General features: G+C 37.3%; 8 protein-coding genes, 1 long non-coding RNA gene, 1 other non-coding gene and 2 pseudogenes across 14 annotated transcripts; 10 read left to right on the forward strand and 2 right to left on the reverse strand.

Moving 5' to 3' along the window:
• Window positions 1–13,240: 13,240 nt before the first annotated feature.
• LOC137720513 (U4 spliceosomal RNA) lies at window positions 13,241–13,385 on the forward strand. Its single transcript, XR_011066530.2, has one exon. It is a non-coding gene; the product is annotated as a U4 spliceosomal RNA (small nuclear RNA).
• Window positions 13,386–17,556: 4,171 nt separating this feature from the next.
• On the forward strand, window positions 17,557–19,735 carry LOC137728591 (loganic acid O-methyltransferase-like). The gene is made up of 3 exons (XM_068467332.2): window positions 17,557–17,666; window positions 17,950–18,615; window positions 19,300–19,735. The coding sequence occupies exons 1-3, from the start codon at window positions 17,580–17,582 to the stop codon at window positions 19,636–19,638; spliced, it is 1,092 nt and encodes a 363-aa protein (XP_068323433.2). The 5' UTR covers window positions 17,557–17,579; the 3' UTR covers window positions 19,639–19,735.
• Window positions 19,736–31,020: 11,285 nt separating this feature from the next.
• LOC148690785 (uncharacterized) lies at window positions 31,021–32,086 on the reverse strand. Its single transcript, XR_015956558.1, has 2 exons — window positions 31,944–32,086; window positions 31,021–31,416 (listed from the first exon to the last, which is right to left on the reverse strand). It is a non-coding gene; the product is annotated as an uncharacterized LOC148690785 (long non-coding RNA).
• Window positions 32,087–42,875: 10,789 nt separating this feature from the next.
• On the forward strand, window positions 42,876–45,122 carry LOC137742316 (AAA-ATPase At5g17760). The gene is given in 3 exon segments (XM_068482160.2): window positions 42,876–43,998; window positions 44,477–44,882; window positions 44,885–45,122. Coding segments are annotated over 3 exon segments (1,488 nt in total). The 5' UTR covers window positions 42,876–43,014; the 3' UTR covers window positions 44,983–45,122.
• Window positions 45,123–45,324: 202 nt separating this feature from the next.
• LOC137742301 (HECT-like ubiquitin-conjugating enzyme (E2)-binding protein) lies at window positions 45,325–48,762 on the reverse strand. Its single transcript, XM_068482135.2, has 5 exons — window positions 48,178–48,762; window positions 47,439–47,517; window positions 46,567–47,331; window positions 46,112–46,372; window positions 45,325–45,853 (listed from the first exon to the last, which is right to left on the reverse strand). The coding sequence occupies exons 1-5, from the start codon at window positions 48,584–48,586 to the stop codon at window positions 45,694–45,696; spliced, it is 1,674 nt and encodes a 557-aa protein (XP_068338236.2). The 5' UTR covers window positions 48,587–48,762; the 3' UTR covers window positions 45,325–45,693.
• Window positions 48,763–63,527: 14,765 nt separating this feature from the next.
• Window positions 63,528–66,978, forward strand: LOC137742308 (AAA-ATPase At2g18190). Its single transcript, XM_068482149.2, has 2 exons — window positions 63,528–66,111; window positions 66,307–66,978. Exons 1-2 carry the CDS (start codon window positions 65,098–65,100, stop codon window positions 66,769–66,771), a joined length of 1,479 nt encoding a protein of 492 aa, XP_068338250.2. The 5' UTR covers window positions 63,528–65,097; the 3' UTR covers window positions 66,772–66,978.
• A 570-nt stretch (window positions 66,979–67,548) lies between these two features.
• Window positions 67,549–74,749, forward strand: LOC137713132 (AAA-ATPase At2g18193-like; annotated as a pseudogene).
• Window positions 74,750–76,215: 1,466 nt separating this feature from the next.
• LOC137744739 (thioredoxin domain-containing protein PLP3A) lies at window positions 76,216–78,195 on the forward strand. The gene is made up of 7 exons (XM_068484535.2): window positions 76,216–76,715; window positions 76,829–76,876; window positions 76,988–77,130; window positions 77,210–77,282; window positions 77,439–77,500; window positions 77,764–77,861; window positions 77,933–78,195. The coding sequence occupies exons 1-7, from the start codon at window positions 76,557–76,559 to the stop codon at window positions 78,037–78,039; spliced, it is 690 nt and encodes a 229-aa protein (XP_068340636.1). The 5' UTR covers window positions 76,216–76,556; the 3' UTR covers window positions 78,040–78,195.
• Window positions 78,196–79,623: 1,428 nt separating this feature from the next.
• LOC137747288 (phosphatidylinositol/phosphatidylcholine transfer protein SFH12) lies at window positions 79,624–84,477 on the forward strand. 4 transcript variants are annotated; one of them, XM_068487376.2, is made up of 15 exons: window positions 79,624–79,938; window positions 80,472–80,620; window positions 80,863–81,118; window positions 81,218–81,317; window positions 81,485–81,751; window positions 82,057–82,134; window positions 82,245–82,346; window positions 82,426–82,475; window positions 82,585–82,684; window positions 82,810–82,857; window positions 83,040–83,114; window positions 83,311–83,455; window positions 83,567–83,949; window positions 84,138–84,227; window positions 84,313–84,477. In XM_068487376.2, exons 2-15 carry the CDS (start codon window positions 80,602–80,604, stop codon window positions 84,325–84,327), a joined length of 1,728 nt encoding a protein of 575 aa, XP_068343477.2. In that variant the 5' UTR covers window positions 79,624–79,938; window positions 80,472–80,601; the 3' UTR covers window positions 84,328–84,477. The 4 variants fall into 4 exon arrangements, with proteins under 4 accessions (XP_068343477.2, XP_088542303.1, XP_088542305.1 ...); XM_088686177.1 differs by having other exon boundaries at window positions 79,661–79,938; window positions 80,455–80,620; XM_088686179.1 differs by having other exon boundaries at window positions 79,808–79,938; window positions 80,455–80,620; window positions 83,570–83,949.
• A 3,376-nt stretch (window positions 84,478–87,853) lies between these two features.
• Window positions 87,854–90,807, forward strand: LOC137745674 (mitogen-activated protein kinase 7). Of its 2 annotated transcripts, none has more exons than XM_068485680.2 (3): window positions 87,854–88,314; window positions 89,051–89,477; window positions 89,823–90,807. In XM_068485680.2, the coding sequence occupies exons 2-3, from the start codon at window positions 89,055–89,057 to the stop codon at window positions 90,534–90,536; spliced, it is 1,137 nt and encodes a 378-aa protein (XP_068341781.1). In that variant the 5' UTR covers window positions 87,854–88,314; window positions 89,051–89,054; the 3' UTR covers window positions 90,537–90,807. The 2 variants fall into 2 exon arrangements, with proteins under 2 accessions (XP_068341781.1, XP_068341775.1); XM_068485674.2 differs by having other exon boundaries at window positions 87,856–88,314; window positions 89,041–89,477.
• Window positions 90,808–95,094: 4,287 nt separating this feature from the next.
• LOC137718774 (bZIP transcription factor 44 pseudogene) lies at window positions 95,095–96,345 on the forward strand (annotated as a pseudogene).
• An 11,975-nt stretch (window positions 96,346–108,320) lies between these two features.
• On the forward strand, window positions 108,321–109,191 carry LOC137731128 (dehydrin Rab16B). The gene has a single exon (XM_068470223.2). The coding sequence runs from the start codon at window positions 108,446–108,448 to the stop codon at window positions 108,998–109,000; it is 555 nt and encodes a 184-aa protein (XP_068326324.2). The 5' UTR covers window positions 108,321–108,445; the 3' UTR covers window positions 109,001–109,191.
• Window positions 109,192–131,939: the final 22,748 nt, after the last annotated feature.

The raw sequence follows: 131,939 nt of genomic DNA on the forward strand, positions 1-131,939 counted from the left end.
TTGATAATCCTCGGATCGTGAGGTGGTGCCCGTTGAGATGCTCAAGTTCATCAGGCTTTAATGTAGTGAGAGGTCACACATGGTACTTCCTCAGATCGTAGGCGTTCCACTGTTTTTCGATTTTTTTTTCGTTCATGCTGGCGAGGGTGTAATTGCCCTTGCCACCTACTTTGCTGATCTTGTACGAACCTTTCCAGATGGGATCAATCTTTTTGGAGCTTTCTCTGCTGGCAGTGATGAAGGTATTTCTTAGGACTAGATCTCTGGGTTGGAACTTCCAGATCTTTTCCCTTTTGTTGTTGTTGGAAAGAAGCTACTACTGATAGGCTATGATGTGAGTGATGATCTGCTCGTGTTTCTCCTCTGCTAGATCTAAGCTTATGGCTATCTCCTTACTGTTCTGCTCAATACTTGGTAGTAGAGTGCTGATACTTGTCAGGATGATATTGGGAGGAATGATTGCTTACGAACCAAATGCCAAAGAGAAATGAGTCTCACCGGTTGCTCATCTTTTGGTGGTGCGATATGCCCATAGACATCCGGGAAGTTCGTCTGTCCAGTTTCCCTTCTTGTCGGTGAGGGATTTCTTGACGTAGTCGAGGATCGTCTTGTTAGATACTTTGGCCTACCCATTGCCTTAAGGATATCTTGGCGTGGACATGTGTTGCTTGATGCCATACTTTTGGAAGAACTTCACCAAATCTTTGCCCACGAATTGCGAGCTGTTGTTGGTGACGATGGATTAAGGAATGCTAAATCGGCAAATGATATTCCTCTATATGAAGCGCTCTATGTCCGTCTGAGTCGTTGTTGTCATGGACTCTGCTTCTACCCATTTAGTGAAGTAATTGGTTACCACGATCATCATACCTCTGCCCCTAATAGTGGGCGGCATTAGCTCTACCAAGTCGATTACCTACTAAATGAACGGCCAAGGACTCGTATGCGGGTGTAGCTCATTGGCAGGTAGTGCTAGTACCGGCTTACAACGTTAGCAGCGATCGTACTTTTGTACTAACTCCTTAACGCTTTGATGCATGGTAAGCCAATAATAGCCTGCATTTAGAGCATTTTGTGCTAAGGATTGGCCTCTGGAGTGATTTTGCACAAATGCCTTCATGGATTGAGCTTAGAACCATTAGGTCGTCTGGAGGCGCTAGGTAGCGGAGATGTGGTCCGGTGTAGGATCATCGGATAAGAATGTCTTTCCACATATAGTAGCGTACTGCTATTATTTGGAGCTTTCTAGAATCCAACCTTTCAGTAGGGAGTGTGCCATTGACCAAGTACTCTATAATAGAACTTTGCCAGTTATAGAGCGTTTGAGTTAGTAGTCGAGGGTAAAGCCTAGGCCGGCTAGTGCGTTCGCATAGGCGTTGTCAGCCTACGAAACTTAAGTAAGAGTGTAAGTCTAAAATGCCTCAAGTTCCTTGCGTACCTTTTTCTAGGTATGGCACTATCCTTGGATGTTTTTCCTTGTATTCCACAGTAGTCTAGTTGCTGATTAGCTGGGAATCAAAATGAATTGCGAGTTTCTTCAGCGCCAAGTCTTTTGCCATTCAGAGGCTTGCTAGTAGGTCTTCATACTCTGCTTCATTGTTGGATGCTTTGAAGCCTAGAATGATCGCCTGCTCGAGCATTGAACCGTCTGGGGACACAAGGACCATGCATGCTCTAGAGCTTTTATAGTTGGATGCATTATCGACATACAAATGCCAGAAGTCTCCATTAGGGAAGTAGGCGTGACTAAGGTGTGCTCGGTTGCTTCTGGGGTATTGTTAGGCCACTTTGTTGCATTGCCTATGCTAGGCGTAAATTCCGCTATGAAGTCCGCCAAGGCTTGGGCCTTTATTGCCATGCGGGGTTAGAAAACTAAACTGTATTGACCAAGTTCCAACGCCAATTTCATCACTTGTTGGGAAGCGTTCAAACCATGTAAGATTGGGAAGCGTTCATCACTATTATTATTATTATTCATAAAATGAAAGAAGGGAGGCATTGCAGACCTTATTGGCAAAGGATAGATTTCATGTTTTTTTGTTATTAGGGTTCAAATGTTATTTGTTTTTTTTTCTTAGTTTTATTCTATTAGATATTTGTTTTTAATTTAGATTAGCATTTTCCTTATTAATTATTATCCACATCATCATTTAAGTCAATTAATGTTTAAAACTCTTCACATCACTCTTACAAGGGTGTATTCAATTGGGATTTCGAGGGATTTTAATTTTTTTAATGAATCCAGGGATATTCGATCAGGATTTTAAATGATTCTTTGAAATTCAATGTGTATTCAATCAGGATTTGAAGATAGTTTATTAAAATCCTTAGAAATCCGAGTGTATTCAATTAGAATTTTAAAGAAGTTTATAACATTCCAGGTGTATTCAATTAGAATTAGAATTTAAAGAATTTGGAAAAGTTGAGGACTTAGAGGGAATTGGAGAGATTTTGTAGTGTATTTTAAGCATTCACAAATCTCACCTCTCCCCATGAGATTTCAAGGGAATTGAATCAAAATTTTACATGAAATCTCTACAAATCATTTAAACTCCATAAAAATCCTTGGATTTATAAATCCATTAAAATCTCTCAATTCCCAATTGAATACACCCCCTTAGTCTAGACCGTTGAAAACTATAAAATCTAAAGGCTACAAAGAAATGTAAAAATGTTTGTTTAAATATTTGTCCCTTGATCCTATCCCTATATATATGTGTGCGCCTTTAAGGGAAGAAATTCTCATTTTATTCAAAAAAAATGCAAATTAGTTGTGGATCTCACTCCACATCGAACTTTAATGATGCAAATTTTGTAAGTCTTCATTCTTAGATCATCCATTCAATTCAATCTAAAACCATTTGCCTATTTAATTATCACGATGAAATTTCAATGTTTTCTTAAAACAAAGTGTTCATCAATTTCTTTGAACTTAATTGGATGCCTTAAATATTTCCGATTTGATTATTTTGTAAGAATGTTCTATGATGTACAATTTGAAAAATTGGTGATTCGTATGAGTTGCGGGGTGATAGAGGTTTGCATTTTCTGTATACTTTTTTGGCTTTTTTAACTTTTTATTTATTTTTATGAACAATGTAATTTTTCAATGAGACAAAATGTTAGAAGATATCTCTCTCTTAATGTTAGGAGCATCTTTGGGGAAGATGTTTAAGCCATATATATTTGATTAAATTCATATTGGTACATAAAAGACGACAATGAGACAAAATATTAGAATTATATCTCTATCGTGATGTTAGGAGCATCTTTGGGAAGATGCTTTATGCTTAAGCCATATATATTTGGTTAGATTCACAATGGTACGTAAAAGACTTTTACGGCAATGAGACAAAATGTTAGAAGATATCTCTCTCTTAATGTGGGCAGCATCTTTGGGGAAGATGCTTGAGCCATTTATATTTGGTTAGATTCACATTAGTACGTAAAAGACGAGTGCATTAGGCCAGACGTTAATTAGTACACCATCTTAATTAGACCTAGCAGTTTCTGACACGACACGGTAACACGACACAAAAGTAACGGATTTCGGGTCAACATGATAATTAATCGGGTCATTATCGGGTGATCCATTAATAATAGGTTCTTAACAGGTATACATGCGGTTAACACGTGGGTAACCCGTTAAGAAAAAAATTATTTTGATAATTTTAAAGTTTAATTACTAAAAGATTTATTATAAAATACAATAGCCATATTCATATATACAATATATTCTATATTAAATATATAGTTTTGTATTATCATTCTATATAAGTTAAAAAAAAAAAAAAAGTTTTAGTCATTATTTATTTTTATTATGAGAGTTCCTTATTATCATTACTAGGATAAATTTTACTTAACATGTTGTTGTCCAAAATTAAAATAAACTAGTATAGTATTTGTGTCACATCCCAGCTCGACTCTGCCGTAGCACGATATTGTCCGCTCTAGGCTTACCATTCTCTTATGGTTTTGTTTTTGGGTTTCAGCACGAGAACTTCCTAGGGGGATCACCCATCCTAGGATTGCTCTCGCCCAAAACTCGCTTAACTTCGGAGTTCTTATGGTATCAGAAGTTCCCAAAAAGGCCTTAAGCTATAGGGAGTGAAGCATGTACATATAAGGCACATCACCCCCACTCCGTTGGTCGATGTGGGATCTTACAATTTGTATAAGCAAGAACTAAGAAGATATACATACAAGTATGAAAAATGTGAAAGAATATATAAACACTCGTGATTCATCATTATTCCTCCACAAGTAGATAATGGTTACACTTATATTATTGTTTAGATTTTTAAAATCCTTCAAACCCTCATGAATAATGTTTTTCATTTGAGGGAAAAATTCATAAAATTAATAATAATTATTGTAGAAGTGTAAAAAATGTAAAAAATATATAAAATCACTCATAGTGACAAGCTTTACAACTTTCATAAAGGGGTCAGCTTTGAAATCCAACACTATAATCCATAAACCTTAAATTTATATTTAACCGTCGATTGTCATTTACGCTTTATTCTTCTTACTAAATTTCTTTTTTTTTTTAATTTTCTTTTTTGAAAACATGATCATCTAACGGATATAAGAAGATGAATTGTTCATATCTTTAATATCATTTTTCGATATTTACGGTTAACTGAAATATGAGTCGATGTTATATAGTTTGTAAAAACTTTATAAACATCAAGCAATATTTTCACTAACCGTAAAACTCTGAATATAATATCAACAATCCAAACCGTTAATCTTCCTGCATCTTCTAATAGATCATGTTTTCAAAAAAGAAAATCTGAAAAAACAAAATTTGATGAGAACAATGAAGCGTAAATGTAAACAACAATCAACGGTCAAATTTTGATCTATGATTTATATAATTATAGTGGCGAATTTCAAAATTAAGTGCTTCATGAAAGTTATAAAGCTTGCCATTACGAGCGTTTATATATATTTTTTTCTATATTTTTTTTACACTTCTACATTAATTTAAAAACTATTAAAGATTTTACTTAAATAACAACCGTAAGATAAATGAGAGTAAATCTATACCCGTGGATTCTATTTCACTTATATTATTAGAACTTTTTTGGACGAAAAAACCCCTTCTCTATTCCAATATTTTCCAATTTTACCATTTGATCAATTTAGGTAAGCGAAAATATATTTAAAAGAAAAATATGTTTTTATGTTTTGGATGTGACAATATGGTATGTATATATTTATTTAGTATTATGTTGTTTATTTGATTATTTATTGGTTTAAAATATATTTTCCTTAACAGGTAACTGGTCGGGTTATATTACCTGTTAATATTATCTGGTCGATTTCGGGTCGGGTCATTTTACCTGTTTATTTTAAATGAGTGTTACACGATTCGATCCGTTAAGATATCGGGTATGACATGAAAACGACATAAACACGAAAAACATGACACGAATGCCAGGTCAAATCTTAATGCAAACAAAAAAATCAAACAGGTCACACCATATGCTTTATTAAAGAATATTCTAGTATTGGGTATCTGTCATACACATTAATTAGTACACCATGTTGAGTCATTATTTATAGAATTGGTTATTTAACAAAAAACAAAAACAAAACAAAATTAATAACAAAAAGAATAAAAAATTAACAAAAAAATTTATAGAATTGGATAATGATGTGGCCCAATTATTGAGATTTTTTTTTTTCTTTTCTGAGTAATACTCTAATTTAATCTAAGCTAGAAGCCTAAGAAATAATTCGAATTTGGATACAGAATGAAAAACATTATGGTCTGGCCAACGTATCCGCTCTGCTCAAATTATGCTCTAGATCTTAAAAATAGAGCCATCCAAATATAATGAACCAATGCAAAATTAAGTGTAGATGGATAAAAGAACAATTGAACTTTATAGGGGCGAAGGCGAGGTCGCCGTAATGGTGGATATGTATGAGAAGAAGACGTATATAATAAACAAGGAGAATGAGGTGAAGAAATAATAGAATGAACCACTGTATAAGAAGAATATAAGAAAATAAAAAAAAAATTTAGAATTGATTCCTAAACTATGACCCTTGTTTAGATTGGTTCTTAAATGAAAAATGGTTCATTTTAGTACTTGAATTTTGTTTATCGCACAACGTTAGCCCTTCTGTTAAGTTTTTCGTTTATTTGCTTACATGGCTACACAGATGCCAACATCACCCACCTTACCCAAACCCCCATTTAACCCAGTGGAGAATTTATTTTTTTGGATACCAAAATCCTTTATTTAATATACTTTCATTGTTCTTTAGTTGTGAATTATCGATTTTGTAGTTGAAAAAATAAAAATGGTTTGATTCGAATATGTTGCTAAATTGAGTGTGTTTGGATCTAATTTTGCATGCACTTGACCCTTATATTCTAAGTTGTTGGATGAAAGAAATGTTAAAAATCATAATTTGTTTTTGGATAAAGGTTGAATCAATTACATAATCAATATAGGTTCATAGTCATAGTTGAAGACGGTGGCACTTGCCAGTGATAAAGTTTATGCCGAGAATAATTCCAAGTATATTCAAAGAATGCATCGAGGAATTGGATTATTATCATAATTTTACAACTTGGCAAACTTTGCCATAACGAAATTTATCCCTAGAAATATGAGGTTTTAAAACGCAAAGAGGACCTTAAACAACTCAACACTCTACGTGAAACTCTTCTCAAACCCCTGAGAAAATACTAACTGTTTCACTAACCCTCTCGTCAACACACCTCTAGTTTGGATTAATAACACTGTGCTGACAACCGGCAACATATTCAGTTTAACTTAACACCATTAGAGCCGTAAAACCAGTCAATCGAGAAGTATCTTCAATTTAAATTAACATCACTACTTGAAGTTTGGTTGGTTATCTATCCAAGTCTCAGTTGGTGAAGATTCTATGATTCTTTCAATGAAAGAGATCACTTCATCAACTTTCCAACGAAGTGAGGTGTTCTATGGTCAGTTACTCACAAGTATACTTCAGCGTTCAACATTTAGACGACCGAATGATATTCACAGTAAAGACGCTGATTTCCTTGTATCTTTTCCCTTACAACTCGATTCTTTTTCGGTGCACCCATATTTTCACAAATATAGTTGAAGCAGCCAAACCCAGTGCAAAACATTGAACTTTGTAGCCGGAGGCATAACCTTGTCTTTAGGTTCTAGAATGCTAGGGCGAGAGTGTTCTTTCCTTGGCCAAAGTCGCTTAGTGAAGAAGTCAGCAACGCGATTCATCACTGCATCACCATATTTATTTCATTCACCTGACCGAGCTAGGTCAAGAATTGGTACGCTTGTATCAATAGAAAGGAGTAGTTAACTCAGTAGCTACGCGGCATACGTGCCACGTAGGTTTTGCAATTTCTAGGGTCAACAGAGTGTGACTATTTATAGAATAGGATTGTGCTAATGTTGGTACAGTAATAGGAGCTCAGTCCTTCCACTGAAGTCTTAAATCTCAGTTTGGTTAAGAGGGAAGTGTTGTACTAGTATGTTCAAGCGGAATCGAGTTTTAACGAAGTACCAAATATTAATGTCGCAAGTGAAAGTGAAGAAACAAATGATCTCAAAATAAGAACACAAGAGATTAACATTGTTCAGCATAAAAACTTATGCCCACGAGTTAAGCACGACAAGAAATTTCACAAAACAAACAAAGATTACCAAAGAGTATTTAACTCTCACAACCCAAATTCAACAAATTACAAACCCTAATACAAATTACATCGACCGTGGACGGAAGCGGGAAACTCTCATCAACTATAAAAAAAAGATAATTCTCTTACAATTAAGCCCTAATGCCATTATTGTACTTAAACTCATCATTACAACTCACTAATGATGATTATGCTTGAACCTATGTATTCTGTAAACTCTTCACTATTAAACTCGGCCCACTTCTTCATTCTCTCCTATAAATAACAACTTTATCTTCAAAATTCGGGAGGCTATTTGCTACCCACAAACTCTTAAACACAATTTTTTCAGAATTCTAACTTTGGCATCGAAGATTCTTCAACCAAAGCGCCCCCAACCCCCCCCCCCTAAAAAAAAAAAACTACAGGAAAAGTGAATATTAGAGGCATTATATTAGATGTGAAAATTAAAATTTGCCTCTAATAGTTTTCATTAAGGGCAAAAACATGCAATTGTCTCTATTAATTTAATAGGGACAAAAAATAATTCTCCTCTATTAATTTTATTACTTCTAGGCGCAGAAAAAATCTGCGTTTACTTTATTTAGCTATTAGAGGCGAATAAATTAGCCCCCAATTCAACTAATAATAACTTAAATTTAATTATTGTTTTCATTAGGGTGGATGTCACATCCTAACTCGACTCCGATGTAGCACGATATTGTCCGTTTTGGGCCACGCCCTCAAGGATTTGTTCTTGGGTTTCGGCACGATAACTTCCCAGGAGATCACCCATCCTAGGATTCCTCTCGCCCAAACTCATTTAACTTTAGAGTTCTTATGGGATCCGGAGCTAGTGAGTTCCCAAAACGCGTCTTGCAATGGGAGGTGAGCATGTACATATAAGGCCTTGGACCAACCCTCACCTCGCCGATGTGGGATCTCACAATCCACCCCCCTTGGGAGCTCAACGTCCTCGTCGGAACACTCAAACAGATGGCAAGTTTGGCTCTGATACCAAATTGTCACATCCCAGCTCGACTCCACCGTAGCACGATATTGTCCGCTTTGGGCCACGCCCTCACGGATTTGTTCTTGGGTTTTGGTACTAGAACTTCCTAGGGGGTCACCCATCCTTGAACTGCTCTCACCCAAGCTCACTTAACTTTGGAGTTCTTATGAGATCCGGAGCCAGTGAGTTCCCAAAACGTGCTTGCAATGGGAGGCGAGCATGTACATATAAGGCCAGGGACCAACCCTCACCCCGCCAATGTGGGATCTCACAGCGGATGTTTGTACTTATTTATTTAAACTTTTTTTTTTCTTACTATTTAAGGCAGATATGTTTAATTACAAATTAATGTTTAAAAAAATAAAAATAAAGGATATTATTATATAGTAGGAAAAAAAAACATTAATTATGTAAACCCTAATTCCAATACAAACCCACTTCCCTCAATTTTCTCTTTTCCCTTCTTCAACTGCCACACAACTCATCATTTTTCCATTTTTCCTTCATTTTTCTTTCCCTCTCTTTCTCTTGTGCAAATCCCAATCCGTTATCTCTTTCTTTCATTCTTAGTAATCTTTTGTTGTCTATATGTCCTTTGCTACTCCGGGAGGACCAAAAGAAAGGTTTGTCACAGAGAAGGTAAAACTCATTTTATTTGGTTTGATTGAAGTTTTTTTTTTTCCATCTTGAATTGTTTTGTAGGTACACTTGGTGAGATTTTGAATAATTTAGAGTGGAAGAGAATTTTATGAATAGATTGGAATAGAAATATCATTTGATTGATAGTGAGAAAGAATTCTCAAGAACTTTCAATTTTAGAGGTAATTGCCTTGTGTTAATCTTTGTTTATTTATTTTTTATACGTTTAATTGATTGGAATTCAGGTTTGATTTTTCCTGTTTGTTTGTACAAATTACTATACTTCATAATTTGGCTTTGTTGTTTATTATGTTTTCTTTTTTGTTTTTTTATATAGACTCATGTGCTGCTGCAACATAAGAAGATGGACTTAGAGATCTGGTCTACAAAGCTTGAGACTAATGGAAACGAGAGGATTGAAGGAAGAAAATGTTTTTTCTTGTAATTTTTTATGAAAATTATTCTATTGTTCTGAGGTCTAGAAAGATGAAGATGAATCATGCTAGGTTTGAATATTGTGAATGATTCAAAACCAATAAATGACGTTTGGGTGGATAATGCATTTATTATCTTGTGGATTTTTTTTATATAAATGAAAGTATTAGGAGTGGATGCATTTATCTACCTGTAATTATGTCTATTCATAAAACCTACCAATGTGGCAATAAAAATAATAGAGGCGAATGTTTGACATTTTTTGTATCTAATAAGCAACAGCCTTTTTAGGGGTGAATCTACTTTCCATCACTCCTTGTTATTAGGGGCGATTTTTCTATGTATTGGCCCCTATTGGTGGTTTTTAGAGGCAAATATTTCTGCCTATATTAATTCGATTTCTTGTAGTTTCATTGTGGGCGCGTGAGGCTTTAGATGTTATTATTTTGCAGGTGCATTTTCGTCAAAGAAAGAGATGACATAAATTTACATCCACACATGTATTTTTGGTTTAAACTAACATTGGTATTGAATCTAATTGGTTCCAATGGTGCATTTTATAAACAAATGCACAATATTTTATTGTTTATTTATTTTTAGGAACAATGTAGTCTTTCAATGAGACAAAATGTTGGAAGATATCTCTTTCTTTAATGTTAGGAGCATCTTTAGGGAAGATGTGTAATCCATATATATTTGGTTAGATTCACATTGGCACGTAAAGGACAACAATGAGACAAAATATTAGAATTATATCTTTATCGTAATGTTAGGAGCATCTTTGGAAAAGATGCTTAAGCCATATATATTTGGCTAGGACAAAATGTTAGAAGGTATCTCTCTCTTAATGCGGGCAGCATCTTTGGAGAAGATGCTTGAGCGATATATATATTTGGTTAGATTCACATTGGTACGTTAAAGACAAGTACATTATGCCAGACATTACAATTTATAGTATAATCTTAATGCAAACAAGACATACCATATGCTTTATTAAAGAATATTCTAGTATTGAGTATCTGTCATACACATTAATTAGTACACCATGTTGGGTCATTAGTTATAGAATTGGTTATTCAACCAAAAAAAAATAATATAGAATTGGATAGTGAGGTGCCCCAATTATTGAGATTTTTTCTTCTTCTGAATAATACTCTAATTTAATTTAAAACTAGAAGCCTTGAATAAATAGTTCAAATTTAGATACAAAATGAAAAACATACTGCTCTAGCTAACATATTCACTCTGATCAAATTATGCTCGAGATCTTAAAAATAGAGCCATCCAAATATAATGGACCAATGCAAATTAAGCTTAAATGAATAAAAGATCAATTGAGCTTTATAGGGGGAAAAGTGAGGTCGCAGTAATGGTGGATATATTTGAGAAGAAGACGTATAAAATAAGCAATGAGAATGAGGTGAAGAAATAATAGAATGAACCACTAAAAGGATATAACGCAATGCCTTTTTTTATTTATTTATGTTTTTTTTTAACAAAAAAAAACAACAACAGCAACAACGAAGGTATAAGAAGAAGAAGTCAGTAGCGCGATTCGTCACTGCATCACCATATTTATTTTGTTCACCCAACCGAGCTCAGTCAAGAATTGGCACACCCACATCAACAGAAATGCGTAGTTAGCTCAGTAGCTACTCGGCATGTGTGCCACATAGGTTTTGCAATTTCTAGGGTCAACAGAGTGTGATTGTTTATAGAAGAGGATTGTGCTAATGTTGGTACAGTAATAGGAGCTCAGTTCTTCCATTAAAGTTTTAGATCTTAGTTTGGTTAGGAGGGAAGTGTTGTACTTTTATGTTCAAGTGGAAGCGAATTTTAACAAAGTACCAAATATCAATGTCGCAAGTAAAAGTGAAGAAACAAACAATTTCAAAATAAGAACACACGAGATTAACATGGTTCAGAATAAAAACTTATGCCTATGAATGAAGCACGACGAGGAATTTCACTAAACAAACATAGATTACAAAAGAGTGTTTAACTCTCACAACCCAAATTCAACAAATTACAAACCCTAATACAAATTACATCGATCGTAGATGGAAGCGGGAGACTCTCCTCAACTATAAAAGAAGATCATTTAATTACAATTAATGTCTAATGCCATTATTGTACTTAAACTCGTCATTACAACTCATTAATGATGATTATGCTTGAACATATGTATTGTGTAAACTCTTCAGTATTAATGAGAACTTCTCTACCCTCGTGGACGTAGCCCAACTTAGGGTGAACCACGTACATCATATGTTTGCTTCCCTATCTATATCTCTTTACATATTATCCTCACTAGGTGACTGGAGCAACCTTGCAAAGGTCACAAACTTGACACTTTATGTTGTTCCAAAGTCTCACTGATTTTGTACATTAACATAGTGCATAAAGCTTAGGTTACAATGAGAATCCTAATACTAATTGGAACTAAATCAAAATCCTAATCAAACAGGTAATTAACAAAATTTCTCCATCAAGCAAGGAGTCCGACTAAAAAGTCAAATCCAAATTCAAATAGGACACAAACAAAATAGGTAATACAAACCTAATTTCTGCATTATCTTAATTTTGAATCTTAAATCACAACAAAAATTTATATCTAGAATAATAGAGAATTAGCGAGAGAGTTCAAACAAAGTTTGAGACTTCTTTTCTTGGATTAACATGCTACTTCCTATAAAGAAGAAATGGTTGTATCGTGAGAGACTTGTGTCAAGCAAATCCTTAAAGTGCTACTTTGTAAACCCTTATTCCTAAAACAATAAGGTTTTTATCACAAACGGTCCATGAAAATGACCATCACCATCAAGATGGTCCTTGAAATTGAAAATCAATTAATGTAGTCCCTGAAATTGAAAATCAATCAATGTAGTCCCTGAAAATAGGTGTAGCAAATTAATGTGGACATTCCGTCACAATTATGTTAAAAAATTTGTGAAGTGCTGATGTGGCACATAAAAGGGTCCCATAAACCTTTTTCTTTTTTTTTTTTTCCTCACAAATTGTCCTTGAAATTGACATGTGACATCAAAATGGTCCCTAAAATTGAAAATCGATCAATGTAGTTATGCAAGTAAGTGTCCCAAATCAATGTAGTCCTTTTGTGTCAAAAATTATGTTATGTGCTGATGTGATACATAAATGGATCACACAAGTCTAATTAAATTTAAAAAAAATTACAAATGGGTTTAATAATTTAATATTTAACAAAACGTTGTGAACCCAGAAACCCAGTCCTACAATCACCTCCAATTTCAGTTCACATTCCTCTACCTCCTTTGCCGTTTATTCTCTAAAAAAAAATCTCAATACATCCATCTCTACACACTTCAACACCCTTCATCGAATTGCACCTGGATCGAGATTACCTTTGATGACGGCTTGCCTCATTGGCAACGACTTTTGGGACATCACTGTTAACATTTAGGCGATCCTCACAACATTAATCTTGGAGAGCTTGTTCGGTGCTTCCCTGGTGGTCTGGTGACTTAAAGAATGGGCGAGGTCTGCCTTGAGATAATGAGGTTATAACCGAGGTGCTTCTATTGTTGATTGAAAACTATTTTCAAACCCCCTCTTAGGCCTTGGTTAAAACTTGTGCCTTTGAGAATTTATGGAAGGGATCTTTCTTTGGAGTAGGTCCTACTATAAAAAAAAAAAATTCCATTGGGCAAAAGAATAAGGATCCTCTCCAAATCTTCTTTGTGAGGATCCCGATGATCCTCTAACCATGTCTATTCATTGTACATTATGCGGTTAGAAATCATTAAACTTTTTATTTGAAATTGAAAACAAATAGTACCTGATGAAAACTAGCCACACGATTTATGATGAACGGATACAATTAAAGGCTACATTCTATGCAAAAAGGTATTTAGACAACTTGTTTAATTAATTATTAAATCCATATCAGCACATAACAACAAATTTTACAGAATTGTGGCAGAAAGAACATATTGATTTGCGACATCTATTTTCAAAAACTACATTTATTGATTTTCAATTTTAGGGACCATTTTGATGGTGTAGGTCAATTTCAGGTACCGTCTTTGTGATGCCCCGCCCCCGAAATACTTATTTTCGGGAAATAATTCCTATGATAGGCCCAATTTAAACTCTTGTTTAAATTACTTCCATTAATCACGATTCTTTACTTCAATTCCTTAATTCCTCACAAAACTATATCCGTATTTTAATTATCAAACATACGAATAACTTATCAATTTAATCCCCAAATTCCTTCTATTAAAACAAATTCTCAACAAAAGATTAATTCTCGATTATTCAAGGCTGCATCTAACACTGTTAGACTACCTACGTACCCTTAAGTGGGATCAAGCCTTTCGTAGTTCAGCTTTCCACTTTCTAACTCATTTCCGAAAACCATTCAAGTGACTAACAATCACTTACGAGGTTCAAAAAAAGGAATCACACCAAATGCATATCAAATATGGATTCAGAATATCAATATTAGCTTAAAAAGATGGCATCGGCTCACTGCCCACGCGCCACCGCAGGTGGTGGTCGGCCGTCCCGACTCGCTGAAAAATTCAACTATCTCCAAAAATTACCAAATTTTACATAAATGTAGAGCAAGTTAAGGGGAACAACTTTTATACCTGGGCCGAAGTCCATTTTGGCTAGGAAAAGCCTCAAATCACCATGAACCCGCTGGAACCCTAGAATTTAGGTGTCCTCAATTGGACTCCTTAATAGCACCGTGGCCCTCAAACTTGTTTGGGCTTTTTTCTAGGCCTCAAGAGAACGATATAGGTGGTGGTGATCGAAGGAATTTGTTTCAAATTCGGTAGATCGTCATCTATGAACTCGTGCACCCATCGGTGCGGTTTGCCTAATTTCAAGGCCAATTTTCATCTAATTTATGGTGGAATAGGTAGAACGAAGGTCATGGAATGTTTTTCAGGTGGTGAAGGGCTTCAATTCGTCGAAATTTGACCGGGAAACGGCTGGAGTTCAATGCATCCGCCAATTGGGTCGCAGAGTCAAGAGACCCGGTTCCACACCCCCCCCCCCCCCCCCCCCCCCATTTTTTCTCCTTTTCTCCTTTCCCTCCTTTTCCTCTCCTCTGATTGGTCCCTCTCTCTCCCTTTATCTCCTTCCCTTTCCATTACAGTCGTCTATCTCTTTCCTTTCTCTTCTTTTCTTCTCATCTCAGCTACCCACGTGGCATAATCTTAGTACTCAAGAAAATCTGGAGCCTTGTAAAAGGGATTAAATTTACAAAAATGTCCTTAACTTTAAATGCTAATAACTCCTTCGTTCCGTTTCACGAACGGTTTTTGCTTACTCGCTCATAAGATCATCCTCTATCCAAATATATCAAGAAATCCGATAAAATATATAAAGATAAAATACGTCCTCGTATAATTACATTAAGCCAACTAGGAGCATTTCCGTCTTTTCAACCTAACAATAAATTTCACAACATAATTTATAATAATTTCCGGAAACAAAACTTTAAAAGTTCTTAATTCAATTTTTCATACTCATAAATCGATTTATTTTCGATTTTTCTCCGCATATTCATATATTTAAATTTTCAAGGTATTACAATTTTGATGGTGTGAGTTAATTTCAGGAACTATTTATGATAAAAACCTATAAATCTTGTGCGGCCCATTTATGTGCCACATCAGCACTTAACGAAATTTTTAACATAATTGTGACGGAAAGATCACATTGATTTGTGACATCTATTTTCAGGGACTACATTGATTGATTTTCAATTTCAGAGATCATTTTGATGATGATGACCAATTTTATAAATCATTTGTGATAAAAACCTAAATAATAAAGCCCTTCACTGCTTGATTGTTGATAGCCGAGCCAGCGGGGTAGGATTTTATGTTCTCGGAAATCAAGATATCCCTCATCGTCTACATTGCCAACTAATTAATCAACATATTGTTGTCAGTAATAGACAAACAACAAATTAATAAGATCTCAAAACGCTGCAACCGACCAAGCCATCTAAATTCGAACCCCAATCACCATACTTGTGAATATAGAACCAAGCCGACACAACACAAGGTGGATAGGGCCAAGGGAATATGTAAAACACCCTTACTATGACGGAGGTTGTAGAACACTTCACCTAAATTTTATGGCATGTCGATAAAACAAAGGGCCGCCACTGCTTGATTATTGATAACCGAGCCGGCGGTTTGTATATTATCGGAAATCAAGATGTTTCACATCGTCGACATTTGCCAACAAATTAATCAAAGATGTTGCTGACGCTGAGGGACAAACTATGGTTCTCTTAACACCAATTCCATCCTAGTATCGTCTCACATATATAATTTTTATTTCTTTTCACTTTTATATTCTTTCTAATTCCCACCAATAAAAACAGAGATTGAAAATAAATAAACAGATTGATGCTATCTTCCTTGTTTGGTTAATTTGCTCATCACACCAAATGTTAGTAAATAAATTAAGAGGGGGGGTGGTTTGATACAGATGTCTAGGTTTTAAAATTTTAAGATTAAATATTTATGTCTTTTAGAGTTTTGATTAAATATTTTTCTACAATTTAAGTGCCACATGGATTAGAAGTAGCCTTTTTTATAATTTAAATTACCCAACTTGCCATTATATAAATATACCTTTTAATTCCTAGATAATACATCAAAACTCCTAAAATCTTGTAGATAAATATTGTAGAATTTAATTCCAATACAAAGTCTTTCAAAATACCCATGAATGTGACTTGCCATTATATTTAATTTACCTTTTAATTTTCTTACATAATATCTCAAAACTCCAAAATTCTTGTAGATAAATATTGTAGTAGTCAATTTTAATAAAAAGTCTTTCAAATTACACATGAAACGTAGATTTCTTCTTGGTACATATTTGATACGTTACTTAATATATCTTCTTGGTACATATTTGGAATGTTCGTTTGTTTTTTTTTTTTTTGTCTGTATTTGGTATGTTTATATTTATTAAAAAAAAATTGGTACATATATTTCCTCTTGATTAAACATATATTTCTCCTTGGTACGTATTTGATACGTTACTTTATATATCTTCTTGGTACGTATCTGGTACATTCATACTTCTTTTTTGTATGTATTTGATACATTTATAGATTATTTTGGTACATTTATACTTATTTAAAAAAAACATATTTGGTATGTTACTTTATATATCTTCTTGGTATGTATTCGGTCCGTTTAAATATATTATCTAAATGTACTAGCCTCAAGCCTCCAAAAATAGAGAATAGGTCTAATTATCTCACATGATATCAATATAAAATAGTGAAAAAAACCACTAATTGAAATGGATAAGCCCATTCAAAATTCAAAAATGAGGATCACAGAATTCTAACATGGGAGAAGAAACTGGCTTCCGAAAAAAAAGGTTATGTACAAAAATATATCAACCTGAAAGGATATATGTGGAATTTAATAATTAACATTTTAAATTAAAAAAAAACACAATAATTACATGTAATATAAATAAATATAAAAATGCTAACATGGCTATTGTTTAGGCGTCCTAATCAAATTTCAAAATAGAACGAATGTTTAATCTAAAGAATATTAAAAAAGTGCAGAGAATTCTAATTTTCCCTAAATTAAAATAAAATACTCTGCGTTACACATTTGACTGACCCCGGCTCTTACTAATTTCCAATAAATTAACTATTTTTGGTTAAATCTTCACTTAGGTGGGTCCCATGCACTAACCAACCAGTAGTTGCAGAGTGTGAGTACAATAACAATGAGCCCCCATGATCTTTGCCATTTCCCTCCCCATCTCCACAAAAATATAGTGAAGCCTGCATCAGAGATGGCCCCAACAGACAAAGGCTTCAAAGCCTATGCAATGAAGGCTGGCGACGGCCCTAACAGCTATGCCAACAACTCCACTTTCCAGGTTTCGTCTTAATTTGTAACCCTTTTTTTTTGTCAATCTTATTTTGTAATCTTTACTCTTTTGCATTTTTCAAAGCAGGGCAGTTCTCGTTCCATCTTTTCTTCTTGTTATTGTTTGCTAAATTTTGGTCTGTTAGTATAACGAAATTGAAGATTGTTTCAAAACATGGATTACGTAACCAGATACTTGTTGTAGTTGTGCGTACTCTTCACATCGGTAATGAATATCGTACCGGGCACTGAAATTAAGATGCACAATCTCATCTGTTTTTCATCTTCTACAGAAAAGAGCTGTGGATTCTGCCAGGGAAGTCATAAGAGAAGAAATTGCAGAAAAGCTGGACACGCGCACGTTGTCGTCGTCATCCAGTACCTTTCACATTGCAGATTTGGGTTGCTCAGTTGGGCCAAATACATTTTTTGCAGTTGAAAACATACTTGAAGCTGTGCAACTAAAGTATCAAACTCAAGGACCGAGTTCTCGAACCCCCGAATTTCAAGTTTTCTTTAATGATCATTCCGGAAATGATTTTAACATGCTCTTCAAATCGCTGCCTCAGAATAGGAATTACTACGCCGTAGGCATGCCAGGTTCTTTCTATGGTCGGCTATTTCCTAAAGCTTCCATTAACTTATTTCATTCTTCTTATTCCCTTAGTTGGCTTTCAAGAGTGCCAAAAGAGATACTGGACAAGGAGAGTCCTGCTTGGAATAAAGGAAAAATCCATTACTCAAATTCCACAAGCCCAGGAGAAGTAATAAGGGCTTATGAAGCTCAACATGCTGAGGACATGGAATGTTTCCTTTCTGCCAGGGCACAAGAGATCATGTATGGAGGATTGATGATGCTTATTATTATGTGCCGCCCCAGTGGTACCCCTCATTTTGATACTTTGGCAACTGCGACCTATGAAACTTTAGAATCTTGCCTCATGGACATGACCAAAGAGGTACGCCATGATAAAAATGAAATATACATCTGTACATCCCCTCCGTTGAGGGATCTTTCAAATAATTTTATTTGAGAGACACCTCTGGTGCTTATTCTATAACTTTTCTCAACGATCCAAACTGTTTAGTACATCATTTATAGATCATTTATACAAAAAAAATTAGGCAAATCCAAAAACCATTAAAACATATAATTATAGTGAAGAAAATAGACAAATACGGCTTTTCAAAGAAACGCTAATATAACTACCATTTAATCCAACGGTCAAATGGTTTTGCATTTGGGTAATTTTTGATAGAGATGATCTTTCAAAGAAGATCTAAAAAAATGAATGATAGGATTGTTGCAATATATACAATGTGGAGTGGCCACTTAGTACTACGGTCTAGTAGTATTTCTCTTCACTTGTAAGTGAGAGGTCTTAAGTTCGATTCTCGCCAAAAATGAGTTTGAACTACATTATTACTAGCTCATTGTGAGGCTAAACATACCCCTCCCTTTTAGTGTAGATAATATCGTTTATTAAAAAAAAAAAAAAATGTGGAGTGCGTCCTATAAAGCGTCCTTATTAGAGGGATCCTCAACATAAGGGGAATGTTACATCCATTGGGAGACACTATATGCATGTATAATTGCACAAAAAATTATCTTTGTGACGTCAATGTATTTTGCCATAATGCAGGGAAAAGTTAGCGAAGAGAAAATTAATTCATTCAATATACCTATATATTTCATGTCTCCGGAAGAGGTGGAAGTTGCTGTAGACAGAAATGGAAACTTCAACATAGAGAGAATACAAATCTTACCAAATGTATTGACAAGTACTACTCTCTCTAATGCCTCAATATTTACATCTCACCTTAGAGCTGTCGTGGAAACACTCCTCAAGGAGCACTTTGGAGACGAAATGTTAGATGAGCTCTTCAACTTATATCACAAGAAAGTTGCAGAGCAACCCTCCAAGTTTGGGTCGGGGAAGGCTATTATTTCTCTCTTTGTGCTTAAACGCAAGGAGAATTGATGTTTGTATTTCTCTTTTCTTACTGCGCGCACTTTTGTTTATGATTTGAATAATTTCGGCAATAAAAAATCGCAGGAGTGAAGCTTTTATGTGCGGATATAGTCTCATTGTACAGTTGTACTAATCGAGTTAAGAGAACTGAGAAATGGTAATATGATGCGTATTAGACTTTGGAAATTGAACGAAATATTCAAAAAGGTTTTTATCACAAATGGTTTCTGAAATTGACCTTCATTATCAAGATTATCCCTGAAATTAAAAATTAATCAATGTAGCCCCTGAAAATAGGTGTTGCAAATCAATGTGGTCTTTCCGTCACAATTCTGTTAAAAATTTTGTTAAGTGCTAATTTGGCACATAAATGGGCTTCACAAGATTTATGGGTTTTTTTTCACAAATGGTCCCTGAAATTGACTCACACCATCAAGACGGTTCCTGAAATCGATCCACACCATCAAAATAGTCCCTAAAATTGAAAATCAATCAATGTAGTCCTTGAAAATAGGTGTCACAAATCAATATGATCTTTCCGCCACAAATATGTAAAAAAAACTTGTTATGTGTTGATGTGGGTTTAATAATTAATTAAAAAAGTTGTCTAAATACCTTTTTGCACAATGGAATTTTTTTTTTCTTACAGTAGGGCCTACCCCGAAGAGAGCTCCCTTCCATAAATTCTCAAAGGCACAAGGCTTAACCAAGGCCTAAGAGGGGGTGTGGTAATAGTTTTCAATCAACAATGGATGCACCTCGGTTATAACCTCATTATCTCAAGGTAGACCTCGTCGTTCATTTCATCGCCAGACTACTAGGGAAGCGCCGAACAAGCTCTTCAAGATTAAGGTTGTGAGGATGTTGATCGCCTAAATGTTAATGGTGATGTCCCAGAAGTCATTGCCAATGGGCCAAGCCGTCACCAAAGGTGATCTTGATCCAGGTTCAATTCGGTGAAGTGTGTCGAAGTGTGTAAAGATGGGTGTATTGAGATTTTTTTTAGAGAATACAGAGTGAATGAGGTATAGAAATGTGGGCTGGGATCAGAGGTGATTGTAGGACTGGGTTTTTGGGTTGACAATTTTTTATTAACTATTAAATTATTAAGCCTATTTGTAATTTTTTTTTTTTTTAATTTCATTAGACTTGTGTGATCCATTTATGTGTCACATCAATACATAACAGAATTTTTTATAGAATTGTGACGGAATAACTACATTGATTTGAGACACTTACTTGAGGGACTACATTGATTAATTTTCAATTTTAGGGACCATTTTGATGTCGTGGGTCAATTTCAGAGACCATTTTGATGTCATGGGTCAATTTCAAGGACCATTTGTGAGAAAAAAGGACTTATGGGGCCATTTATGTGCCACATCAGCACTTAAGAAATTTTTTAACATAATTGTGACGGAAAGACTACATTGATTTGCGACACCAATTTTCAGGAACTACATTGATTAATTTTCAATTTCAGGGACCATCTTGATGGTGAGGGTCACTTTCAGGGACCATTTGTGATAACAAATCTATTAAAAAAGAATGATAAGGGTTAGGTCACGTTGTAGATTGGGGATGGCATGGCAGCCAGTGTCTTGACGGTTGGGGCAATTAATCCTTTTTCTTTCTAATTTGCTTATGGTTTAACTATTTGGGGCAGTGCCATGTGTGAATTTGATAAGTAACCAGCGTCAACATAATAAACAAAACAAACATCATTATGAGGATCAGGGGCTTAGATGGGTATACCAAATCTGCCCGAATTGCTTCAATTTGTAAAGTGAACGGGTCAAACGAGTTGAGAGGGTGTTTAGTGGTATGGAACCATTTGAACCAGTTCATATAAGTCTTCGAGAACTTACATGTAAATCTTTGTATCGATATCCCCCTGGAGAAAAGTGCTAACCACATTTATAATGCTACAATCAATAACAAGGCATTTGAGAGAAGCCTTGCACAATAACGCGTGCACTAAATCACACTATTTTTTCATCTCTTTACACTTCATTTCCCACTTATAACAGGATAATGTTACCTTACCTTAGGTAGTGTAGGAACGACTTGTCCAAACACATTTTCATAAAGAATATAATTCAACTGGGATTGTAATTTCAATTGTCAAATTAGTTTTACATTTTTACTAATCAACAAAGCACTGTTCAATATCGTGACTTTTCATTTATGTCAGTAACTACCATATAATTGAAACATCATCAATGATAATCTTATTCTAATTCCTTATCTCACCCAAACTAGTATGTTGGACCAAGAACTTCAGGTCTCGAGAGTAATTCAGATTAATCTCATGAGATAGAAATGATTGAGACATTGATCGAGTATGGATTCATTTTGCCTTATCCTTCCTCGTCTAGGGAAGTGAATCCTACGAACCGAGTTATCTGTTGTGCTTTAGGCCTATGACAGATTAATTGGTTATTCGCCGGTGTACTAGAACGTCCAACAAGGGTGGCCAACTATCCTCCTAGGGCGACTGACCATCCTTTAGGGGTAGAACACCCATCGAGGATGTTAACTTGCCATCCATTAGGTATGTTTATCCTTGCAGATATGGTTGCAGCTGGTATTTGATTTCTTCACTTTAGCTCGATCAGAGAAACACGTCTAGAGCACATTTTGAAAGCTAGAATACATTGCACTTGCTTATCATACTTGTGTGGTACAAGGATCGAGATGAGACATAGTAGGCAACGTCCACGCTAATTTATGCCCTTGTTCAGGAACATTGACATTCTTATCCCCTCTAACATTGGAATACTATCTCATTAAAGTGACAATTTGCAAATAAGCGGTAAAGAGATCACTTGCAAGGGTTTTAAAGAGCTATTTTGAAAAAGAATCATAATCGAAAGAGATTCACATCCTTTTTTGATGACCCATATTGGTATGTTTCAGCAACACAACGTGACACATAAAATGCACACCTAAATGTGTAAGCGTGAAATGTGAAGTTGTACCTAATAACCAGCTGTAATGTCAAAATGATTTGGGTGACAATGAGCCTTAAAGGAACCAACATAGCTGCAAACAAGATTGCATAGCCCTAGGTAGTTGGTGCATTCACAAAATTGGGGCAATGAATGTAATTGTGCTTTATGATCACTCTGCAAGGCTGTTTGGGGGTGACCATAGAGAATTCGATGTTCAATTTGCAAACTCAAAAGACATGCAATACTTATCAAAACATCTTCTATATAAACTCTCTAGTATTATCCAGTCTTCCAGACTCTATGGGATAATTAAGGTGGTGAACCCTTAGGTTAAACTCAACCAAGAGGTTAATAGTGCGTGGACAAACATGTGACCAATGTGTCGGTAAATCAACCAAAACCATAGGTAATTACACAGTCCACCTTTTGGTTGGATTAGTCCATAATTATTCCCTTGAATTCATTGTGAAAAGAGAGCCATTTAGTATTTTTGCTAGGGATAACATATCTAATTTTCCAAACGAGCAGGCTTGGCAAAGTGTGCTTGTAAGCACAAGATCCTTAATTTAGGTAAGGAGACGCGTCGTATACGTGGCATTGTTGTTGTTATTCGACCTATGTGTCCCAAATAGTCGTGCCAAAGCAAGTAAACTGCTCAAATCACTCGGTTTCAGGCCGACCACATATGGCACAACCCAATTTGGAGGCAGACTATTAGCCCCAAAACTTAGCTTCAAGCTTCATGTTTTGGAAGTGGTGCAAAGATATTCTTGTTGAGCCAAAATTGTCACGAGAACAGATAATTTAGTCGTGACAATTTCACCCTCGTTCATTTTTCTGAAGAGAGTTTTATTAATTTAAGTTCGACCCTTTCTAGACTACGTGTTGTGGAGCCAAAAATAATCAAGAAACTTATGGAGGTGACACATGTACTTTTGGGTGAAAAAGACAAAATTACCGTCAAGACACACTGGGATTCCAATGCGCATGCAACAGACAATAACAGCTCAATCAAGGAAGAGTCAAAGGTGATCAAAATGGTATTTATTCAAATCATTCTCATCACTCCTCATCAAATCCTCACTCGAAAGGTAACTCCTAATTTTTCTATTCAATTTAGGATTAATTACGAAGTTAATTGCAAGATATTATTCCACATAATATCTTGCAATTATACTCATAAATCCACCATATATGGCTGGTCCCTATTCTCCAAATAGGGTTGGCCACTTCCATATAAATAGCCTCATTCTCCCACTAAAATGCTAGGCCATTACATATTCTCTTTCAAATTTTAACTTTGGCATCGAAGATTCTTCGGCCAAAGCCCCCCATTCATCGTGGGTGCGTGAGGCTTTTGGCCTTAATCTTAGGTGTTATTATTTTGCAGGTGCATTTTCGTCAAAGGAGAAGACGATGGAAATTTGCATCCACAAATTGGTGCTTTCATTGAGAGTCCTAATTCACACGCTCGAAGAAGACTGTCGCATTCAAAGTTCTTATTTCTTGTTCATTTGTAGATTTTTCGTACATCCTTATTCCTAGAATTTTTGGATAAAATTCTTTGAATAAATGTAAAAGAAAAGTATAATGACTAGAAATTCGGAAACCATGACAAACAGAATTTCCTACGTTCAAGGATTTGGACCAAGTGATGGAGATCATGATGTAGCCCTACCACAACGATCCAGAAGACTCAATGTGATAGCTAGTGGAGTGGCACCACCCCCACGGGGCACTATCATTACAGCCACCACGACATCAACCACTGTAGCAACCCTAGGCGAGCTCACAACCCACAGTGAGCAGGAAGCAGTGCGGCAGCCAAAAACCCACACCACTGTGCAACAGTAAGCCCAGCCATCGAAGGTAGCCCAAGTCACTGCCCCAGCAGTGCAAGTGGGCCCAAGTTGTCTAAGCCCAACACTCACGGGCCCAAGGCCAATGTGCTCCCTAGCTGAGCCCAAGCCCAGCGCCCACACGCGCCACACACGGAGCAGCCTGCACACATGGCCCAGCGCATTCCCGTGGCCCTCCTAGCACCCCAAACCGGTACAAGATCGGTTAAACCAGCCCAGCTTCAGATTTCTGGACCGACGATTGAATCGTGGGTATTTTCACCTTATTTCTCCGCAGATTTGACATATCCCAACTTAAATTTAGTGGCCGGAGTCCATTACACTTCCTCTACTCAAGGAAATGCATATCGTCCAAGTTCTTCCAATCTAAATTGCGAACAACACTTATCTCGACAAGTCATAAAGTTGACAAGCGCCCTTGTGCAATAGACGACCTTGGTAAATCACCTCTTGCAGCGTGCCCCAAACAAGGTTTCCCAAAGTAGGACAAGGGCAGACGACGAACATTTCCAGTAGTGTCTCAGCAAGTAGCCATTCTACCAGTCACGAATCAAGCGTTCGGGTAGTACACACTCCCGACTGGGCCTCCAAGATAGCGTATACTTTCTTCTTAACGTGTAGAGGAGCGTGCATTCTTGGCTAGAGCCACACTCCGAAAATTAACATGAGCAACCTTCCAAGCAAAGTGTTGATTTGTGGCTAGGATCTCAAGGAGCATCCTTTACCTCACATCAGAGTAGGTAGCACGACAGACAGAGAGAAACAGTCACTCAATCCGGCTCAAGTTCAACCAGTAGCCCATAAGGAACTAGCTCACTTGCTAGGAACATACCACATGCACCGCAACCGCGACATAGATAAGCTGAACATATGGACAAGTAGCCTAGACTAATAAGTCACGACCGGGGCAGCCGAGAGCTCAACTACCCCTAACAAAGGCAAATTCAGGAAGAAGTAGAAAGGCTTATGATCAAGCGATTACGCGATTTCCAATGCAACGAGATCACTGATGAGGCACTACGAATGGATATAACCAATATAAGTAAGTCACCTTTCATAGAGGAGATCGAGCAGGCAGAGCCTCCATGCAAATTCAGCATGCCACATTTCACATCCTTCAAAGATGATAAAGACCTAAAGAGACACCTAAAGCATTACCGAAACATAATGATCCTCTATTGGAACAATGATGCTCTCATGTGCAAGATATTCGCCACCACTCTACAAGGCGAAACGCAAGATTGGTTCCACACCTTACCACCACGATCCATCCGGAGTTTCAATGAGCTTTCTTTGGTTTTGACCAAGGAGTATTCAACCTATCACTTGATCAAGAAGAAGTCCAACCACTTATTCAACGTGAAGAAGAACCTAAAGAAATCGCTCCACGACTATGTGAAGAGGTTCAAAGCAGAGAAGGTAAAGATAGTTGGATGCAAAGATTCGATAGCTAGTGCAGCCTTCCAAAAAGGCTTCTAACAGATCACCCGTTGTTTGGAGAGTTGATCATGAAAGAATATCTAACTTTAGCAGAGAAGCATGCACTTTGGGACAAAGCTCGGGGAGCAGACAAGGCACCCGATCAGCCTCGAAAAGAATGGCAGTAGCTCAAAAAAAGAAGGACGGGAAACAGTATAACAATAAAAGCAAGCAAGAGGTTAAACGTAAGGACCGATCCCCAATTAAAGGAGACCCAACGCCCAAGAACTACTTTAAGTTCTTTATCTCGATCCACCAAATCATCTGCGACATCAAGAGCGAACCATGGTTAACGCTACCGAAGTAATCAAATGGTGATACCTCCAAGTTGGACCATACTAAGTATTGTGCATTCCATCGAGGTCCTGGTCACACAACCGACAACTGTTACACTTGGAAGAACTACCTAGATAAGCTGGTGAAAGAGGGCAAGGTCGATAGATACTCGGATAAGCCAGCTATACAGCCTGGAAGGAATGTAGACATCGACGAAGAACTGCCGACCAAGACAATCCAGATCAAGGACATCTTCGCCGAATTCGAACACTTAGGGGCCACCAACAACTCCAAGAAAATGAAGATCTAGCAAACTCTACTAGTCTCTCAGGTCCAGGCATTCAACACCCAAACCTGGCCCATCGTTGGCTTCACCGAGTAGGATGCTGAAGACGTTGACTTTCCACATGACGACGCATTAGTGGTATCCTTCCAACTAGCCCACTCTATAGTTGACATAATGATGGTTGACAACGCAAGTGTGGTTAACCTACTTCAGCTCTCAGTAATTCAGATAATGGGCTTGAAAATACAATCATATGCCGAGCAGAGGTACTCACCATATTCAACTGACACACCTCGATTGTCATCGACAACATTACACTTGACGTGAGAACATTGCTTGTTGTCTCAAAGCAGATGTTCACAATTATAAGTGAGTCGTGTCCCTATAATGGGATTTTAGATCGAGCTTGGCTGATAACATTGGACATTGTAACCTCCGTCAAGTATCAAAAAATTCAATTTAACATCCCGAGATGAGGAGTTAGAGAAATCAAGTTTAACCAGGCCACATCTCGATGATGCACTGTGTAAGTACTGAAGGAGTAAAAAAAGAAGACCTTGACCCCCGTAGAGGCTACCGAGGTCCAAAGGGACGACAAAACTACCAAATAGCAATTACAGCAAACGGATCAAGAAGATGGTGTCTAAATCAACGCGCTAGCAGACGAGACGGGATGAAAACCCAAAGAGGACGCCGAGCACATCATTCTTGATCCTCAGCAGCCAGAGAAGACTGTTAAAATCAGCTCATATCTGAGCCCGAAGGAAAAGGAAGAACCCTTAGGGCAAATCATGACGTCTTCGCATGGTCACCTTCCAACATGCCTGGCATCGACTCCAAGATAGCTTGCCGCAAGCTGCACGTTAACCCCACTGCCAAACCGGTGTTCCAAAAGAAGAGACATTTCGCACCCAAATGAGTGGCGATCATCGAAGCTGAAATCGACAATCTATTAGAGGCTGGATTTATTGAAAAGTTAGGAGACTCAGCATGGCTTGCCAACGTCATGCTAATAATGAAGAAAGAGAAGAGCAAATAGAGGGTTTGCGTATACTACACTGACCTCAACAAAGCATGCCCAAATGATCCTTATCCAGTTCCCCGAATCGATCTACTAGTAGATTCAACTTCCAAGAACCAGCTGCTCGGTTTCTTGGACGCAAACTCCGGCTACAAATAAATAGCCATGCACGAGCCCAACAAGGAGAAAACCGCATTCATGATCGAGCAAGGCATCTACAGCTACAAGGTCATGCCTTTTAGCCTCAAGAATGCGGGAGCCACTTACCAACGATCAGTAAACATGATGTTCAAGAAGCAAATTGGAGTAACCATGAAGGTCTATGTCGATGACACTATAGTGAAGGGAAAACAGCGATTAGTCCATATCGGCAACTTGGTGAAAACTTTCGACATTCTTAGAAAGTACAAGATGAAGCTCAATCCCACTAAATGCACATTTGGAGTATCTTCAGGCATATTCTTAGGGTACCTAGTAACCCAACGAGGAATTGAAGAACATCCCAAGAAGATTTGAGCAATCCTAGAGATGAAGTCTCAAACTTCCTTAAAAGAGATCTAGAGCTTGATCGGATGAGTAGCACGCTCAATCGATCGATGAAGACTTTTTTCAAAGCAATCAGGAAGGCACAATGAGACAAATGGGATGATGAATATGAAAAAGCTTTCCAAGACCTGAAGAAGTATCTTACATCACCTCCCTTACTATCCAAACTGGAAGCAGCAAAGGACTTATACATCTATTGAGCATTCTTTGAAATAGTAGTGAGCTCTGCCCTCATACGAGAATAGTTGGGGGTCCAACTGCAAGTATTCTACACTTCTAAAGCTCTTCTTGATGCGGAAACTAGATATCCAAAGATCGAGAAATTAATTTTGGCAGTAGTTGTTGCAGCTCAAAAGCTCATACCATATTTTCAAGCTCACACAATCATCATCATAACTCACTATCCTCTACGATCAATCCCACATAGTCTAGACGCTTCTCAACGAGTGATAAATGAGCGTTGGAACTTGGCCAATACAGCTTAGTTTACCGACTCCGCATGGCGATAAAGGCCCAAGCCTTGGCGGACTTTATAACAGAATTCACGCCTAGCCTAGGCGACGTAACAAAGCTACCCAATGACACCCCAGAGGCAACCGAGCATGCCCTAGCCATGCCTGCTTCACCTGATAGAGGCTTCTGGCATTTGCATGTCGACGGTACATCTAACTACAAGGGCTTCGGCGCAGGCGTGGTCCTTGTCAGCTTAGATGGTTCGATGCTCGAGAGGGCAATCACTCTAAGGTTCAAAGCATCCAATAATGAAGCAAAGTACGAAGCCTTGCTAACAAGCCTCCAAATGGAAAAAGACTTAGCGGTGAAAAGCTTGCAATTCATTCTGGTTCCCAACTAATCACCAGCCAAACTATAGGGAAGTACACGTCAAAATATCCAAAGACAGTACAATACCTAAAGAAGGTATGAAAGTAACTTGAGGCGTTTCAAACTTACACTCTCACTCAAGTTCCGTGGGCAGACAACACCTACGCGGACTTGCTAGCCGGCTTAGGCTCCGCCCTCGACCACCAACTCAAACGCTTTATTCTGGTGAAGTATCTAGACCAACCAAGCATAGAAGTAGAGCCAACAGCCGAGGTGTCACAGGTTAGTACAACTACAAACTGGCAAGATTCCATTATAAACTACCTGGTCAATGTCACACACATCTATCAATTACGACCCTTCTTTTGAGAAAGGAATACCCTTTTATTCTACCATGAAAAAAATGAAATTTGAGGATTTGTGTGTTTATTTGATTTTGCAACTGCACCTAGGTCGATCCCTAGATTGCCTATGTACCCCTTTGAGAGATCAAGTCACTCACAGTTCTTTTGATTTGGTTTGGGTTTTTGGTGCATGAATGACCCACTAAAAGGATTTGGTGTTTTGGTTTATTTGGGTGAATTTAGTTGAATAAACTAAGGATTCAATTTTGTGTTTGGGCTTTGCAGTTGCATCTAGAATATGGTACTAGACTGCCTACGTATCCTTAATGGAACCAAAACGACGTAGTTCGTTGAATTGGCGTTTGTTTGGTTTTTGTACTTTATGCAGTTTCAGCTCGTGTAGGTAATGAGCATTTGAAATTTAATGCAGCTTTGTGTCATTTGATATTTGATATGGCTTCGTGCCATTTGGTATTTGATACGGCTTCGTGCCATTTGAAAATTGATGCGACTTTGTGCTATTTGAATTTTGAAGCGGCTTCATGCCATTTGGAAATTGATGCGACTGTGCCATTTGACCACTTCAAGAATTTGACTAATTTTTTTAACGTAGTGTTAGTCCATCGAGCTTTGTGCTTTTGGATGTTTCACGTCTACGGAGTTTGAAGTGGTTCAAAACTGTCTCCATGATGTCGTTGGGGGAAGAGGATTCTCTCCGGATCCACTTTGTGGGGACCTTCACATCCTAACCATTCATCTTACATCGTGTGTCAGTTTTCATCAGATACTATTTGTGTTTAATTTTAAATAAAATAAAAAAAGTCAACTGATTTCTGACTGCACGATACATGATGAATGGTTAAAATGTGAAGATTCCTAGGATTTCCACAAAATGGATGCAGATGGAATCCAATTTCACCGTTGGGCTTTGCCCATTTATTTTGGCCCAAGTTATATTTTATAAGGTCCAAAATTCATAGAGCCCGTAGCTTTCCCTAGGTTGCCACATGGGCAGCTGCAATTCCCAATTAATTAAGAGCTTTGCAGGCTTTTTGTTTCTTCTCTGTGTAGTGTAGACTTGGATTTCCAGGTCCAAGCAGGACTCACGTGGCGTCAAGAAAAGCAAGCCACATTGCTTTTAATTTACTTTTGACATTACAAAAGCAGATTTTTGGTCGCAGCTCCTTTCCTTTGAGTTTTAAACTCAATTTTTTCCTTTTGCTTTTAACTTGTAGCTTCATGTTTTTAATTTAACTTTAGCTACCACGAGCATTAAAGGTGGGCATGGGCCAGGCCTGGCCCAAATTTGGAGGAACCTGGCCCTACTCGTTATAAACTGTAACGAGGCGGGCCGGGCCGGGTAGAGAGATTTTGAGTTTTGGAACTGGACCTAACTCGGACCGTTTCAAACGGGCCGGTCCAAGGCAGGTTCATGAGTCTAACTCTATTTTGCTTTTTCTTTTTTTCAAAAATACGTTTTTATAAACTGCACAGCAGCATTGCAGCAACACAGACGTTTTCAAAAATTACAAAAGCTACCTCAAGCCTCAAGCTTCTACATAAACATTAAAATCGGAATAACATCCACATTAACATCTGCAATAACATTAAACGTCCAACATCACTCCATTCCAAGAGTGCAAGACAATTGCACAGCAATTGCACATATTGCACATCATTTCTATGTAGTTGCACAGATTGAACACAGATTGCACAGATTGAACACAGAGATCACCTAGCCTATTCCTGTATCCTTGAACGGATTAATTAAATAGAGCAGTAAGCATAGAATTATTTCTATCTATATATCAAGAATCAGACCCACCACATTATCATTTCTATATTCAAGATATCAAGAGTTCAATATATTACAATGGTAACAACGTAAATTTTATATATTCAAGAGTTTAAGATATCAAGATATTATGATTATATTCCTACTCATACTTACATCTAAAATCTTAATTCATATTCAACCAATCAACACAATGAAAACCAATGAACAATTTAATCCATCTCAAATCTCACCAAAAATATATGACATACCACAGAACTACATAAGCAAGCCAACCCAATGGCATTGAATTCCAATACTAACAGATTTATTGACCATGTTTCCATAACTTAAGCTTCAAAGAGGCTGCTGCATATTCCTGCTGGTTCTCAGGAATGAGATCTTTCCCGCGGTGGGGGTGAACGGCTGAATATCAACAATACAAATATACTCAAAAGAGTGCTAGTATGTGTAATATGTTCACATATAAATACAACTTTGACAAATCATGCAAACCAAAATAAATCATGCTAAAAGAGATGAACTACGTCGATGGTCTCTGGCATTTAAACACCCACTTGAACATAATTTCATTAACACATTAGAACACCCCTACACCTCTGAAAAATCAAAGATCATAAAATCGACCACGAAAGAAACAAGTACTAAAGTAACTAAACTCCTTATGCTTTCAAAACTATGGTTAATTAATCCTCATCTAATTTCAGAAAGCAATTAATTCACCCAAAAAAAAAAACATACAATAACCCCAAAATTGAATACATAAACCAAAAGGCTGATCATTTCTTAGGGTTTCAAATCCAAAAGTATTTCATCTAAGCACCCTAAATTATTATTCTAAATCTAAAATATTATTCAAAAAAGAAACTAAAATCATCAAAATTGACTAAAACAAGAAAACCCACTACAAATCAAAGATAAGATCAGCTAACCACTACAAAGTGGCTGCAACAACGATCAGTAAAGGTTGATTGCACTGACGCATGAGAGATGGAGGAGAGGGAAAGAGATGGAGCGAGAGGGAGGAATAAAGAAGCAGCTGTGATTTTGGAACCTTGGCTTGGACTCCTGTAGAACCTAGGGTAGAAACTAACGGTTGAGATTGAATGATATGATAGGTTATCATTCAATCTCAGCCCTTCATTATAATTAGAAACAGGTTAGTCCGAGTACCCGTTTTTATCCCGCCCCGTAAATGAAAAGGACCCGGCCCGGCCCACCCCGTTTGTTCTCTAAAATATTAAGAATTGGCCCGTACCTGCCCCGAACCATGATTACCCGCCTGGACCTGCCGTTTGCCCACCCCTAACGAGCATGGTTCTCCAGACTTTGCGAAAAGGCTTATCTTTTCTTTGTCTTTGTATCAATTCTTCAGGAGAGATTTTTTAGTGTGATCAAAATACGAAATGGTACATTACGTGTCATTCTACAAATAGTAGAATATGTATGTTAAAAAGTTAATAATTTAAAAAAGAAAATTTCCCACCACTTATACAAAAACATGTCATGTATCACCCGTATTCTGATCACAATAAAAATTTTCTCATCCTCCAGCAACTTGAGAAGACAGCTTCTTTTATTCTCTATAGTTTTCTTTTGCAGACTTTTGAATCTCAATTTTTATCTTCTCATTCGAATTCCTAGCAGAAAAGGCTTTTGGTGGAATTCTTATATAAAGAGCTGGCCTCCATGTCTTGTACTCGTGAGCAAGAAAAAGGACACCAACTAGAATTTGCGGAGAGAGCATGTTCTTTCTTCTTGAGGTGCATCAGTTGATTGGTACATGATGCTTTCTGGCTGTCTGTTTTTTTTTTTTTTTTTGTAACGGGAACACAAGTGGTACACCACGTGTTTTAATAGAAATATTGAGAAGTTTTATTTTTTAAGTTATTAACTTTTTAGCACACATATTCTTCTATTTGTATAGTGACACATGGTGTATCATCCCATGTACCGGTGATCATGCTCCATATGCATGTTTCCAAGAAATTATGGTCACAAGGTGTGCTTGTTGCTGCCTATCTTATCAACAGGCTACCAGGTTGAGTTTTAAGGTTTAAATCACCCTATGAGGTTCTTAAGGGAAGAATCATTGATTTATCACTTTTATAAGTGTTTGGATGCCTTTGTTTTGTTCATGTCCCAATCCCCCCTTCCCCAATCATGGCAAATTGGACCCCAAGGCTATCAAATGTGTTTTTATGGGATATTCTCCACTCAAATAGGGTACAAATGTTTTAACCCTAACACTAACAAGGTTATTGTATCCAGAGATGTCAAGTTTGAGGAAAATGCTCCCTACATCAACAAGTTATTAGACCGTTCAAGTGAGGGGGAGCATTGGTTTGATTTTTTCCCACTGCCTATTCCAATTAAACATAGAGAAAACTTCACACCTACAAGAAGTGTTTGAGATCAATCTGGGCATGAATCAATGACACCATTCATAGCTGGTGAACCTGTAAAGATGTCATCTCATTCTCATGTGGAATTGCTTCCTTTTGAGGCCACCTCATCCATTTCAACTCGACCTCATACGAGAAGGAATCCAACTTAAGATCATCATCCACCAACCAAGTTATTAGACTATGTAACCTATGTTGCAAGGTATCCACTCATTGATTTTGTATCTTATTCCAAATTGTCTTCTAGTCATGCAGTTTTCCTCAGTGTCATCTCAAGTCACCCTGAACCAAGCTCCTTGCAAGAAGCCAATCTGCACAATGAATGGCAACTTGCCAGCTTTGGATGACAACTGTACATGGAGTATTGTCAAACTCTCTCCGAGAAAAAAAAAACAGTATGCAGTAGGTGGATTTACAAGACTAAGTTCCATTCAAAGGGATCAAATGAAAGACATTTGACTCAAACTTTTAGAGTTGATTAGAAGGAAACATTTACACCAATTGCTAAGATGAACATAATGAGGATGCTCTTATCCTTTGTTATTCATCATGGATGGTCATTGTTCCATATGGATGTTAAAAATACTTTCTTGAATGGAGAACTTGAAGAAAAAGTGTACATAAGGTTACCTGCCTAGCCATCCACAATCCCCCACTACTAACATGATTTGTAAACTCCACAAAGCCATTTATGGCTTGAAGCAATCTCCATGAGCTTGGTATGCCAAGTTGAGTTCAGTGCTTAAAGAAGTGGGTTTCCCTAGGAGCAATGCTAACTCCTCCTTGTTTGGCCGTATAGGTTCAATTGGCAAGTTAGTTGTTCTCATCTATGTTGATCATAACTTGAGATAATATAGATAAAATCAATTCTCTCAAGCTGCACTCCTTTGTAAGTTTGCCATCAAAGACCTTGGACTCTTGAAATACGTTTTAGGTATTGAAATGGCCACCTCACACAAAGGTCCCTCCCTCAACCAATGCAAATATGTCGTGGACTTACTCAAAGAAGCGGACCTCTTGGATTGTAAACTTGCTAGCACCCTACTTGATTGCAAATGGAAAGTGAGTATGGAAAGAGAACCTCTTCACAATGTTAGTTACTACCAAAGGTTAGTAGGCAAGCTCATTTATCTCACTATAACTAGACATGACATCACATTTGCTGTCAATCTGGTGAGTCAATTTATGCATGCGCCCACAACTGATCACATCCATGTTGCTAAGAGGATTCTACGATATCTCAAGGGTTCTATTGGCCATGGCATTTTCATGCAAAATCACAACTTAACCAAGATCATGGGATTCACTAATGCTGACTGGGCAGGGAATGCCCTTGATCACAAGTCCACTATTGGTTATTGCACCTTTGTAGGGGACAATTTGGTCACTTGGAAGAGCAAGAAGCAACCTGTTATTGCTCACTCCAACGCTGAAGCTAAATACAAGGCTATGGCTTCAACTGCTTGTGAATTAATATGGATAAAAAGCCTTCGTCAGAACCTAGGGTTCTCTTACTATGCACCCATGTCTCTGACGCGTGATAATCAAGCAGCAACGTACATTGCTTATAACCTAGTGTTTCATGAGCAAACCAAACATATCGAGGCTGATTGTCACTACATACGTGCACAGGTTTAGTCCAAAGTGATTCATACCATTTACACTCAGTGAAGACCAACTGGCCGATGCTTTTACCAAAGCCTTAGCCTCCATTCAATTTTAGCACTTACTTGGCAAGCTTGGCTCTATTAATCCTCTTGATCTAGCTTAAGGGGGAGCATTGGGAGACAGCTGGTTGTAAACATTGTAAAGGTTGTAAACTTTTTCTCTCATGGTTTTTGCTTATGCTTGACTAGCATAGCAACAGTACAAGTCTTTTCTTTCACCTTCAATAGCCCGCAACCCCTAAGTCTTTCTTATTGACTTTGTAGTGTATATCTTCTTAATTTAAGGGATGTTGTTCCCTTAGTTATTGCTACTTAAAAGACTTGTCTTGTAATCTCATTCTTCACATAATGAAAAGTATACTTTCTTCATTTTTCCACATTGGAGGAGGGTGAGAGATTGGGAAAGGATTTAGGGTTGCTTCTTTAGAGTCCCCACCTCCATTTTTGCTTCGGGGAATGGGAGAGGTTGAACATCCAAGGTGCTTCTTTTTCTCCTACAAAGCCGAGAGAAACCAAACAAAGGAAGATTAAAAGGATGGATTTACACCTTTAAATGCTTTGTTGCTTTCCCTTGCAGTGTATCCTCTTCTATGTTTGCCTTCGTCTCGTTGAGTTCCCACAACACTTCGCTCTTTCTTTGATTTCTCTCCAACTCTCAAGATTTCTACTGTCTATTCTTTCTTCTTTTCCTTTTTTTTTTCTTTTTTTGACAGAGGCAAGTCTTGTTATTGACTTTATCGCAAATGGTCCCTAAGTTTCAAAAATCAATAAATTTGGTTCTTGACTTTCACTACCGTACATCAATTTATTCCCTTCGTTAATGTGGTCTCACTAATCCAATTATATGGCTCAACGTGGATTAACTATAAGAAACTATTTTTTTTTTAAGAGTGAACCAAAAGAAGAGTATTCTGCGCTGGCATTTTTCTCACATCCCACAACCTCAATTGGAAAAAAAAATTCAACCTAAATTCAATAAAATCAAATCCAAATTTGATAAGATTTAGGATTATAACCAACTAGAGAGAATGAGGAGTGAGTTCAGGATACCAGGTACTTTAGTGGTGTCATGGTGCCTTCCTTTTCCTTATAGTTAATCCATGTGGCGCCATATGATTAATGGGACAAAAAATATTGACGAAACTTTAACGGTATGATTAAATTGATGTGCAGTATTGAAAGTCAGAGACCAAATTTATCGATTTTTGAAACTCAGAGACCAAAATAAGGAGTTAGATCAATGTCAAGGACCATTTGCAATAAAAAGCCTTATTTTGTGTAATCCACGTGTCACCATTTCATTGGATTTGTGGGTCCCACATACAAACTAACAGAATAGTTTGATGTTAAAAATGTTTTCCTTCTTAACAAAAAGGAAGAAAGCTGTTGGGTATAGATAGGTGTTCACTATTAAGCATAAAGCAGATGGTTCTATTGACTGATACAAAGCCATATCAGTTGGTAAGGGTTATACTCAAACCTATGAGGTGGACTATCAGGAGGCTTTTGCTCATGTTGCCAAACTTAATATTGTGCGTGTTCTTCTATCCTTAGCAATAAATTATAATTGGCCCCTATTGATGTTTGATGTTAAGAATGTTTTCCTTCATGGTGATCTCAAGGAGGAAGTTTATATGGATCTCCCACCTAGTATCGGAATATCTCCTGGAAAATGTGTTGTGTGTAGATTGCGAAAAACTTTGTATGGTTTGAAACAATCTCCTAGAGCTTGGTTTAGGAGGTTTACAAGTTCAATGAAGAAGTTTAGGTATTTCCAGAGTCATTCAGATCATACTTTGTTTCTAAAGCGACAAAATGGTAAGCTAACTGCATTGATTATTTATGTTGATGACATGATAGTTACTGGTAATGATCAGAAAGAGATACAAAGCCTTCAAAAGTATCTAGCTATTGAACTTGAGATGAAAGAATTGGTGAATTGAAGTATTTTCTTAGAATTAAGGTTGCACGATCCAAGCATGGTATTTTTCTATCTCAACGAAAGTATATTCTTGATTTGTTAGCTGAAACATGTATGTTAGATTGCAAACCTGTTGATACTCCAATTGAGCAGAATCATCTTATGGGCTTACTTTTGGATCAAGTTCCTATTCATAAGGAGCATTATCAGAGGCTTGTGGGGAGATTAATTAATTTGTCTCAAACTCGCCCTGACATTGCTTATGTAGTTAGTGTAGTAAGTTAGTTTATGCACTCGCTCAGTGAAGCCCATATGGATGCAGTAATCCATATTTTGAGGTACTTGAAGATGGCTCCTACCAGAGGCTTGGTTTTCTCCAAGAATGGTCATTTGAATATCGAAGGGTATACAAATGCCGATTGGACAAGTTCTATCACTGACCAACGATATACATCTGGATACTTTATGTTTGTGGGTGGTAATCTAGTTACTTGGAGAAGCAAGAAACAAAAAGTGGTGGCTAAGTCTAGTGTTAAAGTTGAGTTCCGTGGTATATCTCATGGTGTATGTGAGTTGTTGTGGTTGAAGAAATTGTTGAGAGATCTTGGATTTAAACCCAAGGGTGCTATGAAACTCTATTATGATAACAAGGCTGCTATTGAGATTGCTCATAATCCAGTGCAACATGATCGAACAAAACATGTGGAGATTAATCGACATTTCATCAAGAAAAAATTGGATGCTGGAATTATTAGGTTTCCATTTGTGGGATCTGAAGATCAACTTGCTAATGTGCTTACTAAGGTTGTGTCTAATAGTGTGTTTTCCAACTCGCTTGACAAGTTGGGCATGCGTGACATCTTTGCTCCAACTTGAGAGGAAGTGTCGCTAGTTATATATTAGTTAAAGTGTGAATAGTAGTCTATCAAATATTGTCATATATATTTTTGGTATTTACCATGTTTAATTTAACTCTTGTTAGATTTAGCTCACTTCTCATCTTCTTAGTATAGATAATATCGTTTATTCAAAACACAAAAAATATAAAATAATGAAAACCATAGTCATATTTTACAAAATACTAAGGAATCGGATCAAACTTGGACAAATTGATTCCTGCTAATCGCACTGAAGGTGTAGACATACTATTTGATAGATATATAGACCATTACATCTCAAGCTTAACCCAAGATTAATAATAAACTTAATAAAAAATGAAAATGTAAAGTAAAACCAAGCACTGAAGGTGTAGACATACTATTTGATAGATATATAGACCATTACATCTCAAGCTTAACCCAAGATTAATAATAAACTTAATAAAAAATGAAAATGTAAAGTAAAACCAAGAACTCATACTAAAAGATTGAATTTCAATTTTAATCCCGTTTTGTGCAAAGAACTGAAAAAGACAAAGCAAAATAGAAAAATACCAAACACACAAAAATTAGCTTTACAAGGGAAACCCTCAAAGAGGAAAAACCCTTGGGCAGGATTGCCAGTAATAATCCACTAAGAAAAAGATGAAGAGTTTACAAGATTCATACAAGACCCGAGTACACAACCTTGCGAGCCTTGTCCTCTCAATCTTGAACGTTTCATACACACAACAGGGTTGCACACAGTTGGATTTGAACAAAGTGTAGAACAACTTCCTTTGCTTACTCAAATGCAATATGGATATTTTGCGTTGCAAAAGATGTCATCATTTGAGTGTGAAGGACCTATTAAATAGGTGACATTACACACTTTTCTTTGACTAGAAAGTCCTTCCTCAATGGAATTGGATTCCATCCGGATCTTAGGATCCTTACATCTTAGTCATTCATTGTGTATTTTGTGGTTAGAAATCATTTGACTTTTTTTATTTAAAACTAAACATAAAAAGTATCTGACGAAAATTGGCCGCACGATGTACAATGAACGGATAGGATGTAAGAATCCCTAAGATCCCTACAAAGTGAATCCGGAGAGGATCCTCTTCCTTCCTCAATTAATCTTGACGTCCAATCTCTTTATTTTCTCCAGCAATCACTTGATGTGATTGCCATCATCCTTGACTGACCAATCTAATTCTAAAAGGCTAGACTAATAAAACTAATTGACATGAGATCTTGTATGATAATTATAAGATCAATTACATACTCAATTAAATATAAATTACAATTTGTCTAGAAAATAAGCCAAATTAAATCACATTTACAAAAAATAAAAGGGAAAATAACAAGAACTTGTTCAATAAACCACAATCTTTTGTATACATATAAACAATTTCCCCCAAATCAATAAGCCAGAAAACCATGCAATAAGAAACAATAGCAGTCAATTTGCCCCTGCCATGCCATCAATGCCATCAATAGTCTTCCCTTTCAAAACATCAATAAAGAAATATAAGACCCAACAACTTTGCATGAAAGAACCATGAACTGAAGGACATTCGAATCCATAATGCTATTGTTACCGGAAAAAAAAATAGAATCCATAATGCTAAAACGAAATCAGAAAAAACTGATGAGAGGTGACGAACAGTCTTGTTCGTACCTAATTTTCTGGAGCTGTGGTGATTGGATTGACCTTAACTTTATTATGTTACAGTAATCGACCAGACGAACAACTTTCGCGAAGGACACTTTCCGATTTGAGCTACAGAAACTAAAGTTTTGGGGTTCTGACCAGATATGACGAGTTTTTGGCTGTTTTATAACAAAAAAGACGAAACGAAGAACGAGATCAACATACCATAAGACCAAAGGGTTGTGTCGGCATTCCAAAGTAGGAGCTGTCCGCATTTCAAAGTAGGAGCTCTCGGCATACTAAAAACAAAGATAAGGATGTCTCAGGCTAAGACTCCTAGTCATGACTCAGGATATGGAATGAGAAGAATTTGTCTGGAAGAAGACAAAAAAAGAGAGTTGTCTCGTTGCTGTTGGAAAGAATTTGGTAAATAGATTGAAATATAATTGGGCTGGTCCCTATTGATCTTACTTGCTGGCCTAAAAATATGAGCAAAAGCGTAGAATTGTTGTTAAATATAGTGTGATGCCACCATATGAGTGTATGAGGAAACACTTCGGTGACAACAATTGAATTTCAAGTGAAAAAATTTTAGGGTAGTGAAAAGTTTTCTTCATGCATGAACGTGTTGTCGAATAAAAAATTATATATATAAAGGTATGTTTTATCCTTAGAACAACACACCAGATCAAAAATTGAAGTGATACATTACTTCCATTTCACTTCGATTTCTAGCAAAGGTTCTCTTTCACTTTTACCTATTTACCACAAGAATTGGGTTGAACTTATTTGATCCAAATCCCTTTTGTAAATATAAGAAATTAACTAAAATAATTCATAAGTCACAATGTAAATAAAGATGCAGCTCAATGAAATTAATCTAACCACCACGGGGTGGCCCATGGTTGGGGATGAATTTTAAGTCCGTATTATACACGGCACGTCCTGTGTTTGATTCCTACATTGGTGAATCACATGATGGTGCTCAAAGGAAAACTGAAATGATTATGTGAGTCTTCCCACCCCCGAAAGAGTGAACTGTCGTGGTGAAGCCACCAACTGGTTCCTTTTTTAATTTTAATTACAAGTCTTCACAATTACAAAGTGTGCCTCACAAAAAATATATGAGAAATGATAACACAAATATACTTCGTTTTCTCTTTATACACATCTACTCATGTTTAACACAAAATTATATGAGAAATGATGACACAAATGTAAGAGGATAAAAAGAACGTGTGATAATCAGCTCCTCCCTATATACTAATGTATATGAATGATGAGTAAAATATTTGAGCTTGATATTTGTCATGGCTGAAGTATGAATGGAATGATGAAGTGCTTGACTGGTTAGACACTTATACTACTTGGCAAACTTTAAGAGGAACTTTCCTCTTCCACGCCGAAAGTAGCAAGACATGCCCCATGAGTCAAGTTTTAAGCAAAATAATATGCATGTTATAGTCTTCGCAAGTGGTTTGTGTTGTTTGTGGTTTTTGTGGAACAAGACACTAATAAAAGAGAGACAAATCCAAGCAAATAAAAGTAAAGTTACAAAATTTCAAGCAAAACCCAATTTGATCAAATGAGGCATTTAAAAAGAGAATATTAACCTTTTGTTGTTCACTTGTGTGTTGTAGGATTTTCAATTTTTTTAAGTACCCAAAGATACGTAATGCAGATAAATATTTGATAACTAAATTTGATTTATTGATTTAAATTGAATGACCGAAGAAATTTAACATGTCGACATAAAATAACTATAAAGGTACTCACGAAAAATGGGTAGAATTCCAAATCAATTGTGTAAATTGGGATTCCAACTGCTGAAACAAGCAATGCCTAAATTGGTTTCTTATCAGAAAACCCTAGTTCCAATTGAAAAGTAACAACCATGAATTTCTCATGCATTTTTGTCCATTTTTCCCTTTTTCTTTCTTTCTTACTGTGGAAAAAAGTGTAGTGCCATCGTCTTTTTACCCTTGACCAAAGCCAACCCTGGGCTAAATGCTATTTTTTAGGTTTTATTCCCCCCCCCCCCTAAAAAAAAAACTCAACTCATGCTAAATGTGTGAGCTAAAAGCTAAAATCCAAACAAAAGTCAAATTCCCCCCAGGATTTAGCCCAAAAAATGGTGTGGGCATCACCAGCGGGACCCACCCCATATGGGTATGTCTTTCAGGATTTATTCAATCCAACAGCTGAGATCGAATATAATCAAATCTAACAGTAAAAAAAGATCTAACGGCCCAAATTTAAATCCAATGGCTAAAATAATTTAAAAAAATTCTTTAACTAAAAATTCACCTAAATTTAGTGATTTTTCAATATTTATCGGAATTTAAATATTTTTAGGTTAAAATGTTCATAAAATTAAAGAGTAAATTGCCGATATGCCCCCTGAACTATCACCTAACTTTCGATTTCCCCCCTAAACTTTTTAATTGGAAAATTAAGGATTTAAACTAATTTTTTTGGCCAATTTACCCCCTGCTGTTAATTTTTCATTCATTCCATCCAAATTTTTGTTAAATGGAAGCAAGTGCATAATAAGTGTGGGTAGTTCGGTCGCTTCATTCTTTAAAATAATTGAAAACCTTAGATTTCTAAAATATAAACCTATGCAAATATGTGTGATTCTATAGCTTTTGTGTCTAAACGTCTATTGAAGTGACGCTTTTGTCCACAAAGGAGAGTTATGTGGTGTGCACATGATCAGACTTAAAGTTAATTTGGATGAAATGTATGAAAAACTAACGGTAGGGGGAAATCGGCTAAAAAATTAGTTTAAGTCCTTAAGTTTCCAATTAAAAAGTTTAGGGAGGAAATCGAAAGTTGAGTGATAGTTCAGGGGGCAAATTGGTAATTTAGACTAAAATTAAATTATAATAGTGTACAAAAAAAATTAAAAAATTACTTTAAAAAAAATTAGCCTAAATTTATTATTTAATAATCTCAGGCTAAAAAATTTAAGTCAGTAAGGTTTAATCAAAAAAATTATTTCTGAATTAAAACTAAATTTTTTGAGCTAAAAATTTTAGATTTTAGCTCAAAGCGTGCAACCAGTTATGCATGTACACTAGTTGTATGGGAGAATTCTTTATGAGACATGACATCGTTGCTTGCTCCCGAAGCTTTCGGAATTCAGCTTTTCTAGTGTTTGAATTATAATAATTGAACAACTAACGATGAAACCCAAAAGAGAGAGAAAAAGGACGAAAAAGAAATAAAAAGAGAGAGAAAGAAAGAAAGAAGAAAGCATGGGATAATGGGGCCTCTCTCTCTCTCTCTCTCGGCTGTATTGTTGTAGGATTCCACTCACGCATACGCAGATGCATCCACACGTTTACATATCCATTCACCACCGAAATTCCAAACAAAGAAAAGAAACCCTTGTTATTTATGATCATACTTCACTCCTCTCCTCTCAACACTTCACAAAAACTTGAAAGACAACACAAACTCTAAAATTCTTCTGGATCCAAAGCTTTTAACCATGAACATGTTCTCCTCCAAAGAAATGCCCTCTCCGTCGTCGCTGTTCTCTGCCTACGCCTCCATGGCGGCCTCGATGATGCTATTTCGGTCCATGGCCAACGAGCTCATTCCTCATCCGGTTAGGGGCTACCTTTTATCTACCATCAGATACATTTTCAAGACTCATTCCCCTCAACTCACCCTAGTCATAGAGGAATCGAATGGAATATCGCGCAACCAAGTCTATGCAGCTGCAGAGATTTATTTGTGCACAAAGATCAGCTCCAACACCGAGAGGATCAGAGTTAGCAAGAGCCCCAAGGGGAAGAACTTGACAATCCGACTCGAGAAAGGCGAGAAGTTGGTCGATTTCTATGAAGGGATTCAACTCAAATGGAGGTTTGTTTGTACAGAATCACAACAGGGGAACCGTAATGATCCATTTTCTCCTCCGAGGTCCGAAAAGCGCTACTTTGAGCTAACATTCCACAAGCAGTACAGAGAGAAAGTTTTGGATTGTTATGTGCCTTATGTTCTTGAAAGGGCCAATGCAATGAATGATGAAGAAAGGGTTTTGAAGATGTACACACTGAATTCAAACCCTTACGATGGCATCAAATGGGAATCCATCAATCTCGAACACCCTGCAACATTTGAGACTCTGGCCATGGACCAAAAGCTCAAGAATGCGGTTATCGATGATCTTAACAGGTTTGTCAGGAGGAAGGAGTTCTACAAGAAAGTAGGAAGGGCGTGGAAACGAGGGTACTTGCTGTATGGTCCTCCGGGCACTGGAAAATCGAGCTTGATCGCAGCCATGGCTAATTATCTCAAGTTTGATGTCTACGACTTGCAGCTCACTAACATATTTCGGGAGTCGGACCTGAGAAACGTGCTGCTGGGCACCGCGAACAGGTCAATTCTTGTGATTGAAGACATCGATTGTAGCGTTGATTTTCCCGATCGTCAACATACAGATGGAAGAAAGCAGCATGATGCACAGGTTTGCCATCCTAGTGCTTTGCTTTCTTATATAAAATTGTTGAGTTTGATGCTTTGAATTGATCTTTGTGATTTGGTAAATCTTGATTTGGGTTAATTAGCATTTGATTGGTTATTTAGCATGTAACTAACAACTAGCTTAGCACTACATTTCAACCAACCCTACCTCACTCTTAGTTTTTGAATCAAAGGGGGAAAAGCACCAGCACCCACATAGTTAGGTAGGAAGTTGCTCTTTTTTATATTTCCCTTGACGACTCTTTTTACCCCATTGGATTGGAAGGAAAATCGATTGTTTTTTTGTATTCTACATTGCACCGGTGTGAATGAATTTTGATAGTCCTAATCCAAGCGTTTTAAATACTGATACATACACCGGTGTATTATCAAGAATCCATTTTTTTTTCTCCGGCTTTAACCCTGGAAAACGCACTCCTCAGTACAAGAAGTTTAGCTAACACATCTTTGGCTTCCAGCAGGTAACACTCTCTGGACTACTAAACTTCATAGATGGCTTATGGTCTAGCTGTGGAGACGAGAGGATCATAATTTTTACCACTAACCACAAAGAAAGGCTAGACCCTGCGCTTTTACGCCCGGGCCGCATGGACATGCACATTCATATGTCCTACTGCACATTCCACGGATTCAAACTCTTGGCCTCGAACTACTTGGGCATCTATAACCATCACCACCTCTACGGAGAAATCGAAGACTTACTCAAGGAAACGGAGGTAACTCCAGCGCACGTTGCAGAAGAGCTGATGAAGAACGAAGATGTTGATACTGCACTCGAAGGGCTTGTCAAGCTTTTAAAGAGGAAGAAATTGGAAGGCGATGAATGTGAGGCGGAGGCTGAGAAGAAGCCTGCAGCAAAGAGGCAGAAATTGGGAAGCAACACAAGAAATCTGTGAGGAATAACAGAAGAATCGCCACAAAAAGAAGCAGCAACCGTTTGTCCGCTAAAAAACCCATTTTGTATTAAACCAATCATCTGTTTAGAACGAGATTATCTCTAATCCTATTACGAAGAGACTGCTGCTAGATTTTGGGGCTCAGTTTCACTACTAGCATAACATAAATGAGTGCGGTCATGTAAATATTAATGGATAATATTTTCTTTAAGCTCTGTTTTTATGCTGTTGTGAAAAAAGCAGAAGGAGCACGTCTGTGATGCCAAACTCAGCTCATTTCTTCATGCTGCTAAAACAACGTAACCATAATCAAAGAAAAAACAGGTATTAGCAGACGAGTGGATTGCTCGTAAGCCGACGATTGGAGTACTCGTAAGCCAACGTGTGGGGTACTCTTAGGCTGTCACCGGGAATAAGTTCAAAACTAAACTCTTGCCTTCAACAATAATTTACAACCTCCCTGAAGAAATTCAAAACAGGACAATCTTACAGAACATCAACATCCATATTACATGCTACAGGGTTTCTAAACTATTCAAACATGAGTTAGCCTATCTGATGGTGGTAACGAAATCACTAAACTCGCCTCCCCTTGTATACGTCGTCACCTCTTTAATATGTGTGCATCCCACTCTACACATCAAGTTGAGATATCACCACGATACAGAATCTGCCACTCTAGGTAGAGAAGGGGGGGTTCTTTTTCCATATTTCGGATATCCAAATGAGATTGGGCTATTTCTCCATACATATGGAATTTCCGGGAGATCTAGGATACGCTGCTACCTCGGCATGGATGACAAAGACAAACCCTGTAATGAAGAGCAGGAAGGTGGAAGCATATCCTTTCTTGCAGAAAGAGTCTCGATTAGTTCTTCTATTTGATGTGTCAGCATAAATACTTCATCAACGACGTCCTTCGTTACTGAATCTTCTAACATCCTACATACCATTATCTTATAAAATTAGAGGACAAAAAATGAGGACAATGAGCAGAGAGTATACATAGAAATTAATCAGAACTAGACAAACCTTTATCGCATAGCAGACCGGAACACACAATATCGAAAACTTACTTAGCAAGGAGAAAAATGCATTCCTCTTTGTGCTAAGGCCTAGACTAGCATCATTTTTCAAGATGAGCTATGAATAATTTGCACATTTAACCAAACACAAAAAGAGCTGAAATGATAAACTAACCTTGCTTGAGATTCCTCCCTGCTGCTGCGCTGTGAAAATAGCACCTTGATGACAGGATGCAGATCTATCTTTGGTACTGGTTCTTTATTGCCCTCTCTGGCCAAACAATGACCGGTGCCAGACCAAGAATTTGTATTCATGAGAACAATTTGCACCATGGGAGATCTGCTTTTTAGGTCACTAACCACGGTCCTAAAAGATAATTCGTCTTTTGCACACTCAAGTAGTTGATTTGCGAACATACTTTCCAGTGTATACTTCCTGTTTATGAAATAAAACTTTTGAAAATTAAACTTCTCCATGACACACTCAAACAAACTTCAATACTGTAGAGTGAAAAGGAGATGACCACTGAAAACTACAAGGTGGACAAAAGACACAAGTGAGTGATGTGAGTACCCACGGGGGGAGGGGGAAGAGAGATATATATTCATTGTAGTTCACTATATGCTAACCTGAATATGTCCGCTGGCTCACCAACTGGCAGGCCAGTGGAAACATTACATTTAAACAATCGAACTCCACCATCTACAAGTGCACTGCCATTATCACAAGGGTAAGCTCCGAGAAGTGATGAACATTGAGGGCAGAAAAATTCAACCCACTCAACATCTATAGATAGATTGGAGGACCTAACCATAAAAATGTTTTCAAGATACCCATTTAGGAAAGATTCATGGTTTTTCAGGATCTCCGTACTTTTAGTAGGTTTTTGGTCCTCTAAAGAAATTTCAGAAAAACGAAGTCTGCAGCTGTCACCATCATAATTTTGAACATGACTTCCCATATGATTACAGCATCCTGGTGCAGACGCATTTTTTATAGAGCAAACTGATCCTGAGCAGAGATGAGGTACATCCTCACTGTTACTTTCGTCGTTAGCAACTTCACATTTAGATTCTGTAGCAAAATCTTCATTGCATGTGAGATTATTTCCAAGATTAAGTTCTGACTCGGTAAAACCATTGTCACCACTTCCATCTGATTCACTATCGTATCTTCGGCGTTCACCCAAGTCAGGAAATTCAAATCCAACAAGATCATCCTTGCATAGTGTAATATTTGTAGAGTTCACCAAGCAGACACCCTTCACACATGTGTAAGAATTTGCATATCTAACAACCAGCTTCTCACTAATGCCTCCAAATGAACAACAGCAAGCCCCAAACCAGTTATCAGCCACCTCTCGCCAATTGACTGAAGGCATTTCCACAAACTGGCTACATTCATAAATAAAGGTTGAAATATCACAAAGAAACAAGAAAGAGACTTTCAATGGTTAGTTAAGTACAATTTAATGAGCTCAAACAAGAAAACAAATTCTTACCTCAGGGGACTTGCAGTCAACTTAAACGAGCAATTTCTGCAGTAAAAGTGAACTCCAGACGATGATAAACTCTTAACCTCTGAAACCAACCGACCAACCAAGCGTTACATAAAAGAAGTAATTATTTGTTTACAAAAATCACACGAAAAGAAAACAAACAATCCTGATTAAAAAAACAGAGGTACATCATTATGCAGAAACCAAAATAAAGGGCATTAACATAACAAAATGTGCACACTTTTCCACATGACAATTCACGCCCTTACAACAATATCCCAGAAAACTAATGTATTGATCAACAATTACCAACATTGGCCAACTCATTAATCATCGAAAAGGAAAAGACCACAACTTTAATACAACTTTGCTCAATCACTCCATAAAAACACAAAAAATTGTAGTCTTTTTTCTCTGTACATCGTTTTCCCTCCTGCAAAGAAAGCAAATGTACCTACACACATTCAAATACAACTTACAAACAAACAAACATTGAACTAGACCAAACACATTAAGCAATAACCCAGAATCAATGTCTTGAGCAAATATTATCAACATTGGACAACTAATTGAAATCTTCGAACAGACGACAACTTTAATAAGGAATCAAACCATAAAAACACAAAAAAAGCTAGTGTTTTTATTTTACACATCAATTGTTCCTACTGCAAAGAAAACAAATTTAGCTAATACAACAAACATTGAACAAAACCAAACGTATTAAGCAAAAAATCCAACTCACCAGAAGCCAACGAAAGTGGCTTCAATTCGCCCTCCAACGCTTTCTCCTCCCCTCCATCCAAACTGAGTAAAGAATCGAAGCTCAAAACAATAGGGTGATCAACAGGGAGGAGGAGGACGAGCTTGACTTCAATGTGATCGTCTAGGGCACTGAAGCTCACCGGAGAGTCAGCGTCCACCAAAACCCTAGGCATTGGAACCCTAAGCGAGACCTCCTGAGCTTCCTCGGCCCAGCTCACCAGGACCAGAGACTCTGAGGGGGTTATGTGGACGGTGAGCTTCCGGCATTGAGTCGAGGGTTTTGTGCAGGAATCAAATAGGAATAGGCGGAGGATTGGGATGTGAGATTGGGCCTCCCATGTGAACCGCCATTTTCTCGGATTTCCAGCGGTTTGAAGCTCCATGGACATTCTTTTACTGCGGCCAGCTCCAACGAATACAATGGGAATTTTTTAAAATGGGTCTACAACCCCCAATTATTAGGGTTTTTCTTTCACCAAAAAATATTGTAGGGAATTTTTCTTCTCTTTTTTTTTTTTCTTTTTTTTTTTTTTTTGTATTTTTTTTTGTTCAAAGTTTATTCATTACTAAGTTACCAACACAACAACTATACATGATAGGAGGTTCAATTACAAGTCAAGCACAAAATAAGAAATGAGCCCTCCGAGCAAAACATAGCCTAAACAAACAATTGGGCCCAAACATAACAACAAAAAACAAAACAACTAGAAAAAGCCTGCACCACACCGCCATCGATCGGAATCCTCCATCGTGTACCACCATCCCCAGAACATACTAGAGATCTAGCCAACCAATGCCCCATAAGTGGTGGAAATGTAATGAGGATCCTCTCTGGATCCTCTAATCACATATGTTCATCATACATCGTGCAACCAATTTTCGTCAAGTACTGTTTATATTCAATTTTAAATAAAAAAATTTACAATGCTTTCTAACCGCACGATATACGATAAACTGTCATGATTAGAGGATTTCCAAGATCCTCACAAAGAGGATCTGAAAAAGATCCTCATTCGTGGAAAAGAAAACTCCAACCTTCCTGTATCAAACACTAAATAGATCTGAGCCACAAATTGATAAAAACTAGCGTGAAAGAGATCCCACCAGTAGCAATGCCAATAAACGCATACACATGGAAGGTGGTGGTGTTTCCACCGAAGCCGGAGCTGTACGCACCTTCTGAGAGGTTCACGACAAGTCGCGTGAAGAAAAATGGACTGCAAATCTGAAATTGAGTGAGATAGAAAAAGGTTAGAGCCAGGTGCAGTCAATAAGATGGTGAATGAAGAGTTATAGGGAGGTGGACAAGAAACATAGATTGGATGAAGAGGGGATCAGAACATGGAGCACAGGTAGATTAGGTCGAAACATCAAGGACAAAACGCATGCCAATGAGCATGCAGAAAATAAAATAAGAAAAAGAGAAACATGAGATGGCCACCGACCTTGGATTCACCCAGGGCCTGCGACTGAGAAGGGATGAAGAAGTAAACAACAAACTCTCAAAAAGGGAGAAGGAACTCTCACGAAATGAGAGAATGAACTTTCACGAATCGGAGAGAAGCTTCACTCTATCCTAGGGAATTTTATTCTTTTTATTTTTATATACAATCATATATTAAACAGGTTGAAGATTAAATTGATAGAGTTTTTTTAGTTTGTTTGACTACCAAGCATCGGTCAACTTCATACCTTCAAGAACCCACTAAAGGATACATATTGAGGCACCCCTGCCGAAGCACAAGGGTTTCCCTCCAACCAGGAGGCCAATCACAGCACGACACATGTCAACGTCAAAATAAAACTCATAGAGTTCCACATCGACCACGGACGAAAGTTAGAAACTCTCCTCAACTATAAAGAAGACCATTCTCCTACAATGAATCCCTAATGTCACTATTGTACTAAAACTAGTCATTAGAACCTACTAATGATGATTATGCTTGAACCTATGTATTTGTGTAAACCCTTCACTATTAATGAGAACTCATCTACTCTGTGGACATAGCCAAACTTAGGGTGAACCACATACATCTTGTGTTTGTTTCCCTATCTCTATCTTTTTACATATTATCCTCACTAGGTGACCAGAACAACTGTGCGAAGGTCATAAACTTGACACTTTACGTTGTTCCAAAGTCTCGCTGATTTTGTGCATCAACAATTGGCACCATTTGTGGGAACGACACTTATTCCTACTATCTCCAGCTTTGTCAAGCTAGTTTCCATCATTCGTACACTCTCCTTTGATCAAGCATCCCTCTCCAACATGGGAAGTGAAGGAAGCCACAACATACAGAATGATACTGCCCTCGTGTTTAGTGTGAGCCGGCAAAGAAAGGAAAGAAAAAAATTTGCTCTTTAGGCTAAGATCGAAGAGCTTGAGGCTCAAAACAACAAGATAGCAATGAAGAATGAAATCCTCCAAGAATAGTATGAGAAACTATTCGGGATGCTCCACAAGGCTAGACAGACTTAATCTCACGAGCCCATTACCCATGTGGATGTTAACCATCACCTGGATGCCCCTCAACATGGAGGGACACCGGTCTTCAACATGGATACTCCTAATAAGGAGCGAACTACCCATCATATGTTGATCAACGCGAGATTTCTCTTAACTCAACTGCTTTGACTCAAAGCAGAAGAAGTGGGGGAAGGCACTTCCTTACAGAAGGAGTAGAAGGATCGAAAGCTGTTTATCACGACTGTCAAGACTTTTTAAGGTAGCGTCAAGAAAACCCCTTTTATATAAACTCAAGGATCAAAGACCCAAAGGTCATTAAAGGGCTCAGTCCCCTACCACAACATAAGCTAGCCCTCAATCCAGGAAAAGAACAACAAACCTGGGAGGGACAAGAATGTGTAGAAAACTCGGGGGATTTCTAACGGGCACTTCCTGGAAATGAGTACGGTGTATCCAAGGAAAGGCCACATGCCTTTGACCAAACTTCTCTCCTTCCAAAGGATGAGGGAAACTTACGAAGAAAATTTATAATAGTGCCTAACTCCAATCAAGACCCCCTTATCTTGCAGCTTCTTGAAAAAGTGAACAAGCTGAAGGCTGAGCGTCAAGCTAAAATACCTGACTAAAATCATTCAAGGCCAAGACCTTTAACAATTTGCACCCCTTTACAAGAAAAAAAACTAAATAGAAGCTTGGCTTGCAATCGTATACTGGTAGGAAAAAATCTAATTAAGCATGGGTCTTCGAATCTACCATGACATACTAAAGACATAATGATGAAGAACGATGTCTCATATTCCCCCCAACTCTCTTTGGTCGAGTTCTCAATTGGTATTGTCGTCTTCAACCTAATATTGTGGATTCCTTCGCTGAGCTAAGAAGACTCTTCATGGTTTAACACATCTACCAAGCTGATCGTTTACACTTCGCATATAAGTTATACATCATTCGTTAGAAATTAGACGAGTCATTGCATGAATATGTTGGTCGCTTCAGCCATGAGTACTCTCGTTGCTTTGAGGCAGATGATAAAATAGAACTCAGGGCCTTCACGGTAGGCATGCGTAAATGCTTCTTCAAGTACATGATCAATGTTAACACTTGGAAGACTTACTCTGAAGTGATGATGCAAGCTTACAATCATGCCTTTACTAAGGCAAAGACATACCAAGGGAACCCTCATATGGTTAACCCATATCAATAAGTGCGGAGTGGAAGTTAGGTTCTACCAAGTGATGAGGTTTTGGCCATTTAAACACCCATTGCATCATGTCCTGCCTTACTTAGCTACTCGCTACGCCACCAAACGTATTTGTCTCTTGGTAAGAGGAAGAATTTTTACTTTTAGCACGCTCATTACAACAAGAGGGATAAAGGTTCATATCAAGAAAACCAGGGGTGAACGTACCTTCAACTATTATGACCATGGGGTCAAGCCTCGCTCTTTCAAAGTACGGGGACTAGGTGTGAAAGAAATGCTATTATAAGAATGCATACACATTACAAATGTTTTGATCCTCAACTATTTGAGATCTTTTGTAACAGAAGCCCTTCGGCAAATATTTAATGAAGAGGAATTCAGACAACTTCGTCTGAGTCTTTTACATTCCTAGCACTATAACACTTAGTCTACGTTAACCTACCTCTATACTTTAACTCAGAGCTTCAACATGCGTACTTTCACATAAAGAAAGTGAAACTAAGTGTTACAACCAACATGGTTTACATATCCAAAGCATGGATTCCTTCATGCATAGCAAAACATTCATAAGCATCACTCATATCAATCAACATAAACATCATATATTCCAACACATTCATACATAAGCCAACTGAGCTTCGAAGGGGTGTAAACATACTTTTTGTCATTTGGCACTTGCTACAATGTGCTTCAGCACCTTGCCCTTATTTTTACTAACCAGGTGATGAAGGAACTCACCTTCGTATCACCAACCAGGTGATGAAAAGTACAACCCGTACTTTAATATCATTTGGCAACTTGCCACTCTTATCACCTACTAGGTGATGAAGGAACTCACCTTTCTATCATCAACCAGGCGATGAAGAGTACAACTAGTACTATTAATAAACATTTTTGCCTAGGCAACTCACCATTCTTCCCACCAACTAGGTGAAGAATGGTACAACTTGTACATGTGAACTCTTAGCAATCACAAATAATTAGCATTCACAAATAATAAAAAACCCTCAAGCCTTACAACTCAAAAGGGAGATAAGCAAGCTTAACTCAACCAAATTGGGGGAGCACTTATGCCCAACAAGGGCTATAGTCACCAATGAAGTCTAATTACAAGCCAACAAAGGCTTCAGTGCATGGTATACAAAGATCAAGCTCTTCAGAACTCTTGCATCTGCTCTATACATCACTACTACAATATTAGCTTTAGGTGTCGGATGATGGTGGTGGTTTAATAAGCCATTATGTCGTATAAAAGATATCTGACACATCATTCAGTTAGTGTCGGATAACAATGAAATCCTGTCGATTATATCCGACATAAATTCCTAGCGGATATTTAGTGTCGGATACAACTGTTAGTATTTTTTTTTTAATATTTTTAACATATTATGGCTATTATAATTGATAGAAATTGACTATTTTATTATTTTTTCGCCAAAAGTTTTTCAATTTGTTATTCATTCAGATTCCTGTGTGAGAGAAACCCTAGCAAGTTAGTATATAAGCTGTACAACTCCATATTTTGAAACCTGCAAATCTGAACACAAATTTGCCTTCATTTCTTCGCAGACCCAAGCCTAGCTCACCTATTTCAGCTGTCTCGGTTTGTGACGCACAAAGGTAAAATGCATCGATCTTATTTCCTCATTAATTTCTTAATTCTAGTACAAATGCAATAGTGAAATCCAAGCCTAGTCCATGAGCTTGTGTTGTTGACGATGACCGGAGATGATGGCAAACACAAGGAACGGTAGCAATGTCAGACTTTAGATCAGCAAGAAAAATGAGCAGTGGCAACCATGATGTCCACAGATCTCAGAAATATAGGTATAAATGCTCAACCCAGAATAAGCATGGTCTCTGTATCCATATATCTGATAGTCTTCTTTATACTCATGTACTTTTTTTTTTTTTTGTATGCATGCTGCCTTGAATAATTGTGATGAAGTTGTTTGTGAGGTGCAAGTCTTTTAAGGAAGATGAAGTTGTTTGTGAGCAGCAAGTCTAGGATGAGGTGCAAGTCTTTTAAGGAAGATGAAGTTGTCAACAAATGTTTGTTATTTCTTTTACTTTATTTTTCAAATTTGGTTTGGCCTGGTGTAAACATTCAAGTAAATTCAATGTATTCAAGTAAATTTAAAATATTTTTTTTAATGGATGAAGAATGGATTTGTCAATTTAAATTTACTTTGGCTGTTGCCAGCAATTGCACCGCCTAAGCTTTACCTCTCTACATTCACATGAAAAATGAAGTACAAAATCAAGAACAGAAGCAGCGTAAATGATAGGACATTGTACGTAAAGGAAACGACAAAAAGAATATTTTAAATTGAGCAGATTTCAAAATTATGCCTTGTCGATTTTATCCGACAGAGAATGCTCTTATTTATTCATTATTAATATATTCTCTGTCGGTTATATCCGACTCAAGTTCTGTCGGTTTTAGAGTATTTTCTGTCGGAAAATTCATTTCCTGACGTTGGCAATTCTGTCACTTATTATATCTGCCAATGCATCCATTTTCTGTCAAATTTTGCTTAATATTCGATAGTAATATACGTTTCTTGTCGATTATCGTAGCGACACTAATAAATGGTTTCGTAGTAGTGCATTTTCCCTCTATAACAATGCAACTACAACTCGTAGAAAGCTTTGCACACTCTTGATCAAGATTGTGCGAAGCAAAATCAATTTATATGGTTCCTCCAAACCTTCAACTACTACAATATGTGGTTTGCCTCGCACACTCTTGATCAAGACTGTGTGAAGCAAAATCAATTTATACGGTTCCTCCAAACCATCAACTACTACAATATGTGGTTTGTCTCGCACAATCTTACTCAAGAATGTGGAAGCAAAATCTATATATGTGGTCTCTCCCATATTTTATTGTCCCTAGTTTAAAAAAAATTCTGCCAAAAAAAATAATTTAAAATTTTGAAATTAATTAAGCAATTAATTAATTATTAATTATTACATGTGGAGAAGGCAAACAAAGCTTCAACACATAGGAGGCAACTACATATGTCAAAAACTTCACACAATCTTGATCAAGATAGTGTGAAGCAAAATCAATTTATGGTGCTCTAGGAATAGCTTCAACTATTCAAGTTATGTGCCTAAGCAAAATGTTGTACCTACAAAGCTTCAACCAAAAGCTTCTCCTACAAAGTTTCAATCAAAAAGCTTCTCCTACAAAGTTTCAACCAAAAAGCTTCTCCTACAAAGTTTCAACCAAAAAGCTTCACACACAAAGCCTCAACCAAAAAGCTTCTCCTACCCACAAAGCCTCAACCAAAAAAATTCACTTACAAAGCTTCAACCAAAAAGTTTCTCCTACAAAGCTTCAACCAAAAGCTTCTCCTACAAAGCTTCAACCCAAAAATTTCACCGACAAAACCTCAACCCAAAAGTTTCACCTACAATGCTTCAACCACTCAAGTTATGTGCCCAAAGGAAAAGGCATCAACACTATAACATGTAAAAAGCTTCACACATTCTTAATCAAGACAGTGTTAAGCAAATCGATTTATGGGGTCCTATGACTAGTTTCAACCATTCAAGCTATGTGCCTAAAGGAAAAAGTTTCAACCATGCAAGCTATGTACACAAAGGAAAAGACTTCAAACACATTTTTTTTCCCCACAAAAAAAGAAAGAAGGAATTGGGCTTAAGAAAAAATATATATGCTTGGGCTACATCCAAAAAAGAAAAAGAAAAAAAAAGAATTTTTGAAGTGTTTTTTCTTCAATGACTCAAGAATATCAAGCCACCTCCTTCGACTATCCTTTTCACTTGGAAACTTAGGGGACTCCCACTATATGCTACTACACTTTGGTACTCAAAAGTTTTGTGCTTACTCAGTGACTTTGGATTTTTCAAGTCCCCAACCGAGAAGCTTTCCTCACTCGAGAACTTAGGGGAGCACTGTTTGTACCATACTTGACCAATCCCGAAACTACCAAGCACTGGTCAACTTCATACCCTCAAGGACCCACTGAAGGATTCATGCTAAGGCACCACTGCTGAAGCACAAGGGTTTCCCTCCAACCAGGAGGCCAATCACAGCACGACACATGTCAACGTGAAAATAAAGCTCATACAGTCTCACATCGACCGCAGACAAAAGCTGGAGACTTTCCTTAACTATAAAAGAAGACCATTCTCCTACAATGAATCCCTAATGTTATTATTGTACTTAAACTAGTCATTAGAACCCACTAATGATGATTATGCTTGAACTTATGTATTTGTGTAAACCCTTCACTATTAATGAGAACTCCTTTACTCTGTGGACATAGCCAAACTTAGGGTGAACCACGTACATCTTGTGTTTGCTTCCCTATCTCTATCTCTTTACATATTATCCTCACTAGGTGACCGGAGCAACCGTGCAAAAGTTATAAACTCGACACTTTACGTTGTTCCAAAGTCTTGCTGATTTTGTGCATCAAGATAGTTTAAAGTTTAAATACCAAGTTTAAACTTTTAGCTAGAATATATGTTTTTTTAACTGCTTCTGCTATATTTTAAGAATGATCAGCTGCAAATTAAAGCAATTAAGCGTTTAGTAAACTATATTTTAGAAGTGTTGTGAGTATGAAAAACAGTGTAAAAGCGTTTGGTAAAATTTAATGTAAAGGGGATATAATTGTATATAATGACAAAAATAAACATGATACTGGGGGCGATGCCAACGACAATAACGGCAAGGGCAATGATTGTGATGGTGATGGTGGTGGTGGTGGTGCCAATAAAGGGGTGTGGCGCTTGGGCTACAATAAGGGGTACGGTGGTTGGGTTGTAAAGTTAACAATAGTGGCAAGGGCAACAACAACAACGATGGTGCCGGTTTCGTATATGATAGTGGTGGCGGTGGTGGCAACGATGGTAGTGGAAGTTGTGGTTGTGGTGGTAGTGGTGACGGTTATGGTTGTGGTGGTGTAAGAGGTTAGGTTTGGTAGTGGTAGGTGATGGCAGTCACATTGTTCTCTAAGTATAAAATGTGTCTAGAAAGATAAATAATATCATTTTTTTTTATAGTTTAATAAGAGTATTATAGGAATTAAAAATATTTATTAATGTATTCCTTCAAATTTTCCTATGCTTATAAATGTCTTCCTTCAAATTGTCCTATGCTTATTAATGTCTTCTTTCAAATTATAGCTTAATCCAAATAGAATTTTGAACTTGGTAGTTTGCCTTAAAATTGATACATATATTTAATATAAATTTGCATTATGTCCACGATATGGGATAATAAATTATTTTGTAAACTTAATTTAGGAAATCAGTTTCATCTTACTCTTTAATTAAGTTACAATATTCTAGTACAACACAATAACTTCTTCACCGAAAAAGCTCACAATATCTTCGTTTGACTCGAAAAAGGTTACCAAAATCATTTGTTTAATGAATACTACATTATAGTGGTATTCCTTTTCACTTATAAATGAGAGATCTTATGTTCGATTCTCGTCAAAGACGAGTTTGAACCATATTATTGTTAGCATATTGTGATGTTAAGTTCACCCTCTCTCCTCAGAGTAGATAATATGTTCAAAAAATGAATACCAGAAAAACGGGGAAAGTAGCATTAGGGCTATGTACCAAAGAAAATAAAGAAACAAAGCATTAGGCTTTAGTGTAGAATTGCACATCAACTGAAGCTCCACAACACCACGTGTAAAATACTTTTGAAATCTTTAAGCCGACGCATTGTTCACTTTTGTTTAAAATAAATACCCATCAGTGCTTTAAGTGAAAATAATTGTTTATTTTCAGTCCAAACACAATTCAATTAAAGAACAAGACAGAGTCGCGAAAATTTATACACAAAATTCACATTCGCACTACGACGATGACGACAATTGTGAATGGGTCGATAAGTTAGGAGCCTCCGGCTACGTTTGAGACAATGGCAATGGACCCTGAGCTTAAGACGATGATTAAAAATGATTTGGACAGGTTTGTGAGGCGTAGGGAGTCCTATAATTCCATTCGCATTTTACTCACCACGCCAACGGTTATTTTTCTCTTCCATGTCGTCCAAATATAATATAAAAAATGTGATATTAATGGCTTAATATCCATGTCGTCCGCCCAAAACTCTAAACATGCAGACTAGTTATACCATCTGATGCTTAACGCTTTTTCGACAAAGTTGACACAACTGTGATAAAGTGAGATAAAAATTGAGTTTTGTATGATTAAGCGAAAACAAATTTAGTTATGAAACTAAAAATCAAGTCTCAAGAACATAGTAAAAAAATAAGCCTTTACTAAATAGTTAATACTTACAAAAGCGTAATATTAGGGAGGTCAAATTTTTAAACCAAATTGTGTAAACCAAATTATATGGTTGTTGATGATTGGATTATTTATTAGTGACACATTATTTGGCTTAAACAATTGGTCTCCCTTCATGTGTTGGCGGGTTCTACCCTTGTCACATTTTTATATCACATTTTTACCAAATAAAAATAGAATTCGCATGTGTTGGAGGGTTTTACTTTTATTAAAAATGTGGTACAAATATAATATAAGAAATGTGATAAGTATTCTTTACACTCAAATCAATTAAGGGAAATCAATTTTTACAGCTATGGAGGCTTTTCTTTTGCATTCTCTGAAAATGCATTTGTTGTCATCTGCATTCTCGTTAATTGGATTGTTTATGCCAACTCAAACCTTCATGGTATCGAGCATAATGGTTGGGTGCTATTCTCTGAAAGTCCCTTTTAATCCTTTTAGAGAGAATGCAAATTGGAATTAGATTCGGTGCTATTTCATATTCTCAATTCTTGCTGGCATGCTTGATATTCCCAATCTCCTCGATAAAAGATCTAGTTTACTGATTGTAGGCATTACTTTTGTTATGCATTGAGGATTAGTTGTCATTGATAAAACTAAATTGAGCTTGGATTTATTCAACCTTATAAGGAGTTAGTTGAACATTGAAGTGCTTAATTTGCTCAAAACCAATTGGGTATTCGTCTGTTTAGCAATTATAATCTTTGGAAAGTCCAAAAATATTGAATTTTTAAGCCACCCATTTCCTGCTATTAAGCACGATTGTATTGATCCCATTTTAATTTTCCTAGCTTAAAGTTGCATTCTTGGAACCTACTATGTCAATTTTTGAGCTAAACTTCAGCAGTTGGGTGCTTTTTGGGCTACAATATATATGTTCCAGGAAGTAGAAGGTCAAAACTCAATAGATGTGAGTTAGGCCATTTGGCGCCCATCCCTTACACCCGAATTAGAATTTCCTTGTTCTTTTAAAGATATTTTCTGTGATGTTTAGTAATTTGGATGGATTGTGCAAGATTAATGCTTACTTTTATTGTTCATTTGGTATCAAAACTAATGGAAATTTCACTTCTTTATCCAGTTTTTTCTTTCTATTGGGGCAAATGAATAGAAACAAGTAACACTGCATGCATCCTTCGTGTTTTGTGATATAATTGTGTTTGCACCTTGTTAAGTACCTCCTTGGCCTTGACTTGTCATGAAAAATAGTTCCAATTTAGTCCAGGCAGCCAACTTTTATCAGGCTTGGCCTTATAAGTATTGGGACATTGCGTAGCACTAAAGCAGAATGATATAATTGTGTTTTGTGTTAGTCTAGTAAGCCAAATCTTGTTCTGTGATTCTAAAATAATTGTGTTTTGTGGGTGTGTTGCAGATTTTTAGGTGTTTGATATGCAAATTCTTCCTTGAAGTAACTATGTAATTTGGCTGTACATCTTGATGATGTAGAATACGACATTGCCCCATGACGTATAGCTATGCTTCACATTTTGTAAAACCCTTATGGAGTTTTATTAATTTGTTGATTTGGAAGATTGTACTTTGATATATATATATATATATATATATATATATATATATATATATATATATATATATATATATATATGATGTTAGACTGTTAGTCAATGTTTTTAATTTTGGTTAAAAGATCTGTAATTAGTATTGGAATGCAAAATGTAAAAATTAAAAAATAAAAAAAAATTGTGAACGGATGTTAACGGGTGACTTACTAGATTAACGGGTTGGATTTGGGTGACCCGTTAGCTTAAAGGGTTGAGTTCAGGTGACCCGTTAAATTAACGGGTCGGGTTCAAACCCAGTAAACCCAACTCGTTTACAAGTGTAACGACCCATTGTGACACCCCATCCTAAATTATGTATATTTTCATTTTAACAAAATTATGAAATTACTATTTTGCCCCCTATCCATTACCCAATCCGGATTTTCCCCCCTCCCTTTTTGGATTTCTTCCTATTATTTTAACACATTCTCCTTCTATCTGCTTGCCACGTGGCAGCTCCCTATCTCCCTCTTTCTTCTTCTCTCATTTCCCCCGAGTCACTCACTCTCTCAGCTCACACTATCTCTCCCTTTCGCAGATCTTTCTCTCTCAGTGCTATCTCCTCTCTGACGAGACACACACACACACACACACACCAACCTTCGAACCCACGACCCACAGACACCAACCCTGGAACCCAGGACCAAGAAGGTAGCACCATGGAAACTGGTGCAAGGGTTTAGAGACTCCGGCAAGCCCCGGGACTTTCAAACCAAACTCCAGCTGACTTCGGCCACCTCACGGCGTGTTGTAGGTACGAATCTCTTCCTCTCCTCCTAAGTTTCAATTTGATAGCTAAATCGCATCCTAAGGTTGAGTAACGAAGTTGATCGGAGCTCAGGAAGCTTCGGTATTCTCCATCGCAAAATCGAGTCATACCCAACCCGAGACCCTAAATTGGGTCCTCTAGCCCAGAGCTTTGGGCCAGGCTTTCAAGCCCAAAGCCCATTAGAACCCAAACCCAAAATCCCTTTGAACCCAGGCCTTTGGGCTGTGTTGGCGACTTTTCTGGCTAACTTTCTAGCAATCCATCTTGGCGTGTGGCCACTGGGGCCGCCGCCTTGTGGCAGCGCGTGGGGGTACCCGCGGTCCCTCCTTATGTTTTTCGACGTCCTGAATCCATTTATGACGTTCATTTTCTGAAATTCAATCGTTATGGTAGAGTTTTATCAATTGTACCCTTTATGTGCTTAGGTGCGTTTATTAACAGTGATTTCATCCTTCTATTTCGCACGGCACTTCGACGGCGTAGTATCTGTGAGTGGACCTCTTCTAAAATGCATATTTTACTATTAGAAATGCATACATGAAAAGCATGATTTAATGGTTACGTTTTATGAAACGTTTATGAGTAAATTGGATTTACACTTTATGAAATATCATGCTTTATTAAGAATATTTTGGAATACCATACTTTATCGATTTTTACGTTCTTTGTAGTATATATGATGGATGGCTATATACTATGAAGATGTTTTGAGATATGATGTTTGAGCTACTAAGCTCTATTGAGATATATGTCTTATGTTGGAAAAATTATATTCAATGATTTTTGTGCTTATCTAGTGGTTACTATATATATGCCTTCGTGTGGGTAATGTAGGAGCCTACGGGCGAATGAAGTTTCCTATATGCCTTCGGGCGAATGAAGAGTTCTTTATGCCTTCAGGCGATACTGATACCACTATTTAGCACATTATATATGATATATGTTTTATGAAGGTTTTATGGCATGCTAGGGTTTTTGGAAAAAATCTATTACATATTATTGAGTTTTCATAAAACCTTGCGGGGTTAGTACGTTGTTGAATAACGGTTTCAGTATTATATATCAACTTGGTCCACTCATGTTTGTTTTGCACCCCCTCAAGACATAGGAATGAAGCATACGATCCGAGCTACAAGGCATTCCCCTACCAATGATATCGTATCATCCTCTCTGCTTTTGACATCACTTGTAATAGCACTTTCTGTTACACCTTCCACTTATATTCTAAATTAGATGTAACCTCTCAACATGTCATGCATTATCACCATTATTTTATTGACGGCTGAATATTATTATTATGTAGTTCGAGCGAAATTTATACGCATGTTTCACATGTTCTCGGCATATGCATTCATTTAATGGCTTGCATCACCCTTGGGTGTTGACCAGTACATGGCCACCCCGCTGTCCTTTGGACATCAGGATTGGGGCGTGTCACCTGTCCTCGATTCTTACAGAACGGAAAGGTAATTTTGTATTTTCATTATGGGGTTAGATATTTTGAAATGTTGTTTTTTAGGTCTTAAATTATGTGCCTTGTCGGGCCCACTCCTTTTAGTTTGTCCCCCGGCCCATTTTTCCCTCCCTTCTTTCTTATCTCCTCGTGAGGTCCTCTCTTTTACTTCTCTCCCTCAACTTTCTCTCATTTCTCTTTTCTCTTTCTCTACAAACGTAGAGGATAACACCGTACCCACCGTCATGTTTCGACAAGTTTCAACCATTAACAACCATCTCCTAACTCCCCTTAAACTCTCCTCTTAACCCTGCAACATCATCACCGCGGCAGAGCTGCCATCGCCGACGAGTTCCTCGACTTCCCGACACAAGGGTAAGGTTCTAACACTTTTGGTTGTCCTTCCCTTGTCTCTGGTTGAAGACTAACTCTTTTGTACATGTTTTGGTCGTCAAAACTACAAAGAAACACCTCAAGGAGACTTCCCCAGATTCCGGCGAGAATGCTGTGACTTCCAGGCCGTTTTCCAGCCAACTCCGGCCATGATTGAGGAAACTAATGGTATGATTCAAATCCTTATTCTTTGGGCTTCAATTTGGTATATTATATGACTTATTTTGGTTAAGTTTTGGGGTTAAACGGAGGTGGGAAAGCTCTGGCATTCTTCTTCGTCAAAACCAGCCAACTCGGCCTGAAATGGGTCAACCCGACCTGTAAATCCAAACGTATTCCGAACCCTAGCCCAAAACCCTGCTACTTAACCCAAACCCAACCAACCCGGCCCAACCCAAAACTCTGACCCAAACCCAGAAACTGAGCCTAACCCTTTAACCAGGCCTAACCCTAGTTTCGACCTAACCCAGATCCAAACCGTATTATCCCGACCTGACCCGGATGGAATATTCTGTTAGGGAATAAATTTTTGTCTAGGAATATTCTCTAGAATATTCCTAGAATATTCTGTGTTGACTTTTTGTTGACTTTTACGAAATTTACCCAAGACTCTTCTTAGGGTAATTCGACACCCTGATTACAAATCCGACATCTGTTTTCCCAAATTCAATTGTTTTAGTATAGTTTTATTAATTGGTCCTTTTATGTGTTTAGGTGCAATTGTTTGTGGCGTTTCTATCTTCCATGGTTTGCACGGCTCTTCGATGGCGAAGTATCTATGAGTGAACCCCTTCCAAAATGCATGATTTTACTATTAGAAATGTATACATGAAAATCATGATTTAATGGTTAAGTTTTATGAAACATTTATGAGTAAATTGGATTTACGCTTATTGATATTTCATGCTTTCCTGGATTTACTTTCACTGAGATATTTATGAACATGATTTATGATATGATGTTTGAGTTATTGAGCTCCGATGAGATATATTTTGGAAATATTATGTTTAATGATTTTTGTGCTTATCTAATGGTCCCTATATGCCTACGGGCGAATGATATCTATATATGGCTTCGGTCGGGTGTTGTAGGGGCCTACGGGTGAATGAAGGCCTTTGGGCGAATGAAGAGTTCTATATGCCTTCGGGCGATACTGATACCACTACTAAGCACATTATATATGATATATGTTTTATGAAGTTTTATGGCATGCTAGGGTTTTCTGAAAACTTATTACATATTATACTATTGAGTTTTCTTAAACTTTGGGGGTTAGTACATTGAAGAATAACTATTTTAGTATTACTTATATATCAACTTGATCCACTCATGTTTTGTTTTGCGCCCCGCTAGGACTTAGAATTGGCATCAAGACACTCCAAATTCAGCATCTTCGAGTCCACTCGGTGTAGGACCCATCCCTTTATTCATTAAATTTTATATTATTCCTTTTTAGTGTCTCGTATTAGTTGTATGCTCTGAACACGTTCCACAATTGCATACTCATTATAATTAAATTTACAAGTTTTATATATGTCGGTTATTTGTTTTTAGTTCTCATGCATCCTAATATGGCTTCGTCACCTTCAGGTGTCGCCCATCACATGCCTACCCTAGTATGTTGGATAATATCAGGGTTCGGCGTGTCAACATGTCTACCCACTTCTCATATTAAGGTATAGCCATGCACACCACGTGCACATTACGAAAAAAGAGACAGAAAGTGAGAGAAGAGAGAGAGAGGAAAGGAGAGAGCAGAGAGAGAAATCAGAAAATGGAAGGAATAACCCATTTATATGTGGGTGTTTTAGTAATTTCAGTTTTGTGCATGGTGTGCATGGCCGGTTTGTCCTATTTCTTTCTTAAAATTAAGAAATTGTCCCATTTTGGGTATTTCCCTAAAAATTTTGCAATGTTCGCAGCTAGCATGAGGTGAAGGTGCTAGCCGATAGGTCCAAGTATCGAAACCATACTTGACATGGAGTCAATACTCAAAATTTAAAGAGTCCCAAATCAAACAAAAAGCATGAACGGCTGATGAGACTTAATAACAAGGGTAATGCTAACAAGACTAAATTTATATAAGAGAATATAGAATGGGCATGGAGAAATAATTCCATATTCATCCGAACCAATCCATACGCTCCCATTTTTAATAAGATTCCGACTAAAAGTCCATGCCATACTCCAAAAAAAAGCTCTAACGACCTTCAACAAATGGGTACCTGTACCCAAAATCAACACAGGTGGATAGATGGAGAATACCTAGAGGCGCGAGACAACTCTCTCTAAGGAACTCAGCAAAATAGCCCCGTAACTTCTGGAGAAGGGTGCCCCCTTGGGTTAAATTTTGTAAATTAAATAACATGAAAGTTGATGATTGAATTATTACTTAAGTGTTGATTAACGTGCTTATTTTTTATTATTGACTGCTAATTTAATTATATACACTACTAATAATAGCTACTGAATTGCCGACGCCAAAGTCAAGCTCCCAAGTCCATGACATTGACGGTTTTACTTTTATTCCACCTTTTCCTTTCTTTGGCCCCAAGAAATCACAGCTGCAGCATCACCCGAATCTTTCCTCTCTGCACATCAACTTATGATAAAATTACTAAACAGTCCATACCATTTCTTCTGTTAGCCTGAAGATCAATACATCTATAAAAACTCTGCAGCAAAATCACTTGTCTCAAATTCTGAAAACAGAGCCGCCATATTTAATAAAACCTCAAAAATGTTTTCTCTCGACAAACTGAAGGACCAGATGCCGACGACGGCGTCGTCGATGTTCTCCGTCTACGCCTCCATCACCACATTCATGATGCTGTTCCGCTCCGTCGCGAGCGACCTCATCCCCGCCCCCTTCCTCTCCTACATCTACAAAGCCCTCAATTACCTTTTTGCTCCTCTCTTCTCCCGTGACCTCACTCTCGTAGTCGATGAGCTCTCCGGCATGACCCGCAACCAAGTCTACGACGCAGCCGAGGTTTACCTGCGGACCAAGATCGGGCCCCACACCGAGCGCCTCCGCGTCAGCAAAGCTCCCCGGAAGAAGAACATCGGCGTCGCCATCGACAAGGACGAGGAAGTTTCCGACACCTTCGACGATGCCGTCAAGCTCAAGTGGCGGTTTATCTCGGAGACCAATAAGGGGAAGAACGACAGCACATCCGAAAGGCGGTATTTTGAGCTGACATTTCGTAGGAAATACATGGACAAGGTGATTTCCTCGTACCTGCCTTATGTTCTTGCTCGGGCCGACGCCATTAAAGCAGAGGAGAAGGCGGTGAAGCTCTACACCCGCCACCTCTGGTCGAGATACAACGACGATGACGTGGCGAATTCCGAATGGGGGTCTGTGAACCTGGAGCACCCGTCGACTTTCGACACCATGGCGATGGACCCGGAGATGAAGAAAATAATCGTGGAGGATTTGGAGAGGTTTGTGAGGAGGAAGGAGTTTTATAAGAAGGTGGGGAAAGCTTGGAAAAGGGGCTACTTGCTGTACGGGCCGCCAGGGACGGGAAAATCGAGCTTGATCGCCGCCATGGCTAACTACCTCAAGTTTGATGTGTTCGATTTGGAGCTCAATAGCATTTACAGTGACTCTCAGTTGAAGAAGGTTTTGCTGTCCACTACCAATCGTTCTATTTTGGTAATTGAGGACATTGATTGCTGCAGAGTGGATGTTGGCAACCGGGATTCGGATTCAGATTCGGACTCGGATTCAGATTCGGACAGGAGCCGGGTTAGTACTCTCTTTTTTCGATGCCCTTTGTTTGATGAATCAAGGTTCAATGTTTTGCCAAATGAAGCTCTAAGTTTCAAATTTTTATTGTAGTAGCCTGTTAGTACTTTGCATCTTCCCTGTTTATCATGTTATTTTCAAATGGGCATTAGCATTGCGTTGCAACTTTACATGGACTTAATATTTAATTTGCAGGTGACACTTTCGGGTCTACTGAACTTTATTGATGGATTGTGGTCAAGCTGTGGAGATGAGAGGATCATTATGTTCACCACGAACCACAAAGACCGACTGGACCCGGCATTGCTGCGTCCGGGTCGAATGGACCTGCACATTCACATGTCCTATTGCACCACAGCTGGGTACAGGATCTTGGCCTCTAACTACCTTGGCATTCAAGAACACAACCGCCATCGCCTCTGCGGAGAAATTGAAGGGCTGATTGAGAGCACAGAGGTCACCCCTGCAGAGGTTGCTGAGGAGCTGATGAAGAGTGATGATGCTAATGTGGCTCTTCAAGGACTTGTCAACCTGCTCAAAGGTAAGAAGGCTGAGAGCAAGAAGAAGGAAACATCGCTGCCGTCGGTTAAGAAGCAACAGCGGCACAGAAAAGGGATCAAAAAGTTGCTGCACATCCGTCTTCCATGGTCGAAATCCTGATGCTTGTTGCCTGGCACCTCCCATGTCCTAGTTTAATGTTTCAATCTAAGATAATTAACCCTTAAACCCTTTCGGAAATCTCTGGCTAGTTTCAAGCTCTCTTTTGTGAATCTTATGTGATTTAAGGACCTGCTGAACTTGGTTTTATGAATTCGTGAATGTAAACACAGGAAATTAGATGGAATTGCAGCACAAGAGTTTAACCTACCTTTTTTTCTTTGACAAAGCGATATGGTAATTCATTCTAAATCTAAATTAGGTCTGCAATGTGCTTCATACTTTGCACTCAAGTTCAAATTCTCTTTTTCGTAATTTAGAGTTAAACAGACGTTAATCATAAATTTAAAAAATAAAAGGGGTCAAGTTAAATTTCAAAACTAGTGGGGTGCCGTCTTAACCCTATGTGATAGGTGGTATATCAATCTTTTCTATAAGGCGGATGTTGGAGAATGTTTAATTGGCTAATAGGGGTTAACATGAATGAACTAAGACGTATAATATATGTGCTGAATTCGATACATTTTGTTGTGTTACTTTGTCCAATTTCGTCTCCCTTATTTCTCATGCATTGTATTTGGGTGTCCTTTCCACTCACGGTGGCGGCGGATTAGGTTGCTTAATTATTAAGCAGATAATTTGTTGGGTTCGTTTGTGGTGACGAGGGGATCAAATAAAATTAAGCATCTTGTATGAAGTCTAATTTGTTGGTTGATGAGTAGATAATTTTCCATTGGTATCTTCATCCATCTCTCAACAAACCAATCTGAAATTACCAAAATGTTTTCCTTTGATCCAAAAAATCTTCTCACGGTAGCATCCTCCTTGTTCTCAGCCTATATCTCCGTTGCAGGATCCATGGTGTTGGTCCGTCCCATGGCCAAAAAGCTCATCCCCGCCGTCCGCTCGTACGTCTACTCAAAACTCAAATCCCTTTTCACTCCACTCTCCTCTAACCTCACTCTCATCATTGACGAGCTCTACGGAGTGGTACACAATGATAGGATTAAAAACACACCACAAAGTATCACACAAATGTCCTATTGATTTTCCTTATTAACACTAAGATTTGTCAATTGTAGCTATGAAAATAAGGGTCTATCCCGCAGAAAATTGTTTTATCTAACTACTTAAAATGTCACAAAAACTGGGCTGCTGTCCCTACTGGCCAGCCACCAAAAAATAATTATTAGACCGACTTACACTTATCTAAAGTCTATGAAATTTCATATGCAAACACTAGACACACAGAGTTATACTCACACAAATTTTGGGATTTTTGGAGTTGATTTGCTATTTAAATTAAATCGAACAAAAACAGGACAAAAACAGATTTCAAGTAGTTCACAAATTAAGAAAAACGAGTTAGGGGAATTGTTATCCACCACCAAATAATCATGCAAACATGTTATGTTTCATTCAAATTCCTTCTATTTCTGGATGAAGATGCTCAAGTTGGCTCAATGTTAGAACTTAACATATTACTCTTTCTTATATAGTATGTTAAGAGAATGGCGTTTTCAACTCAACTTAGTCCCTAACGTGCAATCTAGAATAGCGTGTTCATAGATTTAACAAGTAGAAATCATTAAGAACGAAAAGAGTTTGAGTCATCACAAGGCATCGTAAGTACTAGTGTTGTCTTACTTATCCTAGAAATTGGTTCACATGTTAATCGCAATTAACAAGTACTACTCTAGAACATATGTCGGTCCTCATTCGACAAGGGCATGCACACACATATTCATAGCATTAGAATCCTAGATATACTTACTAAGTCTGCATCCGTAGAAAACACATAAAGAATTCATCAATGAGACAAGTAGTGAACCAATTTTCATCCATTCATAAAAGTAATTCAAATGAAATATTATAACAAACTTGCAATCATATTCGGGGCTTCAAAACAGCCCCTAACTACTAAAAATTTAGTTACACATTATTCTCAAATAAAACCAAAAGAAAGACATGAGTTTGAGAAGATAAAACCGAAAGAAGAGAATGCCAAGATTTCCTCCTTCCTTTCCTTCCTTCCCCAACGCAGCAGCCTTGCCTTTTTTTCTTCCTTTCCTTTCATTTTTTTTCCTAGCTTTGCCACTGCAACCTGCATCCCTTTTTGGTTCTTGTTTGCTGCCACAGTTTCTTCTCCATAACTCACCCCACTAACAGCCATTTAGTGATGACAATAAGTGAGAGAAAATGGTAAAACAATTGTAACTCTTTGGGCAGCCTTTATGCCAATTACTCCCACTTAATTTTCCATTTCCTCTGATATTTGAATAGGTGTCAACTGGCTTGTTCTTAGCGGCATCAGTTTTGACTGCTAGTTTTATTGGATTTATTGCTTTCAATGCTTTCTTGTCAGTTACAAACTGCTCAGCCTCTTGGGAACCTTTCAGTGTTAAAATGTCCATAACTTCTTCTAGAAAAATGATATTAGTAATCCATGAAATGCTCCAAAAAATAGACATTTGTAGCTTTCCAAGCATATAAGGCTCATTCTCTAATTCATTATGACATGTCCGCAACTTTCTTCCAAAGTCAGCTAACCTGCACAGGCAGTTTTGACGAACTTGTTACTTAAAATCCCACTTGTGCTATTTTTCTTTTCTTTGCTTGACAAATCCTACAAAACACCAAAACAAAGTAAATAGCTCAAAAATATAAGGAACTAACTAAGAAAAGATAAGTGAATTTGATGTAAAATATATATATATAAATATGAGTTTATCACACAACCAGGTCTATGATTCCACTGAGGTCTACCTCCAAACCATTGGCAACAATCCCAGCACTCAATGCCTCCAAGTCGGAAAAATGCATCGCCAATAGACCATCTAATTTTCCATCAACAAAGATGAAAAAGTTGCCAACACTTTCGATAATGTTAAGCTCAGGTGGCGCTTTAATGTCATGGAAACCAAGAAGGTAAAGGAGTACTCTAGGGAAAGTTCGAAGCACCAGTTCTTTAAGCTGACATTTCACAAAAAACACAAAGACAAAGTGATAGACGCCTTCTTGCCTTACATGCTTGCTAGGGCAAATGCCATTAAAGAAGAGGAGAAGGTTGTGAAGCTTTACTCTTGTCATTTATGTTCGTATGATGATGGCAACAACAGTACTTAGGGATTGATAAACCTAGAGCACCCTGCTACTTTTGAGACGATGGCAATGGACCCTGAGCTCAAGAAAATGATTGTAGAGGATTTGGATAGGTTTGTGAGGAGGAGGGAGTTTTATAAGAAGGTGGGGAAGGCTTGGAAAAAGGCTACTTGTTGTATGGTCCTCTCGGCACTGGAAATCGAGCTTGATCGCAGCCATGGCTAATTATCTTAAGTTTGATGTGTATGATTTGGGGTTTACTAATCTTTCCACTGACTATAAATTGAAGAGGGTGTTGTTGTCTACTACAAATCGTTCGATTTTGGTGATTGAGGATATCAATTGCTGCAGTGTTGATATACAAAATCGGCAATCAGAGAAACAAAATCAAACTTCTAACACCAAGGTTTTGCTTCAATTCCTTCTATTTTTTGTTACAAATGATATTCTTAGTTACTTTTTTTTTTTCTTTTGACGGGCATTGACATATCATGTGGTGTTATAATGATCGCAGTTAGTGTCACTCTCGAGCTTATTGAACTTCATAGATGGTTTGTGGTCGAGCTTTGGCAACGAGAGAATTATTGTATTCACCACTAACCACAAGAATTGACTTGACCCTGCATTGCTGCGTCCTAGTGGAATGGATGTGCACATTCACATATCCTATTGCACGACAAGCGGGTTCAGGGTTTTAGCCTCTAACTACCTTGCCTTGTCTGGCTAAACCTTTTTGCCACTAACGTCACCTTGTACTTGTTAATTGTCCCATCCGCCATATGTTTAATAGTAAACACCCACTTGCATCCTACTGATTTCTTTTCTTTGAGAAGTGTAACTACACTCCATGTATTATTCTTTTGTAATACTTCCATTTCAACTTGCATTGCCTCTATCCATTTTGGATCTTTCAAGGCTTCTTCCACTCTGGTGGGTATTTTGATGGTTTCCATCTGTTGAACAGATGCACAGTATTGCGGTGAAAGTCAATAAGTGGAGACATAGTTGGCAATGGAGTAGATTTTCTGCACTCAGCCCACTTGTGTCATCATTAATGTCCAATAAATTTTGCCTGGGGCGTGAATCATTATTCACTTCATTGGGGCCACTTGGGCTCTCGGCAATATCATGATTTTTTTGCTCTTTTGGGTAGGCAGATTCTGGGCACTTACGTGGCCCACTAGTGGTGGTGCTATTTAGACTATTACTATCACAGTTAAGCAGCCTATTTGGGGCATGTACACTGTCTTCTACACTTAATTCTTCAATTATACTGAACTCGCCATAATCGTCGATTAAGGTTTGCTCCCCTTGAGGAGTATGGCTGGGAGGAAAAAATAATTCGTCTTCAGAAAAGGTAACATCCATGGTCACATATGTATGCCAAGTGGATGGATGATAACAGCGATAGCCCTTTAGTTGAAGACTAAATCCAAGGAACACACACCGCACTGCACCGCACATGGATCAAGTTTGCTTCATTGATTTTTGTGAAGGTGAATGTATGCCACACAACTAAAAACCTGTGGTTCTAAGTGAAGGGTGGACGAGAGCAAAGCATGATCGACAATCATGGCCAAAGGTGTTCTAAAAGAGAGAACACGCGATAGCATCCGATTCATGAGATAAATAGCATAGGTTACTGCATCCGCCTAATATGTCTTGGGTGCACAACCACCAATAAGAAGGGCACGGGCAATCTCAAGGATGTGTCGGTTTTTTCGTTCAGCAACGCCATTTTGCTGTGGAGTCTGAGGGCACGTAGTTTCATGGAGAATACCCATTTATGTGAAAAACTGAGAAAGATCCTGATTCATATACTCACCACCGTTGTCTGACCAAAGCACTTTAATAGGGAGAGAATATTGAGTATTGACCATGTGATAAAACTTTTTGAAGATTCCACCCACATCGCTTTTATTTTTCATGAGGTACAACCAAGTCATTCTAGTGCAGTCATCAACAAAGGTTACAAACCAACGCACACCATGTTAAGTAGCAACCGGAGATTGCCCTCACATATCCGAATGAATTAACTCAAAAGGAATTGTTCTTTTATTCATACTCAAAGAATAAGAAGCTTGATGGCTTTTAGCTAATGTGCAAACATTACATTTTAACGAAGTATCTGAAATATTCCTAAATAATAACGGAAGTAATTTTTGCAAATAACCAAAGGAGGCATAACCTAGCTGATGATGCCATAATTGGACAGTCTTCAACTTTCCATTGTCACGACCTTGAACTTGATGAACACTGCCCTGTGCAACATCATCAACATAGCCCAAGCCTCTTCTCTTAGTACCACACCCAATGATCACCTAAGTCCAAATATTCTAAAGTAAACAAAAAGACGGAAACATTAGCACACACATAGTTTAATTGCTTGGTGACTTGTCCCACACACTATTCTAAAAATCCCCACCTATCGTCACCTAGGCGCTAGGCAGCTGGCCACCACCCCGATTAATACTTAGGTGTTTGGAAATTAAGAAAATGCGCCTAGACTTATTAAGGCGCCCGCCCAGACAGCCTAGGCACCCGTCTAGCCCACCCAAACTCGCCTAGGCACCAGCTTAGCAAGCTACTCGCTTAAACAAAAAATAGATAACTTCTATTTTGCATATTATTTTTTTTCAATAAATTGTAAGAGACTTGTTGAATACTTAAATGAACACACATTATATGTTTGTTCCCCACATTTTCATTATGTTCCAATACTTCATAATATAAATGTGAATTGATTTTGTAGTTTATGATGAAATTATATATATTTTAAATATAAACAAACACTTATTTACACGAAATATAATATATTTATTTAAATCCTCTTAGTCTGCCTAGGCTCCGCCTAGTTGCCTAGCGTATTTTAGAACTTTGGTCCCACAAATAATAGATGGCTAGAAAATGTAGGGACGAGTAAATAGTTGTGTAAAGAGAGAGTAGGAGTGAGTGTGATTGAACCCACCCCTGTGACCGGGGCAACACCTCCATTTGCAGTGAGAATATTATCCCGTAGGGTGTTGTTGTGGAATTCAAAAGAGTATGGTCAAAGGTCATGTGATCAGTAGCACCAAAGTTAATAATCCAACCTGTATCCAGATTACCTGGATCGTCGGATTGTTCTTGCGAGGCAATTAAATTTAATAGGGATAGTTGTTGGGCCAAGTTGTCCGAGTCCGATTCCACAATCTGCTTGAAGTCTGCAGATGGGTCCAAGGCGTTTCCTTCATTGGCGTTAGCGCTGTTGCTAGCGCCTCCACTTGATTGCTGCCCTACCTGACTTTGGGCCTTAGGCTCAACCAACCTAACACGTTGAATAGAAGTACCTGGTCCGCTGGAAATCAGGGCCATAAGCCCAGGCCCGAATCTGCCACCTTGGCTTTTGCAGCTCCTCTATTCGGTTTTCCCTGACCTCATTGTTTTCTACGCTCTAAGAACCACTCCAGGTGGCCGTGAATTTCAAAGCACGTCTCTTTTGTATGGCGAGTTCCATTGCAATGTATGCATCGAAGTTTGTCTTTTTCTGCGTCTTTTAATTTAGAGAACGTAATGGCCCGGATGAAGGTTTGCTGATCATGGCCATAGATAGGCCACTATCACTTTCCCTTCCTCCAAGCGTGGTGGTTTTTTCTTTGTGCTTCACGCTGAATGGTGTTAAAGCACTATTCTATTCCAGGGACGGGCTTCATTCGTAAGATATTGTTGGGAACTGCATCCAATGAGTCATCTAGTCCTGCAAGAAAATCATACACGTTATCTCTTTTAAAATCCTCTTTTCCGCTTCTCAAATCAGCAACACATATCATTCTATTTGGACGTCGCTTGTCCATCTCTTGCCACATGTTTTTTAGTTTTGCGAAGTATAGATTTATTGAGCGTCCATTCTGTTTTGTCCTTGTAGCTTTGCACCTCAACTCGTAATACTAATATTCGTCAGCCCCATCATAGAACATCTGAGTAACGCTTTCCCAAATATTATGAGCCGTCGGTAAGTCGATAAATAGCCCTATAAGATGCGGCTCCATGGTTTTCAGTAACCAACCCGGGACAACAGCATCCTCTGTATGCCATTTAGAAAAACCAGGATCGGTTTCTTCCACAGCCGAAGTCTGCCCATTGAGATATCCCATCTTGTTCAAACCCGCAACATGAACCTTCATCATCTTTGACCAAATTTTGTAGTTTGAATCCCTTAACTTGAATCCAAACGGCAAAGCACCCATATTGGACACCGGAGCTGGACCTACAATGGGAAACCCAACTTCTTGTTTAGCCATTTGGAGCGGCACAATTTTGTACTTCTGTGATTTTGTTCTATGGTATGGAAGTTTGGCCAAAGGCTGCGATGCCTTTCCTCTTTGTAGCAACAATGTCCAGTCTTTTCTATCTTCTTTGTCTGAAACTCGGCTCAATGATTTTATTTCAGTCTCTTGTTTTGAGACCTACCTTGTTTTCTTTGATCAAAATTGTTGTGGTTTTGTTTTGTTGTGGAAGACTAGGGTTTAGAGGAAGAGAGGCTGAAACTTGCTCTGATACCAAGATAAAATTGTATTTTAGAGTTCTAATAATTCTTGTTATTCTTCTCCTGTTGGGAGGTAATATATATATATATATATATATATATATATATATATATATATATATATATACAACTCCAAAACTTGTGATACAAGGACTTTTAAAGGAAATACAACCAAAGTAGGAAACACACCTATATTCCTAACCCTCCTAGGATGTTGACTCACACCAACACCATGATGACAACCGACGTCGCTTATGTGGGGAGATTGAAGCGTTGATAGAGAGCACAGAGGTGACAGCTGCTGAGGTTGCTGAGGAGCTCATGAAGAGCAATGATGTTGAAGTTGCTCTTTAAGGATTTGCCAATTTTCTCATAGGAAAGAAAGTGAGACTGGGAGCAATGGAATAATGGATGAAAGGATTAAGGGCATGTGTGGAACTGTTTTTAGAATGGTTATTTTTTTTTTTTTTTTTTGGATAGTCAGAAAGAAATTCGTACCATGTTTATCAGAAAAAACTTAAGACATTTACTTTGAATTTTAAACAAAATTTCAGCATGTTTATAGTAAAAGTGCTACTACGATAAATGCTTCTAACAAAAATAGTTCCAAACAAATTCTAGAAAAGCAAAGAAGCAAAAATGCAAAAATTCAAGGAAATAAGAAATGTGGTAGGTGGAATAGCAAACTTCTCTATAAATTGGGTGTTGGAGAATGTTTAATTGGCTAAAAGGGACTAAGTTTAGTGATATTTTTCTTTACTTCTCACGTTTATGAATGGACTAATATGTAAAAGGTTTGTATTAAATTCGATACCTTTTGTTGTTTCGATAGTCACGGCAGTGATGATCTCGTCACCAAGCTTGATAAGTTGTTGTTCCCTCCTAAGCAGCTTCATGAGCTGAGTCTTAAGTTTTATCGCGGAAAGATTAGTCCAGTTTGGCTCAATCCCATCTCACTTCCTATTTTGAGGTATCTTTCGAATCATCGGGCAATCTTGAGAAGATGAATGAAAGGTTTTAGGGGTTTAGTGACAACGTTGTTTGGAAAACTGAGGGCCGAATGCTCGAATCTCTTTCGGATTTCGAAGAAGAATGGGAAGGGGTTCGACAAGTTTTGCCGTCGTTGAGAGTTCTGAATGTGAGTTGTTGTCTTTTCCGGTTGAGGATGTTGGGTTTAGAGGTGGTGTCTGGAAGCTTGAAGAGCAGGGAAGGTAAATGAAAATTATCATCATGCATGTGTTGAATAAGCATGAGGCTATGTAATATATATGCTACCTCGTAGAAAAATGTTTGGTTTCTGTTCATCTTCATAGATTTTCAATTTGCAGTTTGCAAGTTGTGACTTGTACCCTTTGCAATACAATATTCAAGGTGAAAAAAAGTAGTTCACAATAACTTTTACCATTTTCTTTTGGGTGGAATTGCGGCAAAAGTCCAAATTCAAATAGACCAATTACAATATAATTAGACCAAACTCAACCAAAATGATCGAGAAAATAAGAATATTAGTTAGGCGGGGACATCTGAAGACAATGGATGATCAAAGTCTAAGAAGGCCTTTAGCAAGATGAGTAGTGGCTCAGATTGCATAGGTTGAAAGAACGTTTGTTTATAAGAGTTTTTGCAAGAAACACTTTCAGTAAAAATATACATTGAAATTTTATTATCTAAGTGTTTTCTAATGAAACTTTTAGAAGTACCTTATCGAAGAAAACACTTTTATAAATCACAAACATTAAAAAAAAAAAAAAAAAAAAATTACCAAACATTGCCAAAAGTGCTTTTAATTGTCATAAAACTCTTTTAGCCTTTTCAAAAATAATCTCAAAGAAACAAAATGAAATCATTTCTTTAAAATGGGTACGAGTGTTTCGAGAAATTGGGTGCTCTGATTGAAGGAAAACAGTACTATTTGGGCCTATGCCCGATCACCTATTGTCACCCAAACACGGAGCCCGTTTGATCGTTAGTCTTCGTCTCCAAGACCCAAAACCTCCACTCAATGGTGGTTCGCGCTTGAATTGAACCCTTTCCTCCGCGAATTCCAGAAAAGCTGCGATTGCATCTACTCTGTATTTCCAGATCTGCAATCATCCATATATTACTGAAGAACAATACAATCCAAGCTCCAAATCCGAAAAGTTTTCAATTCCCAGGAAACATGGATCCCGATTCAGTGAAGTCCACTCTCCAAAATCTAGCATTCGGAAATGTAATGGCCGCCGCAGCCCGTAATTATCAAAAGGAACTTCTTTCCAACGAGAAGGCGGCCGCCACGAGCTCCTCCAACCAGGAAGTCGACCTCGACGAGTTGATGGATGTAAGTTCTGGGTTTGATTCCATTCGATTTGATTCAATTCTGCATCTTTCATGTGCATTTCAAATTCCCAATTCGCAAAGCGATGGTTTGTTTGATTATTTTGTGATGAGTAGGATCCGGAGCTTGAAAAACTGCACGCGGATCGGATTAATGCTTTAAAGGTACGATATTTTTCGTGTTTGATTGATTTGCGGATGGGGGATTTCTTGGATTTGTGTGTTTGTTTGAAGGGTTTGATTTGAAATTTTGAAATTTTGCTTTTGTTTGAATAGAAAGAAGCTGAGAAGCGAGAAGCTTTGAAGAGGAAAGGGCATGGAGAGTACAGGGATATAACTGAGGGGGATTTTTTGGGTGAAGTTACTGGAACTGAAAAGGTCATCTGCCATTTTTATCACCGGGAGTTCTATAGATGCAAGTAAGTGCATATTGGTCTAGAAAATTTAGACATGGATTAGTGATTGTGTTTTGAACTTACGTTGCTTGGTTATTTCTAGGATAATGGATAAGCATTTGAAGACGCTTGCCTCGAAGCATGTTGATTCTAAGTTCATCAAGCTGGATGCCGAGGTTGCTGTGAACTTCGTTTCCTGTTTTGTGTTATAGTTGGTGCAAATTTTCGTGTTTACTTGGATTGAGCTTACTTGTTTGCAACCTTCCGTTTTTGGTCCTTTAGTTAGTAAAGGGTTTAGAATTGGGAATTGATTATTTGATGATGAACTGCAGAATGCGCCCTTCTTTGTTACCAAGCTCGGAATCAAAACTTTGCCTTGTGTCATACTCTTCAGGTCAGGCAATCTCCATGTAATTATTGTAAATCTGTGTGCATGCCCATTTTGAGCATTAAAGAGGCATATGGGCATCCACTATTTCGCTGTTGTATGAAAAGGCAGGAGAGCAACGAAAGCTGGAAATATAGTGATACTGTAATTGCGCAATCATTTGACGTGTGCTTCAAGAGCATGTGATAACTTTCATGCTAATAACATCTTGCACTGAGATCTTCCATTGAAATTCATATTTACGGATTCAGAGGTTCGCCTTTTTTCAGAAAAGGAGTTGCCGTGGATAGGTTGGTTGGATTTCAAGAAGTGGGAGCAAAAGATGATTTCAGCACAAGGGCGCTTGAAGTTGCACTAATCAAGAAAGGTAATGGCTTTGTCAAGTGTGTTTCACAATTTGTATCCTGTTGCGGAGTCTCTAAACTGCCAATTTAACAGGTATAATTAGTGAGAAGAAAGAAGACGATGATGAAGATGATGGATATCTTGAAGGCGGTCGCAGGACAGTGAGATCATCTGTGAATCTTGATTCGGATTCAGATTGAAACCGCAACCTGAGTTTTCAAATGCGTTGTATGCTTGTATGCTTGTTGTGGCATCTAAGTTATGTTACCGTATGAACGGAATCGGTTTTGTTTTCTCTTTTTGTGGACTGCATTTGCAGTGGAAATATATTCTTCCAGGCATTCGTTTGCACTGTATCTGTATACTTTTCTAAATCGTGTACCACACAATAACTTCTCGTGAACAAAATACGGTAGCATAGTAAAACAATTGCATGTAAATACGATTATATTGCTAAACCCTCAGTTTGAGATAAACTTTACCTACATCAGGTGGTGTATACTCCGTTTACGTGCAAGTTCTTCATCCTGATAAATGGTAAAAGTCCGTCCTGAGATTTTGTGCTCTCCGGGCGACAACAAAAATGAGCAGAATCAGGAAATTTGGAATCCAAATATTTTGGACAGAGCTGGAAATAATCGAGCCAAATCCCGGGAGATTGGATAGGCAAGAAAGAAAAAATGACATTAAGTCGATAAGTAAATTAGGTAAAGCCAACAGAACCGGAAAAGAAATGACTTAAGGTGAATAAATTTAGTTTTATAAAGAAAATTAAGAAAAGTATCTGATTTTATACAACAATGTACATTTGGATGAAACCACGTGAAAGAAGGGATTCCGATTTTTGTAATTAATTAAGAAAAGTCGAAAAAAGTAATTATAAAAACAGAAAGTACAACTCGGTAAGTGCAGCATCCACAAATTCTTTCGTGATCGAGTAACAATCTAAGATTTATGATCCGTTATTTTTAGTTGGCATAAAAATCTCTCATGCAGGTGAACGTCGAGTGAGAAACAACATCACATTTATTTAAAATGACCAGATGCAATTAAACTTTCTTAAAAAATACAGGTATGCATAGTAAAATCAAACAATGTAACTAGGTAATATTATCCAAATCTCTAGATATATCTTGTATCAAATCCCAAATACGTAGATTTGAGATCACCATTTCCAAATGAACACTCAGAGGAGTCTGTTGGAGCGCTATATAATTAGAATGGGAGGACGTTGGTTTCTAACTTTCTATCCCCAAAAATAAAGAAGGCAGACGGTGAAGAAAAAAGACAACAAATGCACAACGTAATATTTCTCTCTGATTCAGTTAGTTGAAACCCTCTTATCTTGTGGCTTTACTCTTCTTTGTTTTGGTTTGTCTTGGTTAGTTCGAGGTGACTCTGATTTTATTCATATAGAAAACTCTCTTGTATAAGTGATTTCAGATCATCAAAACCATTTTTCATAATATTTAGCAAGAAAAGTTAAAAGTGCATATGGATTAGAAAAATATCCAGACATGCTGTATAAGAAAAGCACTTGCTAGGTGCTTCTTTTAGGAACTTCAAGTGTTTTTTGGATTTTTATTAAAAATTTCAACGTACTTTTTATGAAAAGTGTATATAAACGTAAGTGTTTTTTTTAAAAAAAAAAAAAAAAAAAAAACATGTCTACGAGCTAGATATTAGTTAGCTAAGATCAAATTTATGCTTTATTGTTAATAAAATTGTCCTCGTACTGTCGAGAACTTATCAAATGAAAACAAAACCATATATGAAATGAAAGTAGTGGAAATATAGTTTTACCGGGAAAAGCAAAGAGACGTTATTTAGGATTTGAGTGGAGTTGCCTTGCATTTCGCCTTCTGTGGAGACCTCGTCAAACATCAAGCTCTCAACTGAATCGAAACCTTAAAAAAAGAAAACAAGATTTACTAATTTTCTTCTCCCTCACTGTCTCTCCGACATTTTCTAAGAATTCTCAAATCCCGACTATGATTCAGGATATTTATATCCATCCTTGTCTCTCTCTCCCCCAAAACCCCATTCGTGTTTTTTTTTTTTTTGGACTGACCCCCCACTGTGTTCACCAGAGGACAGAGGTAAATAAAATCAATAATCCTATTAATCCCACTATATTTTTCTGTATTTTTGCACAATGGGAGGCCTTTAATTTTGCTCTTTCTTGTTGTTACTGCTCAATTTTATTTGAATTAATCCTATTTTTTAGTTGAGTTATATATATTTTTTATATTTTAATTTAAGTTGCACTCTGGTTGTGATTTTGGTTTCCAAAGTGGGAATGTAAATGCATGGATTTGTTCAATTGGGCGATTCTTGTAGTTACTGCTCAATTTTACTTGAAGTAATTTGCTTTTTTAGTTGGGAAATTAGCCAACACGATCATTTTTCACGTACCAATTGCTAAAAACGATCAGTTTTCAATATATCGTTGATATCTGATTTTGATCGTTTTAGGAATTGGGATTTAGTTTCTAATCATTTTAGCGAATTGCCCTTTTAAGTTGGTTGTTTCTTTTTCGAAATTTAAGCTGCATTTGGTTGCAAAGTACATTATATAGCATAATTGGTCTGTTTTGTGATTTTGTTTTCCAAAGTGGGAATGTAAATGCAGGCATTTGGGCAGGGTTTTGGTTCTGGGTCTGCATCTGTGATATGAGTGCTTCATTCTTCTTCTGCACTTCAGCTACTACTTTAACAAAGTTTTCGGACAAGTAAACCCCGTTGCCCTCACAAGTAACACCATGTCTGGACCTCTACCCGGTAATATTTCATTTAGAATCAACGTATATTCACATCTCGATAACTATATGCTTCAAATGTGAGGACTTGTCTTGAATTTGTAACGCACAATGCCACTTTAAGGGACTTTAGGATGTTGGAATGAACAAAAAAAGCCTTGGAATTTGGATGCATTGATAGGCAAACATATTATTCTTTGCATATTAGGATGCCTCGCGTTAGATGCGCATAGATATGACTCACTTATGTTGTGTAATTTTCAGTATCTGATGTCAAAATCTCTGAGGAAGATAGAAAGACTAAAGTCGGGTCGTTGAAGAAGAAGGCAATGAATGCCTCTACTAGGTTCAGAAATTCTTTGTCAAAAAGGAATAGAAGAAGCAGTAGTAAAGTCTTGTCTATCGACATTGAGGATGTGCACGACTTAGAGGAGATACATGCTGTTGATTCATTGCGGCAGGCACTTTTACTGGAGGAGCTTCTACCCTCCAAGCACGATGATTATCATAAGATGCTCAGGTTTCTTCCTTTTTCTTGTTCCAGTGGCAGTTTTGTCGTTGATGGTTTTTATGACAGATACTGGGTTCTTGTTTAATCTAATTAATCATTGTAAGACAGATTCTTGAAGGCCAGGAAATTTGATGTCGACAAAACCAAGCAAATGTGGTCTGACATGCTCGAGTGGAGGAAGGCATTCGATGCTGACACAATCATGGAGGTATCTTCTGTAGAAATAGGTGCTTAGGTTTTGAAGTTTGCTAAGTATTTCATTTTATATCTTTCCATTCAATTTTTATGTTTGTTTTCCTTTAGTAAAGAGCAGAATTTCCTTTGTTTATATTTGTTCGTCAATTTAGTTACTCATGTATTTATCTTTTCTTCTAGGACTTTGAATTCAAGGAACTCGATGAAGTCTTGAAATACTATCCCCAAGGACATCATGGTGTAGACAAGGAAGGACGACCTGTGTACATCGAGAGACTAGGCCTTGTAGATGTGACCAAGCTGATGCAAGCTACAACTATGGACCGTTACATCAAATACCATGTCCAGGAGTTCGAGAGGACATTTGCTGTTAAGTTTCCAGCTTGCTCAATTGCAGCAAAGAAGCACATTGATCAAAGTACAACTATCCTCGATGTGCAAGGAGTGGTATGTGATACTAACTATAACCGCTACTTCTACTCAGCAAATAATTTGAAAAACAGGAAACTAGAATCACTTATGGGAAAACAAGGGAAAAGCTGGTATATTGTTTATAGCTGTTGCCAAGATGTGCTAAGATTTTTAACTATAAGGGATATTTACTACAAAGAATCTTGAGAGGCATAAGTTTTTTTACGCAGTTTGCAGATGATGGCGCTAGACAAGCCTTTTTGGCCTTCTAAGTTTTCTTGCTTCAAATTACATTACATGGAAGTTAAATAATCTGTTACAAACTTACTGCAATGCCTCAGGGATTTAAGAATTTCAACAAATCTGCCAGGGAACTTATTACTCGCCTTCAGAAGATTGACGGTGACAATTATCCTGAGGTACTGCCTTACCAGTTAACATCTTTTGGTCTATAAAATTTCGGGAACTTCAGGACATTTTTGTTGATGTCAGAATTATGATGCCACACAAATTGTTGTTTTTACCACAGACCTTGAATCGCATGTTTATCATCAATGCTGGTTCTGGCTTTCGAATGTTGTGGAACACCGTGAAGTCCTTCCTTGATCCGAAGACTACAGCAAAGATTAATGTGAGTATATACATTTTTATGCTAAAAATGCTTATTCTCGTCAGGGCTACATTAATCAGGGAAAACTATCATCCTCCAGGTCCTTGGCAACAAGTATCAGAGCAAGTTGCTTGAAATAATTGATGCTAGGTAAGTCTGTTTTAAACGAAGCAGACTTTTTAGGAGCTTTGCTTCCACATAAGCTGCTTCATCAGTTTGCTTATTTTCATGTACATTTTCTGGTTTGACTTTGCTCCAGCGAATTGCCCGAGTTTTTAGGAGGTACATGTACTTGTGCTGATCAAGGAGGCTGTATGCTTTCGGACAAGGGACCCTGGAAACAACCGGAGATCATGAAGGTAGATAAAGACCGTTCTTCTCTTCATTTTTTTTTCCTTTTTATTATTTTGTATCATTACCACTATGCATTATTTTAACTTCTAATTTAATTAGAATTCATAAGTATCAATTTATGTACCTGCAGATGGTCCATAACGGCAGTCATAAATGTTCAAGAAAATCTGGACTTCAAGTAGGTCCTGCTTGAACATATCTTCTGCTTTTCTTTTTCCTTATAAACCTGCCCCTAGTTTCCAGATTCACATTTCGGACACTAAGTCATCTCAAAATTCTTAGTCACATGATTTTCAAAATATATTTTGGTGCTTCCTGTTCGTAGATGTAATTCATAGCTTAATCATATAATCTTCCTAGGGACTTGATGCAGCTCTAAACATTGGACCTTCCACTCCTAAACTCAATCATGCACTTTCTCGCTTCCATGAAGAAGTAAGTGCAAAAGACTTCCAAGTTCAATTTAAATTTCAACCAAACAATTGTCAAAATACACTGAGAGCTTTTCTTTCTTATGTATGTGTTTCTAAGCATAGACACACGTATAATTGTTATCTGCATATCTTGTAGCTGAAGTTTCCCTCCTCTGTTATTGTGACAGTTCTAACTTCCTCTGAGATAATCTTTGCAGGTTTCCCTAGCCAAAACTCGGCAAGTGTCTTTCAGGCGTAAGGACAGTGTCTCGATGGTTGGTAAATCTGTGGATTCAAGTTGGCCAGTGTCAGCAGGGAATGTTAAATTTTCCCTCTCAAAGGCTAAATCATCTAAGAATTTAGGTGAGCTGGTATATTGTGTTTTCTTTCCTTTTCTAATTCTAAGATATTCCATTTTTTTCCCTTTTTGTTCCTTTCACAATAGTTATAGGGTCCGAGTTTCTTTACTTGCAGGAGATTGTTTAGCCAGGAACAATGCTTGCGAACTTCCTGAAGGGTTCGGCTCTCAGATTATGGCTGCTATTATGACGTTTCTTATGGGCATTGTTGCCATGGTCAGACTAACACGTAGCATGCCGAGGAAGCTCACCGACTCTACCTTCTACTCCAGCACTGTCTGCGACAGTGACACAATGGTCAAAGGCCAGGGCTCTTCACACTCTGCCATCTCCGGTTCAGATCTCATGACTGTCATGAAACGCATGGCTGAGTTGGAAGAGAGAATGACTGTTTTGAACATGAAACCAGCCGCCAAGCCAGCTCAGAAGGAGGAAATGCTGAATGCTGCTCTAGGCCGGGTTGATGCCTTGGAGCAAGAGCTTATGGCAACAAAGCAGGTAGCGTTTGTACAAGTTCCTCTATGTAGATTTCTGGAATACAGAGCTGTAAAACCTAGTCAAAAAAATAAATCATGAAACAGAATCCAACCATAGGAAAGTAAAAGCCGTAATTTACATCAATCGCTAGGAGGGTACCGTAAACGTTATAGGTGTATGATCCTCATTTGAATTGGCTTCTTGTTTAGGCTCTCGAGGAGTCACTTACCCGGCAAGAGGAGCTCTTGAGCTCTCTTGACAAAAAGAAGAAGAACAAGAACAAGAAGAAGAAGAAAATGGTAAGCAACCGAGACAAAAACATCACTTATTCGAATTTTAGGTGGAGTTTGTGACATTTTAAATATGTTTTGGGTTGTAATGCAGTTCCATATCTGGTGAAGAAAAGTCAGACACAGGAGAAGATATGCTTGGTTGAATAAATGAATCATTGGTTGTCAAAACCCCCCACCCAAATGCGCGCCTGTACTCAACTTAATTGTTCTATTAAACTTTTACCACATAAAATATGAATGAATAAAGTTTTGGCCATGTGCATAGTTTGCCAGTTTATCACTTTTCACTATTATAATTTATGTGCATGTCTTCATTTTTCAATATAAATTTCTAATAGCACATGAACAGTGGTCTAGCGCGCGGCACTCGATCTCTAGTTTGTTAAAGAAGATATTGCGTTCACATCTCATGAACAGATGATAGTTGTTGAAAAAACTCTTTAGAGTTTGGTACAAACCCAACTGGATTTTTGCTGCATGCATGATATGATCATGGTGTAGATATCCTAATTTAAACGGACATTTAGTCTTTACTTCGCTGGAGGCAATTCTGAGTTCAGATTTTGTCGAGGAGAGTTGTTGAAACACTATTGAGTGTTTGGTACAAACCCAGCTGGGTTTGTTTGGGTGCATTATGCATGATATGATACCATGATGTAGCCAAAGACTTTGTGATTTGCTTGTTGGAAAGCAAGAGTTTAGCTACTTTCAGATTATCAGAATCTAGATGGATAGCAGAATAGGGTTTGCTCTAGGGGGGCCCACCAAGCAAGCTGAGCAAACTCAGCAAAGGCAACCGGCAACCAGTCTGGCAGCTACCGCATCGCCACGCGGCTGCGCCGGTTGCTTGAGAGATGGAGGAGGGCGGCGGAGAAAGTGTGCACTTACGGAATGTTTCTTTCAAAGACTCACGTGAGAGAGAGAGAGAGAGAGAGAGAGAGAGAGAGAGAGAGAGAGAGTGTGAATGAATGAATGAATGAATTGGAGGGAAAGCAAAGACAACACTCTTCACAATCTTACCATATCTTCAAGTTGGACTGCCTCCCCTTAGTTTTAGGCTTTTAGCCATTTGGTTTGGCAGCCAAATCCACCGAAAGGGTTTGATATTCTCTTACAAACAGAATTATACATCAAACATTATAACATTAATACATTATATTATTTTTGGGGAATTGTTATTAGCACTCCAAAAATTTCATTTGGCACTTGAAATTTTCTATAATTAGAAAGAAAAATACACTTGTAAGGAGTGTAGAATGAGATTTTTGGAGTGTTAATAACAATTCCCTTATTTTTGTTACATGTAAATCATGAATTATTAAAATAATAAGAACGCGATAATTATCCGTTATCACAAAATATTTGTGATCATCATTAACATTTATCTCTAAAATCGAAAAGATTAAATATGTTTTTTTTTTAAAGCCAGATTAGAGAAATCATCCATGTACTGTGGCGTATGTTAATGTTGCTCTTGCGGTGCATAACTCTTTAATAATACCATTGTAGTTATATAATTAGTATGTTACCAATCTCATTTCAAATTTTATTTGTTATAGGGTTATTATACAAAATGACCCCTGAGATTTGCATGATCAATAAAAATGGTCCATGAGATCGAAAATGAAATGGTCTCTGAGATTGTCCACCATCCATGATTTTGGTCATTCCGTTAAAAACTCTTTGGGCAATTTTCAAAGCTTCGTAACTTAATCGATTCTTAACCAAATTCGACCCATAATATATCAAAATGAAGATAAGAAAGTGTACAACAATATTATACCTATTCGGAAGCCCAATGATTGTCGGAGATGGTAGGAAAATAGCCTGAAAGGTGACTAGTCTGCAGGAAAACTGGAAAACTTGCCGGAAATTGGGTAAACTTTAAACATTCATAACTTCTTCAATACTCAACCAAATCCCTCAAAAACAAAAATAATACTTCTTGATGAGACGAAGAGATTGATACCTTTTTCGAAGGCTAACTCGCCATGGTTTGGCTGGAAAACTACTCGAAAATGGTTAGCCACTTTCGAGCCGTTATCCAACCAAATCACGGGGAGTTAGCCTTCGAAAAAGGTACCATTCTCTTTGTCTCGTCAAGAAGTATTATTTTCGTTTTTTAATCACTCGATTTGGCTGAGTATTGAAGAAGTTATGAGCGTTTAAAGTTTACCTAGTTTCCGGAGAGTTTTCCAGTTTCCCGTGGACCAGTCACCTTTCAAGCTATTTTCCAAATAGGTATAATCTTATTCTATACTCTCCTATCTTCATTTTGATATATTATGGGTCGAATTTGGTTAAGAAACGATTGAGTTATAAAGCTTTGAAAATTGCCCAAAATCGTAACAGAAGGACCAAAATCATTGATGGTGGACAATCTCAATGACCATTTCTATTGATCATGCAAATCTCAGGGACCATTTTGTATAATAACCCCTTGTTATATCACATTCAAACTTTATCCATATTTTATTATTTTTATTGTGTGCATCATTTCAAGAGTAAAAATGTAAATTTTATTTAAGTTTGTGAAGTTGTTTCACCCTTAAATCACACTTAGAACGACCATTTAGTTTGCATTGGATGAAATTTTGATGCAAAATTCGGTTTGGGCATTTTTTTTTTTTTTCAATTACAATAGAAACATTTAAAGATGTGACCAAACTTATGGAACTTAGCCTTATGGAAATGTACCAATAGGGATCATCAATGGGTACCCATTTAGTTAAACGGAAGTCTATTTAAATGTAAATATGTGTTAATTCTAATGGTAAATGATGATGTTTGTGCTTGTAATAGTGATAATAGTGATATATGGAATGTATGTGGGCACCTATTGTGTATCACCGATGAGTCATCTTAATGGATCTCCTCGCATTACACGTTAAATATTAATATATACTTATCCTATCAACCACCAATTGTTTAGCATTATCTAAGAGCATATACATCCTTATTTCCAAGTTTCTTGTTTGTAATTGAACAAAAACGGGAATGAGTATCATTTCTTTATCGTTGTAAAGAAAAGTAATAATAATATCTCATAAATTGAAGGCATATTAAAACTAATGGTGAAAATTTATTCATTTTGAGGTGATTAGAAGAATTGTACGTGAATGAGACTTCTCATATTATTTTGAGGGGTTGAAATGATAGGTTTCGTTAATGAGTAATTCATCGTTTACCTTCCAATTGGCACAAAATTTTTTATTAAATTTTCTTCATTCAAGATATCTTAGAGATCAACTCATGCTGAAGTTTCCAAACCAAATGTCACTAACACAAAGGCTAGTAGTTTTTTCATTTTTTTTTTTTTTTTTTTTTGTCTATCAAAAGCTAGTAGTATTCATTCTCACATGGAACGTCTCAAGTTTAACTTACTTAAATGACTAATATGATACCTAATTATTATAATTACTGTAGCAGCCTAACTCAATTCATCCACCCCTCAGTATAAAAATATCATCGAATTATAAAAAAAAATAGAACATTTTCCGTATGCAAAAATAGATAAAATGCAATGAATGCGTATGTCGTTGGTGGTACAAATTTTCAAATAAGTAGGGTTGAAAAAAGGTACATTTCACATAGACGAGGGAAGTGATAAACTGATAGGTAAGCCGAACTGACCCAGAGCCGTCAACAGACGGCGTAATCTTATATTCGACAGCATAATTTTAGAGTGTTTGATTGATTGTGCATGAAGCAACAAAAACGAAGACAGAAAGAAAGCGAGATCTTATGCAGCTGTCGGTGTGGGGGTCATGGGTTTAGCTCCTTCCTCCTCCTCCTCTCTCTCCCGTGGGGGGTTAATTTGTATTTAACATTAACCCCCCTCCCTCTCTCCCTCTCTCTCTCTGATCACGACGAGAAAAAGAATCATAACTCGTGATGATGGTCTGATATCACTATGAGGCTTTGAGCCATTTATCTATATATTTACATCTATATATATATATATATATATATATATATGTATTCGTATATATAAATATCGATAAGGGAAGATCTATGTACTTGCCAGTTACTTGTCCCCACGACCTTTGAGGATCCTCTCTTCTCCTGTTAATGTTGCTTGCCAATTATTGAGGTTTGTTCTTCTTTCTCTTCTGGGTTTTTGTTTTTCTTCTTGAATTTTTGTGTGAAGTTTTAGAATTTAGCTATGAATTCATGATTTGGGATCTTTCATGTCGGTAAAAAGTAAAAACTTCGATTCCTCAGCTAGTCTTTTGATGCAATCGACATTCTACTTTAAACTAATTTAAATTCCGGGAGGGAATTCGAACTCGGGTAATAAGTGTGCTTCTCAGTTTCATTTTTTAGTTTGGTTTATTGGGTAGTTTTTTATGGTGTGTGGAAGTTGGAGAATTGTTGGTGTGAATGGGATTTCAAAAATTGCTGGGTCGACAAGTAAAAGAAAAAAGATGAAAAATTTAGGAGTTGAAAGTTAAAAAATAAAAAAAAAAGAAGTCAAAAGTGGAAGTGAAATTCTGTGTAATTTAAAAAGTAGGAGAAAAGTAGCAAGAATAACACAAACGGGGAATTGGGTGACTGCAAAAGATCCAAGTCTAGAAGTGTTAAGGGCAAGTAAGGATTGATTCCATTTTAAAGCTTACCTCTTCTTTACGTACACACTCCCACACATGCCGTTTTCGGTTTCTGTAGAAATTTATCATCCAGTGCTTGTCATACACTTCAATTTCTTTCACTTGGTATTTCATGTTGTTCTTGTTATAGTTTTGTTGTTTGAGGGTTTTTATTAGAAGTATTTGTGTTTTAAGTTATACGGTATTGAGTGATTTGGATCGTGTTATAGTGATTTGCAGGAAAATGGCAACTTTAGTTGAGCCTCCGAATGGAATTAGGCAACGGGGGAAGCATTATTACTCAATGTGGCAAACATTGTTTGAGGTTGACACCAAGTACGTACCGATCAAAGCAATAGGGAAAGGGGCATATGGTGTAGTGTGCTCGTCAATCAATAGGGAAACGAATGAGAAAGTTGCAATCAAGAAGATCAATAACGTGTTTGAGAACAGCATTGATGCATTGAGGACTCTGAGGGAGTTGAAGCTTCTTAAACATATCCAGCACGAAAATGTGATTGCTTTGAAGGATGTTATGATGCCTATCCACAGGACAAGTTTCAAAGATGTGTACTTCGTTTACGAGCTCATGGACACGGATCTTCATCATATTATAAAGTCCTCCCAACCACTTTCCAGTGACCATTGCAAATACTTCCTATTTCAGGTACTAGCTTTCTCTCAACTAGTGTTAATTACCTCATTAATTCCTCCAAGTAGTCATCCCAATTGGTTGATGCTAATTTTGAGCTGAATTAGTTCATGGAAATGTGAACAATTCTGAAAAGGTATAGGAACTGATGAGTAGAAAGCATGTTACCGAAGAACATTTTGGTCAAGCACAAGCAGACGTTTCAGCTTCTTGCATTTTCTTATGTAGAACTCAACACTCCGGTGTTTCTATGCATTTCAAGGGCTGAAATTTTGGTTCCTCACCAAGCTTCAGTTAATCCTTGAGCTCTGCTCTTATAATAGTTGTTCTACTTGTGACTGATTTGATTCGGCATTGTAGTTGCTTCGAGGGCTCAAGTATCTTCATTCAGCAAACATCCTTCACCGGGACTTGAAGCCTGGGAACCTGCTAGTCAATGCTAACTGCGACTTGAAAATATGTGACTTTGGGTTGGCCCGAACCAGCGGAGGTAGAGGCCAGTTCATGACAGAGTATGTTGTCACTCGCTGGTATCGTGCACCAGAGCTGCTATTGTCCTGTGACAATTATGGAACATCCATTGACGTCTGGTCCGTAGGATGCATCTTTGCTGAAATTCTTGGCCGGAAGCCAATCTTTCCTGGAACTGAATGCCTCAACCAACTAAAACTAATTATCAATGTTCTTGGTAGCCAGAATGAGCCTGATCTTGCATTCATTGACAATCCGAAAGCCAGGAAGTACATCCAATCACTGCCCCTTTCTAGGGGGACACATTTGTCCCGTTTATACCCCCAAGCCGATCCTTTAGCTATAGACTTGTTGCAAAGGATGCTTGTGTTTGATCCAACCAAGAGGATTTCCGTCTCAGAAGCACTCCAACACCCTTACATGTCAGAGTTATACGATCCAAGATCCGATCCTCTTGCCCAGGTTCCCATCAGCCTCGATATAGATGAGAATATGGGGGAACCAATGATCAGGGAGATGATGTGGAACGAGATGCTTCACTACCATCCAGAAGCTATCCAGATGCTTCACTACCATCCAGTAGCGGCTTTTGTGCATGCCTAGGTAAACTTTCAAAAGGCTTTCCAGTTTCAAAAACAATATTTCTTCGTGCAACGTGTTTATTATTTATAAAAAAACCATGCATTACAGAAACGTATTGTTGTTCATAATGATCTTACCAAGATTTTGCATTATGTTCGGTAGCTTGAGGTCTCCGTCTCTCTGAACATTCTATCGTGTAACTATGATATCTTATTATGGATAATGCATGCAGGACATTTCCTGAGAAAAAACCGAAAGGAACTGAATCAAGATGCGTCCATTTTTATTCGCATTGTTGTCTTCTGTTTCAATTATCTTTGTAGTTTTCTTTACTCAAAGGCAAAGATATGTATTTGTGTACTGTTTCTTCACATATTGTCAAGCTCAAGCTTAATAGGTAGATGTGTGGGTCGCCCAAGGCTTTAGTGTATATGCTGAAGCATATGCTTGTTTGCCTGAAAGTGAGAGGAATATATAAAATCATTCGTCAAAATTTCACTGTACGATTTGTGTCATTTGGTTGATATTTCGTGGTAGGCACAAATAGGAAACTACAATTGCTCTAGAGCTATGAAAACTCGATAGAGATATAGAGAAAGGGGAGAAAAGAAGAAGTGCGGAGTAAGGGTGATGGGAGGGAGGTCGAAGATGCGTGTAGAAGGAAGGATGAAGAAGTGCGGAGTAAGGTGGTGGGAGGGAGGTCGAAGATGCGTGTATGAAATGCTACATAGAATGAAAACTAAGAACTAAAACGAACTGCTTTAATTTCTAATTTTTGTTTCAATCATTCTCCATAATTTGTACCTCCACCCTCCTCCATCTCCTTTTAGTTTCTCCATCTCTAACGAAAACTGAAAACTAAAACTATTATCGAAAAGGTTAGTCCTTATAGAGTTATGCAACTTTGTAGTAAAGAGCAGAAAACCACGAATGAAAGACTGAGAAAGTAAACTAGGGAATTCATGTTTGTCTTGTATTTTGGATAATATCCAGAGGTGGATATGGATAGATAAGGTGAGCCGAGGCATGGATAAAGCAGCTTAATACTGTCCTACTGTAAGCACACAGTTGTTAGTATGGCCCCTAGCTTTTGGTTGGAGATTGACTGGTTCAATGCCTATCGGAACCGAATATAAGACTGTTTTATTTCGTTTGTTGTTTTTAGTTTCATTGTTTTGTTAACAGTAAATAGGAAATACAAGAGAGAAATGAGGGATGGACAAAGGTGGAGGATGAATGGCGGGAATAAAGCGGATATCTTAGAGTACACAAAATAAAAATTAACTAAAAACAAAGTTTAGTAGATTTTCTTTTCTATTTTCTACATTCTCCCTTATTTAATCTTCAGACCCTTCACCTACCATTCTTCATTTCTCGTTCCTCTATATGCATTCTTTCTGGCTCTATCAAGAATTAAAATCAACTATTACTAAGACTAGTAGAGTGACAAGATGAAATCTTAATCGTTCAAACAGAAGAAGGTGGATAAAAATGAGAAATAATCCTTGTCCTATTTCTAAAGCTGCTGCATCGAGATGCAGCCTACCTTTTAAGTTTATTTTGGCAAACAAACTATTAGAAAACATCCATCATATATATTATATCCTACCACATATACAAAAAAAGCCATGACACTCGAAAGTTCACTTTAAAGCAAAAAGAGCACACAATTTGAGACCCAAAGAAAGAGACCTTCACAGAAGAAGTTGATAAGAATTGACATTTATGTCTCCCAACTTTTCTTAACCCCTAATAAACCCACTAACAGCCCACCACTCACTGCCCACTGCTTACCGATAAATTTTTCCAAGTGCCGGGAACACCATGACACATGGTGTTCCCTCACCCATTAGGATTTAGTTTTATTTATTTATTGAAATATAAAATTGAAGGATATCCAAGATGTCAAATCCTAATGTGTGAGGGAACACCATGTGTCATGGTGTTCCCGGCACTTGGAAAAATTTCTCCTGCTTACCTCTCTTGCCTGCCTCTCCCCCTTCTTTTTACAATGACTGGGTCCAACCCTCTCAAGGCAACTTGCACGAAACATGCCATTGAAGTAATGGTCTTAAATTGTAATTTAATTAGAGTAATGGTTTTTGAACTTACTACAATGTGTAGAAATGAGTTTTTTTGAGTGACTTCGTTAGAAATTTTGTTCATTTTTTTCCTTTAACCTTTTATTTTGGATGATATTTCCATCATTGTTGCTCAAAAGGATGTTTTCTCTACGTTGTGATAAGTTCAAGAATTAATGTTTATGGATTTTCAATTTAACAACTAAAACTCAGATTGGGTCAAAGTTCATGACAATGCTTCAATTTTCTCTTTAAATAGGTAAAGATTTTGGTACTTTCGATTTAGCTTATAATTTTTCTACACATATAGATACAATGTTAGAAGCTAAATTGAGAGTGTAAAAACCGCTACTATATCTGATTTGTGTTCAGTGTCCGGGATGAAAAGTGTGTTTGGCAAAAAGTAACGAGGAGCTGGCATCTTTAAATGAAAGATTACCTAACTCTTAAGCACATGTACATCAAAAGTGGAATATCCGCCGCCCCCCCCTTCTCTCTCTCTCATATCATGTTATTCATACCATGTTTTTGTACTATATGTTTATACCATTTTAGGTGGTATTTGATGTGGACAATCTCTCTCTCTCCCCCCCCCCCCTCTCTCTCTCTCTCTCTCTATATATATATATATATTATGTATATGTATATCAGTATATGTGTATATATGTATTTGAGTATGCAATATGTTAAATGGAGTTGACCTTGAAGTTGAGGAAGGGACCAATATGTCATATGTGGTTTCCAAAGTCCAGAGTCCAATGGGGATCATTGTTAATAAAACAAATTGGTCACTTAAAATTTTAAATGTCTAAAATTCATATGCTTAAATTGAATTACAAACACAACAAACATGAAAAATGATCGAGAAACTAAAAGCATCAAGTGTTTATTGGGAGATTTTCGTGCTCTCGAAAATTGCATAATACATATTCAAGAAGTGTTCATACATTGCTCGAGGGCACGAGAACTGCTCGAAAGGGACTCGAGTGGCTATATTTTCTTTAAAAGAAAAACACAGCTCCATCGCTGGGCAGCCAATGACCAGTCGTTTTGTAGGCTGCAGGGAGGGGGCCTTACCTGTGTAAGATGTAACCCTTCTTGTTATTGATCAATTTTAAGGGACCATCGCTTAGAATTCTGACCACATACACGTGCCCTTGTATTGTTGGGATTCAACTAGAACAGCAAGCATGTCAACACAAGACTCATGTGCGACTTTTGGTTGGTGTAACCTAATTATGCCACACTTGCCAAGTATATGATGTAAACTTGAGGAAAAAAATAGGCAATTTTTTGCGAAACTTCTTGAAACTCGAACCTAATCTCATTTTCTTTTATGGATTAAAATTTGGTCATTATGCATTTTGAATCTCGATATTCGTTCTATTTTAGCTAAATTTTGTTTATTATGTTATATTGGTGTTGAATTGCTGAAACGGATGTGGTGGAGGTGTCAGCCGCATCAATGAAGTGCACCATATTGTATATCACGATATAATTCAAGGACGATTGCTACATAATCTAAGATGAGATGAGAGGAATACGTATTACTTTAAAGTAGTTTCAATTTACAAATTAAATCTCAATTTCATGCTGAATTTTTGTCTCACAAAATCAGCGGAAAATATTGACTCTTTGAAGAATACATACATATCAGACAGAATTCAAACCAAGTCTTATGAAATTTCAAATACTGAGGACTTGGCCCTTAAAGGCCCTGAATTTTTGTCTCACAAAATCAGCGGAAAATTTTGACTCTTTTTGAAGAATACATACATATCAGACAGAATGCAAACCAAGTCTTATGAAATTTCAAATACTGAGGACTTGGCCCTTAAAGGCCCTGTTTTGCTGAATCTTTTTTTTTTTTTTCTTTTCTGGAAGCTGCGACATATATTGCAAAAGGAGCGAAAGCTTCTGAGGAAGGTTACAGAGGACAGAGAAACAAAAACAGTAATGAAATGCCGGGGGTTAAACCACAAAGTGGGGACAAAACCACCGCCCCTAGTTGCAGCTCTCGGAGAGGAGGACACTAGTGATGAAGTCTCTTGGCTGAGAATTGATGATGGAATTTGAAAATTAAGAAAAATTTATCTGGGCAATTTTTTTTTTTTTTTAAATAGATTTGCTCTTATTTGTGGCTTTTTTTATTTTGAAGATTATGATTTGAAATGTATTTGGGTTTTTAGGTAATTACATTGAATTCATATCCGGTTAGTATAAATAACACGATCATTAGTTCGATATTATACTAAACGTCCGATTAATTTAATTAATATTATCCGATGATTATTTATTTTATCCGATTGAAATAGTCAATACAGTCCAAACTAACAAACGAGGGCTAAGAGTCACATTATAGGTTGTTCCCTTGTCTTCATAATTATATTATATGAGACAATCAGACATGTTCTTAAATTGTTTGTAGTAGTTTATTTATTTTAGGCGGGCGCCGCTGGCCTATATATTCAACCATCGAACACTCTTCAAAACCTCCTCTCCCTTATCTTTCCTGCCTAGTAGTGCCTACCCCAAGATTTTGATCTCTCTCTCTCTCTCTCTCTCCTGGTTCTGAAAACCTTGTGTCTGCTCTCTCTCTCTCTCCTGGTTCGGAAAACCTTGTGTCTGCTCTCTCTCTCTCTCCTCTCCTGGTTCTGGAAACCTTCTCTCTTTCTTTCCTAGTTCTGAAAAACTTGAGTCTGCTTCGAAATTCATATATAGCTTTTGTGGTATCCTTTTTCTCCAATGCTTAATATAAAAACCTATAGATATAATTATGTCTCCAGTGCTCAGTGAAATCCTGCTTTCTGGGTATATGATAAACTCCACCCTCCTTCGCAGAAGCCACTTAGTTCAATCATTCTCTGTTGTCTTCCTCTACTGGTTTTACAACATTTTATAAACAAATTTTTACTTTTTTCTTAATTATTTTTCATATCTAGCATCTGGGTTCTTCAAATAATCACTCTTACTTTCTTGGGTAAGGAAAAAGTTTTTATTTTTTGGTTTTGTTAAGCATATAAACATTACGCGCATGGCTTCTTCAAGTGGGGTTTCTTCAGAGTCAAGCAAGCTCCAAAACTCAGGATCTGATGCAGATCTTAACCTAGTCATGGACCAGAGAAAGCGCAAAAGAATGCTGTCCAATAGGGAATCAGCACGTCGATCCCGGATGCGAAAACAAGAGCATATGACTGATCTAACGGCTCAGATTGGGCTGCTGATGAAGGAGAACAACCAGATCATCACATCCATGAATGTGACCAACCAGCTTTACATGAAGATTGAGGCCGAAAACTCAGTCCTAAGAGCTCAGATGGATGAGCTTACCAACAGATTGCAGTCCCTCAATGATATCCTGGATTGTATTAATTCAAGCAAATGGATTTATGAGGAAGAAGAAAATCATAATATTATTGGTGGAAGTGATGGATTTCTGAATCCATGGAGTGCTGGCTTTTTGAATAATCAACCAATCATGGCCTCTGCTGACATGTTTATGTGCTAAACTCAGTTGGGTTAATCATGGATTAAGTGAGAGATTAGTGAAGTGAATTGAGATGTAACTACTAAGAACATCTATGGCTTGTGTAGATTTGTTGTAACAATTGAATTATTGGTGGGTGGGTCATGAGTTGTTCTACTGTTGAACATGTAAAGCATGTGTAAGCAATCACTTTTGTTTTTTCTTTTGGCTTCTGGTTTTGTTCCCAATTTTATGATTTAATAAAATACTTCTAGTTTATTTATTTGTATACAATTTCAAGTTTATTGTACTGTGTTAATAATGTTGGCTTACTTTATTTTATTTTCTTAAAAATTAATAATGCTGGCATATTGTGTGCTGGAACTTTGTGTGGTTTTCATATCATACGGTTAGACAACTATGGTTTTTAGCCAAAATGGTCTCTAAGATTTGCATAACACATCACTTTGGTTCCTGAGATTGAAAATCAATAGAAATGGTTCCTGAGATTGTCCATCATCCATTATTTTGGTCATTCCGTTAAAAACTCCGTTAAGTGTCCCGGAACTCTTGGCCGAAACTTTTGGCAATTTTCAAAGTTTCGTACTCAATCGTTTCTTAACCAAATTCAGCCCATAATATATCAAAATGAAGATAGAAAAGTGTAGAATAAGATTATACCTATTTGGAAGCCCAATGGTTGCCCAAGATGGCCGAAAAAATAGCCTGACAGGTGACTGGTTAGAGGGAAAATTGGAAAACTCACCGGAAACTGGGTAAACTTTAAACATTCATAACTTTTTCAATACTCAACGAAATCGATGATTCAAAAACGAAAATCATACTTCTCGACGAGACAAAGAGAATGGTACCTTTGTCGATTGTTAAATCGCCGTGATTTGGCCAAAAAATGGCTCTAAATTGGCTGTCTTGGTATCAAGTTAGCCACTTTCGAGCCGTTTTCCAGCCAAACCACAATGAATTAGCCATCATTGTGGTTTGGCCAAATTGTATGCATTGGAAGTCTCGATTGTATGCATTGGCCGTCACAACAAGCCAACCATCATGCTCGAGGCTATGGTGTCTTACGACACATGGATTTGGCATGCATTCTTCGACGCTCCTAGATCAAACAACGATATCAACGTTCTTTGGTCTTCTCATCTGTTCGATGATGTTGTCAATGGATGGGCACCATAATGGAGGTACAAGGTAAATGGTAATAGGTATGAGCTAGGTTACTACTTAACTGATGATATTTATCCTAGTTGGTCTACCTTTATGAAAAGTTATTCTCATCCCGATAGTGCAAAGAAGAAATTATTTTCGCAGAAACAAGAGTCTTACAGGAAGGATGTGGAGAGAGTATTCATCCTACAAGCTTGTCACGCCCCGAACCCGGAATCGGTAGTAAAAACTCGAACCTGAATCCGAAACGTGAGTTAAAAGGTCAATAAATAAAAGGAAACTGACATAAGTTGAAAAATGAACATCTCTTATTAAAATAATTCATGATTCTTAAACAAATCAAGAATTCTTTACAACCTACAGTAAATAGATGAATAAACGTTCTTTACTCCAATCTAATTTGATCTCATCTTGCCTACCCTCTTGAATGTCTAGTTCGTAAACCTGCATAACAATAGAGGGATGAGCTTCAACAGCTTAGTAGGGACATAACCTTATCACAGTAAATAGACAATATTAAATTAAGTGTCATGAAATCATATAGTAAAATATCAATCATTATCAATAGAAATGCATGAATGCAATGCAACCTCTTCAACTACCCCCGTTAATTTATATAATAAAACATGCGGACCTGCACGTCCCATACCATGCATTTTACCCCTGCAGAGGTGGTTCAAATGTTCTATTATAGAAACTAACCCCTATATGATATCCCAAGTTCATAAACCCCTTTTGCTAGTCATCTTATCTAATTTATTGATCTCCAGCCCAAATCACCCACATCGACAATTCCCGTCGATATCCTATTCTAATGTGCACATCGGGCTCGCCTGGAACCGGTTTCATAATGAATAGATTCAACTACACAAAAGATCCTTTCCAACTACCCTCATTTCCATACTTCCAATCTGAATACTAAAATTCCACCCATATCAACATGAATGATGCACAAATAATGTCATTTTATCTTTCACATATTTCACAGTATATTCTAAACGAATAGCATTCCAGCAATAATTCCATAACCAATAACAAGTAAACACTTAACTGAAGCAATTAGCCAATTAATATCCAATCACATTAATCAACCAAAAAGATCAAGAATATTATAGCACTTCACGAATTTAATAAAATCAATTTCCTTAAAGGTCTGCCTTATTTCCCCTACCTAGATTCCAAGGCTAAACCAAAATCCATGTCATTACCGGAGTAGCTAAGCTCCACGTACTTATCGACGTCAATACCACAATAGCTAAGTTCCACCTATTTAAGGAAGCTTCTTGATTGCTCCTAACACCATATCTTTCTTTCAATCTCTTTTCTTTCCTAAATCTCTCTCTCTCTCTCTCTCTCTCTCTCTCTCTCTCTCTCTTACATATAAATATATACACGCAAAACATATGTATGTATGTATGTATGTATGTATGTATGCACCAATCTCTACGTAATGCATGCATTGCAGGCTATCTCTATCTCTTTCTCCTACGAGAGCTCACATGCTCCAACCCCTTTCCCTCTAAAAACAATGGAGCGAGGCTCCTATTTATAGTAGTAGAAGCCGACAATTTAAAAGCATCTCATTGGTGGATGTGGCAGCAACTAAAGTAAAATTGGTTCGAGGATATCTAATCTTAGTGCATGCAATACAACTCCTGCTACTAGCTATAACTAGTCAGCAACAATAGAGTGCTCGTGGAGCACCTGGGAAGTCTAAACAATGCCACCTTAACCTTAAAAAAAATAGATGAGAATGCCACCACCTAGCTAAAGACAGCTCCACCATTCTTCCTCTTACCAGCACCTCATGCTAAGCTAATATGCTGAGTCAACAACATGTACTCAAACTTCAGTATGATCAATATATACATAAATAGATTGTAAACTTATTGGCTAAGTATAAGTACATATGAATACTAGTTATAGTATACCACATGGAAACCCTGAGTCAAAACTAGAAAATAATAGTGTATATATATATATATAATTTTTTTTTTTTTTTTTTAAATACAAGTTCTCACAAAGCTCAATGGGCCATTGTTAGAGGGGCTACACGATTGTGGAATGTGGAATACCTCCATTCAATCATGATGACGTGCATAATTTTGCACAACATGATTGTGGAAGATGAGTACGTAGAAATTGAAGATGATTCTGACGAAGATGTGGATGATGACCAAGCAACATATGCGAGAGCTATGGCAAGAGATGTTGAATATCTCACTGCAACCACATACAAGACCTAACAGGATAGGGTCATGTTGAGTGAGTATATGAAACGTTTAAATAGAATTCAGGCTCCTCAAGGTCATGACACACTCCGCAAGGATTTGGTTGAGCATATATGGCACTAAGAAGGCGAACGTTGATGATGGATAATCTTAAGTGCATTAATGTTTTAGTATTGGTATATTAATGTGCTATGTTGGTGTATTAATTTGTTCTTGTGTTAAATTTAAGTGTGCTATGTTGTTAAAATTATATAATTTTAAGTGTACTATGTTGGTATTTTCTAGTAATAAATTGAAGTGTCTTCTTGTGACAAGTCTTTTGTCTAGTACGTTGTCAAAATTATTGAAGGCCGTTTGAATTATTGAAGGCATCTATTGTACATCAAATAGTGCAACAATAAGTACAATAATTATTGAAGACATCTAGATTAATACAAACAATAATTAATAAGCCATAAATTTAATACACACGATAATTAATAAGTCATAAACTTAATACAAACGACAATTAATAAACCACATAAACTTAATACAATCGTTAATTCATAAACTACGTAAACTTAATAATGATATCCACCATCTTGACTTGGTGGTGGACTTGGGATATAGCCTTGAGATGAATCATCTTGAAATATACTCCTTGTGGCATGTCTTCACAAAATTTCCTTTTGCTTAGCACGTAAGAACTTCTTCCTCTCTGAAGTGTATTTGTTGAGGTCCTCTATCATGAAATTGCATTTGAACCATTCTTGCTCTCTATCCCCTTTGTGCGTCATGGCCAAACGCATTTGGGCCACTTCTTCCTCCTGAGAGCTATGGCTTTTGTGATGATTTGTCCCTACTTTTCACTTTGATTTCTTTTCTGTTGGTATGAGTTAACGATTTTACCCTTTTGGACAAAAGTCGAATCTAACGTGGACGTGGTTTTCGGCTTTCAGTTTCATTTTCCTAGTTTCGTACTAAATTAGTACTTGTCGCTACGAACGCGTGAGCGCATGTTAGACTCGAATCGGAGTTGTAACGAAAAAGTTACGCTCCGTTAAAGTACGTTAACCACAAGTATTTTTGTACACGCACGTACAAATTATCAATGTTTGAAACACTTTAGGGAAGCAAATTTTGTACATTAAAAATTGTACAAAATCCACTCATATATTCCCTAATTGGTGGATTCGGTCCCCTTTTCTTCACAAAAACAACCAATCAAACTTTTGCTTTTTCCTTGAATCCATCCTCACCACCCAATCAATTTTTTTCCCTCTTTTACCTCACCAATCAGATTTCACTCTCATGTTTCTCTTCCCCAATCAGTTTGCAGAGATCACTCTCTCTCACTTCCTTCTCACTCCTCGAAGGCATTCTCTCACTCTGCAACTCTCTCAAACGAACAACAAACCCTACCAACGTGACCTGAAAACCATACCATTAAACTCATCTCGACCCCAAGAACATAACCATGCAACCAGTTTCAAGAATGGTTGAGTTTTGACTCACCAAATCGAAAGCTCTGACTTGGTGAGTTTTAGGTTGACGATTTTTAAATCGAGTCATGGCATTTTAGGACTCGGGGAAACTCCTACTCAACTCCCTAAGGGTCCTAGTGAAGGTTTGAGGAAGAGTTGATGTCGAAACAGACGAGTTTCAAGGGGCCGAGTTTAAGCCGAGACTATCGAGCCAATTTCAGGCCTTTTCCCGTCCATTTTTGGACTTCCAAAAGTATAAATTGATTTTACACTTCATAAGCTTCATTTCCATGCAAAGTTTATGAAAAATGGTTGAGAAATGAAGAAGATATGAAGGTTTAAATTTCTACCCAGAAACTGGTGAAAATTTCCAGATTCTGGCGAGTTCAGACGGCGGCGACCGGTAAGGATTCCTTGAGAAAATGACGGAATATTCCGTCAAAGTTGACGGAACATTCTAACGGTGTTAGGTAACGCCGTTAAACTCTATTAATCATTTAACGGAATATTCCGTCAAACTAATGGAATATTCCTGACGTACATCAGGGTTTCGCCTACGCGTGGTGGTGCATATAGTCGTGCCCTAGCCGGCACGTGGTGGCACGTTCGGCCTCCGATTGGCTTTCTGTCAATTTGTGTAGGTCCGTGTCGTCGAGTAAATCGACTTCGTATATTCAAACCCTATGTTTGAGCAATCTACGAAGGTTTTATTTAAGTTTCCATTTATGTATTATTAAACTAAGTTATTTAGTAATTTCAAATACAGAGGAAACGTATCCCAAGGACATACGGAGTCAAGCAAGGCTCAGAGGCTTCATTTCAACTACGTAACTATGAGTGGGTCATTTCTTTTTATAAGTATACGCATACTTGCTAGTTTCCAGTTATACTTTGAAAAGAATTTACTATGTATGCATTGCTTAGACTAAAATTACATGAAGTAGTGAAATGACTGAACCTAGGGAATTATTCTGCGCCCTATAGGTTCACAGATATGCACGAGATACCATGATATTATATTTATAGTTGTGATTATTAATATGTTGATTAGAGTTATCGAATCTTTGTGGCACAATTTTATTTATGTCATCTGCTCATCCTTGCTGCACCCCGGTGTTAGTACTCTGCCTAGGGTCAGGGCCAATCTTTCACATGTATGTTCATATCCGCACCGTTCACTCACCTTGGATCCAAGTTTGGTACCAATCCTGTCGTACAGATTGCATTAGGCAATTTCAACTCGTATGTGACCGCACTTCGACGCTAGCCTTCACGTGATTGTAGTACTAGAGCGCACTTATTACACCCAGTCCTGTCGTATAGGCTGCCTTAGGCAACTTCGACTCGTGTGTCAGCATGTGTCGATGAGCATTTGTTATGTTATGTTTACATATTACGAGGTTATGTGATATTGGTCACCTTGTGATTATTTGCGATAGTTATGCCTTATTGATTTTTTAAGACTTTGCAGGTTACGGTAAGTATTTTCTTACTATATGTAGTATGTATATATTGTGGAAACTATACTTGATTTTATGGCTAGGGGTTATAATGTTTTTGAAAAGATTTTTACAAAACGTTATTTTCTGACCCACTCAACTTTGTTTTTTCGCCCCTCCAGGTTTAGTAACTGTGATTACGTGTAAGCGAGGACTCTGGCAAGATCTCAGTAGATGGTTATCTTCAGTGGTATAACCTTCACCCTAATTACTGTATTGTTCTTACGTTCTTCCATCACGTGTGAAATGAATTCAATCCCCCTCACCCGCCACTCTTTCAATTAGGCACTTGTAGGTTTTAAATTTATTCGTATTTTTCCACTACACTACACTTTATAGCTTCGTCACCCTTCAGGTGTTGGCCAGCACAACTCGATTCAAAGTCCAAGTGGACATTCTGGGTCAAGGTGTGTCAATATATTTTTTGTCATTGGGTTTAAAGTATGTTAGTGTCCACATGGATTCATTTGGGTCTAACCTCCAATTTTGTGCGTTAATACATGTGACTTTATTTATTATTAATATATTTTACCTAACTTTTGACACTTGTTTTTTGGACCCACTTTGTAATACTTATTAACCATCCAAACGTCTAGTTTTTAGAACAACATTCATAGATCATCCTTGCAAAAAGTTAGACAAATTCAAAACCATTCATACATTCATTAGTAGTGGAAAAAATGACGAATATGGTTCTACAAAGCAACCCTAAACCCTGAATCCAACGTTCATATGGTTTCAAATTTAGGTGGTTTTTGATAGACATCAACTTTGAGGAAAGTCCGAAAAGATAGATGATTCGGATCATTAAAATACATTACGAAGTGGGCCTCACAAGAACGTGTGTCAAAAGTTATGTAGAAAAAGTGGTGCAACGGATTTGTCTCCTTATAAAAGTGAGACATATCAACTCTATCGCTCATTTTTATTGTAACACATAAAATAGTATATCACTTGACTTGCGTTTCAATATCCGTAAAAAGTTTTATGCATTGAGAACTCAAGCCACTAACCGTATAATACTATTTTTACGTCTAATCAAGTTCTAAATTATCCCATAAGAACATATTTGAATCCCATTTAGATTCAAATTGTGAGAATCCTAGGAATCTTCACATCTTAGCTATTCATCGTGCATTGTGTAGTCAGAAATCATTTGATTTTTTTTATTTAAACTTAAACATAAATAGTACATGACGAAAACTGACTGCATTATGTACGATGAATAATTAGGATATGAAAATCCTTAAAATTCTCACAAAATGAATCCGGAAAGAATCCTCTTCCCATAAGAAGTATATGGAATATGATTGATGTGACAAAGGTAGAGTGACTAAGATTATTGACTAAAAAAAAAGTGATTAGAATACTTATCCAGTCGAAATTGTACGACATATCTCTCTTCTCTATATCCCTTATATACTTTAAAAAAATATGAATAGGTAAGGCTTATAAATTAGAAGTAACAGTGTTTAAAAGTAATAACCATGCTCTCATGCATACGTAGGTCAAGGCACTAGCCGCCCACTACATCATTTAGAAAGGGAAGGCCAAACCTAAGCATGATAATTACTAATTAGTTACTCTTAATTGGTTTGTTGATGAGAGCATGTGGCCAACCAATTATGACACCAATGCTCACATGACCAAGAAAGTTTAATTAATTATAATGACTGAAAGCTAAAGTGTGTTTAGGGTTCTTTTATTCTCAAATTAAAAGTAGGCTTTGATAATCTATGGAGTACCTAATAAATCATAATTGCAATTATTGACTTGACATGCCTTCTTTTTCAACTAGATTGTACCTAGTGTATTGCCTTTCGAAGGGACGTCATGTGTTGGGGCATTTTTTTTGTTTACGTTGGAAAGGGTTGAAGCCTATACTTATGCTGGATAGTCTTCAATATTCCGTACTATTGGAAAGTCCAACTTGATATTATTATATTGGTAATTACCCAAAAATAATATTTCGTTTAACCTTAACCGTTTATTTGTCGTACTATTGAATAGTTCAGATTATTAAAAAAAAAATTGTTTATTTTGATCTTAACCCATTATTTCAATCTCGCTCGCTCTCCTAAACCATTAATTAACTCTTGCTCAGTACTTGAGTTGACTATCGTGACTTAAAGCATTTCTAATGGAGATGTCAAAAGATAAATATCAAATGTTAATTTCATGGCTGATGTGGCAATGTCATATTTTCTTTTTTTTCCATCCGATATGTTTTTTTTATATAAATGATGTTGTAGGATCCATTTTAAAAAGAAATCAATTAAAATAAATTTTCACAATGTATAATTGATGCATTAATGGGACCAACATAATAAAATAATTAAAAATTATTTAACATCACATTTTCTCATATGTCAAATTTGACATAGGAAAACTCATATGTCAATCCACATAAGATTGACATATCAGTTGAAGCTTACTCCTGCCTTTAAATTTGATTACATAACATTCTACTAAGGATTTGACATCTTTTTTAGAGATGATCTTATGTATTAAACATCTTTGGTGTTTTTATGTATTAAACATGACGTAAAGAAACACCAGCGTCTCCTTCAATAATTGATAAAATAATTAACTTCCTATGGTGATCATGATTTCACCTTGAAAAGAGATTGTACTAGATTGGGTGGGATTATTTCTTTGTTTTAGGTGTCAAAATGTGAACCGAACCACTCAAAAAAGAGAGTAATTTCTACATGCTTATTTTCTTCACACTCGTATTCATTCTTAACATTTAGATTGAATCAATTAAAAAAAAATTAAAAGGACAAAAAGAAATCGAAGTACACGGAGAAGAAGAATGCAAAAATCATTTCCCCACTCAAAATTAGACCAAGAGCATAACTATTCTTGCCACTCACTTATCAAAGATTGAATTTGAAACTTCCTGAAAATCTTTTCTTGGTGAAATTTGGAAGTAAGAGACCTTAGGTTCAAATCTCGTGGATAGCGAATTCGGTACCAAATTATGATGTCTATTGTGTAGTTTAGTGGAACTCTCCCTTCTCTTAGTGTAAAAATATCAATGTACTCAAAAGAAAAAACATAACGTTAACAGGTAACAAAACAACCTCTGCTAACTCCCAAGGGCTGTGAAGGGGTATTCCAAACATCATAAAACTACGATTCCAAAACTGCAAGACCACCTCTACGGGCGGGCAATGCTAAAGTTTAAAAAGAGTGGGGGGAAAAAGTTAACAGAGACATATTTTCCTAAATCGTTTTCGGATTTAACCAGATGAAGGTCCAGATTGGGGTCTGCTCTTCTTGTAGTAACTCCCAAATCTTTGGGGAACCGGAGCCTCGTATGATGAATCCCCAAACCAAAAAGCAACCCTTCAAAATAATTTTGACAGATGTGACAAAATGGGGTAAAGTGAAACACAAAGTTAATTTTTAAGCGATTGGTAAGTAAAACATTTTATGTTACACGTGGCAAAGCGAGAATAAGATTGAGTTAAGAAGGTGGTAGTTGTGGAGCCAATAAGGCAACATGTGGATTTTTTTTTCAAGATAGACAAGATTGATTTCACTAAATGGGTAGAGCTCTCAAATATTCCCAGGAGCAACTCAGCATCCATAGAAGTTCAAGCAGTAGACAACGATTGATTAAAGCTCCCCACGGTATGGAAAAGTTAAAGGTGTTAAAGATAGGGTTAATTACTAAATCCTATATTTAATACATTCTCAATTAAAGATCAACTCAATCAAGTAAGGAATCCCTATCACAATTATCCCAAGATATTTTCTTCTAATTAATATCTCGGGAACATTCTTTCCTCATTCATCCAATGGATGACATATTGTTGACCCTAAAAACTACCAAGCCTACGTGATGCGCAGGCCAAGTAACTAATAAGCTAACTACGTCATTCGGTTATGTGTGGGGTGTGCCAACTCGATGGCCGAACTCGACTGGGGAGTAAAATGTGTTGATGTTGCGTTGAGAGCGTTGCTAACTTCTTGATCCTGCGATTGCGGCCGAGGAAGGAACACGTCTCGGCCTTTAGGTTCTAGAGCTTGGAGACAAGGCTGCTAGTTCTGTGAAGTTCACAAATCGTCGACGCCGGGTTCGGTCACGGTAATTATATTCATAAAAGTATAAGCACGTCAAACTGGCACCAGGCTATATGGACACAAGTACTTGAAAGAGATGTATGTCTTGATAGTAAATGTGGTTTGGGCATCGGAATGCCGAACTCTGAAACTCACTTGCGAATATCCAATCATAAAACAACTCGGCTTTCAATGTGCTAAGTCTAATAACCTGTAACACCTCACTTCACCGAAAAGGCTGATGAGATAACCTCTACCAACAGGATCTCGAAAGTCCCTGTCGACCAAGACTTGGATATATAACCAGTCGGTCTCGAAGCAATGATTTCTATCCAAATTGAAGGTGCTCCTTGATTGGCTGATTCTATTACTCTATTGCTGTTTATCCAAACTGAAGATGTCGCATGTTGCCTTCACAGTGCTGTTTATTCAAACTGAAGACGTGTTGGCGGAAGAAAGGGGAAAATGATGAAATCTCAAAGGCTGTTGAGAAGCTTTGCGCAGGGTAATTTGTGTGTTGAATTGGAGGGCCTTGAATGATGCACTTCCTTAACCTAATCTGATTGGGCCTTGGCCAATCCTAATTCCAATAGGATTTTGAACCAACCTCTTTTAAGGAACCAGATTCATCCCCTAAATCTCAGCATCCTCAGCCTTAGCCTTAAGACTCCTTGTTGTACTAAGTCTCGATTACCTTACCTTTATCTAAACCAATCCTCATCGCAGTAGGACTCGGCCGACCCTAACTAAATGGCCCATGACGACTGGACGACCCATTATAGAACTCTAAGTAGTCACTGGGCCGAGAGTCGCTAAACTCGGCCCAAACTATCATTTTGGGCCCAAACACATACCTTGGCCAATAAGATGTCACCATGTGTAGGGAAAAATCCTAAACACATGGCCTGCCACTTCCTCCTATAATATAAATAACTTATCTCCACCATATTTTGGTAAGCTTTTTGCTATGCATACAAGCCCTAACACATTTACTCTTTTTAGATAAACTAACTTAGGCATCAGAAATCCATTGGCCAAACCCCTCACCCCACCTTGCCAAACCCCGCCCCCACCTCGTGGGTGTGTAAGGCTTTGGTCTTTCATAAAAAAAAGTTGATTGTTTTATAAATACAATTTCGTCAAAACTGAAGACGGTAGAAGTTTGCTACCATTGTAGTTTAAAGAAGCCTTGCTGCCATTGTAGAGTAAAGAAGCCTTGAAAACACACTGTTTGCATGACGCGTGACTTCTATTGCTCAATATAACTGGTTTTGCCGAGTCAACCCAACATATGATGATCAGCCCAACACCACTAGGCCACAAACAAGGCCTATTGGACCCGTATGTCGGCAACCCCAACTTGCTAAAATTGGGCCAGTTCAGTAATGCTCGTGAACAAATGGAAAATATCTCTCTACGTGGGACCCGATAAACGATAAAATCTTATCTAAGTCAGTAATGCAACATCAAGATTAATAATAAAAACACGTGTCAAAATATGACACGTCTCACCTTCCAAAGTTTCAAAACACATGTACGGGAGTAAGCTGGTTCACAACTCGGTGAAGTGTCACGAGCCTTTTAGCTTGACGACAAGGCGGATCTTATCTTCTCTATGATATTTTAATTTTTATGCCGACATCAACATAGTACACCTGTCCTCATAAAATGCCAGGTGTCCTCAGCTACTAAAGTGACAGGAAGTCATGGATGCACTCTAGTGCATGCACAACCCTGCATGTCTACAGTCTACGTAGTTAGCAAAAAATGCCAGGTGTCCTCAGCTACTAAAGTGGCAGGAAGGCATGGATGCACTCTAGTGCATGCACAACCCTGCATGTCTACAGTCTACGTAGTTAGCCTATATAAACAACACAATATCTCATTTCAAATCCATCAAAACATTTCATCAAATCAAATATCAGTTCAAAATGGCGAATTATCAGACTAAACATGGTACAACGCCCCAAGACATAGATGAGTATGGGAACCCGATTCAACAGGGTACTACCGGAGGCTTCGGTGGTGCCACCACTGGTACTGGGTACGGGGCAACAGGAGGGCAGCAGCAACAAGAGAGAGGTACTGGCATGACTGGAAGTGGTTACGGGACTACTGATGCCCCGTACACAGGAGGGCAGCAACAACAAGAGAGAGGGATGATGGACAAGATCAAGGAAAAGATTCCAGGAACTGGTGGTGGACGTAGGGATGACGACCCCTACTCATCGAATGCCCAGACCGGTACTGGGATGACTGGAACTGGGTACGGTACTACTGACGCCCCGTACACTGGAGGGGAGTACGAAGAAAGGGGGATGATGGACAAGGTCAAGGACAAGATGCCGGGGACTGGGCAGAGGGATGAAACCCACTCATCTCAGACGACCACCACCACACCTTACGGTGGCACCACCGGAGAGCACCAGGAAAAGAAGGGCGCCATGGACAAGATCAAAGAAAAGCTTCCCGGTGGACGCCATTAAATATATATATGTGTGCGTGCGCATATGTATTCTAGGGTCTTTTGATGTGCTAATAACCGGTGCTTGGTGTGATTGTGTGAACGTAATTTCTTTCTTACGTGCGCGAGCGAGCACTCCGCAGTGTCAGTGTGTGTTTTGTAATCGGTACTTTGTGGTTTTATCAATAGAGCAATAGTATTCTGGTTTCTGTATTTTAACCATATCAAAAGATAAGTTGAATAAAGGCACCATTCTGTAATTTTACTGCGCCTCCATTGAACTGGACCGCCAACGGAGAAAATCATTCATCGGCAACGTTCAATCCGAAAACGAAAAGAAATTAATGGGATTTTTATTAGGATTAAAATCACATAAAATAATTGTAAGAGTATAAGTTTATTGTAGTATAAATACTCATGTAATGTCGTCTTTTTTAATAATTATTTAAATAATTTATGTAAAAACAATTCTTAATTAACTACTTAAGATTAAAAATTCAGAAAAGAGTTTTTGAATTTGAATAATATTAAAAACGTTTTTAATTAAAATTTAATAGTAAATTCTCCCAAAAATAATACGACAAAAGAAGAGTTTTTTAAATACCAATTTATAAAAACATTAGGGTTCCACCATCACTTAGCAATTCTATGTATTTTTATCAATTATTTATGATCTACATATGCTACTTTGAAGGTTAAGTTTTCTTAATATATATCCTACTTGGAACCTCCAACATAGAACGTATATCTAACATGTAATCCGTTCGAACGTTCAGATCAAATCTGAACATGAGACTCATTATGCTTTATGAAAACCCTTTAAAAAATCATGCAACCTTTAAGATATGGTGTTCATCTTAAGTGAAATTATAATTATTAATCACAAGAGCCAGCGTCAATTTCAGGAAACCTTCCGACAAAAATTGTATCAAATTACTTTTCTAAAGATCATAATGGTGATCAAGCATTAAGACAATTAGATAGTTTTAATCACGATGATTAATAATTCAAAGTCTGCATGCAATCAATCATAAGCAATTAAATAAAAATTACATATTCATGCTAAGATTCAAGGCTTCACCTTAGCAAAACAGATTCGTTATGCATTCTCATAATAAAAATCAAAGAAAATATCATTAACTAGAAAAAAGAATGAAAACATCTTGTATATAAAAAGTCTGAAATTCTCCAAAACTGCGCTAAATTCTCTCAATGTCCCGTAGAGAATCCTAATGGCTAAAAACCTTATTTATACTACTCCAAATTAAAACCCTCCTAGTCAAAGGTCCTAGAATAAGACTAGGAAACCTAATAAATTGAAATAAATTAGGAAACATAATCCTAAATTAACTTGGTAAATTCATCCAAAAATCTGCACAGCCACGTTTTGGACCCCAATCAGCTCCAAAACTAGCCCAAAATAACTGGATTTAAAGCTTGAACTATTCTGAACACTTCTCAAGTAGGCCACGAACTCATCTGATGTCATATTGGGCGCCAAAAATACAATTTAAGCCCAAAAACATCACTTTCTAGCACTGCGCAATAATCCTTTATTCCATCGCCAGAAAATAACCGCTTGGTAGAAAAATCCCAAATTTTGAAACGAACACGCCAAGAGACACATGAATGTCCTCCAATTTAAATCCCTCCAAAATTTGTCCGTTTGATCATGTTTTACTCCAAAAAAAACTGAATGTCTTATATTGAAAATATAAAACAAAATATCAAAATTATATAGTATAAAATCAACTCATCAAAAATCCAGGGTCCCAACATAAAGTACCATTAAAGTCCACACTAGCAATACTGCATATGAAGAACAAAAAGAACTTTTCGTTATATTTTATGATAATTTTGAAGACTGCCCAGACTTCTTTTATGACAATCTTTGAAAATGTTCGGAGTTGCGATTCTAGGTGGCATGGGGACGATAATTGAAACCAAACTTTGCAAAGACGGAGAAAAAAAAACGAAATCAATAGCTCAAATTAAAAAATATATTAATATTTCATATATCTTCTCACAACCATCATTCATCATGGTGAAGTTTGTAATCATCATTTACTACACAAAAATGGAAGGGGAAAACGTGGCCTTTGTACTATGGGCAGTTTTCTTTTATTAGTGATCCATCATAGAGGACTTTATAATCTTTTTCCAAACTTAAATGTAGAGAACAAAGAAAGTGAAAATGGAAGAAGGGGCCGGTATTCAAAACAAAAACGGTTCTAGAAAGTAAAAAGGATGGACTATACTTTTGAAAGTGAAAATGGAAGAGGGTTGGTATTCAAAACAAAAATAGTTCTAGAACGTAAAATGGATGAGCTATACTTTTCAATGAATAGTGATTTGCTTGAAAAAATACTGGTATTTGAACCCATTTAAGTTAAAAGACAAATATTAAGAGATCACATTTATAGTAAAAAGATGAGCTACATTTAACTTAAGAGATCATATATATGTTAATGTTGTCGGCCATGCTTGAGGACGTTCCACCTTAAGGTGATCGGAGTCCCTTCCTCGGTTTGAGATTGTCACTTTTCTTGCCTTTTGGCACCTCTTGTCCTCTATAAATGCAATTGATGCTGAGGGTAAACTTATTTGCTAGGCATCCTCCTCATCATCCCTGAGTTCATATATGTCGGACTTGCCTTGGTCCTTCTTCTTAGTTGGTTCCTCATTTCAGGCTTTGCTTTTGATGAACTCCCAGTAGTGCTCGTAATTAGTTTCAATGTGAGCATGCAGCAGGTTCGAGCGGTATGACCAGTGCATTAGTGGAAGGAGCAATACTCATTCGGCCATTTCTTAGCCAGATAATAAGTGAGGGGTTTTGCCCGGTAGAGGTAAGGCTTGTCTTTGATGTTTGGAGGAAGATCTTCCGAGTCCTGTCGTCCCAGTCAGTGAGATAGTCTAAAACATCAAAGTACTCCGCCAAAGTGGCGTAATCGTATCTTTTCTTGTCTAGCTTTTAAAAGAGAAGCAAATGGACATACAGTCCCTACTTGAAAGCCATGGTGGTAAGCCTCTCATCTGGCTTCTCTACTTCATCCACCTTTGCACGAAACCGCTTTAAGTAAGCTTTAAGACTTTCATTCTTGAATTGGGCGGTCATGCTTAATATGACCTCATGATGTTTGCGAACATCACGATACACTACTACAAAACCATTTATTAGTGTCGCTTTAATAACCAATAAGAAACGTGTATTACTATTAGATATTAAGCAAAATATGACAAAAAATGGCTGCAATGGCAAATATAATAAGTGACAGAATTGCCAGCGTTAGGAAATGAATTTTCTAACATAAATTGTGTCGGATATAACCCACAGAGAATAAATTAATAATGAATAAATAAGAGCATTCTCTGTCGAATAAAACTTACAGCAAATATATTAATAATAATAAATAAATAAATAAAAAAGGACATGAGAGCATTCTCCCTTCTCCTTCTCATTCTCATTGAGCATTCTTCTCCCCTTCTGCTTGAAATGACCCAACATGCTTGAACCAGATTCTGCAGCTAATGAGCAAACTAGATTGAGCTAATGAGAGATTAAGACATCATATTCTTCAATTCTTCAAGATAGAAGATACTCATGAGAGATTAAGACATCAACAATATTCAACATTTAGCAGTATCTCTTCCCTCTTATCACTTCTACACCTAAAAAATAAGGAGAAAAAATGGTGCACTCCGCCAAAGCTTCTCTAGATGCTTCCCTTCTTACAGTTCATCCTAAAAATACAAAGTACAAAGCGCAAAGATCAATAAATAGATTAGTAGTATTAGTTGAGCAACCACAAAAGGAAAGAAGCCTACATGTTACTCAAACTCCTCGACACTCTCTTCAGTTGAGTCCGGTTTAGATTCCACATCAGAGTCATCTTCTGCATCATCTGTGTTGGCATCAGAGTCATCTTCCACATCATCTGTAAAAGGATTAAGGTAACAAGTTAATAAGCACGAAAAAAAAAGAAAGAAAAAAACACGATTATTGATTGTGAAAATAATTTTGAACTACTCGAATAAATCCCTAAATATCTATGAAATCCCAATAAGATGGAGCCTTTATTGATATCTTCCAAAATATGAATTATTCATATCCAACAAAAACATAAATTAAATCATAGGTGGAAGCATGTGGAAGGACTTACAACGCTTTGCTTTCTGTGCTCAAGGGCTTGCATAGCTTCTCCCTTGTTCATCCATGGTGATTGAAGCAAGAAGGAGAAGGGGAGAAGAGAATGAGAAGGAAATGAGGAGAGGAGAAAAGGGGGAAGGGAGAAGCACCGGCGCAAGGAAGAGATGGAGGGGTTTTATTTTGGAAAATTTTCATTATTGACGGTTAAAACCGACAGAAACATTTTTTTTTTAAATAAAAACCAACATAAAATTTTCATTACTATTGGTTATAACCGACAGAAACAAAATGACGTAAAAATCCCCACAAAATTCCCTCTGAAAATTTTAAATTCCACCCCCCCCCCAAAATTTTGTTACAATTTTAAAAATAAAATAATAATTGTTTGGTTTAATAAATAAATAAATAATATGTATTTAAATAGAATACGTTTTTAAAAATTAAATAAATAATTGTTTGGTTTAATAGATAATTTTTACACTTTTAGTTTAGTAGATAATAATCCATGTAAAATATGCAATAAAGAAACAAAAAGAGAATTGTACAGTGAAAACGTCATCACACAAACTAAATATTGTCTAATCAATACTTGAAAACCATAAATAAAAATTTAGCACAAATTACTTTTCCCACTTCAAAATTTAGGCAAATTTAATAGAGATATGCATTCTACGAAACTAGTTTCCATGATCTAACCGTCAAACTTGTTTGTAGATACTACATGATCACCAAAAAAAAAAAAAAAAACATTTAGAGATTAGGTAACGGAACAAAAGTTTTCGACGGTTATAAACGAAAAATCCCAATTTAATAGTTATTTTAGCTCTAGCTTTGATGATTTTTTTACAGCTACACTCCTCGACCCTATAAGAATGCAATGAACGAATTCGATCTTCAATTTAAAATATTTACGCTAGTGGATACCAGAAAATCTTATTTTATACTTAATGGAAGTATAATATTAACTCTAAGTGTTTGTTTAATATACTATTTTGACGCGATATGCATTCTACGAAACTTTTTTCAACAATCTAACCGTCAAACTTATTTGTACACACTCCTAGATTGCATACGTAAAAAACAAACATTCAGATATTACGTAACGGAACAAAAGTTTTTTACGGTTATAAACGAAAAAATCACAATTTAATAGTTATTTCAGCTTCGATTTTAATGATTTTTCACAGCTATACTCCTCGACCCTATAAGAATGTAATGAAAAAATCTGATCTTCAATTTAAAATATTTACACTAGTGTATACCACAAAATCTTATTTTATACTTAATGGAAGTATAACATTAACTCTTAAATATTTATTTAATCTATCATTTTGACGTGATACACATTCTACGAAACTTTTTTTAATGATCTAACCGTCAAACTTTTTGTACACACTCCGAGATCACATACGTAAAAAATCACAAAAAACAAACATTCAGAGATTAGGTAACAGAACAAAAGTTTTTGACGTTTATAAACGAAAAATCACAATTTAACGGTCACTTTAGCTCCGATTTTGATGATTTTTTACAGTTACACTCCTCGACCCTATAAGAATGCATTGAACGAATTCAATCTTCAATTTAAAATATTTACACTAGTGGATACCAACAAATCTTATTTTATACTTGATGGGGAAGTATAACATTAACTCTAAGTGTTTGTTTAATCTACCGTTTTGATGCGATACACATTCTACGAAACGTTTTTCAACGATCCAACCGTCAAACTTTTTTGTACACACTCCGAGATCGCATACTTAAAAAATTGCAAAAAAAAAAAAAAAACATTCAGAGATTAGGTAACGGAACAAAAGTTTTCGACGGTTATAAACGAAAAATCACAATTTAACAGTTATTTTGGCTCCGATTTTGATGATTTTTTACAGCTACACTCTTCGTGTCACATCCCGGCCCGGGCCCCTACCACATCCCGGGCTCAACTCCACTGTAGCATGATATTGTCCGCTTTGGGCCCCGACCACACCCTCACGGTTTTGTTTCTGGAAACTCACACGAGAACTTCCCAATGGGTCACCCATCATGGGATTTATCTCGCGCGCTACTCGATTAACTTCAGAGTTCCCATGAAACCCGAAGCCAGTGAGCTCCCAAAATGTCTCATGCTAGGTAGAGATGGGAATTTACATATAAGGCTTACATGATCCACTCCCTTGGGTGATGTGAGATGTTACAATCCACCCCCTTAAGGGCTCGACGTCCTCGTTGGCACACTTCCGACCAGGGATTGGCTCTGATACCAAATTGTCACATCCCGGCCCAGGCCCCGCCCACATCCCAGACTCAACTCCATCGTAGCACAATATTGTCCGCTTTGGGCCCCGACCACGCCCTCACAGTTTTGTTTCAGGGAACTCACACAAGAACTTCCCAGTGGATCACCCATCATGGGATTGCTCTCGCACGCTACTCGCTTAACTTCGAAGTTCCTATGGAACCCGAAGCCAGTGAGCTCCCAAAAGGCCTCGTGCTAGGTAGAGATAGGAATATACATACAAGGCTTACAGGATCCACTCCCCTGGGTGATGTGGGATGTTACACCTCGACCCTATAAGAATGCAATGAATGAATTCTATCTTCAATTTAAAATATTTACACTAGTGGATACCACAAAACCTTATTTTATACTTAATTGAAGTATAGCATTAACTCTTAAGTGTTTATTTGATCTACCGTTTTGACGCGATACACATTCTACAAAACGTTTTTCAATAATCTAACTGTCAAACTTGTTTGTACACACTCCGAGATCGCATATGTAAAAAATCACAAAAAACAAACATTCAGAGATTAGGTAACAGAACAAAAGTTTTCGATGGTTATAAACAAAAAATCACAATTTAACAATTATTTTAGCTCCGATTTTGATGATTTTTTACAGCTACACTCCTCGACCCTATAAGAATACAATGAATGAATTCGATCTTCAATTTAAAATATTTACACTAGTGGATAAATCTTATTTTATACTTAATGGAAGTATGACATTAACTCTTAAGTGTTTGTTAAAATATTTAAACCATGTGTTTATTTATTTATTTATTTATTTATAATCAATATCACATTTTAAAATAATAAAATAGTCAATTGTTGTCGGTTATAACCGCTAGAATACTAAAATAATAAAATAGTCAATTTCTGTAGGTTATAACCACCTATTAATAAAATAATAACCGCCAGAAACTAAATTAATAAAATAGTCAATTTATGTCGGTTATAACTGCCACCATTAACTAAAAACCGCCGGAATATGTTAAAAATATTTCAAAAAAAGAATTCCAAAATACTGGCAGATATTACCGAAAGGATTTTATTGTTATTCGACACTAACTGAATGATGTGTCGGATATCTTTTATCTGACATAATGGCTTATTAAACCGCCACCATCATCCGACACCTAAAGCTAATATTGTAATAGTGATAAATCCTATAGGTGTTAGTGAAGATGTTGTTGACAACCCATTCCAAATTTTACATTTTTATTTTATTTTAAAAGCGTGAATTTACGAGAATGCCCTAGAGGCGAAGGTTTTGACTTTTATTGACCCACGTGTTGTGAGACGTACTAAATATTCTTTTAGCGTATTCCTGAAGTACTCCACGATATGAACGAGTAAGCGCAAGCAGAAGTGAATTTGGACTTATGAACTGAAAGTATTTTGAAGAAATAATTATTCTATTTATATTATATTAATGTATGCTAAATTAGGGGGTGTGTGTGTGTGGGTGTGTGTGTGACGGAAAGGGAGAAGAAAAAGAAAAAGGAATGTGGGAGAAGAAGAAAGGAGGAGAAAGGAAGGGCTGCTGCCCAATCAGAAAGAGAAGAGAAGTGAGGGACCAACCAGAGAGGATAGCAAGGAGGAGAAAGGAGGAGAAAACAAAAAGGGGGAAATCGGGTTTCCCTCAACCCATGACCCGACCTGGTGAATTGTCCCATCTCCGGCCACTTTGGACGACAAGGTTAGTGTCAAAATGATCATTACCTCGAGGCCAACCGATCCCTCTTCCATTTTCATGTGAAAATTGGGTGGAAATTGGTGAATTTTGAGTAAAACCGTGCAAAAAAGGGCGCACGGGTTGGGTTTCATTCCGCCATGATTTGAAACTACCTACTCCCATTACCACCACAAATAGACTCCCCTCAACCTCAGGAACAAAGCCCAAACACTTGTGGAGGCGTTGGAGTGAGCATGGAGGTCGAATCGAAGCACACCCTCTTTAGGGTTTCCGACGGATTTATGTAAAATTGAAGCTTTTACTGGCCAATTTGGCCTTGGTCATAGGTATGAAAGTTACTCTACTCATTAAGATCTTCATTCCTGTAAATTTTGGTAATTTTTGGAAATAGTTGAATTTTCCGACGGGTCGGGGCGGCCAACCGCCACCGGCGGCGGTGCGTGGTCAATGGGCCGCCAATGATATTTTTAGGCTATATTAAATGCCTTGAATTCATTTTTGATATTTGAATGGCATAGGTTGATCATTGGAACCTAAATTCTCTACGATACGTTAATAAGTATTTATGTGAATCAACGATCCGACCGTTGGATCGTCACCAAACTTTGTTACATTGCAGTACGTAACATTTGAAGAATGTAGGAACTTACAGATTGGGAATCCGACATACGGATCTTCCCGAATTGGATTTGTAAGTTCATAAAATAAAATGTTGATTGCCACTTGGTTTTAGGCAATTGGCAGAGATCCGACCGTTGGATCGTAATGAAATTTTAGTATGTTATTCTAGAAGAATAATGTGTATTTTTGGAAGTTACGGATTGGAAATATGATATGCGGATCTTCCGAATTGAGTTATACAGGGTTGTAGACCCTACTGTCGATCTTTGATCGACGGTTGACTTGTGATCAATGGGTCTCAAACTATTTTAGAATGTCCTTGAAGATGTGTTTTATGTGAATTACATATCCTATTGATATGAGTTTTGAGATGTGATTCGATAATTGTTATAGGCACCAATCGTTCAGGATGCTTCGATGTGCGTGCTAGTGAATCATAGCGTGGACTCTAGGTGAGTGGATCTTTTCCTTCTTATCATATGTATATAATTGATAGTTCCACAAACGTTTCTAAATTGATTTATGCATGTCGCAGGCAAATAATTAATGTGAACTACGAATGGCTTGATCCCTGTTTAGGGTACATAGGCAGTCTAACGAGACGTTAGATGCAGCCATATAATAAATGAAACTAAATAATTGGGACAATAGCCTTGTTGGGGAATTGAGCAATGTGAGGGAGATTGGTGAAAAATGTGAGATTTAACCTTATGTTTTGGTGGTGAAATGTTGGTTATAAATCAATGTATGAAGAATCGAGAAATTGAAGTAAGGAAACGTAAGTAATGATAGATAATTAAACTAGTGTCTAGTTGAGCTTATCACCGATAATTATTCCCAAAACTAAGTAGTTTAGAAGTGGGGCGTTGCAGATTAAGCATTTCATGCTATGTTATATTATATATATTTGGAAGCACTATGAAATGTTTGGGTTTAGATTGTATCATGGCATATTCATACGTATATTACCTTAATCTAATTATTGTGAATGCCTTGAAATGAAAAATGACGCTGCGGACGCTCAGGTAAGATTCAGGTAAGTACACTTTGATGATAATGATGGTAGTGAGTACGATTGTGTTGAGATATGTTAGAGCTCATAAACCTACACCCCGGTGTTAGTGCTCTTGCCCGTGGCCAGGGCCTAGCCTTCACGTGATCGTTCACCTCCCGCACCACACGCTCACCTTGGATCCAAGGTAGGTGCCAGCCTGTCATACAGACCACATTAGGTGGTTCCGACTAGTAGGTGACTTACGATACTTCGCACAGCCTTCACGTGATCGTAGTACTTGATCGTATTTATTTACACCCAGCCTGTTGTACAGACCACTTTAGGTGGTTCCGACTCGTGTGCAGGAATTGATTGATGAGCTATATATGCTAACAATGATTGATGAGATATGTGATAAGATATGGATAAGTCGTACAGGTCACTATAGGTGACTCCGACTTATATGTGTTAACAATGATTGATAAGATATGTGATGAGATATGGATAAGTCGTATAGGTCACTATAGGTGACTCCGACTTATATGCTAGCATTGATTGATGAGATATTGATTTAGCCGTATAGGTCACGTGAGGTGACTCCGGTTAACATGTTGATGAGATATATATGTTTATTGAGATCTATGGCATGATATTTATGTGGACTTGTTCTGCCGTGTATGGGATTGAGATAGATATGTATTCTATTTTCTAGGAAATTATACAGGTGTTACGGCGATGGGCTACTGCCTTTGGTAATTGAAATTGGTTTGAAAAGTTTTGTTTCACTCACTCACATTTTCTATTTTTGTACCCCTCCAGGTTCTAACAGCGGAGTTTCATATCGACAAGAATTCATGGCACTTTTCAGTACAGATGTCTTCTTATGATGGTATAATAATTATCTTACCTTACTGTACTATACTTATGCTCTGTATCACGTGTGAAATGGGTCCAGACTCGCTTATCGCGCACTCGTGTACTTTAGCACTTTTAGGTTTTAATTTATTAACATTTTATACACTATCACACTTAATGGCTTCGTCACCTTCCAGGTGTCAGCCAGCACAGCTCGATTCGAGGTCCTAGTAAACATTCCGAGTCGGGGTGTGTCATGTCGGTCATGATTTCAAAACAGTTGATGGAGCGGGCTGGTAACTACGAGAATTATCTATTGGCAATTCCCCTGAAAATGGACTAGATCTTGCACATCCAAGCATGATTGTTGTTGTATAAGGCTATGACGTTCTCGTAATACATGATGTGGTAATCTAGGTTTGAGTCTCCACGGAAATACTTGAATCTGGATTAGGAGAATTTCTCAGGAGGAGATGTAAACTCAATTGCCGAAGAAAAAACGCTTCTAACCTTAGTGATAGTCTTGCAAGGAATGCTAGATTGAATTTCCCTCCACGTCCCTAGGATTTTCCCGATACAATGGTCGGCGTCACTCTCTGGGTTATCAAAGTTCAAATGATCGGGCTCCATGGGAGGTGTTTATACAGTGTCCAAGGGACGGGAGTCACACCGAACTCGGATCCCGCATACAGATGAGTGATTGATAATTTGGCCATTGTAAGGGTCACTCATGCTCAGATCAGCAACTTCGATTGGGGTCGGAGCAGAGGTTGGCATGATTGGTTGCTTTTTTGGGTTTATGTGGTTCTCTGCCTGACAAACGATGTAGGTTTTCTGCAATTTATCAACATAAGTGTAAAGTTTTCTAAATCTAGTCCATGGCTGGAAAGGTTCCAGCAATGGGAGTATTATTGTTCCCTGGGCTAGTTATAACATCAGTGACCTAATTGCTCGCATCAGGAGTAGTAAAGACATCGTGAAGTGGATATCACACTAGGGGTCACAATGGCATCGAGAAGTGAATTGTGTTTTCATGACCGTGTTAGCGTTAATGCTAGTTAAGCTTTTGTTGAAGCCCAAATGTCACATGTAAGCCCAATCAAGTCTCAAAGCCCAATTGTTATACAAACCTCAAGCTGAGCTCAAATATATGTAAGGGTGCGGAATCGAGAAGGGATTATATTTGTAATCATGCCATGGTAATTTTGTAATTCTCAATGTTATAATAGTAGTTCTACACATACGTATAATTTTGGCATCATATAAAATTATGCATAAATGTGCATCATGTAGAAAATTTATTATTACCTACTCTCAGTTATTTGCGAGATCGTAGCTGTTCGAACTAGTAAGTAAGGATCGATGATGCTAATCGTACCTAAGCATAATATAGAGAACCATTAGTAAAACTCAAATAAAATGTTTGAATTTGGAAAAATGGACAACGGATTTGGAATCAGCGCGTCGAAATACACTAAGAAGGGTTCCAGGCTAATTTCGTAAAAAATCAATGAAAAAGTTAACGATCAACTAAAAAGTCAATTAAGCCACCGAGGCGGTCCACTACAAAAACTTTGAAATTTCACTAAACGAATGCCAAAAACACATTCGGGGCATCACAATTAGCATAGGAGGAGTCCTGACGAAGTCCAAAAAATCAACACTGGATTATTCCAGAGAATATTCGGATCCATCTAGAAATGTGTATGGTCAACAGGTTGATTTTCTGGGTAAACAGGTCAGGGTCGGATTCAGGTCCTGGGTTATCGGGTCGGGTTGACTAGGTCTGCAACTCGCCGGTTTCTACGAAAGAGAAGGTCGAAAAAAATCCCAATTCCGATCGAGGTCAAAACTTAACCATATTTAGGTTATGAATAGTCAAATTAAAGCTAGGGAGATAAGGATTCAAAATATACCCATTCGAATACCAGCTCGAAAGTCATCGAACCATCGTCGAAAAACTGGGAATTAACTTCCCGAGTTGATTTTCTACATCAAACATCACCTTAAGGCCAGAAATAACATGAAATTGTGATCTAGGACAATCTACATCTGTTTCGAGACTTACCTTCACCGGGAACGGCGAGAACACGCCAGAGAAAAGTTTAAAACAGTGGGTACCACTGTGCAGATAAAGAGACTTTTGTTGGTCTGAGATCGTGACTGCGAAAGTCTGGGGGTTACGATGCTCATCGAAAATTCTAGGGTGTGGTGATGGTGGTATGTGATCTACAGAGAGGGAGAGAGAGTTCTAGTGAGAGAGAACTATGAGAGAGTTTGATAGATTAAGTGTAGGAAAAGAAAGATCGAGAGAGTTCCGAGAGTTGGGGAAAAAATGACATGTGGAAAAGGGGGAAAAGTGGGTCGTGCGACCCACAATAAAAAATATAAAATTAAAACAATAAAATAATGGAGGAAATATCTGAAATAGTGAGTTTACTAAAACGCGCTTCAACTTAGTACGTCCGTAAAATCTCTATCGTAGCTCCAAATTCGATTCTGCTTGCACCCATGCGCTTTAATGTCGAGTATTACAAGGACATACTAACATAATGAGTCATATATCTCAAGACACGATGGTCAATGAAAGTCAAATTCTCGCCTCTAAGATTCACTCCTTTAGCAATAAAAATACCGTAAAATTAGGGACGGAGCCACCATTTTAAATATTCAAAAATTAACATAGAAAAAAAATTAATGGACCTTAATTAAAAAAAATCAATTAATAAAAAAATAATGATGAAAACTTAATTTATCTTATAATTTAATATAAATTGTTCTGTCATTTGTAAAAATAAATTTAAGATAATTACAAAGCCATGTGTAAAAACGCGACAGTGTGATGCTTTTCCCAAGTTTCAATTTTGAACTGATACAAGAGGTCCTTCTCGATTAATGACTTCAATAGTGTGTTTACGTACCCGTAATCGAAATCAAAATTAAGGAGTTGAATTCTGATTACAGAATATTGAAGCGTTTACTAATTCTGGAGGATTCAAAAGAGTAAATTGACACGCCAGACCATGATATTCACTGAATACTAGGGTAGGCATGTGCTGGCCGACACCCGAAAGTGATGAAGCCATATTAGGATGCATGAGAAATAATAAATATAGACAATACTTATAAATTTAAATACAATAATTACGCAATTATGGAACATGTTCAGAGCATACAACTAATCCTAGACACTATAAAGGAATAATATAAAATTGAATGAACAAAGAGATGGGTCCTACACCGAGAGGAATCAAAGATGCCGATGCGAGAGTACCTTGACGCCAGAATTGTATTCCGGCCGAAGCCAATATAAATATCTTCTGCCCGTAGGCACCAACCAAACGCCTAGCCGAAGCCAATATATAGATATCATTCGCATAACTACTAAGTAAGTACATAAGAACATTAACATAATATTTCCAATATATATATATATATATATATATATATATATATATATATATAACTATCTTAATCGGAGTTCAGTAGCTAAAACGTCATATCGTAAAACCTATTCGTAGTATATAGTCATCAATCATATATACTATGATGAACGTAAAATTGATAAAGCATGAATATCATAAAGCGTAAATCTAATTTACTCATAAACATTTCATAAAACGCAACCATTAAATCATGCTTTTCATGTATGCATTTCTAATAGTAAAATATGCATTTTAGAAAGGGTCCATTCACCTTACACCGTTGGCGAAGAGCTGTGCAAATAAGAGATGACGAAAATGCCATAAACAATTGTACCTGGGTTAGAGAAATGGAAGCTTGAAGCTCTCAGCTTTAATGGTGGATCACTCAAATGGTGCTCTGACGATGCAAGCGAGGATGTAGTCATGTTCCCTATGTCCCAAAGGTTTGAAATAAGGATTTATGGGACTAGCTTGGTTGGAATTGAGAGGAATGATGGTCGTTCCTTCTTGGAGATAAAGGGAGAAAGAGTGCAGAGTGATGGAGTGAGAGGACCGAGAGAAAGTCACAGGAAAGGGGAGAGGAAAAGAGAGAGTGGGCCGGGGGACCAAAAAGAAACGTGGGCCCCATATGGCACACTAAACAAGATCCAAAAGCAACCATTTAAAATATCTCCCAACCAAAGTGGAATTACAAAATTGCCCTCGACGTTCCGTAAAATCCGGAATAGATCGTTACAGGTGGGGCCCACACGAAATAAGGAATTCAACTCCCTAAATTGGAGGATTTGGACTCCTTAGATGCGTGAGGTATTTGGATTCCAGGAGAATCAGGGAATCAGGAATGTATTTTTTTTCTACCAATTATGACCCTTTCATTATTTCTAAAATTTCAAGTCTGCCACTTAACCCAACAAGCCCACCGCTCCCGGCGCACCTTGCCTTTATGCATCTACACCTCACTTTCCAGTTTTCACCTCTCCATGCGACCGTGCTTCACTTCCTAACCCACCAGCTCAAGAACCCCAGCCACATCTCCCCCAAATTAGATTCAAAAATCAACCACCCAAACCCATAAAATAAACAATTCAAGGCCAAATCCAAACCCACAAATCCATGGAAGCAATCACTCAGAAATCATGAAATACTTCGCAAGTAAAAGAGGTAGTGGTTATGGGGTAGGGTGTGTGGGGAAGATGGACGTGAGGGCCAGGAGAGAAAAGGTATGCAAACTTGCAGAGAGGGCAGGAGTGTTCTATTCAATTGGATTTGTTATTAAAGTGCTTAATATTTTAATATTGGTAATACAATAAATTTGTATACAAATTTAATTTTTTGGAATAAGGGCATAATTAAAACTAATTAAAATAGCTAATTAAAATGTTATTAAAAATAAAATACGGATAAAATAAAAGGAAAACAAATGAAAATGGCTTGAAAACTTTGAGTTTTAACGATAAAGACAAAATAAAGGATAAATTGAATAGTACCATGATTGACTTTTTAGTGTAAAAATGTGATTTTTCGTTAAAGTGAACAGTACATGAAGCTTTTCGTTAAAGTTCCCTAAAATAAAACCAGTGTTATAAACATTAGCCTAGGCGCTAGGCGGTGAAGGCCCACCGTGATTTAGGGCAAATCGTTTCGAAAAAAATCAATCTGGAGCTAGGCGGTTTGGTTTTTTTTATTTCTTTATTTTTTATTAATTGTGTGATTTTTTATTTTTTTTAGTTTCATGGTGGTATACTTATGGAAATGGTGTACCTAATTTGCAAAGGATGAATTGGAGCACTTTTGAGGGGATACATACAAAGAAAAAAAATAAACTAGATACAACAAGGTTAAAAAATTTAGTCTATGTCCAATCCAATGCAAGGATCATGAACTAGAAGAATTTAGTCTGTCATCCAAGAATACTCCTCATTATGATTATATGCTTACTGTTTTTAAAATATTGAACTTGTTGGATGGATGTACTTTGTGTATTCTTCTACTACTATTTTTGCATTTTATCATTCTTTTATTATCCATATAAATAAATTTTTTTTAAGTGCAATAAGCACTTATTTACAAAATATAGAATAAATTTACATAAATCCGCTTAGGCGTTAGACCATTTCCTGTCGCCCGACTAGCGCCTAGCGGCTTTTAGAACATTGAATAAAACAAAAAAGAACAAGGGCATTTTAGTAATCATATTGATTTTTATTTTGATTTAGGTGAATTAACAAACAACTTATATGAACTCAATTTTATTCATACTCCGATTTCAGAACATTTAAGTAAACAGTTTCAACATGAATCTGATTCTGACTTTTCCTTAATCCAATTCTTCATCAATCCAATTCTCCCTATTTTTTAGGTAAACGTGCCACAAATCTTCAAGTTCACAGACACGGTGAATTGTCTCGAGCTCTTCATCTCCATGACAAGACGTAGTAGGACTCGCCTTCAAATTTCCAATTTTTCGCTCCCTTTGCCTTCCTCTTTTCTCACCTTTTTATTGTATTTATTTGCTTATAAAAAAGTCACATGAAATATTAATGTTGCTTAATTGTGACTTTTTAAACAAAATAGATTAAACAATAGAAAATTTAGAGAAAAGAGAAATCATATTCCGAACAAGATTGACACTGACTCATCTCATGTTAACCATGAATATTCGGAAGGGATTTCCTCCGGATCTCTCCCATCAAAGTCCACAAATTAATTAATTTGAACCCTTGAAATTTGATCTAACGGCTACAAATAGAGGATTCCTTTAAAAGTTATAATAATTTTAGCCGTTAGATCAAATTTCAACGATCCGGATTAATTGATTGGTGAGTTTTGGTGGAAGAGATCCGGAGTCCTGAATATTCTATGCCGAATCAACATACACTTTTCCCTTGCACACACTGCCAAGTTTCTCAGTAATCAACGTGTTAACAGGGCACCGAAGTCACTATTTACGTACGTGTAACAAGTAAGAACCCCACTGTGACGAGAGATTTTTCAATGTGATCAGCACACGGGATGGTACACTACGTGTCATTATACAAATGGTGGGATATGTGTGTTAAAAAGTTAAGAACTTAAAAAATAAAATTTCTTGCCACTTACATAAAAGCACGTGCAGTACCATCCGTATTCATGTCACATTGAAAATTTGTTCCAGTGTGACATGCATGACTGTTCATTTGCCTATATAAACCGATCCAAACTTTTAACTCCAGAATCCATCAAATCCGATCAAAGTACATTCAAAATTTTCAAATAAAAAGAAACGGTTTCATTGTGTTTATTGAAAAATGGCACATTACCCTAACCAGTTCGGGCCACAACCGACCGATGCCTACGGAAACCCGACCCAGGCAACCGACGAGTACGACACCCCAGTAGGCCCCCGAGTGGACAAGTACGGAAATGCTATGTCCTTCAAACAGTATTTCCGTCCCACTCGTGTGCTTGTGGTTCTACAACGTCTGCTCGACCAGGATACAACTACCTAATTCTACAACCTGCACTGGATTATAGAACTCTAGCGAATTGCTTTGTGTGTTTACTTTCTGGAAATTTTGTACGGAAGAGAAGGAGGAAGAAAAGATGATCTCTTTGATGGAACTGAGGACTCCATCATCAGTAGTCACCACACTTCTTCCATCATAGGAATGGGTATGTAAGTGTGTTTCTTCTTGAATCTAGCCAAACCAGTTTGCCTATTGAACCTAGACCATGGGATCTCCAATCAACTAGGTTAGGTTTCCGTTTGGTAGTTTCATTTTACTCTATTGGCTTTAAACCCATTCCCCTCGATGTATGCTTAACTTGCTCTCTAGACAAACCTTTAGTAAGTGGATCCGCAATATTATCTTTTGACTTAACATAGTCAATAGAAATTACACCACTAGAGAGCCATTGCTTTATTGTATTATGCCTTCGTCTAATTTGTCTAGACTTCCCATTGTATACATTATTTTTAGCTCGATATTGTGCAACTAAACTATCACAGTGTATACATATTGCCGTTACAGGTTTAGGCCATATGGGAACATCCTCCAAAAAATCTCTTAGCCACTCAGGTTCTCCTCCAGCCATATCGAGAGTTATGAATTCCGATTCCATAGTTGATCGGGCTATGCATGTTTGTTTAGAAGATTTCCAAGATATTGCTGCTCCTCCCAAAGTAAATACATATCCACGTGTGGATTTTGTATCATTACTATCCGATATCCAATTCGCATCAGTAAATCCTTCAAGCACAAGAAGATACCTTGTATAATGCAATCCATAATTCATTATATGCTTTAAGTATCTCAATACTCGAATTAAAGCTTCCCAATGATCATGCCCAGGATTGCATGTATATCTACTCAATCTACTCACTGAGTATGCTGTATTAGGCCTTGTACAGTTCATAATGTACATAAGACTTCCAATAACTTGTGAGTATTCACGTTGAGATATAGCATCACCTCTATTTTTCTTAAGTTTGCTATTGGCATCAAAAGGAGTAATTGCATCTTTACTTTCCAAATGACCATATTTTCTAAGTGTTGCTTCTATATAATGGGACTGTGTAAGAATATATCCTTCTTGGTTTCTTTTTATTTTTACACCAAGAATCACATCAGCTAATCCAAGATCTTTCATATCGAAACTTGATTTCAATATCTTCTTGGTCCAATTTATTATCTCTTTGTTAGTTCCCATTATAAGCATATCATCTACATATAAACACAACATAACGCAAGCATTATTTTGAGTTTTTGTGTAGACACACTTATCACACTCGTTTATCTTAAAACCGTGTGTTATCATAATATGGTCAAATTTTTCATGTCATTGCTTTGGAGCTTGTTTAAGCCCATATAGTGATTTCACAAGTTTACAAACTTTGTGTTCTTGACCTTTAACCACAAACCCCTCGGGTTGTTCCATATATATTTCCTCATCTAAGTCTCCATTTAAGAATGCAATCTTTACATCCATTTGATGTATTTCCATGTTATGGAGTGCAGCTATAGCAATCAACAATCTTATTGACGTAATTCTCGTTACAGGCGAGTATGTATCAAAGAAATCCAAACCATGTTTTTGACGGTATCCTTTAGCTACCAAACGAGCCTTATATTTGTCAATCGTACCATCAGGTTTTTATTTCTTCTTAAAGATCCATTTGTACCCAATTGGCTTATTGCCAGGGGGCATATCGACTAATTCCCATGTATGATTTTGCATAATAGAATCTATCTCACTGTTAACTGCATCCTTCCAAAATGGAGCTTCAGGAGTGGACATGGCCTCCTTGAATGATTGAGGTTCTGTCTCGGTTAATAAGGTCACAAAATCAAGCCCAAAGTCCTTTCTAATTTTTGTCCTTTTACTCCTTCTAGGTTCAAGTTCTTCTTCTTCTTGAACTCTAGACGAGGATGAACCATCATCATGTTCTCTAGGTTCGTGATTAACCTCAGATACATCATCATGTAATCTCTTTTTCAATAAATTAGACTTGCCTATTTTGTATGGAAATATATCCTCAAAAAATATTGCATTTATAGATTCTATAATAGTATTGACATGTATATCACTGACTTCGGAATGAAAAACTAAGAATCTATAAGTTGAACTATTAGATGCAAAACCAATAAAAACACAATCTATAGTTTTAGGCCCTAATTTTGTTCTCTTTGGCAATGGGACTTGTACTTTTGCCAGGCAACCCCACACTTTAAGCAATTTAAACGTTGGGGTTCTTCCTTTCCATAATTCATATGGTGACTCCTTTCTCGTTTTAGGTGGAATTCGATTCAAAATTTTATTTGCAGTAAGTAAAGCTTCACCCCACAAATTATGTGGAAGCCCAAAGCTATTCAACATAGAATTGATCATGTCTTTAAAAGTCCTATTTTTCCGTTCGGCAACACCGTTTTGTTGCAGTGTATAAGGGGTTGTTGTTTGATGAATTATGCCATGTGTGGCACAAAAATCAGCAAAGGCATGAGACTCATATTCTCCTCCCCTATCGGACCTTAAGACTTTAATCTTCTTGTTAAGTTGATTCTCAACTTCTGCCTTATATGTCTTAAACATATCCAAGGTCTCATCTTTACTATGAAGTAAATAAACATAACAATACTTACTGAAATCATCTATAAATGTTACATAATAGTTCTTTCCACCACGAGTTGGATATGATCTAAAATCACACAAGTCACTATGAATTAAATCTAATAAATCACTGGACTTTTCATGCACTGATTTAAAGCTTTGACTCGCAAATTTCGATTATGTACAAGTCTCACATTTAACATTATCTAGATAATCAATTTTGAGCAGCAAACCTAAATTATGCATTCTAAAAAGTGAACGAAAATTTACATGCCCTAACCTAGAGTGCCATAAATTAGACGAATCAACAATATAAGCATAATCATTATTTATTTCATTCATAGCATTAGCAAGTATATTTAGTTTGAATAATCCATCAGCAAGGTAACCCTTCCTTACAAACATTCCCCCTTTAGTTAGTACAAACTTATTGGACTCAAAAACTAGTTTGAATCCTTTATTACTAAGGATAGGACCAGAAACAAGATTCTTCCTTATATCGGGGACATGTAGCACATCAAGGAGGGTTAATTCCTTTCCAGAAGTGAATTTCATAACACATTTCCCTATTCCAGCCACAACAGATGCAGATGCATTTCCCATAAACAGCTGCTCGTTTCCCTTGATTTTCTGGTACGAAGAAAACATATTTATGTCACCACACACATGGCGAGTTGCACCGGTATCTATCCACCAATCAGCGTGATCAGATACAAGGTTGATTTCAAAAATCATTGCAGCCAAGGCATCCACATTGTTTTCAATCAGGTTTGCGCGGTTGTTATTGCCTTGATTTCCAGGACCTTGATCCTTTCGATGGCGACATTCTTGAGCCCTATGGCCTTGTTTTCCACAAACCCATCAACTTCCCTTGATTTTTTGAAGTCTTTGCCTTTCGCACCAGGGACAAAGTGTTTTTCCTTCTTCTTAGTTTTCTGGAACTTCGACCTTTGCTTTGATGAACTTCCTTCAACAACATTCGCCTTGGCTTCCATACTCGAAACTAGGCCATTCTCATTCTTTCTGTTATCTTCCTCTATTCTCAGCCTGACAATGAGATCCTCAAGGGTCATCTCCTTACGTTTGTGCTTGAGATAATTCTTGAACTCTTTGCAAGAAGGTGGCAGTTTTTCTATAAAGGATGCCACTTGGAAAGACTCATTGATCACCATCCCTTCAACATGAATGTCATGGATGATTTTCTGGAGATCTTCAGTTTGAGAGACAACAGACTTGGAATCCACCATTTTGTAGTCCAAAAATTTGCCCACGACAAATTTCTTCGAACCAGCATCCTCAATTTTATATTTTTTTTCTCAAGTGATTCCCAAAGTTCCTTGGCTGTTTTGCATACTACATAGACATCATACAATGAATCATCTAATGCATTGAGAATATAGTTTCTGCAGAGGAAATCATTATGATTCCAGGCATCTATAGCCGTTAAAGTTTCTGCAGAAAAAATATTTTCTCCATCTGCAGTAGGTACAGTCTCGCGCAAAACATTAGCTAAATTCAAGGTTGTCAAATAAAATAGCATCTTCTGCTGCCATCTTTTGAAGTCTCCGCCCTTAAATTTCTCAAGCTTCTCAGGATGAGTTTTAGTTCCTGATTGTTCCATATTGTTCAAAGATTGTTGGAGAACAATTTAGAAACAATAAAATAACAGAAATATAGAATCGAAATACTTATACTTTATTATTCAAAAATACTTGCACTACAGAATACAATTACACAGTAATTACAAAAAATTATAATGATACTAACTTGAATGAATTGAAGGTAGAGGCTAGCGTAAATGCTATATCCTTTGAACAGTATTTCCGTCCCACTCGTGTACTTGTGGTTCTACAACGTCTGCTCGACCAGGATACAACTACCTAATTCTACAAACCGCACTGGATTATAGAACTCTAGCGAATTGCTTTGTGTGTTTACTCTCTGGAAATTTTGTACGAAAGACAAGGAGGAAGAAAAGATGATTTCTTTGATAGAACTGAGGACTCCAGTTAAATAGGCTCTTTCATACCTCTTCATACACCTTTTGGATGTATCTGAAGCTATACAACTCTTTCCAAAGAGATACATCTCTTTCCAAAGAGTTGTGTCTATTAATCAAAACGTTTTTAATTAATTTAATTAAAAACTTAATTCGAAATTAAAACTAATTGATCAGATTAATTTTAATTCCTTGGCCCCAAGTACCCCAAGGTCCAAGGCCCTTGTCTTGATTAATTAATATTAATATTATAGTATAATCATCAAGCCTAATCCACACAACCATAAGGCTCAAACCTTCAATCCATTTACAAATGGTCCAAGTTCTAATTACTAAGAAAAAGGAATAAGCCTATATAAAGGCTAACGAAAGAATATTGTTGACCAATGTGGGACAAGAGGGTCTCAAACTCCTACATTAGGGAGGTGGTATTCCTAATATTTCAAGAGACAAAAAAAATTTCCCTTGAAACTGTTTAACTTACATTTTCTCCTGGAATTTATATATGTTGGGTATGTAATTATTATGGTGCAGTCATCTGAGGATGATGGGTTAGGTGGGAGGAGGAAGAAGAAGGGGCTGAAACAGAAGATAAAGGAGAAGCTCCCAGGTTCAACCACAACTAACACAACATACGGCACCACCGCTGGCACCACCAGGAGAAGGGGATGATGTTGAATATTTTAAAAAATAATATATATGTGTGTGTGTGTGTGTTGGGGGGGGGGGTTGTTTGACGGGAAGTTGGGTCATTGACCCAACAATTATATCTTTCGAAGCATTGTAGCTTTTTTGCTAACAGAGATACCCATTGGTTGGGCATCTGACAGCATATATGACCTTTAGGTAAGAAG

This window comes from Pyrus communis, chromosome 15, assembly GCF_041283825.1.
Source record: "Pyrus communis isolate YQ-2024b chromosome 15, ASM4128382v1, whole genome shotgun sequence".
NCBI lineage: Eukaryota > Viridiplantae > Streptophyta > Magnoliopsida > Rosales > Rosaceae > Pyrus > Pyrus communis.

Coding starts and splice junctions, on each gene's coding strand:
- LOC137728591 (XM_068467332.2), top strand. CDS start 17,580: ATGGCCCCAACAGACAAAGGCTTCAAAGCCTATGCAATGAAGGCTGGC. Junction 17,667..17,949: donor CCAACAACTCCACTTTCCAG/GTTTCGTCTTAA, acceptor CATCTTCTACAG/AAAAGAGCTGTGGATTCTGC. Junction 18,616..19,299: donor TCATGGACATGACCAAAGAG/GTACGCCATGAT, acceptor GCCATAATGCAG/GGAAAAGTTAGCGAAGAGAA.
- LOC137742301 (XM_068482135.2), bottom strand. CDS start 48,586: ATGTCCATGGAGCTTCAAACCGCTGGAAATCCGAGAAAATGGCGGTTC. Junction 47,332..47,438: donor TTGACTGCAAGTCCCCTGAG/GTAAGAATTTGT, acceptor TTATGAATGTAG/CCAGTTTGTGGAAATGCCTT. Junction 45,854..46,111: donor AGGGAGGAATCTCAAGCAAG/GTTAGTTTATCA, acceptor AATGGTATGTAG/GATGTTAGAAGATTCAGTAA.
- LOC137742308 (XM_068482149.2), top strand. CDS start 65,098: ATGTTTTCTCTCGACAAACTGAAGGACCAGATGCCGACGACGGCGTCG. Junction 66,112..66,306: donor CAGATTCGGACAGGAGCCGG/GTTAGTACTCTC, acceptor TTTAATTTGCAG/GTGACACTTTCGGGTCTACT.
- LOC137744739 (XM_068484535.2), top strand. CDS start 76,557: ATGGATCCCGATTCAGTGAAGTCCACTCTCCAAAATCTAGCATTCGGA. Junction 76,877..76,987: donor ATCGGATTAATGCTTTAAAG/GTACGATATTTT, acceptor TTGTTTGAATAG/AAAGAAGCTGAGAAGCGAGA. Junction 77,501..77,763: donor CCTTGTGTCATACTCTTCAG/GTCAGGCAATCT, acceptor GCCTTTTTTCAG/AAAAGGAGTTGCCGTGGATA.
- LOC137747288 (XM_068487376.2), top strand. Junction 81,119..81,217: donor GATTATCATAAGATGCTCAG/GTTTCTTCCTTT, acceptor ATTGTAAGACAG/ATTCTTGAAGGCCAGGAAAT. Junction 81,752..82,056: donor TCCTCGATGTGCAAGGAGTG/GTATGTGATACT, acceptor GCAATGCCTCAG/GGATTTAAGAATTTCAACAA.
- LOC137745674 (XM_068485680.2), top strand. CDS start 89,055: ATGGCAACTTTAGTTGAGCCTCCGAATGGAATTAGGCAACGGGGGAAG. Junction 89,478..89,822: donor GCAAATACTTCCTATTTCAG/GTACTAGCTTTC, acceptor TCGGCATTGTAG/TTGCTTCGAGGGCTCAAGTA.
- LOC137731128 (XM_068470223.2), top strand. CDS start 108,446: ATGGCGAATTATCAGACTAAACATGGTACAACGCCCCAAGACATAGAT.